Source organism: Haliaeetus leucocephalus, unplaced genomic scaffold (assembly GCF_000737465.1).
Source record: "Haliaeetus leucocephalus isolate CR32 unplaced genomic scaffold, Haliaeetus_leucocephalus-4.0 Scaffold0, whole genome shotgun sequence".
Classification (NCBI taxonomy): Eukaryota; Metazoa; Chordata; class Aves; order Accipitriformes; family Accipitridae; genus Haliaeetus; species Haliaeetus leucocephalus.
In genome coordinates this window covers 12,465,180-12,609,358 of record NW_010972436.1, presented here as the reverse complement: position 1 = coordinate 12,609,358, position 144,179 = coordinate 12,465,180, and the positions used below count along the sequence as shown (strand labels likewise).

The following is a 144,179-nucleotide window of genomic DNA, read 5'->3' as shown; positions in this document are numbered from 1 at the left end:
AAGTAAATACTTTAGTTTTGTGGAAGATACATACACACACCTCTCCCAGCATTTAGCCGTTTTCTTGAATGGCAAAACAGAATCATTCTTACATTGCACCAGTCAAAATGAAAAAGCTTTAACATGTCATGTGTGCATTGGAGGAGGGGGCAAAACAGTGTATGGTCCATATTGAAAGGTAAGTGAAATCACACTTTTTCATTTGCAAATGGAGAAGGCCCATAGTTTGGTATCTGGGAGTAAGGTCAAAGGAAACTGATAATATAGGTGAAGCCTACACTTGACAAGAGATGGTTTTACATTGAGAGGAAGACACAGGACAAGTGGGAATAAATAAAGGGAAAAGCAGGGAAGTGAAATTTCATATTGAGGATCAAGAAAAGGAGAAAGTATTGCAACAAGGCAGCAGGGCAATGGAAGAATAGATCGACAAAAGCTGCCCATAAACCCTGTTAGGCAAAATCCCACAGAGGATGGGCTTTAAAATGGTTAGATTAATGCAATTAACAGTATTATGCAAGAGCATCACTATAGTCACTATTTGCACTATAGTTCAGTTGTTTCTTGATTCCGTTTAAATGAAACACTAACGTATTTGTTTTGTTAAAGTTTTTGCAATGGTGAATGCAAAAATTACTAATAGGAACTCTGACCTATTTTGTTATTATTGGTAGAAAACTTCAACAAGTTCAACATTAGTATTTGCTAAGTTTTAAAAGCATGAGGTAAATGGCAGTTAGATGTGCTGACCCGCTGATGAGATTGATAGTGTTACTTCCCAGGCTCTGGGTTAGTGCAAATGATGGAGGGATAACACACCTCTCAAGCATTTTCAACATTTTTCTCAATACTTAACAGCAGTGACTTTTCAGCAAAAAGCAGTGTTGTGCATTAATACTATGGGAAAATTATAGTGGGGAAAAAAAAGGTAGGAAAAAGCAGCATAGAAAAGAAAATAGGAAAATGGAATGAAAGTAAAGAAAGAGACGTGCACGAGATTGTGTGAGTAAGACTAACCTTCTGTGTGCTGGGATGGTGAACGAGCAGTATGGCTGACGGGGGGCGTGAGGGAGTTCTGTGGGACACAGAGGGAGGTACAGTAGAGGTGTGTCTGGCTGCATGCAATCAGCTTTGGTATGTCTGAGCTTCTGAGCCACCACTGAATGCCCGCTCTGCAAAAACCTGCTCACCTGGTATTCCTCAATAATACTTAACAGCATTCCTGGCTTTAAGAGGTCAGCTTAGCTTGGGCACAACTTTGTATCTAGATGTGGCTCTGTGAGTTCTCCTGTCGTTGCATCCGGGCTAATTGGGAGTGACATGAGACTCAGTACAGGGATGAATTCATTTGTGTAATAGCTCCCCGTCTGTTAACTTGAATACAAAGACTACTCATGCTCTGACTATAATAGTCATTGCCAACAAACATGGCAATTCTTGCATTTGTAGCTTACTTCAATTTGTAGACAAACCAGTGATCACCTGGTTTTTTGAGGAAAAAAAAGTAAATTTCTTTGAATAACAACCAAATAACTTACTGTTCTGCAGTTTTCTAAGCTGCAGTAATCGGCCAAGACATTATATTCCTTCAGCATAATTTTGCTTTCACAGTGGTTATTGTGTTTATTCTTGTTATATATGTGTTGTCTCTGGTATGAAAATTGCTTGTAACTTTATATATACTAGTGTAGCCTGTAACTTCTGTTAACTTGTGCAGTGCATGCATATGTGTATACCCATACCCTGAGTGTATAGTTATATATAAATATGTATACGTATGTAGCATATACAACAGAGCTGTTCAGAGATGTCTTTTCCATGAAAATACATTTGTTCTGTGTATTTAATGGTAAATGTAAATACTTACTGTGGCAAAGCCATCATCATATAGTTTTTCTAGGGCTTAAAACCCATTTTACTTTCAATTTTGATTTACCATATGTGATTGGCGTTGTATCAGCAAGAGGAAATATTTAACTGCAGCCAAATGGTGTTCATTCAAACAAGATGTAACCCAGTTTACCCATAGATGAGTGTCTTGTGAATTGAAGATCATGTTCTGCCAACAAAAGAATTTAAACAGGCTAAAAGAATGAATACTTTGTACCACTTGTATTTGAAGACCAAAAATTTAGGATAAATGTATAGTAGGACTCTTTTGCTTGTTATAATTGCCACACAATCTTAACTCTGCCTTTCTTCTCAGTATTTTTCTGTGTTCGTATTTGAAACTTGATTGCCCACCTGCAGGTAGTTACGAGTAAAAACAAAAAATAAACCAGACCTATAAAGTTAAATTAGCACATTAGCATCTTTGTTCAGAAGTCTCCTGTCCTTACAAATATTAACTTCCTGCTACCACAGAGAAATTAAGGAAACCTGAAGCTGGATGACATTTGAGTCAAGGTCATGTGAGACAGAAGTGGAAATGGATCTCATAAACTCTTGCTCTGTCCTTCACCGCAAGACTATCCTTCTTCATTTTCCAAATTATCTTGGTAGAGATACTGTTATCTGATGACGTTTGAGAGGATTAAATTAGATCACCTTGAATTTCCTATAGCATGAACGTATATGTATCGTTCAATCTACGAAACTCTATAGGATAAAAACCTGCAAAACAGTATAGATGTCGATTGCTATGTGGGACTGTTCACTAAAAAAATCAGGAGTGTTTAATATATTCACTGTAATGCAGATTGTTGTACGTCACAATTTCTTGCTTACTAGAGTGAAATAGAATTTAAGGGGTAATGTAACTTGCTTGTGATAAGAAACTAGAACAGAGCTGCTGGATCTAATTTTAGACTGAGAAACATTTAAGTAAGATTCTTTGATGGAAATATTGTTGAAAGAAAGTCAGCAAAAGCTAAAAATTTTAATCTGGTGCTGGACTGTTCCAAAGAGTTGAGGAAATTCCTGGGGTGGCACTGGTTTTGAACTTGATAAGTAATATAATTTAGGTGAGGCCCCCAAAACCAAATATTAATATATTTCAGTTAAAATACATACAAAAATAAAGCGTATGTGATACTGGTTTGAGTTGTTATAGTTTAGGATATTGGCTACACTGAAGTCTTTCTAAAATGAATAAAACCAACTACTTCCTAAGCTTCCATTGTGCTTGTGTTTCCTATTTCTTTTTTTCCCATTTTTGTCTTGGTATTGCTTTGTTGTTGTTTCATAAGCCTGTTCCGTGACTATTTTCTTTGTAACTTCTTCTCCCTTCTTACCACACTACATTTAATTGATCGTATTTCTTCTCAGTGTTTTATTTGCTCCATGTTGCCTTATGGTTTTTCTTTTCATTTTGTCACTGCTTTTATTTTCCTACTTCCCATCAGATTTCCTCGTCTTTAGTCTCTGTCCTCTTTTAGTCTCTTATTTGTTCTTTCCAGATAAACACCTCTATTTCCTTTCTCAGCTCGCTTCAATTTAGTGAAACTGTATTAGCCTGAGATCTACCCCAATTTTCCATGTCTCTAAACTTTGGAACTTTAGGCATATATCTGCCATATCTGCTGCATGTGTACAACCGCTTCAAACACACAGAGCTGTATTAGCGGTGGATCACAATACAAAGTTTCCTGGCAAATAACCTCTGGCTTTACGATGGACAGGCAGTAGCCCTGGTAAAATTCCTGGTAAAGTTCAAACTGGGAGCTACATGTTGATGACTGTTTTGTAGCTGCATTAAGCTACGAAGACCCACTGGTATACCTGTGTGTACATACAGACCTCTTTTTCTCCTGGTCCAGTCTTCCATGTTCATAAATGAGGACTTGTCTGTTTCCAATGATAAAATGCCAGAGAGAATACTTTAAAATGCACAGTCGCTACTTAAGTCAAATAACTTTGCTGAATTCAGGAGACTTTTTAGATGTATTGATGTGAACTGGTTTTGAGCATGAGTGACATTGCAGCCAATTGAAAGTCATGGGAATATAGAAAAACTTGTCATACATATCAGGCAGTGTAAGAGGTCTCTCAGCACAAAGAAGGAGAAAGAAATAGTACCTGGAAGCCAGCCTGCCATCCTACGTCCAGCTTTAGGGCATTTGTCACTTCAAGAACTGGGAGCTTTTAAGGTCAGGAGAGGAAAAAAGGATCCAACGCTTTCACTCTCAACTCACAAAACTGTCGGCACTCTTTTAAGGCACCAAATGTGGTCAACCAAGCAGTGCTCACCTTAGAGAACTTTCCAGCCTACTAAAACTGTATGGTCACCTCGAGTGTAGAAATAAGCTTTAAATAGGATTCAGAGAAGTCTTCCAAATTAATATTTTAAAACATAGGTCCTCAAGAAAAAAGGTACCTAGAAACGATTCTGCAAAACAGTATTGTTCCCCTGGCAGAAAAGACTCTTGTATCCATTTCATGATGAGAAATGGGAAAAGCTCTTCTGTGTAGTCAGATAAGCAGGAGAGTTTTGACTTAGCCTTTGTTTGGTACATCAGTTACGCGTGAAAGATTGTAAAATATCTCTTAGAATAATTTCTTCACATTCCGAGGTGCTACATGCTTCATGGAAACTCTTGGAAATATTTATATTTTAGGCATATTTATCCAGATTCCAAAAGAAATTTGAATGGGATGTAGATTGTAAAATCTCTGCATAAATCTAGACCTTAGTACATAATATCTTTGTGAACAAAATTTCATCATATTTATCTTGCTTTTCTGTAAAAGCCCAAAGATGATTGCAAAAATGTATGTTTTCCACTATCAAGGAGGCAGAAATTTATTGACTTACTGTAGGTAAGCAGAAAGTCTTAAGTACATCTATTATATTAGGATAGTGTCAGAGAAAAAAAGACAAGAGTATATAAATTCTTTCAGCATTCTTTCAGCTACAACTATAGACATTAAAAAAAAAAATACAAAAAAAACCCTCCAAAACCCAGCTCCAAGGGCAGTAGCACCAGCAGCTGTTACTGTAAGTGCAGAAAAATACTGAGATCATGTTCATGGTAGTGATTCTTAGAAATTTTAGGTTAAGACTGATTAAATGGAATTAACAAACTTTGCATTTAATACCAAAGAGATCTTCCATGACAACTGGGTAAGGTCATTGCTACCAAATAAATAGTGGAAGTATCTCATATAGGAAATTTAAAGTGTACATAATATTTCAATGTCTTCGTAGGTTCTTTTCTAACTGAGTGTAGTTAAACATGTAAGTTAAACTCACTGCCAGTATGTTGGTATATGCCTCAATATAATAGGTGCTATCAAGAGGATTTTAGAGTAGCTTACATAGCTAAATTTTTTCCTATTTATGAAGTATTAAACAATAATACTTTGTTTTTCTGGCTGTTCTAAGATGAGGAAGCGGTTGAGTGTGGTAGGTGCATTTTTCTTCTTCAATTTAACTTTTCTGTCTTAAGTTATGTTTTCACTCCATTTAATGATTTCCTTTCCTATTTTTCCTTTGTGCTTCTCAGAGGAAATTGAAGGTACATGTACAAAAGTTTCCCTGCATAGCCCAATAATTTTATTTAGAGAGAACATGTGTTTAGAATTAAATTGAATATAGTCCAACGTTTCTAAGAGATGTTATACATATAATGCTTTTATATTGCCACCAAATACATTGAATCATCTTTTAAAGTAGATAAAAATACCAGAATATTCCTGGTTGCTTCATGCAAAGATCAGTAATTTGAACTATTGTTTCAAACTGCTTTCTCTCTCTTGAACTTCTGGAAGATATGTATAAAAAAGTAGTATCATAAAATAATATTAGCAAAACTTGGGTGGGCTGGGATGGAAAGAGATGGTTCCGACTTAATTACATGGCCATGAGAGGTCTTGCATTTCTAATTAATACCAATGAAGTATTTCTCTGAGATGGTAGAAAGTTCATCCATGTAGTATCATCTTTACTGTTTTCCCTCTGAGTGTAGCTGGTTATTGTTATGCTTGCAGCATATGTTAAAGTAATAGCAGCTGATCTCTTGTATTTTTTTTTTTTTAACTTGAGGCCTTTGTTTATAAAGGCATTAGAAATTGTAGCTCATATTTTTTGATCAAAGGGCCTCTGGCATGTAAAAATATACATTATAGCTATTTTATATCAAATGAGAGGATGTGTTTTTGATCAAAAACCTTTCTGTCTAATCCAGTGAGCCAAAACTTAAAGCTAAACTCTGATAATGTATAATTTACGAAAAAAGCTTGATTTACATCAAATACATTTTGCTTTCTTTTAAGTGGCATCATATTTTCTATTAACTGATAAAGTGTGAATAATAGCGTTAGAATTCTTTTTAGAATGTTTGCTGTCATTCACAGTTTTTGCTTGAAAAGGTAAAAAGATCAGTGTGCATGCTGCAAAATTCCAGAATATCTCCAGCTAAAATATAAAACAATAAATGTTGTTTTATGTTTTTAAGAAAATGGCTTATTGAAAGCTTTTTAATGCTATGCTTTATACAGTTGTCATTTTTAAAGTAATTTCTTCTGTATTTTTTGCTGGGCTTCTAACTGTTCTGCTTTATTTCTTGGCTCTTATTCTGTATGCTTTTACCCTTCGTCCAGAAGATGCTGAATGTGCTGGTCACAACAGTGGATCCTATCTAGGTGAGCAATTGGTTACAAAAGACAATTTCTTCCTTTCTTTCAGCTTCTTTCCCGGGAACTACTGTGTCCACTTTGCTTTTGGGGGTAATCTGCATATGAATGTCCTTACTCTGCATGAGAAAAGCATGAATATTAAGGTTTTAAAAATGGCTCATTGGATTTGACATAAAGGGTTTATGTAGTGTATGCCTTTATCTGGTTAAACATAAGCTACTAAAATACTGGTTTGATTTTTAAGTCAAAATAAAAAATATATATAAATTTGGGAAAAATACCTACTTTTAAGGTACATTAAGTAAGCAATGTGTTTAATGAAACAAAAAGGTTACTGTAGCATGAAAAGTTTGAGTAAGTCTTCAAAGACACACTTTCAAGGTTTTATCCAAGTTTTGCTTACACTTTCTTTCTTTGTACATGTCTATCTAACAATTTTGGGAGGATTCAGTGAGACTGCAGAGCAAATTTGCAGGCACTGGTTCTTTTTCCACATTACAAAATAAAATAAGTCATAGTAACTCAATAGCTTAAATTTAGCTTTAAAGCTAGTCTGAGCAAAATGTATCATTGCGGGGAGGGGGGAAAAAGAGGGGAAGGAGTCCTTTGGCTTCAGCTTCAAGATTCCAAATTTCAAACAAAAGTAACATTTAAAAAAGGTGAATGTTCCATGATATGTTTCAACTTTTTAATTTGTGCCATTTTAAAGGCTATGTAAAAATATTTTAGTTGAAACTGTCCAGAATTCCTGCCAGCTGAAGGCTGGCTGGAGTGGATTTTGTGGCAACCAGCCCTTTTCCCAAGGCTTTCATCTTTCTACTACAAGAGGAATGGGAAGAAACTTGTCAAAGTGCTTTAGTACATCCAAGCCACTGGGCTCACTGAAACACCCCTAGACCAGTACTGTAAATTAGAGTTGGTTTTCATATTGCACTATACTGTTTTTAAATGTGGTGTATAAACTACATCAGGAACACACAACTATATAATTGAAAGAACTTTGGCGTCTTTCCAAAAACTTAGTGTGGAATAATTTCATCACGTATTTGTGGAACTAGTGGTCATCTAATCATGCTGAAAATAAACTTCTTACCTTTGTTAATCAACTAAATTAATGTTGAATTGTAATCGTATTGAGAGAATGAAGTATGCTTGGAAAATGATACTTTGGATGCGATTCCAGATGAACTGCATTTTCCTTATCAAATCATCTCTTTGAAACAGAAAAGGCATTCCCCCTCCATCTTTTCTTTTTGTCTGCAAATGCAGATTGCATGAATTCTCAAGATGAGACTGTCATGTTTTCCAATCAGATCTTAGTGGGCTGCTGCTTTATTTGAGAACGAAGGTGGCAAATTAGAATCCATCTTTTCTTGGTGCTGTTAGCCCTTTCAGTGAAACATTTTGGTCTACAGTTACCAAAATGCTCTGTCATCTAGGAAGGAGATGTCTTGAGGAAGAAGCTACTGTTGTCGCAGATGCAAAGAACAAAAAAATCAAGATGGGGTGTAGTTTACTTAGGCAAAACTTTACGAAAAAATATTGGACAACTACTGTACAGTTCAGGCAATGGTTTATCTCTTGAGAGCTTCCACATGGTGGAGTGCTGCCATCGGTCCAGAGATGGTACCTTCAGCCTTCACACGCTGGCTCTGTGCTGTTGGAAGTGAGGTGCCGGAGAGGAGACCCAGAACAACAGGGAGAAAAAGACTTGTTTAAGGTTAGGACCAGTTTTGGGGTAAGGATACAAGTATATTCACTGGTTGTGAATAATTAGCTATTTGGTTTAGAAATGAGAGGTTCCTTGGAGCTCTTCACTAAGAATCTTTCATTAAAAATTATCCTATCTTAAGATCAAGCAGGTAGGCTTTTGAAAGTTGATGTTATCATTCTTTTGCATATGGTAACAGGACACAGTGATTTGTTATTCAGACTGTCTCCTGTACTCCAGTATCTCCTTATTTCACAAGCCATTAGGAGCCCTATCCTAGTCAGACACATTTAGGATTGCTTTTCTCCTAAATTATTTTTCAGTTGTATTTTCTCAAGAAACAAACTGCTGTGGAATAACTTCCTGGGCTGGACAAATGCCACTGCCTAAAGTGTAATAATTTGAACAAAACTTGCTGACCAGCTGCAGGGAGGGCACAAAACTCTTACATATGTACTGTGCAAGGTATAAAACTCGGATAGTCTATAAGGTAAAGGAGTCCTGGGCAAAGACACTTTATAAACCCTCTGTGTTACGTACATGGGAGCCAATACCATATCTAACTGCTGCAGTCCACCTTCTTACTTAAGAGGGCCTCTTTCTTTCCCAATGGTCTGAGTATATATTCCTTCAATCCCAAGGGTAGTGAAGGCCTTCAAAGATATTTTTTCCCCTGCCCGTTGCTTCTTGGGAGAGTGGGAAAACAAATATGTATCTTTTTTGAAAGCGGCTTATTCTGAATGTCCACCTGTGTTTTGCAGTACTCTTTTTTGAAGTGAATCCTGAACATCTCAATTTTTCTGAATATGCATGTTCTTGAAATATGATAGATATTTATGGCACTCCTTGATTACTAAGTAACTGTCATGGTTTAACCCCAGCTGGTAACTAAGCACCACGCAGCCGCTCACTCACTCACTCCCCCCCGCCCAGTGGGGTGGGGAGAGAATCGGAAAAAAAAAAGTAAAACTCGTGGGTTGAGATAAGAACAGTTTAATAGAGCAGAAAGGAAGAAACTATAATGATAATAATAACATAATAGAATTAATTAACATATAATAACATAAACAGTTTTCAAAGTATGGATACACTGATTACTTCCTAAAACCAAAATGATGTAAGTAATGTTTCATGCTGCTTTTGACAATATGTAATCAAATCAAATGAACTACAACAATTCTAATATCAATTAATGAATTTTCAGTTGATTTTATGGCTTGTTATGGGTTTAGGGCTGTGCATTTGTTGGCATTTCAATCTGTGAACCAGGATATTCTGTGAATATCTGACCCTCTCTGAAAGGATATGTACATTAGACATACATGAGGTGGTCATGAAGAGGAACAGAAGAGGCAGGTTTCAAAAAGCAGAATGTCTGTACTGTTTGGGGTCAGATCTTTTATGTCCAAGGTTATGCTGCTATTAATTTGAACCCTCCCCTCTAAAGTGACTTAGATAAATTTAATGATTTTTCACCAAATTCTAATATTTAAGTCACAGTACAGTAATGTATGTTTCTGCAGTAATTTCCTGAGGAATTGCTGGGGAGAACGTTAGGAGTTTGCCTTTGCCAAGCTTAAATTCTAGTTACATTACTTGAACCTTTATGAACATACAGTAAATATAGATGAATATCATCTGTTTACTATTCTCAATTTTGTCTTAAAAATCCAGACATAATCTGAGTTTTTATTAACCCTGTCTAAATGTGCAAGCTGGGAATCAGTCCAGAAGCAAGCAGAGTAAGAAGTCTGCTCTGTGTTTGTGCAGTTCCTGTGTAACAATAGAAATACTCGGTATACGAGCCAGTATAAAAAATCCCAATATTTGGGGGGAAAAAAAATATCCAGAAATATCTAGTAAAAATACCGTGTTCATACAAACCTAGATAATGAGCATGGTTCCAAACTTAGTTTTGTCAGTAATATGAATACAAAAAGTACTTGTACATGCATTTACAATTAAACAGCATTTGTTCACTCTAAATTGTGTAAGATTAGACTCAGTTCAGTGAATAATATACATAATTTAAACACATATTTAAGCACTTGTTTTAATGAATGAAAATGAACAAAAGTATGTGTAAGTGCTTTATAGCATTCTGGAGCCTTACTGGTGAATTTATGAAACGTAGGTGAATTTAAATTATAATATTTCCTGTTAGTGTAATTTCTCTGAATTTGAGAAATTAACTTTCTACTTGCATGAATATATTTGGATTTAAATTCACACAACATAGTCACAATCTTTTGTTCACTTCTTCTTTAGAATTATATAATTAAATGTAGATAAGCACAGCTTTTTACATCAGCGTCCTTTTAAAATATATTAAGGAAGACAGGTTCATGCATTGCCTGTTTTCAGTTTGGATTTCTGTGTGAGGTCCAAGTGGATTTCTCTATGTAAATGTAAGGATGTTGTTCTGAGATGACCAAATATATATTGCTAGTGGTTAAAAGAATAATTGCGCTTTTTCTGCTAGGGTTTTTTTGTCATTCTTTTTCTTAGAGATGTAAGTAGTTTCTCTTGGATTGTTGTTGGGCCTTAATTAAGTTTATTAGTAGCGGCTTTTGATTTTTATTTCCTGTTGAGAAGTGTTATAAGGTTTGGAGACATCTGTAGTTTGAGAACATTTGTTCTTCATATTTTCTTCCCAGCGGCTGTTCTTATTTCACCAAATCTGTTACATTCCAGCAGTAGTTTATGGGTTTGCATGTTCAGTAAGCTTCTAGTCATGTAGCTGAACCCAGTGAGCTGGTGCAAGCTTCTCAATATTCAGAATTTTATGTTGCTTTAGTGACAGAATTTTCCCCTTTTATTTTATAGTCTGCATACTTGGCAACTAAAGTTAATCTCTGCTGATATCCATATTCCACAGAAAGTGTAGCCTGCAGCTCCGTTCACATTCATCAAGGTTTATATTATCAAATGTTCTGGGCAAGCAATGCTTTTTCCCTTTGTTCTTTATAAGAATTTACTTTTAAGCTTAATCATTTTATAGAAACTTTCTTTTTCTGTCACATATCAGTATTGGTTTTGTTTTTCCGTAGTGATTGTCACTATATTTTTAATAATGCTCTATTATTAATTTAAATATATGAAGTTTGTTTTTCATCTTCCCTAAACTGTAAAATATGCAAGCATTAGCAGAATATTTTTTTGCTTGTTCATAAATGTTTTTATTCCTTGCAAGTACAATGTTGTTTCAGGTTCAGCTTGATCTTTTTCACAGTCATAGCTGCCCAACATATAATGCAATTTTAAATGTAGAGTTCAATAGAAAATATTTATTAACAGTTCTTTATAAAATAGCTTCTGAAGGTCACAGTAAAGTTAAGCCACATATGTGAGGACATATAATGGCAGATGTGAGAGAGGAAGAATCATGTTTCCAGGAAAGCAGTAGCAGTATCATAAAAATGTTGGATATATTTGAAACAGTCTCATCCTTCTTCTCCAAACTGTACATTTTCCTTGGTTTTGAAAGCTGCTTAAAGCAAGCTTTCGTGGGTTTCTGTATGGGGCTATTCAGATGGGCTTTGAGGAACAGTGAAAACAACTTTCAAACTGACAATAGTCTTAAAGTGGCAAAGCAATCAGCATATCACAGGTTTTTAATATTCAGTAATTTAACAGAGTGTCTTCACCAGCACACTGCAGAGAAATCAGCCATACTGGAAATGTGCTTTGTTATCTCTGGCCCACATGTTTGTTCTTTTTTATTAATATAATAGCTTTTCTGTAATGTCTACGTCCTAGTTGAACTTGTTGTGGAACCCACTTAATATACAGGATAATATTACTATTTTCATTTTACCAGTGAGTTTCAGCCACAGAAATATCAAACATTTTAAACAAGGAAACCCATGTTAGCAGTGGAACCTTATCACCTAAGTGTTTGTGAAGCTTTATGTGCAGCCTGTAAAAGTGACAAGGGACAAATCAGCCTGAAGACAGCACTGAAAGATTTTCTCCTTTTTGCTAGGAAAAAAAAAATTTAAAAAAATCTGGTTTTTTTCCATCTTTTAAGGGAAGAAGGAATGAAAATTCTTAAATAACGCACCACTTGGTAGTTTGGTAATGAAATCTGATTAAAGAGGATGGAGAAAAGAGGAACAAGTTACAAATGGTCTTACTAAAGCCTAACTGCACAGATTGAATTGATATGAAGATTTTGCAGAAAGAGTATTTTTCCTAAAGATTCTGCAGTTCGACACGTAAGCCGAGGTTAGGAAGCTGTTGGTAATGGTGCTCTGAGGCAGCTACTCAGAGGTATGGAGCGCTTGGTATTTGCAAGGTCAACGCCAAACTGGAATGGAGATGATTGGTTTAGCTTCATTTGATCGCTATCCTTACTTTTTACCTTTTCCAGATATGTGGATTCTGGTTTTTTGTGACAAAGCTTTTTATTCTGTAAACTGCTTAGTAGCAAATGGTGACGAGTTAGTCTCACTTTTTCTTTTCTTTTCTTTGTTTATTTTCATAAAATGATTATACAGAAAAAAATTCAGAACAATTTTCAGCTTGCTTTTAGGGCAACTGGTTATTATTTTTTTTTAATCTGGAGCCTTTTAGATGAGGCCTCAGGAAACTAGTAACTCACTTCATGTGTCTGTATTGCTAATGTTACTTTTAACCTTTCTTTATAACTGTCTATACAGTTAGGTGTAGTTATGTAGCAAGAAAACATCCTCATGTCATGACGGACTTCACACTAGGGCAGACAAGATGTCCCAGGCCCTCTCTTGGGTGTGTAAGTTCACAGCTACCAGCACTCCAACAGGGCTTTTCTGACTGCAGTCACTTCAGTGTTAGTGTTCTTTTTTAAATACTAAAATAACATAACTCAGTTTATTTCATTATGTTTTCATATCTCATATTTTGGTCCCTTTTCTATCCCAGCCCATGTCCTTCTCAGTCTTGACAATACTGTAGCTCTTAAGAATCTCATCAGCCTTTTCAGTGGATGCTAGCTCTTCTTTTTCATCGATTTTCATTTTACTTATTCATATTTTGAATACGAATGTGTTGACATCACTTAATTCTCAAAAAAATTTTTCTTCCCTTTTTGTCTATATGCATGTGTTGTAGATTCCCATAGGTACAGGGGCTCACATCAATAAAATAACTTGGTTAACATCCTCTGTGATCCAGGTTCTGCAAAGATTTATGCTAAGTGGAACTGTGTGTGTGCAAAATGCTAAGCCTGTCACTAAGCCTTGTAGGATTTCGCTTCAGATCTGGTTCTTAATATTTGCAGAACTGAGTCTTGAATTTGCCAGATACTACCTTTGAAGAAAAAACTGTAATATGATTACTTCTCAAACACCTAAACATAAGTGCTATTACAAGTTTATGAAAACATATTGCTGAAATATCTGGGGTCACCAAAAGTTTACACATGTTTACTGTCCTATGAAATGTTCTGGGCAAAAAAACAAAAAAGGTGTTGGGATTTTTCCGGTATTTAAAGTGTAGTTTGTGTATTACTTTATTACCCTAAATAATGAAATCAGCTTTGCAGTCCTTCTTTGCAGTCCTTCCCGTAGTTCCTTCTAGAACAAAAGTGGTGCCATAGAGGTACCAGTAAAATGTAATATAGTGCAGTGTAAAGGATTTATTTGAAAAACTGTAAGGTAATCATTAACAGAGGAGTAAACTAGTTTTTTAACATATAGTGTAGAAGGTTTTTTGTGCTGTTCTGCTTGAAAATGTCTATGATTATCTCCTCTGAGAGTACTTAAAAGCTATGTGAAATTTGCACTCTTGTAAATAGGCACTGTAGATGTCACACTGTTGATGCAATTGGAAATGCAAATTTAATAGGAATATTAACTTTTAATTTCATGCTAACATATCCATAATATGGGTACTGTCTTGTCTAAGATGTTTCATAGTGTTTTGAAATTTAACTTGCAGTGTTTGGTTTTACTTTTAAACATATTTGGGAAAGGTTTTGTGCACTTTTTTTATACTATCAGCATGGAGCTAAGCACAAAAAAATTGTTCAAGGAGTTAATTCTCATTAACCCTTTCAGACACCAAATGTGTTTCTGCCATATGTTGTACTTGATGTCTGTGTGCCATGATGATTTAATAGAAATGCATTAAGCGTGGTATGAGAGTCCAGATTGCATGAATTTCCTTGTGTATGTGTACTAATGTATAAGATACTCAAATTATCTAAATATGTTAACAACTTATTGTAATTATATTTTATAGCTGCTTGTTGCAACTGTTATGTTTTTATTGGTAATCTTAACTTTGCAGTTGAAATAGGCACCTGATATAGTTTAAAACTGCGGGAAAATATCATTCTAATGACCTGGCTTATTAAACATATAATACATTTTTTATTCCATGCACGAATCCTCCAATGTTTGGAAGAGACTGTTTTCAAATGTTTCGAAAAGACTTATTTTCTTACTTTGAAAAAATCCTGTTCTTATTCCAGCTGGTTTTAGAAGAAGCTTTCGTCTTAGCAGAAAAGATAAAAAAACAAACAAATCTATGTATGAGTGCAAGAAGAGTGATCAGTATGATACAGCAGATATCCCAACATATGAAGAAGTTGCAAAATATAGACGACAACCTAATGACAAATACAGGCTTGTAGTTTTGGTTGGTAAGTTGTTTTCTTTATTTTTGACCTGGTAAAATAGAGGACTGCTGATTAGCACAGTGCTTACCACAAAATCATTTAGATTGGACGGGATCTCAGGAGGTCATCTGGTCCAGCCTCCCACTCAGCAGGATTAACACTGAATTCAGAGCAGGCTGCTGATGACAACAACTTTGGGAACCTGTCTTCCCACCCCGTCTTCCCACCTCACACCTCAGTAAAGAGGTGGCCTCCATCTTCTCAACGGGTATCAGAAGGGTGCTGGTGGGTCCCCCTGAAGACACCTCTTCTTCAAGCTAGATGAACCCAGTTCCCTCAGCCTCTCCTCACAGGTCATGTGCTTCCTCTCCCGACCATCTTGGAGGCTCTCCGCTGGCTTTGCTCCAGTTTATCAACATCTTTGTTGTAGTGCGGGGCCCATCATGGACAGAGTATTCCTCACAGGGTCTAACGAGTGCTGAGTAAAGGGGAAGAATCATTTCCCTCTGTCTACGGGCTAGGCTCCTGCTGATGCATCCCTGTTAGCCTTCATTGCTGGCAGCGTGCGCTGTGGACTCATGCTTAGCTCGCTGCCCACCTGGACCCCCCGGTCCTTTTCGTCCAGGCTGCTCCCCAGCCAGTCAGTCCCCAGCCTGTACTGCTGTGGGGCTTAGTCTATGCCATAGGCAGGACTTTGTATTTGTCCTCATCAAATTTCACAAAGTTCTGCCAGCCCGTGCCTGTACCATATCAAGGTCCCTCTGAGTGGAGGCCCTGCCCTTGAGCAAGTCACTTGCATCGCCCATTTTGGCATCTGCAAACTTGATAAGGTCCCATTCTGTGTCCTCCTCCAGGTTATTGACAGAGATAGGAAATGGTATATGTCCCAGGGTAGAAACCTGAGGAACTCCACTTGTAATGAGTCACCCAGTAGAGTACAGACCAATAACCCCTTCCCTTGAACATGATCATCCATCCAGTTTTTCACCTATCTAGTAGCCCACCTATCTAGACAGGATGTCCCAACTTGCATATAAGGATGCTTTAGGAGATCATGTTTAAAGCCTTGCTAAACCAAAGGGAGATAACATTGAAATATAGCTACCATGGTTACTAGCCTGAACCTGGCAGTCAAGCTGTACTAAAATTCAAAAGAATTAAGTCGCTGTTCCGCTCTTAGAGATCAATCAATATACCTATATGGAAAAAAAATGAATAAAAAAGAGAGCAGAATAAATAACTGTGGTCAGCGAAGACAGAATATATAAGTGAAAAGAAACAAAATCATCTACTGTGTTAGAATAACTAAAAAGACAAGTAGAGAGAAAAGTGGATGAGAGGTGGATTTCTGTAGGCCAGGAACAGATGTAAGCATAGCTGCAGAAGACTCAAGATGTCACCCTTTGTCAGCTTTCTGTTCTTCTATAATCTGTCACTGCCATGGCTTCCCCCCACAGCATTTATTATCTAATCAAAATGCATTGCTTCAGTCTCCTAAAAAAAGAGAAAATACATTATCTTAAGTTTCTCAAAGGTAACCACTGGAGTACCAATGAGTAATGAGTAACCATTCCTACCAATGGGTAATGTCTCATTGCTTATTGTTTCTTTTGCAGTAGCACGTAGGCTGATGCTTCATTAGTAAAGTTTCCTCCATTCTGAAAGCAGCAGAGCAGAGAAATATGACCCTCTATCAGGGACTGTTATGAACTGTTGAGTAGCTGTGTTTTTATATCACTCATATCCAAGGGAACATTAAATTTAGTTTTTAATAAACAGTTTTGTCACTCTCCAGCACTAAAATTCAGCCACCTACTAGTGTGATCACTGTGAGATTGTGGGCTACATACAACAAGTAATAACATGGTTGAGTTGATTTTACAGTTACATCAACAGAGTGCAGTGCAAAAGTGTGATAAGTAGACTTTTTATAACAAATTGCATATGTCTGATCTAAGGAATACCTAGAGATTTCATTTGATTTTTGTTGTAATAAATCAAATGAAGAAAGTGTGCTTTTTCAGTAACAAAAGCAGTTCACAAATTTATTGCAGACTTCAGTAATTCTAATGTTTTTCTCTGGATATTAAGAGCAGCTTAAGTCTGGCCAATACCATAAAAATGTCTTGGGCAAAATGTGGAAAAACTAGCAGAGCTAAGCAATGCAGGTATAGTAGAAGCAAACATATGTAAAAAGCTTTTTGTGTGCCAGTAGCAGCATTCAATATAATTCGTCAAATATAATTTGGATAGTAGTACTAGGAAACAAAGGGACAGATAATTAATTTATAGCTGTAATTGGTGGGGGCACTAAATATCTGTTGTGTTATATTAGGCCTAAATGTATAATTTAGTGTTGGAAGGCGTTTTTAGGTTTTGTTTTGCCCTTTTTAAGGGCGAGGGAGTTTGACAACTTTGAAATGGAAATTTCTTTGGCTTCATTTTAAATTGGTCTAGTCTAATTTACAGAATGCAAATTGCACACAGGGTAATTTTTAGCACCCTGCTGTGTGATATATACTAGTCCCAGTTTCAGCTATGTGTATTGGTTTGTCCAGATTCTACCTTGTCTGCTAATGTAGGTTCATGAATAAAATCGTGCGTATCCTTGGGGCTAAAATAACAGATCATCTGAAGCAGTGATGATACAGATGCTTCTACTGTGCTTTTAGCTGTTATGAATGTGATGAGTCTGCTAAAACCAAAATTATCCAATATCATGTCACCAGTCATATTCTGGTGACTTATTGTTCCCAGGCTGCCAACAAATCCTTGAAGTCTTCCTTCACAAATATTGCCTGCACCCTAAGCATGATACCTTGCAGGCCTATCAGGCAAAGGCAGAATGTTTTAATATGAAATGTATTATTTAGACACTAGAATTTTCATTTACATTAATGAGGGGAAAGTCCTGCTCACAAAGGCTTCTGCCTCAGTAATTGTGAGGGCTGGACTAGCACAAATTTTATTTCCTAAGAGTCGGAATGGATGTGCTGCGTACTATAATTTTACACAGCGTATTTTCAGCTAAGTGAGAGCTTTCTGAAGGGGCAGTGCTAGGATAAAGCAAGGTCAGCAGTAACAAACCATGAGCATGTGTCCCCCAGAATGCACGCAGTTATGTGCATGCAGTCTTATCACCAGAGGCATGCAAAGCCTTTCACGTGCTGTGGTCACCCATGGTGATGCATCTCTCCTAAGTGAGCAGTGGTGGAAGCAAGGACCAGAGGTGTGTCACCATGAAGGAGCAGTTATTATTGGTGTGTGACACAATCAGAAAAGTCTCTCTGTCTCTGAATTAGGCTGTCAGTACTCCCCACAAAAGTCTCCTTCTGGTCACCACTGCGAAGAAAAGGGATCTGGGACTGGAAAAGTTGTCTATTGTTATATTGCTTACATTTTAAAAAAAAAATCCGTCACCTCTGGTTTTATCATGAACGAGCTATGTGGAGGCCAGGTCTGCCTCAGAGCAGGGGAGGATGAAACGGAAGTGGCTTCTAGCTCTCCACATCTCCTGACTTACCTTTAACATGTGTTCAGTGGTGGCTTGCAGAGACTTAATAGATCTACAGCTGTAATGCAGGAAAATGGCCTACTGTGGCCATACTACTTCAAGTAAACTTGAAGTAAGTTTGACAATGAAGAAAGAGACCTAGAATTGCTATCTTCATTAAACCTTCCTGGTTGAAGGCATGGGTAGGTCAGCGTGGTTGAGTAATGAATACATAGGATGTAACATATTGCCTAGCCTTGCCCATGAGAACACCAGCATGAAGTCACTGATCCTGCTTCAGTGAACAGCAAATCTCAAAGTACAGTCCCACTGCTAGTTATAATTTACTGTAACAAAAAAATGAGGTTCTACTTTCCTACCGCATATCTCACTGAGCTACAGTTGGACATGCACGTGCAGTCATTGCATTATAGTGATCAGTTGTATGAGTAATTAATAACAGAACCTCTGTCGAGGCATGTTTTCTACGGGGTCTTTATGATCCCAGCAGGGATGTTGTCACCTAACTCCCAAAAACTTCTCTCAAAACCCCCTTGTTGTTCCCCCCCCCCCCCCCCCCTTCAAATAGACTTCTAGGAGCTCAGTATGTATCTATGGGTGAAGAATGGCTGCTTGGGTTAACCCTCCTGAGACTTGAACTTATATCAAACAATTTTTTCAGTTTTCTTCAGACATGTCTGAATGGTACAAAATTTAATGCGAGTTTTAATGATCAGTGGTTTAATTCTGCAAGTGTCCCTCAATAAAGTGAGGTAGCCACTACAGTTCCATTTGTGCAGGATTCGACCATTACTTAGCTTACGTGACTCAATGTGTAACAGCAAGCAATATAAATGTTCCTTTAAAAAAAATAAACAAAATATCTCTAAATCTGTCACCATGACTCTAAATACTGCTGCCTGGGGTGATTTATAGTAAACTGAAACTATGCTACAGTCGTGGATCCCACATGCCTGGCATTTTACTATAAGAACCTGGACTGTCCTTTCCAATCCTGATGCTTTATTCTCTTCTTGAGTTCAAACTCTGTTCAGATTCATAATTATTAGAAATTGGCATCTTTCTCTGCTGCATCAAAATGAAAAGAATATTCAGAATAGAAGTGTACATTACACTTGGGAGATGTAGTGTAAAAATCAGCATAATGGATGGCATTGCTAATTAGGAATCAGCCTTCAGTGTCCATATGCTACAGTTATGACAACTCTGTGAAGACAGCACTGAAAAAGAAGAATCTACACCTTTCAGTGGTTAAATTTAAAGATTATTTTTAAATGGTAACCTGGAAGGGGAGACAGAGTAGTAGTGAGGTTGTGGTCTGGAAATGGATTTGATCTAAGTTTCCAGAGCATCTGTTGCAAGAAGCAAAGCCTGGATTCTTTACATATAAATAGAGCTAAAAGCATATTGTTGATCTGACAGCATGTAGACTAAGGAAATAATATTTGTTTAGATTTGATGGGAAAGATTTTTAGATAGGAAAGATGTTTAGATTTGCTTGAAAGGAATACAATGATTTTTTTTTTTTAATTTGAATTCCACTTGTTTCATTCTACTTTGCTAAGACATATTGAGAATTTCAATTACTTTTCCTATAAAAATCCATATTTGCCTTAAATAGCTAAACTATTAAAAAAGGAAAAATGCTTTTTTAAAAACATAAAAACAAAAGTAATGCCATTATCTACATAGCACATTGCTTTCCTCTGCAGACATGCACCAGTAGAGGCTGCTGTACACCATATTAAATAAACATTTATACATACTGATGGATTAATTTACAGGCAGGTCAGAGATGGAACTTGAAATGTAGTTGTGTGTTTAACTTATGTAAACATATACAAATTATAAATGCAGAAATGCTAAGATTTTACAGAGAGACCACAGTCTGGGGGTAGCAGCAAAGTAGCAAGCATTTGCTTTTCAACATTACGTGTTTCTGAGTTCAGACAGGGCAGATAGTCATTTTTAGAAATAGGCACCTGAAGGTGCTAAAGCATCAGTCTTTGCTTTTTGACTCTTGCTAGTAATTAACTAATATATCACTACTTCATTAAAATGTTTATTAGGTTTTGTATTTCTGATGTCTAAAATGTCTCTGTTAAGATGCACTTCGTGCATAAATGTGTCGCTTTCACTGGAAGAGCAGAATTTTCCTTAAAACCACATGTATTATCCTTGTATTATTTGGGATGTGGTTCCAATGACTCAGTCCCCTCTACGTTCTGCTCTGCAGAAAGAAAGCCACTGCGCTGCATGTCAGAAACACACGAGCATGCAGAGCTGAGCTCCCTTCACACACCCCCACACCCAAAAAGGGCCAGGCAGGCTGGAGCCCTGCGTGAAGGGCTCCTGGAGGCAGGAGGCGATTGCCCACGGAGCCTTCGAGACCTCACGGGACAGGATGCCCTCACTAAGACCTAAGGCACCACTGGCAAATGGCCGAGTTAGGGACAACCTGAAAGCCAAGAGGAACATCTGCTCAGTAGCTTCTAGGACAGCAGTACTCAAGTGGAGGTGGAGGAGATGGGTCAAAAAATTCCATGCAGTCTTTGTTTCCTCCTGCCATCCCCTTTCAGAGAGTGGTCTCCCTTGGACCCGTTCAGACATCAGGCAGGAGTCAAGCATGGTTTAAAAGAAAATCAACAACAAAGAAACGAACCCAAACATCCCAAACAGGCTGAGACCTACCTTCCTTCCTCTCCCCGTGCGATGCCACCCTCACGCAGTCAAAAGGTGGACGGTGACAGCTACAGCCAGCCAGAGCCCAGGCGGTATTCCTGCCTGCAGCCGGGCGGGAAGGAGCGGTGCTCCCAGGGCGTGGGGAGATGGTGGGAGCAATGTTCCTCCGGGGAGCCCGGCGCAGACGAGGGATGCCACAGCTGGAGGGGGCGAGGACAAGACCATGCTGACACACGGAGTGCAGAGGCTTTGGGGGGACTTTGCGCATGCCAGCTGGGGTCCTCCAGTCTGTGAGTTGGGGATATTCTGGCAAAATGAATAGCCAAACCACTTTTTGTGCTGGAAAGGTGCACGTTAGGGTGCAGGGGTCTGTACTAGGGCTGAGGATGGAGATAGGTGCGTATTGCGGACAGTTGCTGTAGAAAAGCAAGTTAACTTTGCGGTCAGCTTTTTCAGTGATTTTTCCTCAGCAATAAAGTCAGAGCAGAGTAGCTGCCAACTACATCTCCTGAAATTTGTCAGCGCTGTATATTCTAGGAGAGGCTAGAACCACGGGTGTTTCCAAATGACTCTGATTAAAAGCCAGTATATATTATAGCTATATGCTGCGTAGTCTTATCTCAGAGAGTACTTATACCTGAAGACGAGACAGAACTGGCGGCTGGGAAAGAGCACGATTTTTTTCTTTCAGGTCCTGTAGGGGTTGGACTGAATGAACTTAAACGGAAATTGCTGATCAGTGACACCCAGCATTATGGGGTAACAGTGCCACGTAAGTAAAAATACACTTCTATTCTCCTAATGCTATACTTGCATTATTATCCCTTATTATTGCATTACCCTAAGGCACTTTCAAATCTGGGTCTCTAAATGCATGCTTGGCATCCAAATTAATTTTCTAATTTTTAAAAGTGCTGCTCCAGTTGTATTTTAAAATAGCATTGATTAAACTGATAGGACGTTTTGGCTCAGAGGCATTGCAGTAGACTTTTAGTACAAGTTTAACATGATTGATGTCAGTGAGGTTTAGTAAATGAAACTCAGCTGAAGAACACCCTGGCTTTGGCTGTAAAGCAGTGAAATGTACTCTGTTACCAATGCTTGCTTTCAGCAAAATGGCCTTTATATATTAGACAGGCTGAAAAATGAAGACTGATGATAAACAGTTTAATCCTGTGAATAAATTAATTAAATCCCTTTGATTAGCTTTAGAAAAGTTGATTTGGGGATTTTTTTCCTCTTTCCTCCTATCTGAGCAAGTAATGTGATTTTTATAACATTGAGTAACATTGTGCTATATTAACTTCTGCAACACTTTATTGGGTTTTCTTTAATGTGGAGGACTTGACAGTTTTAGACTTTCATTCCTTGGTTTACTTTCTGCTTGCACTTGTGCCTCCTATAGGGATCCTTCAAAAATATGGGTCCAACGTTCTGAATTTGGGAGAAACTGTCACACGTTTTTTGCAAGTACAGGTGTTCTATAAAGTATATATATGAATGAATTTGCTAGGTAGAAAAATGAATACGTTTGGTTTTGGCAAGTCATTTCATTTGCACATATTTGCTTCAGCTGGGTATTGAAAACAACAACAAAAAACGCCAGATGTTCCCAAATATTTAACACATTGAAGCATATGCAATCATTTGCCCAAAAATATTTCTCTAAAAATTGCCAGTATTCATCAAGCTGCCTTCTCTCTTTTCTCTTCCAAATTTGTGGTTATAATTTAAAACAAACACGTAAAGAAATCCCCCTCCCTGAAATTCAGTAAGTCAGGACTTGGAGGGAGAACTGGGGTTCTTGTCTTGGAAATGTTCCTCTTTGTGTCAACCTAAGAAGAATGTGATATCAAATGGCATTTAAGACTGTGTTGCTGCAAGCAGGTTCTGTATGTTTATATGTTATGGAGAATACATGATGCTGTAACATATGACTTGTATTAAGTAGGACTTTTGAATGGGTTCATTAACTGTAAGTGGCAACCCCACAAATAAGTTTCATTTATAAGCAAAATCTTTATACCTAGTACTTGAGGGAAAGTAAGAAGTACAAATACTATAAGGCTACTGAAAGAAAAAGGAATTTGATTTTGATCACCAGAAAAAGAAAAGCACTAAAGCATAAAATTCACACCCCGTTTTTTTATTATCATGCTTCACATAGCATAGCTACAAGTGTTGTTAATGAACGTGACATTTTATAAATCAGGTTGGTGAGCTTTGTTTCCCTTTATGGTCTCATATGCTAATAAGTTTAACAAGTGGCAAGGCTTGGGTGATTGTTATGGACTGCTGATCCTTTTATTATTCAACTGTCCTCATTTTATTGGATTTTTCCACTAGTTAATAAAATGATAATCTGATACTTGTCCAGTAGGTTTTTTTGTGCTTTTCCTGCATGCTTTTAAAACTTAATCCTGTCATCTGCTTGTGTGCTGCCTACCAGATCCAGAGCAGCCTTATGTCCATCAGAAGTGAAGGAACTGGTACACTTAGTATTGCACAAGGGTTGTGTGCTTTTCAGTGTTTCTTGAACTGGTTTGCATTATGCTGTTTTGTGTATCTTTTCCTTTTTTTTTTTTTTTTTTCCATTTAATGAAACTGCAGACACTACTCGTCCAAGGAGAAGCCAAGAAAGTGACGGTGTCGAATACATGTTCATTTCCAAGCACTTGTTTGAGACAGACGTACAGAATAACAAGTATGTCGAAGAGATTTTAACTAGAACTGCAGTTAAAACAATGGCTTTATTATAAAATGGGGCTGCTTGTAATTTTAGCGATTTAGTCAAAGTGGATATAAGTTGCAGTGATTTGAAGATGTGTTAAAATTACATTTTGATATATAAGCAGCTGGCAAAAACACAGAGCAAAAAACCAGCATGTGCAAACACAACTGTTACTAAGCTTCCAAGTAGTTTCAGTATTTCAGCTCCTCAAGAAGACATTGAAATTGTAAGTGTTCAGGATGTGGGAGCACTCTTTTAGTAGAGCATCGTTTGTCGTAGCAATAAAGCATTGCAGCTCGAGGAGGGGGGGCCCTGGAAGTACTGCAAATGTGCCTGAGTCAGTGTTTGCGTAGTTCTGCTCTCTTTCAGGCCAGGCACTTCCTCTGCTTTTGAATTTAGAGATCTACAGTGAAGCCCCTGCCTGTAAACCCACCAGAAATTAAACTAAAATGAAGACAATGGTAGCATCGTGCTCTCTAGCAGCCTGTAAAGTACCGTAGCTTGAAATTCTGCCCCAGTGTTTCAGAGGGCAAAAGTGTATTAGACACAAAGCTGTGGGTTTTATTGAAACTTCAAACGGTGCTTTGCTTTTTTGGCAAATAGCACTTGTACTTTTATAGCACATAACCAGCCGCCTTGGTTCCATTAGCACCATCGTCGCTCCTCCTCCTCTTCTGAGACAGAGAATTTGGATATTCTGTAGTGTGCAATGAAATTTCAGTAGTTTCTATTGTTTAGCTTATCCACTGTTTTATTGCATTGCATTAGTTCAGAAAAAGAGGTGATGGAAAACATTAGCGGGCTGTTGGACTACAGTACTTTTTTCTCTTTAACTGTAATACAAGCAGGTGTTACTGATTTGAAAGTGGTAAAGTAGAAGATTTCTTAAAATTGACATGCTGAAGTACTTGACAGCATTTCCTTTATAAAACATGGTAAAACTCTCATGTAAAGTAAAATATTTTTGCTCCTGAATTAGATCTTATGAACCAAACTGATAAGTTTTTTTCTGCAGAAAATGGAAAAGATTCCAGTTGTTTTCACCTTCTGCCACAGGTTTATCGAGTATGGCGAGTATAAGAACAACTACTATGGTACAAGTTTAGACTCCGTTCGATCCGTTCTAGCTAAAAACAAAGTTTGTTTGTTGGATGTGCAGCCTCATGTAAGTAAGCATGTCTCTTGGACTCTTGTAGTTCCCCATATTGCATGTTGGGATTCCAGGAAAAAAGTTGTTTCTAAAAAGGTATATTTTATTCCACACTGAATGACTGTTGAGTGGGCTTGCTGGGTACCTTTATCACAGCAACACTCTCGGAAAGGAGAGGAAGGAAACCTCAATATATATTGGCAAGTATTCAGCTCAGTAATTAAGTGAATTGAAAGCCTGCAGCATAATACCAAAGATTTAATTACAAAATGCTCCTGTATTTCCATTCATCTTCCTGCTGGTTTGGGTTAGAGGTTTTCTCTGAAACTTCAGTTTCAGAATGGCTTTGAGCTATCACCCAGTCCAGCAACTCTCTCTCACACGCTTAACCAGACCAATTATGCCAAGGGTTTACATGCAGGGTGGACATGAGTCAAGGAATGCACTAAATGTGATGTTGGCTTGATGGTTGTTAAGAACATTCCTCTTTAAACCATTTGTTCTTGCATTGAACTTGTCTTTCAACCCCACTGAACAGCTCCACTGGGAATTTTTATGCTACTAATAACCACGGTGCTTCCAGGAGCTGGACTAGTTTGTTTGAATCCAGCCAAAGTATTTCTTCTCCACGGGTGGCCAGCCTGTGACTTCTGAACCCCGGCAGCTTCTGAACAGTTCCCGGGATGGTTTTGGACACGGAGCTGTGCCCTAGGAGTGGGGCAGGGGGGCTGCACTGGCAGAGGAGCGAAGGGGGAAGCCAGACCCCGTGCCAGGGGAGGAGGGGAGCTGGGCAGGGGGTCCCACTCTGCCCTGTTTTCCAGTGAAGCACTAAATTCTCTTGGGGACCCAGGCTGCTGAACCATTCTGGGATCCCACCCTCCAACACGGCGTTTTCCTGTGGGCCGTAGCAGTGTGAAGAGGACAGAAAGCTTCTGGCCATCCCGACTTCACCCGAAGCTGCTGGCCATCCCTGCTTCAGTCTGGGCTGCAATCCGAATCGCAGACCTATCTCTAACTCCATACGTAGCATCGCTCGACTCGCTCAGGAAGAGCAAACAGCAGGGGATTGTGTGGTGGACACACAGTACTGAAGAGAAAGATCACTGACTTCTAGTGACTGGGTGACACAGACACCTTTTCCCACTACTTTTCATCAGTAGAGAAAGTGTTATTCCTGCTAAAATTTGTTGAACTTTTCCTCCTCTCCCGAACGCCCTGCTGCTCCCCTCGATCCTCCCGCTGCCAGCGGCACTGGTGTGCACAGCCCAGCTGTTCCTGGACTGATGGGGTTTACCAGCAGCCCGTGTGGAAATCAAGGGAAATGGTCACCCTTGGAGAAATGGTTTTCTTACCGTTCACAGAAAATTCTCCTTACATGAATCAATACTGATCAGCAGAGTGGGATGGCAGTAAATGAAAAATAGCCTTCTAGGAGTGCTTTATGGGTTTATTTTGGTTAGCAGAGAGTTTCTTTTATTACAGTAAATTCCATTGTGCAAAATAAGCTAATTAATTAAACTCTTTCCTCTTCCCAGACAGTGAAACACTTACGTACATATGAGTTTAAACCATTTGTTATATTTATAAAGCCTCCGTCACTTGACCGTTTGAGAGAGACCAGAAAAAATGCCAAGATTATTTCAAGTAAAGATGATAAGGGAACAGCAAAACCCTTTACAGTAAGTATATTTAGACATGATAAAACATGAGAACTTGTTAAGAGTTTTGTTGTGGTGGCTTACCTTGAAAATAAAGGTTATCACTGGATCTCATCCACAGTACTTGTCAGGGCTTACACACAGTATATGTGTTGTTTCCCAACCCCTCTCACATCCTAAACTTGCTGTGATGTTTTCATTGTTTGACATGCTCATGGATATTTACATTTCCGTTGTGTTCTGTTTGATTTTATGTCATCAAGGAACCCCCACAATGCAAGTACATTTTTATGAGAAATAATGCTGTGGGTTTCCTTTAAAAAATTTGCATGTGGTCTTAGATGTTTCTATTCAAGTATAAGAATTTCCTTGTTTTATTAAGTGTACTATTGGGTCTAAATTTAGAGGAAAGCTCAAATATAACGCATCAATTAAAAAAATAAATGCTGCTTTAAAAAGCCCATATTTGTGGATAAGAGAAACATTTTTAAAATGTTATAGGGAAATGAACACTGTAAGAAAGAAAGAGAAAGATCTAAGCAAGTAACAAATGCTGCTTTTTTCAGTAATCAGAAAAAAATATTAGTCATGTTACCCAACAGTAACTTATTTACTTCCTTGAAATATAATAAAATCATATTTTAATTGAAGCTAAAGCAAAGCTGATCATGGTTAGACTTTTTTATCTGCATTTACAGCGTGCATAATTTTCCCTCATTCAGATGTTATTTAGGATTCTTTAGATTTTGTTTCAAACTGAGTCATGGATATAGTCACAAACCGTATCTGTGTAGAATATGCATTTGAAATAGTTTGGAAATAATGCTCTATAAGAATACTTTCTATGGTATATAAAAGATAAGAGGAGTTCATTCTTAAGAGCACCCTTCAGGACATTGCTTAGTTAGGACAGGTTTAATCTCTCAGAGTTATGTAATCAATTAAGTTCGTAAGATTTGTTCCCTCCCCAAACATGAAAAGAAATCCACTGAGCCAGGTTGAACCAGGCATAGGAAGACAGCTCCTACCAAGCTCTTAAAAGAATAAAGGCTGCACTGTAACGTATCGCATGCTAATAGCAAGCTGAGTCTTAAGTAATGAAACTTTAAATGTATCATCAAAGTAAACAGCAAGAAACATTTTCCACTGGTACTGCTAACAGAAGATGTCTCTGTAATTACCATGCAGTAACTAATTGTGTCACTGCAAGGGGAGAGATGAAAGAATTGCCCGTTGAGCAAAGTCTACTTGTGAGAATGTTCTCCAAGATCATTTGAAATGGCAATTTCTATAATCTTTTTTTAATAAAAAGTACAGTTTCCATCTCCCGATGAGATGAGAAATAAGCAAGCAGCTTTGCTTTTACCTCAGAATGAGTTTGTGATGTTTCTATAGACTGACTATGTCTTGCACTGACCTTACTAGGAAGAAGATTTTCAAGAAATGATTAAATCTGCCCATCTGATGGAGAGCCAGTACGGCCACCTTTTTGATAAGGTGATAGTCAACGATGACCTCGCTACAGCTTACAGTGAGCTTAAAACAACTTTTGACAGGTTGGAGACCGAGACCTTCTGGGTTCCCGTCAGCTGGCTACATTCATAGTAATGTTTTAAATGGACAAAACATCTGCTGTTGTCTCAGCGTCTAAATATGGGTCATGGTTAAGCATTACTCGATGGCCGTTTTCTTGGTAGGAGGGCTTTCTCACTCTACCTGTGCAGCAGGTACACTCTTCATGCACTTGGAACTGGTCTTGTTTTCCTGTGTCTTCAATCCTCCTGCCCACAATTTGGGGGCAGAACAGTCAGATTAAACCGAAGTCTTACTATGCTCCATAAAGTGAGCTAATGCTAGTGTAACAAAACTGCCAAACACCTCTTTAGCATCATTTGTATATTTCCAAGGTAAGCTTTTTAATGGAGAGTTTGCAGAAGATACTAATTAATACTGGAGATCAGCACTTTGATGGTTTTGAGCATAACTGCTCCCATAGAGAGCACATCAGCACTTGGAAGTTATTACCCCTGAAGTGCTTGAGAGAACTGAAACAGGCAAAAGTGACCAACATTTTTATGAGGAAGACATCATAGTTTTAATTACGTATCAAGTGGTTTTACTTTTCTAGATGTGAACCTTGTCTTATATGTACAGAGTGATTTTAGGATTCCTTTGCACTTACATAGTCATGGAAAGAAAGATGTATTCAGTGGCTTAGTTGTGAAATACTCCGCTGTGAGCATGCATGGATTGAAAATATTTTCATGCATGCTTTGTGGCACAACAAAGAAAACTCACGGGAATATTTATTTAAATAGGGAAAAATGTGAGTTACTATGTATATAACTTCGAAGTCTTTGGGATTAGTCTTCTGTAAAATCAGTGGCAAAGTGATATGAATAGCAACAAAGTAGAGAGTAACCTTTTTTTTTTTAACTTTAAATTGATTTCAAACATTTTTGGCGTCCTTTAGAACAATTTTCCCATCAGAAATTTTCAAACAATTAGTGAGGAAACCTTGGAGATCTGGAAAGCAGTTGCAAGAGATTTATTCTTTTTATTGTCTAGTATGTAGTGACACTTTTTAGTAGTATAACAGATATTTTATCTACACTCAAAAATAAATTAATGCTGTAGACTTCACTGTAAAAAATATCCTTGTCACTGGTCAGACACAGTTGGAAACCTCATTTTAAAATTTGATATGGCAGTGTAAGCAAATGTATATTAGATGATGTATTTTTAATATAGATAATTTGGTATTTTTCTTTATTTACTACTGATATGCAGGAAATGAGTGCAGCTGTAAAGACCAAGTAACACCTGTGTGTTGTGTTGTGAATATGTTTTGTAAGTACAGAATGTGTATAGGAACTTGCTGACTTCGGATCATCCCATCTGTGGCATTCAGACAGGAAACAGATATTTCATGTTAATCTGTAAAGAGAATACAGCTGTCTTGTTTAAAGAAAAAAGAATTTAGTGAAACTTTATATATTTATGAAAGGGTTGAAAATGGATGTTAAGTTTTTAAATTTCTTGTCAATGTGATCATTTACTAAAGCAATTACTAAGTCTGTAATTTGAAACACTGTCTCTGTAAATGGAGCTCAACATTCCATGTAAATATTTTATTTCAGTTCATACGCTGATAAAGCCATCAGATTTTGCAGTCTTATTCTAAATGCGTATTTAATGTGTGGGTCATTGCATTTGGCTTAGATTCGTATAAAACAAATGAAATGCAAGCAACAACAGCAAAATCCCTAGGAGTCTGGAAATGTTTATGCAAGAGTTACAGACGTACTGAATCCCAGCACGGATACACGCTCTGCTTGAACAGCTATAATGTACCTTTTGTCAAATTTCACCATTTTCCTGGTGGACTTAAACTTTTTTGTAACATAAATAGAAATTTGTTGATTAAATTAATTGCACGGAGATTATGCAAGTTAAGAAAATGTTTTCTATTTTTTTTAATTACTGAAAATCAAACCATTTTTCAGGGGATCTGGAATTCGGCAGGTCTGTTTGCCTTTGCCTGCAAGACGCTGAGTGCCCTCGACATCACTTGCAACCAACCCCAAACTGAGAGGGCACTCGGCATCTCTCAGGATCTGGCTGTTTCCAACAAGAGGGTCTTTAGTCCTTACTTGAAACGCTCTTAACACTGCTTCTAACCTGGGCTGTCTCAGAACATTAGTGTACAATAACACTCACATAAGGGACCTGCTTTTCTCTTTAAGAAATAGATGCTAGAGTAATCTGCAAACTCCCTGGCAGAAACAGTTCTGGCTGTCCTGCAGGCTGTTCTTCTTGTCCTTTTGAAATTAATTTAATTCCCATCCCTGGGTCAGTGTGGTCTAGGAGGACCTTCTACACAGGCTTGCTGTGCTGGGCAGCAGTTAGCAGCGCGGTGCTTTGCTGCCTTTTCAGAGACACTGACCCTCTGATCTTCAGCACAGGCCTGGCAGGAATTTCCTAGACGGATGGCTGCCTGCCCCGTCCCCAAGCCAGGAGATAATTCCTGAATTGTAACACCTGCAAAAGAAAGGGAATCACAAAAACATAAATCCAACCAACAGAGTAAAATGTGCACAGAGTCTTTGAGGACTGAGAAATAGTTTTAATTAAATTACTAGATTGGTCTTGAAAATCAACATTATTGCAGTGTTAGCTTAAAAAAAAAAAAAAATTAAAAAAATCAAAGCCACTGGCCTCCATGAGGCAGGCAGAGATGACAGTAGGTCAACGCAGAAAAAAAGTCTTAGCCCAACAGTTTCAACAGGACAAGAACCTGCTTATCATGATGGAGCCTGAGCCCATGTGCTGAATTGTTCTGGGATACCAGGGGGTGAGGGGGGATTGTTCCTTTGACTCCTAAGAATTTGGGAATGAAGACGACTAAACATGTTTCCAATATTCCACATATTCAAGTTGTGCTGTGTGGGTTTTTAGAGAACCGTATGTTTTGACAGTCAATTCCAGATGTTTTAATTGTGTTTTAGCTGTTTGCCATAGTCAAACAAATGGTAGTATGTTATAATATTGTACCAAGCTCTATACTTGAATTTGCCATCAGGTCCTTGGTTGATGTCTTACCTGAAATCTGATCTTACCTTCTTATGCAAAACAATAAATTATTGATATATCACCGGGGGTGTTTTTTTCTTTATTGTAAATTGCACCATAACATATAGGCTTAATGACTTTAAAAGGTAAAATGCCTAAGTAGTAAGTTATTTCATAGGTCCCTCTATTAACTATAATGCTCCAGTTATCTTTAAATGGAAAAATAAAGCAACCTAGAACAAGGACTAAAATTCTTAATTTTTCATTTTTGTTGCCAAATTCTCCTTCAAAATAGATGTTTACCCTTTCCTGCAGCTCACCCAAAATAAACCATTTTCTTTCTGAGAGAGAAAGCTTAAGTCAGAGGGTCAAACTGAGACATCAGCTCACCTGGGCTTGCAAAGTGCTTGGAGTGTTATCTGAGTTACCACATCGGAGTGTTATGCTCCTCGGCCACTTGCAAGTCCCATGGGAGGTTGTGTTCATTTGCAGGACTCAAAGAAAGTAATGCTTAAACTAAGTTACTTTTTGTATTGTGTTATGTCTTTTCCAGAAAAAAAGCCTAACACGTACTAGGATTAGAGAGAAGACTTTTAAGCCCCTTCTGTTTTGTTTCAGTGCAGTATTCTGCATTTCCCACATGTACTTCGGTTCAGGTTTCTACTGTGCGTGGAGAATTTTTTCCTTGGTAAAGCTCGTACTTAGTTTTTGTGAGATTGTTTCAAAGGATGAATAGTTTCTTCAGAGATTTACAGTTAAAATTATAATCTGAGTCTGGTTTTGCTACTGCACTATGTGCAGTAATTTCCCCACAGGATTAAGAATTTTCTGTGTATCCATGCTTAAAATAATTTGTACTTGCAATTTGCCCAAGATCCTTTTGCTCTCAAAGTCATTTAAGTATTTATCATATATTACCATGATTAATGTATGATACCAAGCATTCAACAGAAAAATGTCTGAACACAAAATTAAAGGAACGCAGTGGGTGTATTTGCTGTTTAAGAATGCTGGTGCTAGATAATGGTTAAAGGTTTCAGCAGAAACATACACAAAAACATTTGGAAACAGTTAAAGTCTGGTCTTAAATTTTGTCTTATGTTAAATGACAGTACAAATGAGAGAATTTCAAGTTCTAGACAGCTGGAGACTTTTTCCCTCTTGGTATCTGTGTCTGAAATACAAGTTGGATATTTGGAAGACTGTATGGAATGATTTTACATCTCTGTAATAATACTATAGTATTTAGTGTAGCTGACATCCAACATTTTAACAAAGAGGTTAAATCCTTGTGATTATTGAGACTTTGTTTTGCTTCTATTTTAGTTGTACACATATGTCTGTTTAAACAAATTTTTCAAGACTTAGTGGCACAAAGCTGCCAGCTACACATTTCAATATATGAATGGAGAAAAATATCTGCAGGATTTGCAGGCGGCCTCAAATGGCACAAACAGTATCTGAAAACTTCTTGATAAGAAATAAATAGAGAAAATTAGGTCACAATTTCTTTTGTAATTAGGTCTGTTTCTTTTCAGTGGTTGTATTAATATTCACGACTTGAATACGCTAAAAAAACAGAAGGCATGCTATAATTTTCCTGAACTGAAATTTAGATTTGTGGTTTAACAAAGATGTTACACGCTTTCTATAGGATTATACACAGGGTCATGGAAGCTTAGTTTTAAGGGATTCAGTACATGTTTTAAAGGCAGAGGGTCTGTGGGTATGGCAGAGAGGGACTGAGAATGTTACAAATGCGAGTACTACTCTGGAAATGTGTCTTTATTTTTGTAAGTCTCTGAACAAGGAGGTTAGCAAGTTGGCTGCAATGTTCTGTGGTTTCTGTTCCCTCCTTGGTAAATATAAATAAGCACCAGTAAATCTTTATTGGTAAGCAAAGCCAAAATTGTTGGAATTATGGAGAGTTGAAACATAGTGCCCAGAAGGAGTACGTTGGATCCTGGTGATGTTGGCAAAGCTGTTGCTTTACTTTCTTCTGATTTTGTTAACTTTTACAGCAAGAGTACAGAGATCACAGCTTTAACACAAACTTACCAAACTGGGTTTAATCATTGGCCATTTCATTCTTTTTTTCCTCTTGCCCCTTGTACAGCTTTAGTTTAGTAATTTCAGTCATACAAGGAGGGGGAAAGGGATAATTGACTCATCTCGAAAAATAGTGAGAGACCAAAAATCTGACACAAGGACATTTTTTGCTTCCTCTTCAATGGACACTAGAGGTGGTGTGTTTCTGAAACAAGGGGTGAAGAGCTAGCATTTGATCCAGGTGGAGAAGCACATGAACAGTGTTTTGTCTCATGAAAATGGAATAGGTCTGAGAGGTCCCTGTGGCCTGTTTGATACATGAGAGCAGCACATGGTAAAAAAGACCAGAAGCAATTTTAATTTTTTATGCATCCAGTGTTGGCTTCAGGGCTTCTTTTTGAAGAAAATGGCAATCAGGGACAGTTCTGCTTGTTTTCTGTGTGACCTCTGGACGTTTCATGGTGTGTCCTCTCCCTTTCCTAGATTTGCATTACTGGCTTATTTTTAAGAAACGATGGTTCCCTAAAATTGGTCTAGGCTTTAAGTGGTGGGAATAGTCAAGTTTCATGATCAAGGCACACATTTATGATGGGGCAAGTGCACAGATGGAAGCATGGGTTGAGACCACTCCATAGTGCATGTAGGCCCTCTCATATTTTACTCTCTGAGAGCTTTACGTACCATGTATGGGTTATGCTTCCCCATTAAACCTACTTCGATGCAGCTTCTGGAGCCCTGCTCCCAAATACGGACTGGCCTGTGTTAGGCACCGTATGAGCATGGGACAAAGGTGTAGTCTCGGGTTCAAAGAAGCTCACTAAAAATGTCAGAGAGATGGCAGAGCAGTGCAGACCAGCAAGAAGGTGCAAAGAGATCCAGTGAGTGCAACTCTTCTTACCAGCTGGCACCAGAGGCTGTGCTGGCATAATGGGGCAGTCAGATCTGGGATTCAGCATCCCACAGGAGGATGAGGTGGTTGGGGGGCTTCCTGGCAGGGCTTCAGCCTGTGTTGGGTAGTGCCCAGGCACTGCTGAGGGGTAGCAAAAGGTTGGTCCCAGCAGCCGTGAGCCCGGCTTGACTGCAGGAGGGAATTCAGCTGTATATATATGAGCTGTGCTCTGCCTCTCTCCTTCAGAGCCAGAACAACAGGTCTTGGCCCATTTTACTGACTGGTGCAGATGGAAGCAGTATGTTTGAAGTCCCGTTTGCAGTCCTGGCTACTATTGATCGTAAGGCACAAAAGGAGTCTTTTTGTTTGGTTGGGGTTTTTGTTGTTGAAAACTGGCCTGAAAGCTTTGTTATTATTGGTACTATCTGGATAGTAGAAAGAGCAGCCTCAGTTACTGGCCCTGCTGGGGTACTATTCCAGATGTTTTTCTTTACACAGCTGTTAAGCAGGAAGTAGAACCAAAACCAAAGATTGATTTGAACCATTGTGTTGTCAAAAACCAGAACTGAACCTGAATTATTGTCTTCTTTTGACTTCATTGAATTCAGATCATCATTGGCCACAGCTGGATCCAACCCCAGCTCAAACCAAACTGAAAAAAGCACAGACTCTGACCATGAATAGGTGAGACTGAAGGCCAAGAGTCTGCATCTTGCAATGAGTGCAGCTGATGTTACCTTTATGCCAATAGCAACTTTATTTTATTGTGCATGTGTGCATATGTGTATATATATATGTTTATGTATTTATCAAGTGCTGTAGTGTACACCAATTCATTTTAATGAAAAAAGCAGGCTTATAAAAACAGTTCATTGCTTAATTGGAAGATTAATGACAGACTAAAGAAAGAAGTCTACTGATACAATACCAAAGTTTTAGCAAGTCGATGCATAGTTTTACTCAGGCAGGACTCACACGCATCTCAGGAAGCTTAGAATTTTGCATTTCAGATATACTGTTTTGCCCCTATTTTGTGAAAGTCAAAAGAGCTTGATTGAATGCAGACGACAAACTTGTTCGCTACAAACCTAGTTAAACATGAAATCTTGCTGGGATTAGCTTAATTGTTCCCTAAATGAAAAGGCTGCTTTGTACATAGACTATAATTTTCTGCTTGCCAGATAAAGAAATGTGAACCTGTCAGGAGACACAGGAATTTTTCTGTGTAGGAGTATCACTGGGCCAACTGTCTTGCCTTTTATGCGATACTGTGGTGTAAAACACCACTCCACCGGTTTCGTTTTACAGAAAATAGTCTCTGTGGTGGTATCCTGTGGGAACTGAAGTATCAAGTTCTATTTTCCCTTCAGAAGTCCAACTACGTATGTACCCTGCTTCTGCAACTACACTCTCCATGACTGCCAGCCAGCCGCATGGGCTGGGGGAATGCTGTGGCATGGCAGGGGAGCTACAGGGAAGCTATTCCAAGCAAAGCAGGAGGTGTCATTCTTTGCCATGGTAGAGGCTGCCATAGGTAACACCACAGTGTTTGAAATGAGAGATGCTATTTGTGATAAGATTATACAGTAACTTAGTAAAAGAGGAGAATACTTCATTATTCCACTTCTAATCTTCAGAAGTTTATGTGACGCTTCCGTGACACTATTACTCTAACTGCAAACATTTCTATTTTTCTTTTGGCTTCCCTACTGCCTGCTTGAAAGCAAGAGTTGCTGTAATTAAAGCCTTTATTCTTTATATAAATGTAACTGTAAAAGATGTGGAGTTCCCATCTTCGAAAGCTACCAGACCAAGCAAATAAAGACAAAATTTCTGCAACTGTTCTCAAGTGACCTATTCTGTTTAATCTTGTTTCCTTTCTTCCTAATCAGTCTTCTCGAAAAGCCTCTCCATGTCAGGGGCCAATAGTTTAACAAGGGCAATGTGGAGCAGAAAGGAGAGGCTGGCCAGGAGCTGCTGGAAGGGAGAAGCTGGGGCACTGCTGGGCTCCGAACCACCAGAAGTCTGCAAGCCTGGAGCAAACTGAGCAACCTATGAGTGAAAACAGCATGGGAAGATGATTTAAGCAGCAAGGTGTTGTTTACTCCCTCTTAACTATGACAAGGAGCAGTTTCCACCCCTGTGCCCTTCACCTATAAGCATTTAGCAGGGAGTGGTTAAGTTACCCTCTGTGCCAGGTAAAGCACTCCCAATGTGCAGTTCTTAACTCCATCGTGGCGGACTCTGCACATGCTTTCCCTTCACAGTGTTGCAGTCTGAACATAGCTCTTGACTTTGTGGTCTCCAGAAGTCATCTTCTGAAAAGTGGTATTAAAACCTGCCTACTCTTAGAGTCTGTTCAATTCCAACAAGTCCTGAGACGTGCGTGGATGAAGTGTCTGTCTATCACTGACAAGGTGGGTGCATTCTTAATCCTGAGCCTCCTTCATGTTCACCTACTTTGTACCAGAGGGATGGTGGTGGCTGGTATTAACTCTGCTGCCATTGGCAAAATGCGATGCTTTCATACACTTGGTATTTGTTATTGTCCTTAGAACTGCATTTAAGTACCTCCAGTGAGACACTCATGCTCAGATTTTCTGCAGGAACTCCTGGGTCGCTCCCAGCTACAGTAATTTATCACAAAATCTAAGTGGAAAACACAAGAGGCCAGATTCTCGCTAACTCTGAGAGAGCATTGCAGGGAGGCAGTGCTACTACTCCGCTCCCTGCACAGCTCCACTTATAACAGTGGTTACTTGGCTTGGGCTCACTAGCATCATGTAAAATCCTTATGGATCCTCATGGTTCCAGTGTTCAGGACTGATGATTCTTCCTTCTCTTTTAGCATCTTGTGAATAACTTAGAACTTTTTCATGCTAATGCAACTCCCTCTCTTCCTGGTAAATTGCCTCATTTTATGCTATTGGAAAGCGCTTAGTCTGGATTGCTTTACTATTAGTACCTAACAGCTGCTGCTGCTTTCTGTATTATGTGTATGGGATAAGTATAAAATATCAGCAGATAGCTGACACCGCTTCAACCCCTGGATGAGTGATAGTAGGAACTCTTCCTATAGCTAGCCTCAGATGACTTTCATCTGTCCCACTGAAAAACACGGGATTGTTCATGCAGTTAAACAGTGTGGCACAGATGAGACGGCAGTGGATAAAAATGCAGCGCTACTGAAGTTAGAAGAGCTAACTTAGAAAAGTCTCATTTTTATTTTAACAATATCAGAGTTTTACCTCTTGTCTTTCTGTGCCTGGGAAATCAGGAATGCCTTTGCTCTGAAGACCTTGTAATCTAATGCCAGGTCTTGCTGACTTTTACTGTCGAGCTTTAGTGCCTCGTTTCATGTGTGGTCCCTTTGACTTCAATAACACTCCTCACAATGGGGTTGGCAGCTCTTACCCTGGAACCAAGTTGATGACTTCTCTGGGCTCAGGGTCTGGCTTTGAGATAAGATGCAATCAGCAAAGATTATAAGTATTTTGGCGAGTAATCAAACATGTAAGAGCTGTCTGGTTATTATCTTTGGATTAATATCTGAGATTAGTATCTGGGAGTAAATTTCAATGCAAATGCATCTAAGTCCTGTCAAGCATTATAGTAAATATGTGTTGCTGATAAATCTATTGACTGTCTGAATTATTTAATGCAAATTGTAGGATTCTGTTAGACTGGCATGGCCTTTGCTGCTTAGCTGGTCATCTAGGGTTTCATTTCTTTTGCACCTACAATGTGTTCCCAATAAATCTTCTCACACACTTTTAAGCAATTTCTGAAGTGCTCTCAAAACGGAGGCAGCAATTCATCTCTGTCACTTTAGGCCATTATTACTGAAATCTCTAAAACTGTGTTTCAGAATAATTAACCTTAAGCCTTAAAAGATTTTCTAGTGTTGATCAGCACGCCTGTAAGCTGCCAGTCATACATTTGTAAACTCGGAGCTGTCACACAGTTAGTAAACGCACATAAAGCCAGCTCTGTCTACTGATTTCGGCTCAAGTGAAGGCACAGCACTATATATTTCAACTTGTAAACTGCATATCTTGTTTTTTCGTTATTATATTTCTGTGTAATACTTTCCAAACTCTGTTTTATTGTATTCCACAGTTAAAAAGCCACCTGGATATTCCTTTTCTATTCTTTTTTTTTTAAACTATCTCTAAGCCTTTTTGCATGTTTTTGTAATGTTTAAGACAGACTCAGACGACAGAGGTTTCAGAAGACTTGTGCAGCTGGTAGATTTTTGATGATTTCATTTCACGATTATTTTGGAATAAATGTGGGTACTAATGAGAACAATGAGTAAAATGTCAGTTGTACTAAATATAAGTGATCTGTTTTAGAAAAATATTAACACTTTTGTCAGTTCAATTACACCTGTGCATCATTCTACTATAGCAGAGTAAAGAAATAGAGTCTAACAGATGTAGGGTAAGTACACAAATGGGGTGAACCAAGGAAGTATCATAAATCCTTTATACCAGAACATTTTGTGAATGCTTTAGAGACTAGCAGATGAGAATATGTCCAGGTGTTCTTTGAACCCTGCAAGGTGATTAAAGCAAGCTGTAAAAAGCTGAAGTGACAGTACTGAAATACATGAAGATACATGCATGTGATTGGGATTTACACAAAAGGAACAGCTAGTCCATGGGAATGGCAAAACTGCCATGGATGGGAAATAGGGGAGATGAATATTTACATCTTTCTCCAAGAGGGAAAACTGGTTGTGGGGAGTCTCTGTAAATATCTTCTTACACAGGAATTAAAATTCTATTTCTTTATCTGAAGTAAAACATTCGCTGCTCTGCTGAAAGAAAAATGAGAGACATGATCAGTTGAAAGACTATAGCCAGTTATGAGCAGCATCTAGGGTCTTCATGAAACGGTGAAATACTGAGTGCTAGAAGAGGATAATCACTTTTCTACATTTTTAAATTAATACGAAATGCTACTCTCCCACTTTTGCTGTACAGCCTGGGTTTTAGAATGTCAAGAAAGTATTTGACATTTACAAGAGACCGCAGGCACCAATACAAATCATTTTTATCCATTTAAACCACCATGCTGAGTGAATTGTTGGCTCTGTGCAATTAGTCTCTGTGCTTCTTGACAATATAACCACAGATTATCGTGAATTCTATTAATAATGCAAGGTGGAAGCTCTGTTCTCCAAGTCTGTTATTTTACTTCTAGAAAAACATCTAATTTCTTACAAACCTGATATAAATAGGCCAGCTGACAAGTATCCCAAAAGAACAGAATATGCTCGGAATAGTGAGATTTGAACTGACGTATTTTTGGCAAAAAAGAGTTATACAGGCTGTATTTGTCTGAAAGTTTAAAAATAGGAGCCTTTGTCATATATGGCAGGAGAGGCCAGGTTGAGTCATGATTGATGTCACTTGAAAGAACACTTTAAGCTTAGAAAATGACATCAGAATCATCAGAATTTAGTGAGATTTAGATCAGTCCCTGAAGCCAGGGTGCTGGGGATTCTGGAAGATACTTCATGGATGATACACAGCACGCTGCCAGACGTTATCTGAATGGAAGCCAGGAGCTACGGTGCTTTCAGATTACATTTCTGAATGATGGGTATAATTTAATAATATTCATTTTTAGTTAAATGCATGTTTCAAACTGTTTTCAGTTTTTAAGATTTGGTGCAACCCCCCGTTTCAGGCTGGAAGAACAGTCTGTCACTGCCTGACCTCTCCCCTTGCTCACTTACATGACAAGTTTCCAAGAGCAGTCAGGAGTGCTTTCCTTATTACCACGAGTCTGCAAATACAGCAGGGTCTCTTTCCATTTACTCTTCTCCAGTTTTAGTGCTCAATTCCTGCTGACTTTACTACTGAGCATTTATAAGTCAGACTGTAACAGTACATATGTATGTTAGAAGTATTTCTTTTAGCTCCCAGGCTAAAACTAAACTTTGTCTGTCTGTCTGCTACTGCTAGTGTTAAAATGGAAGTAACAAAACAGAAAAGGTGCTTGGTTTTTGCTTTATTAAAGATAACCAATAAATCCTGCGGAGTCTAGGTCACAGAGAGGCTGTGCTTTTGCTTTTGCTGTGCAGAGTAGCGAACCTCTTTGGAACAGTTTCTTACATTTCTCCTTTGATTTTCCACATAAAGCAAGTCTTTGCTCCTTAAAGTAATTTTAGTGTGAAAATGAATATATTTAATGTAAGTGCACAATTCAACTTTTGATCCAGTTAGATCTGTTTTGCATCTAAATAGCTGTTAAGTGTAAAGAGAAAGTAAACTGCAAATCACATTTCTAGAAGTAGATTTGTATTTACTGCAGTTAGCAGCAGCATCTTTTGTTCCTAAAAATGATAGATATTAGTGAAAAAATAAGTTGCATGGTTGCTCGGTTGCATGCCTTTAACAATACTTCATGCACAATCAGCTCTCATACTGAAATGAGTTCATTTCAGGAAAAGAAAAAGTTCATCACACAAGCAACTCCGCAAGTGAAGCATGCTTGTTAGCTAATAGCTGCCGTTATCTGCCATTTAGATTTGCAAATTGTGCTCGTTCCTGTTCTGTTTGAAGAGCCAAGTGGTAGATGAATTATTCTTGGTATTCCTGATTTTTACTTCAAGCCAATAAACACCTGTGTGCGACTGGCCTGCCGGAGCCATTCCACGAAACATCTGGGCATGCTCCAGCCCTGGGGCTACTGGCGTTCAAAACGGTCTTCCCTGATCCTGCTGCTCATTGCTGCTGCAATCTGGGGCCTGATTAAGCTCAGGAATTGGATCAGGAACCCTGTCACCCCTGTGCACCCAACCCTCTTGGTGGTAGAAGAGGCAGACAAAGGGACAAGGACTCTGGTGGATTATGTGAGTGGTGAGGGAGAGGGAACTGCGTGTGATTCCTTTGAGAGTAGAGAGAGTTTTCCGTGGGTCTTGTGTTATGTAGCGCATAAAAAAGATCTGCGCTGGAGGATGAATCATTGCATAGTAAAACCGAGCGTGCTCTGTGGAATCTGTACTTTCTTTGTTGCAGCCGTTGGAAGTACGCAGTGAATGAAGCAGACAACTGTAGAGAAGCGAACATGTTTTCATGATTAAGGCATGAGTGCAACCCTGGGGAACTGAATCGTATCCCTGCCTTTGCCACAGATTTCCTGTGTGTTACTAGTCACTTTGCACATGTGGTTGTTAATTGTGTTTTTCTTGGTGCTTGGTACGGTGGAGTGTAATTTGTAGAAGTGCTGAGCACTTGCAACTGCAAGATTTAGGCAGCGGGAGCTGTGCTGTGACTGTAAGCACTGCTGTGCAATGAATACTGAGAAATCAGGCACCATGCATCTCAATGAGGCAGTCAAGAAAAGCAGAGGTAGGGATTACAAAGATAAATCTTCATGAGTTCAATTTATATGGTTGGAGAACAGCTTGAAGGGGTTTGTCCTTCTTAAACTTGTCCTTCCTTGTACCTAAAATAAGAACAGCAAATTTCAAGGTAAATACAAATGCAATATTTGTGAACAGTTACTGAGTTTAAGATACTTGGGCTAACCTGAGAATTAGTAAATTGTTTAGCACTTGTGTGTCCTTTATGTGTTTTGCTTTTTTTATCCTTTTAAATGGAGATACTCTTGTATCACTGAGCAAACAGTCACTGAAGAACCCACTAATAAAACATTATTGCGAGTACATGTATGTTTTTACTGACTATATGCAAAGCAATCGTTAGAGATTCAATAGCCTCTCTGTATTTTCCCATAGTCTTAACATTGTACAGCAAAAAGATAACACTTGAAAAATACTACACTATTCTGTTGGTAGAAGTTGAAAAAGACACCTAAGACACTTTATGGGAAGATACGTCTTGAAGTGAAGAGTTACTCTTCTGCTTACTCTCAAAATAACACATGATGGTTTGTGTAATGTTTATCTTATAAATCACAAATTACATGAAAAAATGTATAGCATATAAATACGCAGCTATCCTTATATCAAGATGGGCAAAACAAAAAATAAGTAGCTTTCATATGAGAAATGGAACAATGAGAACAGGAAAGCTCGTAACTTCACAGATTTCTGTAGTATAAATAGCTTTTGTCAGCTTAAATATACTTTGTCACTCCTTGATGCTATAATCCAATGCCAAGGAGATTTTTTTTTTTTAAAGTGCCATTTATTTAGCATGTTTACCATATTTTATTAGGAAACTCATCTATTCCCCCATTAGTTAATCACAGCTTTATAAAACATTACATCTGGAAGTGTCTCTTTTATGTAACTAGGAGAGGTACGCTCCGTTCCACCAGAGGTGTTAGTTACATAGATGACTAGAAAATTACAGGATTTTTTTTTTACTTTAGTAATCGCAAACACATACTAAAATGGAAACCCAATTATTTTCCAAATTTTGTTTATTTGAGATGTAGCCTATATTTTTGTTGGAACACAGAGCCATACACTCGGGATGCACACAAGGCACTGAACGTGGAATTCAGGCAATCCAAATCCACAAAAGCGATTCAGAAAACCTCTGCTTTACTGACTGTAAAATCTGAATTCACTTGGCTCCGTTGTTTTGGTCCTGTCAGTCTCCTAAGTGCCAAAGCTTAGGTTTCTGTGAGTACACTGAACTCTGAATGGCTAGCTACAGCTTCTTTTAACCCCACTAAAAGATAAGCCTGCGTTCGGTTCCCTGAGGGGTTCACTTCAATCCAGGTGCCCTGAGCACACCTAAAACTTACACCACTGGCTGCTTCCAGGAAGAGTGTCGCTCATGTCCTGGGCTCGCAGCTACTTGGCAATTGTCCGTGAACTTGTGGAGTTGTCTAGTAAAGTGGTGAGTTACGGAGGACTCAGGTTCCTGCATGCTTCAGAGTCACTGCTTTACTGTTTCAAAGTTCAGCCTGTTTTATAGAAGGGAATCCCGTCGGACAGGGACCGTGGCTCCATCAGGTGCCTCAGAGCCCTGCACCCGCACGGGCACCCCCCAGGCTTCTGAGAGGAGTGGAGGGGTTCAGAAACACTCCTGCGTTCATCATTCCTGTTTGGCAGACTGAAGAACTGAGCACAGCACATTGTATGTGCATCGCAGTGTGATCACATAATCAAAAAGCAGTAAAATGTTTTGAGATTCATTTGAATATGGTCTGCTCATGGTCTCAAATGCCACATATATAATTATCACCAAAAGTGGAGATGAAAAAAATCACATCATCCTTTACTGTTATTAATATGGCAGACATCACTGAGTATTTTTAATTACTGTATTCTACTTCTATATAGAATAAAATTAAGCTGAATTTAATTGTAAATGAGATTGCAAACAATTTCCCCCCCTGAAGATTCTACTCAATCCTTCATCATGTGGAGTATTTAATTCCAGTTTTGCTTTCTTTAAACTGAATGGAATTTTTGTACCAAGTTAGGACAGCTAAGTCCTTCCACGCAGAAAACTACTGAGCTCACTGGATATTTTTCTGTCGTGGTGCCAAACCATACAGCAATCATGCTGAGGATATGGATGGAAGAAAGGTTGCTCTGCACAGTAATTCCATATAGGAATCACTATTGATTACAGCAAGGATACTTTATGGGTAGTGGTAAATTATGAGGTTTCTCTTGTAAGTGAGAACATTGATTTACATGAGTAATGCAAAGGCTCACACGTAAGCTGAACTCAAACTTTAACTGTCAGCTGTAACACATCTATTTATACTACAGATCTGTGCTTAGCCACTTATATTTAATTATAATCAGTTGCGGTGCCTCCATTTTCTGTGTTTACTCAGAGAATCACATTTCTGAGGTCAAATGCAATGACAGTTATACTGTAGTTATTTGAAGACATGCTTAGCTGTACACTCTGCATGTATCTGAGGACAGAATTTCTGGAGAAGAAAGGATGGGTACAATTCATCAGTCCTTCCTTACATGAATAAAATTTCACACACATCAATTTTAGTCAGGGCATGTCTGTGCTTCACAATACAGTGCTGTGGAGAGATAGCCAAAGCAGCTCAAAAGGAGCCAGCTTGGGTAACTGGAAGCAGTTTAACCACTCTGCTTAATGCTGCACACTGTCTAATTTACCCTGTTTTTCAGCAAAGTAAATTAGCTTTGGCAAAGCATTGCACAAATAGACTAGCCTCCTTCCAGCCCATGAGCCAGCTTTGGCACCAATTTCTACATTCTACTTATTGTGTAGTATAGCATATCTAGTAGGAGATGCAAAGGACTACTTGCATAAAAATTTGCAGATTCAGATCCTCAAATTTTATTCTGCACTTAGACATTTTAATGGCACAAACCTTTTATTAACTCTTAAATGTCACTGCTTCAAATTTAGTGGTGTTACTGAACCAAAATATCAAAAGAATAAAATACCATTATAAATTAATCGCTAAAGTATATCATTTGGGGCTTACCATGCTTAAATATGCTTGTATTTACTTGACAGCAGTAGCAAACTGCTAATTGGTAGTAGATTTCTTCAGAATCTTAAGCCTAATTACTTCTGCCCCCGGCATACAAAGACTAGCCTTATTTCTTGTGTGAAAGGCTTTACCAAAATCAGAACAAATCACAGACCTTTTCTATTGAAATCTCAGCACAAAAATATCATTAATATAACTACATTATGTTTTAGAATGTCATGTGTACTATATTTTTTTGAAAGAGTCTAGTAAAAATTAAGTTTAACTGTCTTCTCTCTGACAGTATTGTTGATGGACCGAATTTTTCCTCCCACGAAATTGATGACAGAAATCTATTGATAACAATAGGAGCAGATACTAAAAACTTGCCATGTATGATTTTCCAGTAGGGACAGAATCCCCTTCCACCTCTGAGAAATTTACTTCAAACTACCCAGTAAGAGAGTCTTTTGGCATCATAACCAGCAACCTTTTCAATACCAAAGCAATAGATGCTAACTTGATATTCCAGGAAAAATTACAAATTATTCAGTGTTATTCTTTGCAAATCTAAACAGAGCACACGTGCATGCATTTTGAAAAAGTGGCCCCCAAATGTTACATTCATAGTTGAAGGCTTGCTGGAAATCAACAGCTCTTGTAATAAACTGAAATATTCATTTATGCATAAATTGAATGCAAAAAGAGAGTTTTTTTAAAATAGATAGTTTCAATCTCCATCTCTGCTTGAGATAAAAAATAAATGAAGATGTAATAGCTAGATGCAATACTTTCTACAAAATAAAATAACTAACATCCAAAATGTGGGAGAGCTTCAGATCCTCTAGAACAACCTTAATGATTCTAAATTTCAAATAAAATGTTTGATTTTATACAGTTATTACCAGAAGAAGAAATGGAAAAAAGTCAGAGGAAAAATGTACCCATATTGAGGACTCTAATATCCATGGCACAGATCTTGAGAATAATACCAGAAAATTGGCTGAATTAACTGTATCAGAATGTACACTATGCAAGAAGACATGTATAAGTAACACGCATTTCTGCTTCTCTCAATAAAAATAATTTTGATAAAAAGGCAACTTTCCTCCCCAATTTGAAGTTTTACTGTAAAAGGATTTGGAACAGAGCTATAATGCCTATTCTCATCCATGCAAGACTTATTTTTCATCCAAGCTGAGCAAAGATGTCAGTATCATCAAATATATTCTATGGACTTGAAGGAGAATTGCTTTTTTATTTTTTTTTGTTTAAAGCTGGCACAGTACAATCACTATGAAACAGAAATTCAGATAATTTTTTTTTTTTTCTACCAGGCACTGGATTAATGCTCAACCTTGCAACATCCAACTGTTGCTCCATATTAATTTTACAGCCAGTTGCTGCTCAAACCCTGTAGCGATTTGGCTTTATTCTGATCTCCAGTCCTCTCACAATTTCACATTTTCCCATATAATATTACCATACCACCATAAATGATAGAAGCAGTCTCTTCAAAACCAGTGATTGCTCCAAGGTGCTTGAATTTCTGCCTTAAAATGACCTACAAAGAAGAGAAAACGCCCTGATGTCAGTCTTGGCTTTCTTTCTGATTATATAACTGGGGAAAAACGATTTGAATTTTTTTTTATGTTACTTTTCATAAAAGCTATGCAGGGAATCGCCCAGAATTACTATTGGTTATTGTCTAAGTAGTGAAATGGGGCTAGCACAGTAATAACTGGAAGCTGAATACCTGAAAAGGATTTTAAATTCTCTTTAACTATATAGCATCTTTTGCATGTTTGTATTAGCACCTAGTATGAGAATCCGGTCTTCATGAAACAGCCAAACTCTCTTTCCCTGAGTAATATCACCACACTACAGTCCAAAATACTTTCCACCAATACCTCTCATTTTTCCTCTAGGAAAAGAAACCCATAAATGGAGACTGCTTATGACATTCTATTTCTAATTTTAAAACAATCTCCCTTTCACACTCCCACCCCAAAACAAACAGCCCAATCCTTTCTCCCTTTTTCCCCTTGAAAAAGGAGGAAATTTTTAGGAACCACTAAGAAAGTAAAAGGCATTTGGGCATGTCAGTAGCATTCACTTGCAAAGGGTTTGTGTTTGAAAGCTAAAACCACTGTCTTCAATCCTAGTACAAGACACGCTGTCTGCAGTATTACTTTTGATATCAAGTTATTTCAAATGTCTAGCACCACAGGCTAAACATGTAAGTGTAGCTGGCAATTTTTCTTCCACATTTTAAAATAATTCTCCATTTTTTGTTTTACTAGACAGAAAGTAAAAATCTTTTCTAAATTGCAAAGGTGAAAAGTGGTTCTGGATCCCCCTGACTTAGAGTAAGGTGCTCTAATTTGCAGGGTTACCACTTTGTCTGTCCATTCCACTTGGCACACACTATTTTGGATAAATATTCTGTTGGTTTGGTTTGGTTTTGTTTTGTTTTAATTGAATCTCTACTACTTTGGAGAAAATATCACTGTTGAAGTTCCATTAATTTTTATAATATAAATTAGAATACCTGATTTACACTGAAGCCTTAAAAGGCTTCTGTATCTTTCTGATGGCTGTACAGAAACTATATTAACTTTGTAGTTATAATCCACTCATAAAACTAATTCAACTAACCAATGAGCAAGTTTTAAAAGACATTATGTAGCTTCTATGAATACTGAATAGCTATACTACTAAGGTCAGAATAATTAACTAGTTCTAGAAAAAGCATTTTATATAAACATCAAAATGCATAGATTTTTTTCCCCTAGAAAAATATAAGCAAAATATAAAATTTTTATGCAGTGCAGAATCAATCAGAAAAATAAATATAATCAGCCATTAGTCCTCTCTGTGTGTAAGGAGTTGTACTGGTACATGAACAAATTAAGGTGGCTAATGGAGTCAATACTTTCGTGACTCCTCCTGTAAAAGTCAGCATTTTAAAACAATTCAAAATTTATCCATATACTTAAATAACTCTACTCCAGAATATCTTTCTCAGAAGCTTTCTCTTTCAGTGTCTTTATGTACGCATATTTTAAAAGCAGAAATTTCATGACAAAATATTTCATGAAGAGGGAATTGAGGTTGAAGATGCAGAAAGATAAAGTAGGAATTAAAAAGAAAAATCCTTGCATATAATTATCCCCCACTAAAGTATTACAAACCCAGGAAAAACAGCCTCAGTTTCACTGAAAAGACATCCGACCATGTTAACGCCCCTGATAACCTGATCTGTATCTTGTTCTGATGCTACAAAGAAAACATGTGAATGAATTTACTACGTCTTTCAAAATTACAGTCTTCTAGCCTGGTACTCCAAATGTTATTATGACATTGTCACGGTCATCTGGTTATTACACCACACTGATTATTTCTTCCAAATTATACTCAGAAATATTCAAAAGACCTGGGCAGTAGTAAACAGAAATGAACAAAAGGGAACAAAAAACTGTCTACAAATAGAGGGAAGCACAGTCTAGTAACACAGTTCATATTCTGTAATATTATATTCTTTACTGATAAAAACTTATTAAATCACATTCAATCTTGGGCTGTAAACCATGATTCCCATCTGGAAGCCATTTCTAAAAAAGAACAGCAGAATTTCTGTTATTGTCATTGTTCAGAAAATAACTATCCAGATATTGTTAATCTATAACTTATTAACCAAAATATTGTCCTGCTTTATTTTCCTTGAAGATTTTTTTAAGTAACTGTGTCTTTGCCAGACACCCATGCACAACATTGCATACCTCTTTGTCCCTTGCATTGAGTCCAATTTGAAAAATGGTCTTTTCTATTTTTTAATTTCTAGGCTCAAGACAGTGTATTGTACAATGTCCAATCTTTAAAAATCCTCACTTCAGATCATTTGGCATTTTTTGAAGCACATAATTACTCAGAAAACAAGAGGTAAGTAGGAGATCACAACACAGAAATCAGAGACTCACTGAAAAATGAGTTGTCATTTGCTTTCTAAGGATTAAGTTTTGAACATTGTTTTCCATAAAATCATGCTTAAAGAAAAGACATCAATAGATTCATCATGTCTTCTCCCTCTTTTTATGTTCTCACATAGGTTGCCTCTTGAGCTGAAACGCTGCCTTTCCACAAAACACTACTCCCTAATTGAAAAAAAAACCACAACAAACTAACGATGGATTACAATAATTTAAGATGCATTAAAATGTTTGTGAACAACTCTAGGCACCTAAATAGTGCATTTTTACTGATACAAAATGAAATAAATGCAGCACAACTGGATTTTTTATTTCTCTAGCTAAGCCCTTCTCACCAAAACAGTAGGACTTTTGTTTTGTGAATGCCAAAACCATGTAAATTTTCACACAAAAGCAAGGTAATGAACAATAAAGGGAAATCGACAAATACTATCTTGTTTTCTCCTGATTTCCAACTTGTCTGACAAGCTGCCCATAAAGCTGATCATAAACTGCTATTTAACAGAAGGAATAGCTGGTATTATCTGAATGTCTTTTTTATTTTTTGTAAGCTTCTACAACTGTTTTTTAGAACTTGTATTAGTGTTCTACTTTAACAGTAATAATCTACACCCTATTCTACAATAATGTGAGGAAAAATATACAAGAAAAATTGCTTACAAATTCTGGCTGCAACTTTGAGATTGTAAAAAAAATTTCCAATTGCCCTTCTCTCCATGTTAACAAATTCTTCATATTCCCCATTTCTTTGTGCCAGTAACAATGATCTCATCTTTGACTATGCTCAGGCAAACATTTCACCTACTGTTTTATAAAATGTCTTTTACATTAAAAATGTAAAAATAACTTACAGTAAAAAGCCACTAGTACATAAATGTACTACTGCTAATTTAAAGAATTAGCCAAACATGGTGCAAATGCCATCTCTGGGTGGACCCAGTTCCTGAGTAAGCTGCTTTTGAGAATACATTACAACTTTATTGCCTCAAAGTTTTTGCATGCTGATTTTGAGTCACCAAGAGAATACTTTCATAATTCTTTAACTGATTACTTTACTTAACACTTTAGCTTTCAGACAAATTTTCTAAAATATCCATTTATACTCTTGTCCTAGGAGGTATTAATAGCATTGATCAATGTCGTGGTTTAACCCCAGCCAGCAACTAAGCACCACGCAGCCACTCACTCACTCCCCCCCCATCCAGAAAAGAAGAAACTAATAATTATAATGATAACACTAATAAAAAGACAACAGTAGTAATAAAAGGATTGGAATGTACAAATGATGCGCAGGGCAATTGCTCACCCCCCGCTGACCGACACCCAGCCAGTCCCCGAGCAGCGATTCCCTGCCCCCCCACTTCCCAGTTCCTAAACTAGATGGGACGTCCCATGGTATGGAATACACCGTTGGCCAGTTTGGGTCAGGTGCCCTGGCTGGGCATGAGAAGCTGAAAAATCCTTGACTATAGTCTAAACACTACTGAGCAACAACTGAAAACATCAGTGTTATCAACATTCTTCACATACTGAACTCAAAACATAGCACTGTACCAGCTACTAGGAAGACAGTTAACTACATCCCAGCTGAAACCAGGACAATCAATCAAATCTGGTAAAAGCAAAAGGTGGTATTAAACATCCTTCAGTTTGGCTAAGTGAGGGAGTTCCTAAGTGCTTATTTTTTAGTGATAGCTGATGTAAGAAGGCATTACTTCTTGTCATCCAGCAACACAAGCCTGAACGCAACCAAGGGAATCACCCAGAGCTTAACTACCAGTGCAATAACTGCAGTAATGACTTGCTAGAGCCAATATATGTCTGAAAATGTGCAAAAGACCATAAAGCACAGAGACTACGGGCAGACAGCAGGAACAGAAATTGTTCATGTCACATAAGGGAATGAGTGAAGAGTTTTGGCACTGAAGAATGCAGTTCACAGAACCCAGCAAGGTGTAGGGCAGGCATGGCAGAGTACTTGTGCGTGAACAGGTGCCATCTGGAAGTCCTTGCACCCTCAAACTCTGCCCTAGGCTCCCTAACTTTCTCATCTGACTTGAAGGTCATGGAAAGAGTTCATGAGCAGCAAAAGTAATGAGATCTGATTTCTTCTAGAATTATGTGCTTTGTCCCTTAATCTTCTGCTGTCCACCTTCTCCATAAAACACCCACTGGGCAAGGCTCAAGTTACTCATGTTCTGATTAGCCAGCACGGTATGAATGAAACACTTGGCTGGCTGGTTGCTACAGAACATGATCTGCAGTTCATATGCCTGCTTTTACCTCAGCAAGGGCATTAATTTTGCTTTCCCCTCAATTCAACTATCTCAGGTTTAAAAAATTTGTAGGAGCTTAATTATTTCCAAGACCACAACGGTCTCTGAAGTATGGTTCAAATTTGCTATCAGGTTCAAAAATTACTTTGGAAAGAGGAAGAAGATGGCGAACAAAAGACAGAGACTGTGTGCTCTAAATATTTTCTTTTCTTTAGAAATGGAATTTGATTTTGTAAGGGCAGACTGCAATACTATATGCTTAAATCCTGGAGAAAGCTACTAACTCATCACCTGAAAATAAAAGTAATGGATTAAAAATTGGTTGTATAATTCAGTTGCAAGGTCACAACAATCCCTAATATGACCTGAAAAACAAATGCAATCCTAGAATGTAGTAGTTGAGGAACTTCCAAAGAGATGAGGACTATTAATGCCATTGTAATGGGTCCTGGTGAAATGACTTCTGAAATAGTGTCAAATCTATTTACGAAAAACAAGTTCAGACTGGAACACAGGCAAATAAGAATACTAAGATGGTAAGAGAAATGAAGAACTTGCAGGCTGAGACTAGAGTACCTGAACTTGTTTAGCCTAGCAAAGTGAAATCTAAGAGAAAATATTCTAATTCAGAAACTGGGTGTAAAATCCAAGGAGGAAAAGTAGCCATTGAAAGTCAGGTAAAGGACCTGTGTTGGTGCAAGAACAAACAGACACAAATTAGTCATACAAACTGAGGTCAGAAGTAAATCAGATGGTATCTACTCTTCAGAAGAGTTAGAGCAGTCTTCCTATGAGTACAGCTGAGCTACCAACTCAGTATTTGCCTGCCACAAAGAAGAAAGGGGAAAAGCACCTCCAACCTCTAGACCATCCATAGGCCTTTAGCTTCTAATACCAGAGCCCAGCAGTATTCCTCGCTGCTGGCTTGCAGGATGTGTTCTGTTTTTTCATTTTTTGACTTCTCTGTCCCCACAGGAAGTTCCACTGGTAACTAAGCTTAAGCTAGTTAGCGAAGCTCCTTTTATAGCCAGTGGAGATGCATACTCTTTGAGGGCATATCATCCCATTTATCTTTGCCACTGAAATATCTTTCCTTCTTGCTGTTCAGTGGAACAGACTGATCTCATTTAGGAATTCTATTTCTTACTCCACCGACTTCTTGCTTAAAATACTCAGCTCTGTGTGAAAACTCACTGTCTTCACTCCCCACCACCCGTGGTGGGGATACTTTTACTCCCTTTCACATTTTGCTGTTTGCACCTTCTGCCCATAAAATTCAACTTTTTAATAGTCCTTATCTCAGTAAAAAGAAAAGATTTAATGCTTTCTGGAAATGCCTTCATACACAGTATTCCATAAAGAAAAGAAATTGCTTTAAGTCTTTACCCAGGCTTTTTACTAAAAATGATCTTTCATTTTCACCTAATCAAATGATTCATTTTCTATCTTCTCAAAGTTACGCAGTGAAACAAGAAAAGCCAAAGCTATTCTTAAGTCATTATTGTGCAGACTGCATGTACTTATTCGTAGTTACTGCTTGAAAGTCTCAGTAAGTAAAATGTATATGGACAATCATCTCCATGAAAAAAATGTATTAATCCCACACTGTTATTCTTTGAGATACATCCCACATACATTCCATGACCTTTCTCATTATTTGGGGTTTCTTACCCAGCTGAGCTCTCAGTTGGTGAAATAACTCTTGGCTATGTTAACTCTATGGTGTTGGGACACCTGGGTACTTCTGTTGGACCGTCCTTGAAAGGATTATTTTCCTATGCCTTCAGAAGGACACATGTGCCGGAAAGCTGAACATAGCTTCCTAACTTCAGCTAGTGTGCAACAGGTAACCATTTCTTCCTAGGTTAAATCTAAGTCCAATTTTTATCATCCAATAGGTATTTTGGTGGACCTAGATAACTGAACTGGAGGGGGGATTTACAGGTGGGAAGCCAGGCAATATAGTTATTGGCCCAGTGGTACAAAAGATGAGACAGGCAGGTGGGAGTGCAGTAGCAACTTTATAACTTAAAAATTTATCGAGAGCGATGGCTCATTGACATTATAGATGAACAACAGGACTGGGGAAATAGTATTAATTTCCGTTCTGTGTTTGGGGTGCTTTATTTGCATGTGCACAGTGTTGTGTTGTATATGAAAGGACTTTGTTCATTGGCACTGCCCATACATATTTCCTTTCCTTCTTTCAAGAAACACTTGTTTCACGTTACATTTTCTTTAACAAAAAGCGTTTTGAGCCTAATCTGTCACACTGCCTCAAGAACTAAAAGTGGTCAATGCTAACCTTTTAATTAAAGCTGTTTTCTTGTAATGACTGAAAGCTAGTGACAGGTTTAAGCTATACTGGCTAAAATTCAAGCTAAAAAGTATTCGGTGGTCTTCCTTTAAACTCTGGTGTAAAGTAACTCTAATCACTACATGATTTAATTCCACGCCAAGACCATAGAGCCTGTTTTATTATTTTAAATATAGCTCCTCTGACCTTCTAATGAGGACTGTCCTACCCCTTCAGCCTCGGCTTCACTCCACAAGCCACCGCGCACCGCCCCGCTGCCGAACCCTCCTGCCTAGCACCAGCCGCCACGGGCCTGGCCCCTCCTGGCTCCCAGCCCTCCTTCCCAAGTCAGGAATGTGCGTTCTCCACAGCGCAAGCCTTACTAAGGTGCCCCTGCCCCAGCACCGCCGGATTTTGAGGGACACTGTGGATAGCGGTTGCAGCAGCAACCACCCGTCGCATTCACCCGTCCGCTCTCCGGGGTTCAACACCTTCGGCCTTCCCCTCAGGGTCTCGCCCTCCGGGGCGCACCCCCATGCCCGGCACCGGCACCGGCACCCGCGGCCGCCGCACCGCGCTGCACGTCCAACCAGGCGGCAGCCCGGGGGCAGCGGCCCTTCCCCACCGCCGGGCGCCGCTTGTGTTTACCCGCTCCTCCCGGTAACGGCTGCCGCCGGGCCCCGTCCCCATAGCAACGCCGGCGGCCTCGGCCGCGGCCCGAGCGGCGATGGCGGGGTCCGGCGCGTCTCACCCGGGGCAAGGTATGGGGGCGAGCGGTGAGGGACCGCTGGGCTCCTTGCGTCCCTCGGGGGCTCCACACAGCCGCCGGGCGCCAGGATCCCTCCCGCCTCCTACAGCAGCCCTGACCCCAGCCTCTGCCCCAGGCACGCCGCGGAGCGCGGGCGGGACGGCACCGTGCCGGGCGCGCCGCGCTCTCCTCAGGGACGAGGCCTCCCCGAGCTCGTCTCGCTGCGGTGGCCCTCGGCCTCCCTAGGCTTGACGGGCGGGTCCGACACTCGCCTTTTTCGTCCGTTTAAAGAAGGTGTCTGGGGGAGGGGGGGGGATCGTTGCTGGGGGTTGTATGTGTGTGTCTGCCTGCCTGCCTGCACGTAGGGTTTTTAAGAGTGGGGTTAACTTCACAAGGAGAACCCGAGAGCCTTTTGTGGCAGCCACGACAGAGGCCTTCTGCGGTCAGTTCCTTGAGTTTCTAATAGCGCCAGGAATTAATTAAGATGACAAAACCTTTGTTTTCACCTGATTTCCCTATTTCCTTAAAACTTGCGAGTTGTCTTCTTCAATTCCCCCCTCCCCACTTCAGGGATTTAAATGAGTTAAAAGAATCTAATCATTCCTAGATAAGTTTATTTCAAATTATAGCAGCCGCAGCATATTGCATTTATCATTTGAGAGCTCAGTTTGGTGATTCTGTGTTTCTTTGCTAAGGTGTACCCCTTGGATACTAGTTGAGACCATGGGAGCGGCGTTGGCAAGAGCAGCTCAGTGGACTGCTGCTGGTTCTGGAATCGGCACACTTGAAATCACCCCTTTGAACGAATCTCTTTTAAATCAAATTATTAAGTTTGCAGAGGACTTCAGCACTAGGCATCCCCAGGAAGCAGCGTTTGTCTTCAGAGAGCCCCTTGAGTGGAAAACACAATTGGGCTGTTCAGTATTTGAAGAGGGTTATGAGATCCAGTAAGTCTGAATTAGTCTGGTTTGAAATACTGAAGGTGAACTTCGAAGCAAAACTGTGCTCATTTAGCATAAAGAAAACCTTAGTGTATTTGGGAGGCTGAAATGGGTGGGGTTTTTACTGATATATATTGAAAATTTTCATTTAAAATTTGTAGGGTTTTTTGAGAGTTTGAGACTATTCTATATCTTGGTTGTGATACAGACCTGTTTAGTTGGTGATTTATACAATTTGCACTGTCTGTTCCTAAGACTTTTTACAACATGTGTCTAACAGTGATTAACCCTGTGATTTCCATTAGCGTTAGGAGTGGCTCCTGTGTGGTGGGTTCACCTTGGCTGGCTGCCAGGTGCCCACCAAAGCCACTCTATCACTCCCCCTCCTCAGCTGGACAGGAGAGAAAAATACAACGACAAGCTCATGAGTCGAGATAAGAACAGGGAGATCACTCACCTGTTACTGTCATGGGCAAAGCAGACTCGACTCACAGAAATTAGTTTATTGCCAATCAAAAGTCAGAGTAGGATAATAAGAAATAAAAACAAATCTTAAAACACCTTCCCCTAACCCCTCCCTTCTTCCTGAGCTCAACTTCACACCTGATTTTCCTTACCTCTTCACCCCCAAGCAGCACAGGGGAACGGAGGGTGAGAGTTGCGGTCAGTTTATTTCACTGTTGTCTCTGATGCTCCTTCCTCCTCACAGTCATCCCCTGCTCCATTGTGGGGTTCCACTCACAGGAGACAGTCCTCCGTGACCTTCTCCAATGTGAGTCCTTTCCACAGGCTGCAGTTCTTCATGAACTGCTCTAGCATCGGTCCTTTCCATGGGGTGCAGTCCTTCAGGAACAGACTGCTGCAGCAGGGGTCCCCCACAGGGTCACAAGTCCTGCCAGAAAACCTGCTCCAGTGTGGGCTCTTCTCTACGGGTTACACATCCTGCCAGCAGCCTGCTCCAGTGCAGGCTTCCCAAGGGTTCTCAGCCTTCTTTGGGCACATCCACTTGCTGATTTTCAGTGAATAAATGGGTTTACCTTGGAAGTTTTCTGAAATACAGTTTAAATAAATTGTGTATGCTTTATCATGTGAAGCTTGAATAACATTCAAGATTCTTCTCTAAAATTTACTCTTTATTAAAGTTCTTATTTTAAAAAGATATAATTTAATTTTTCTAGTGGAGCAACTGTTCAGTCTGAAGCCAAAGGTAAAGATGGCCAGCCATTGCTTCTCCTCACAGCATCAACTCTCAGAGTTCGCAGTTTTGACCAGCTGTCCCATTTGCTACAAATTGCTATGGAAAAAAAGCTAAAGGAAGCACAGGCATGCCTTGAAGGTTTAATTTCCTCTTTTTTTTTTTTTCATCTTTCCTCTCTCTTAAAAAGTATGTCTTCTTCAATTCATGTTTATGAAATGTGAAGAAAGGCATGCCTTCATTTTAAGTATATAAGAAGGTGTTGATTCATGAAAGTGGCTAGAGGTGCTGATCCAGAACTTAACAAAGTATCTATTTCTTCTTTTATTTTCAGAGAAATCAGTAACAGACAAATCTGGAATAAAGTTAAAATAAAACTGTTGAATCCCATATACAAATTCATGTGTACTGAGCTATCGCAACAGACAGTAGGTTTAAATTTCTGAAAAAGAATGTCTTATTGGAGGCTAATAGCAGTTTTTCTTATGTTTGTAGTTTAATCCTCCTTTAAAATGTTAAATCCTCAGAAAATAGCCAAAGAAAAACTTACATGCTTAAGACATTCTTAGCTGCACAAGGTTCGGAGTGAGCACTTCCAGGTCCTTCTCACAATGGCTTTTAAAATACAGGTACAAGTACTTCTACTGTGTCATATTCAAGTCCTAGATTTTCAAACTGACAAGAAGACCCTTAATATGCTAAACTGGATATCCTCCTCTCATTGGAGGTAGAAGAGTTCACTAATATTCTTTGATAATATTAGTAGAAATTGCATCTGCAATACTAAAATATAAATGCGTATACTGGATCAAACTTCAGATCCATGTAATCCAGGGTCCTGTCACTGACAGTGATCAACCATGAATAACAGGGAAGAATAATATGGACAGGATATCATGCAGAGGCATTCACAGATGCATGGGACTTCATTTGCAGGAGCAGAGCAAAATGTTTTTGTAAAACCCATTGACATCCAGTTATGTCATTGTTTACCAAAAAGAACAGCTGGCATAGCTGAAGAAGTAATGGAGCCATTGGGAATGCTGCTAGAAAATGTGAAAGATATTTTTTGACAGTAAATCATATTTCCAAAATGATTTTTCAGTGAGTTAAACCCATTGATTTTCTGTTTTGGTGATCAGCCAAGCATATTTTCTGGAAAGGGGGCTGTTGATAAAGGGAGGTATTTAATATTCACCTCTTGGTTGAATGAATCTTAATCTTTGTTGTGAAAAGCAATTTTGTTTGCTATGAAAAATTTCTTTTTATTCTTAATGTTTTCGTATTTTTTAAAATGCATTTCAAATTACAAGAGGTATATGAAAGAATACATCGTAAAGTAATATTTGATGAATAACTATGCACATTATTAAAGTTCTTATTGTAAATTAATAGCATCAGAATTATTAGGCAATTGAGATAAAAAGTGTTTGTCTTGCCTAATCATTTTTAACATAGTATCACATTATATGATTCTGTTTCATGTTTACAGCTAACAGAGATCCTATAATGAAAATTCTTGGCCCTGAATGTGGGACTGTTGAAGGAGAAGATATGTCCATGTTGCATTTACTTGAAAAAGTGAAAAAAGATGATGACCCTGAAACAGAGATGAAAATGAAAATCTGTCTTCTTCTTCATCAGCTGGATTTGCAACTGCTTAGTAGTTCTTTGAAACACATTTCACAGTGAGTGCATTTCAAGTGGAAGCTAAGCATGTCAGCCAGTGGTTGGTTTTTTTTTTATTGTTAAATCAGATTGGTTTCAACCCACAACATGTGCTTTTGGTGTGACATGAAGAAATTTATTGAAATAACTTTCACTGTTCACTAAAAAAACCATTTTTTTTCTAAAGATTTTGTTGTAGGTGTGGGTACGCAAGTGTGTGCCTGCGAGTGTGGGGTTTTTTATTGCATATGTTTTGCATTTTGGTAGCAAATTGAAGTCATTTGTACAAACAACAAAGTTGCAGTTAAATATTTTCAAAGAAATGTTTGTTTCTTCATGGAAGCATATTAAGTATTACATTGAGTCTGTTTCGTAGTTGTAACTAAGCATAACTTCATATTAGCTATAGAGCTAAAATTTCACTAAACTACAATGACAATGGAAGATGACCCATTTCCACATTTTTGTTGCTACTATTAAGACTCAATGTAAAAGAAAAAAATTATGTAATATTCTCCTTTCATTTCTCTGAGTACATCCTTTTGATGAATACATTTTAGAACATTTTCTGTTAATTGCAGAGATGTAAGACTTAATCCAGCTGCTATAAATAACGAAGTGAATCTTCTCAAGAATTTCTCTGGGAAAGGAGAAGATACAGTACTGGAATCATTGGAATATACATCAGGTCCACATCTGATCATATCTCATGTTTATATATACCCTTATCAATTAATTAATTATCTTTATTAATTAATTTTCATAATAAACTTCAAGTGTTTATTTGTACTTTAAACTTAATGCTGTTCTTCAGCCTTTACTTACAGTAATAATCTCCAATTATATGAATATCTTCAGGGGAAGTAGAGGAAGTGAACTGAGTCCCTGATCCTGAAAAGTGCTAAGCACAGTTGCAGTTCTTGGTTGGATTGGGCCACAGGTCACAGAGCTTTGAATGATTAATTCCTAATAGTATGAAGTCGTAAGAGTAAGATATTGGTTTGGGAATTTGATTTGTATACATGTTATATTAATCATCAAGCATAACTATTAAAAAATACTTTTAAACTGGATAAAAACACTAATGCTAATTCATTACAGATTACATGTTCTGTAATGGATGCCGAGCTCCTCCCTGGAGACAAGTGCATGGAGAAATTTGTTATTTAGTCATCAAACCACATGACACTGATCCTTTGTATATCACTTGCAGCACAGCAGGAGTGTTTTTAAATGGAGTAAGTAATAATAAAGGATATCATGGAGTAATGAATGTTTTTATATGCTAAAATAAAAAATCAATCAGGTTTAGGGTAGTGGTATTGAGGCTGTAAGACCTGCAGAGCTAGTTTATTGGTACAGAAGGAGAAGACACAGTAATAAATGTGTGCTATTTTTCCTATATGTTTTGAGTGCTTTTTCTATAAGTTTTATACTAGGAGTGTGTTCTGCACTCTTTGCTAGCAGTGTTTGTTTAAACATGCCCTAACAGTCCTTCACACTATTCCTATTCCAGGGTACTGTGGGACTAGATGCCTTTCTAGTGCCTCATTGCTCTTGATCTGAGGTGTAATATTGTATGTGGCTAATATAGCTTGCTTTTGTCTTTTTATCCATGATAAGGAGTTCTTTCTTTTTTCAGTGGAAGCTTCTTGGAAATTATGTATCTCTCTTCTTCTACTTTTCATTTTGGTTACCTCTTTCCCTACAGATAGGTTTTATTTAGGCATAATAGTCCTTATGTGTGTTGAGCAGTGACCAGAGCTCTTACATTCATTTTGAAGAGACACTGATGTCCATCAGGCGTAACTCCATAAATTGATTTCCTGAGAGTTAAAAAATCCAGGGAAATTTTGACTTAGCATGTTTTCAATGGATGAAGCTCATAAAGCTTAGGCTAGTCAGGTCGTATTATTTTCTGATCCTTTTAGACATCTGCCATACTGCACTGGAAGCTCATATTTACTTGGTTGTTTGCCATAAGTCATAAATTCTTTTCAGTAGAACTATACACAGTACAATTAACTGGTAGTAATTACTTGCAGAATTCTGTGTAAGATCTTGATTATCTGTTGGGATCCATGGAGGTGATCATGCATCTTTACAAAGCATTATTGAAGTTTGGTGGACTCTGCTGAGCATGAGACTTCTGTACCTAATTCATTACAGTATGACCTCTGTGCTCTTTAGCACTATTTTATAATGCAGATTAAAATACCTGTGTAAGGCAATACTATTATAATTTTAAATTTATTCTTTTTTTAAGGGTCAGCAAAAGGGTAAAGATGACATTGACTATGAAAGAAAAAGTGATGTATATAAAGATATTGTCACATTTTTAAGCAAGAGATCACCTAGATTTGTAGAAAATATGGCTAAACAGGTATGTATTTACTGATTCTGGGTGTATATTCTACTTTGTACAAACATACATTGTATATTGGTAAGAATTACATTATAAACGTGGCTGAACATTTATGTTCTTCATCAAAGATAAATCTGTGATTAAATGAAGAATTTTAAAGACTCTGAAATGCATTTATTATTTTTCTTTGGGTTTGTTTCAGTTTCTGCTAAATATGTTCCTTTTGTAAATAGCAAATAATACACTATTTCATGTATTGTTCTGTCATACCTAATGAAGTTTGATCCAACATGTGAGGTCAGTTTCTAATTTTGCATAAAAAGTTTTGCTCATCTTCGGGTGTTATTCTTTATGGAGCACTGGAAATACTAAAGCAGGAAAAAATGATCTCCTTACGGAAAAGGTCAAGTTTTTATGACTATTTTTCTGTGATCAAAACCACTTACATTTTAATCTTCATTCTTTGTAACCCAAATACAAATAATAGCCCAACATTTTTCCAAGAACTGCCTGATCTAAGTATCAGAGCTGAGTTTAGCATCCAGCTTACACACTATGTGTTGCTTCAGCCACTGTAACATGCAAGTATTTTGGATTTTATTTAGAGCTCTATATTAGCTAGAATCACACAGTGCCACTACAATTTTAGTTGTTTCATCATTCCTGATAAAAACTCTTTTTTTCAGATTTCTGATGTGGTTGTAACAGATTAATAACTTGGTGGTAAAAATCATTACAGGCTAAAACCTGTTGAAAGTTTTATTGTGGTTATTTATATGCAATTTTAATTATTGCAAGAAGGAAGTAATTAACAGGGAAATTTTCTTATTCTTTAGTTTTGATTTTCTAGGATGTAGGGCTGATATTTATTTTTCTTGAGATACAGATACTTGACAGTTCTGAAAGAACAGAGCATTTCAAGTTGTACACATAAATACAGTAGCTTATATTAACAGTAATGGAATTAAATTTGTAAGTTGTTCCGTTTGAAAGTGCAATAAGTTCCAAAATGTGTTTTATTTATCCCATAGGCAAGTATTTTTTTAATGTTATATCTACATATTGGTATTGGTTTACATTTCATAAATGTGACAATATATGAATGTTTTCAGACATAATTGCTGGTTTAATGTATTTTCAAAGTGATTTGGCTTCATTTGATGGTCATGAAAGGTAAAATATGGTAATATTGTAATAATTTTTTTACAGTTCTAATCCTAAATATTAATACAGATGAATGTTAATATCGATAATAGAGATAATATACCTTTACTGGTTTTCTGTTCTTATAAAGATACTGTAGCTATTCAAGAAATGTGTACACTTACTAAATAAGAGTAAATAAATAGAATTCATCCTGTTTTCCTTCAATTGTCATATAAATCACTTAGTATTCCCTGACTGTGTAAATAAGTTTATGCTGAAGAGTATAAATTATACCTTTTTAATGGTTTAGGAATATCATATCATATTGCCTTGCTGAAGAGCTGGTTTAGTACATTCTGCATTCTAAAACTAGGATTTAAACAAGTTTAATACTGTAGAGCTGCAGAGCATTTGTTTTTGAGGGAAAATCTCTACTTTAAAACTCTGAAAAGCAGAGAAAATCTGTATTTCCAAGGTTGCCTATATGAAATAAATTATGACTGGAAATAGTTTTGATTTTTTTTTCTGAGGAGAGGAGAGCTTCAAAAAGCTCATTACGTAGACATATATTGCAAACCCAATTAACTTTTAGAATATCTTCTTGGCCTTGTTTAAGCTAACATTTAGAATTGCTGTGTTGGCATATAGTGCTGTAGGAAACACACTTTTTAACATGTGCTTAGCTGGTCAAGCTACAGCATCAATTCCCCTGTGATTTGTCTAGTTTATTGTTAAAGTGTCTTGTCTAGAGTACATTTTCAGAATGAGAGAATTAGCATGAGTTAGTTTATGATTAGACAGTTGAGTCAGCAGGCCTGGAACAGCCGATTCACATCAGGGACTAGTCAAAAACAGACCATACTGTGACAGTCTCCTTAAAACTGCCTTGAATCAGATACATAAAGGAATGTCTTCACCTATCTGGTAGTGACAGCTGCAATAATAACAATAATAAGTAATGATTGTATGCTGTCTTTCCTGTAAAAATTGAATATGTTCCAATAGAGAATAAGAGTTGACAAGAGTCTTTTCTGTTCTGGGTATTTTTGATCAGCCATGGTACTAGACACAGACAGCTGAAGGATTGGTAGGTGCCACTCAGCTCCATTCTTGTATGTGACTTGTTCAACAATGTTTTGTCCTGAGAGACAGAAGATGAAAAAACTGAAATGGAATGTGTTTATATTAATTCTAAACTATATCAAATTAAATTAGTTGGAACTGAAGTCTAGCAGTTTATCATAGCCTATTTTCAGTTTTATGTTCATTATTTTTTTGTGGGAATTTTTTGTAAATCCTTTATGCAGGGAAATAGTTTTTATATAAATGATCCATTGAAAGCAGAATGACTGACTTTGCAATTCTAGATCTTAAAACTCATTTGGAATTAGGTTCTATAAAAGTGCTTGTGTCACAAATTATTTAACATATTAGAAATTGAACAACACCCAATTTTCAGCTATGTTCAAGAAGTTCCAAGTTTAGCTAGTTCATTTATTTCAAAAACTTTAATTTGCACACAGTAACAGCTACTTTCCAGATTAACGTTTCATTCTTTTAAAGGCAATCTGATTTTATGCTTATAATCTAAATCTACCTTTAATACATACATTTTAAGCACAGCATCCTGGAATTGTGCTTATAACTTGTTGTTTTAATATGCATTATTCATATACCAATATGACTGACAAACTGTCTCCTTCTTTTATTAGGAATATAATTTTTTTAAAGAACCAACATATGAGAAGAATTATCAGCGTATGGAAGTAGTTGATGCTAAGGTCTCTGGCCAATCCCAGAACCTTTATGATCTTACTGAAAAGAATGTATGTGAGAAAGTGAAAAGTTTTGCAGCAAGAAGGAGATCCATTGACAAGAAAAAATTAGAACCATCTATGAAGTGGAAGAATACTGGGCTTTCTGCTTCCCACAGATAAGTAGTTATCTTTATAACTGATTTTTCTTGTAGATCTCTCTAAACTGTGCTAATGATTGGACTGCATGTTATAGGTTTGCATTATTATCTTAAGTTAGGAGCAATAAAACAAAATTTACTACATGTTAATTTCTAAGAGAGTACAGACTACCAAAGAGTTTTCTTCCGTCATGCAACAACTTTGATGATGGTATGTCATTTCCACAGCAAGGCAGGGAAATATCTTGCAACCATCTGCAGTACTGGTCCTCCAGGACTGTGATATTATCGTATTTTTGGTGTAAAATGCCCTTTAAAGCAAGACAGAGTAGACAATCTAATCTAAAGTACACTTTCTGAGGGAGGCAAAAGAGATCCAGGATGGAAAATTAAGATGACTCTTACTTATACTATCAATTTTTAATGATTTCATATTATATGAGCCACTTTTCTAGCTCTGCTTAGCAACAGTCTTCACTAATGAGATTATCTCAAAGTTTGGACACCCAAAAATAGAGTATACATGTATTGGATATTGTTGGATTTGTCTTTTGAAATCAGAACTCCATTCTAATTTCATGTTTCCTGATTTTGTGTAAATGAAGGAAGAATAATATCTGAAGGAAAGGCTTTGATTACCACCCTACAAAAAAAGGCATTATCTTCTCAAGTCTGCCAGTTTGACATCTTGCAAGAAACATTTTAAGAGATTTTGGATGTGACCTACAGTCATCAGTTAAAAAAATGTGGTTTTCCAGGGACAAGATCTTATCTTTTTCCACATAGAGTCTAGATGTAGTAAAATTGGCTGTAATCATGAGTAGTATTCTCTTTTATTGTTGTGACTGTGATAGTATGACCAACCCAGGCTCGACATTTTGTTTTCACAACATTGTAAATTAGGGACAAAAAAGCACCAGAGATTATGCCCAGCTAGGCCTCGGAGTCTTCTTCAGAATATGAGGAAAGCAAGGTATATTATATTCAGCATGATCAAATCTCTGGAACAGCTCAAGTGTGTGTAAGAACTAGGTAGACTAGAACTCTTCTGCCTGGAAAGAAGTTGACTGGGGGACAATAAGACAGATAACAAAAAATCATTAATGGAGATGGTAAATAGGGAACAGATAGTTACTGTCTGTTCTAATACAAGAATAAAGGGCATCAAATGGAAATGAGGCAGTGAGACCAGTTCAGAACAAAGGGAGAGATTTCTTCATACAACACATGGCTAAGCTCTCAAATTCTATGCCACAGCATGGGAGAGGCCATTTGTTTATGTGAGTTCACATTCATGGAAGAAAAATCCGTCCAAAACTATTAATGCAAGGACAATCAAGAGTTCCCTGAATCACAATTTGCTGAAGAATATTCTGGAAAAAATAATTTCCATGTTCTTCCATTATTCTTCTACTGTTACCTAGATAGCTGCTATTGGTCATGATTGGAGATGGTATCCTAGGATAAATGGACCTGTGGTCTGTCTGCATATACTCATTTTTTGTTCTTGTATCACATACAGATCAGCATAATATAATTTTTCTAATATTTCACTATTTTATTAAAGCAAAATTAGTCAGTTAAGACAGAGCATACTTTCTTTTTAATGAAGTTTATTGTGTAGGATCATAAGCTCATATGTACTGACATATGTGTCCAACCATACCTTTTTGCTTCTATGTATATATATAATAATTTTTTTTCAATAAAAACAAATATTTTAGTGACAAGGCTGCAAAAAAAGATACTGAAGAAGAAGGGAGAAGTAGTACTGTGTCTCTGAAAATCAAAAAGAAAGCCAGTGGCATTTCTTCTGAATCTGTTAAAATACGAGCTTCGAAATGGTATGGGTTACTTATTTTTCTTCCTTCAATTTTTTTATTTTCATTTTCTGTATCTACAGTAACTATCACCATACTTAGTATTTGGTATCATCAATTATATATTTCTAATTCTGTTATCAGGCAGTGTTGTCATACCTGTTTAAAATGTGCTTGTTCATACTAGATTATAACTGTTTAAAATGGGTGATGCTGTTTATTTGTTTTTAGTAAAACATCGGGCAGGTTTGAAGACATTAGTGAAAGTTCGTCAGAGACTGAGGAAGATGAAGAACAGCCTGTACGTCATCAGGAAGGAAACACCGATTTGCCATCGGAATACTGGGGAATTCAGAAACTTGCAAAATATTTAAAGGTAAATAAGAAGCGTTGATAAATTGTATTTAAAAAAAAACATTCTACTCTTTACCTTCTACATCTGAGGACACCAGACCAGCTCCTCATCCTTTCCACCTTCCATATATTTTAGAATAGCCCTGCTATGTAGTATGTTCAAATCCTGGAACTGTGGACTTTCCTATCACACACCCGTTTCTCCTGCATTTTTTTTATCTGCTATTTTTGGCTTACATAGACCCTTAGATTAAACCATCTGTTCAGTGTTATTTAAAACTTAAGATGGTATAATTTCTTTATTAATTATTGGGTTTCTGTTTTGCTTTTTGGGTGAAACTTTCCAAGATATTTCTTTATGTGGATAATAACTTTCAAGAGTTTTTATTAAAACTGAATACTTGCCTAAAGTCTTTCATCAACTATGATTAATGCATGACTGAAGTAATTCTAACGTGGTCTTGTGTCTGGATAGATGCTGTTAGTGGACAAGAAAATGTATGATAAACAGGCATCCTCTAAAACGAAAAAAGGTTTTTTTACACAGACTTGTTGAAAATCTTTTGGAACCTATAAATATAGATGTTTAGAATTCTGTGTATGTCTGAAACACGTAAAAAAACCAACAACCCTGTACTATTCTGGAAAATTCTAAAACTAATTATGTTTTTCCCTCAGGAGAAATTCCTTTACAAGTTTGTACTGGAATTTATGTACTGTAAGTTACTAATAAAAGCGCTGGTTTATTTGGTTTTTTGAGTACAGCTACAGAGTATACACATCCGACTGATAAAATGATGGTGCTGGCGTTTGGTACAGCAGAAATACTTGTGAGGAATAAGAAAAGCTTTGGCTCCTTCCAGTCCTTTAACCGTTGTAGAAGAGTAACTCAGTCTTTTAAACTGTGTTCAGTGCACTCTTACTGCTTGTTCTCAGTTCATGTAACATTCAGCATGTAACTTGCTCAGGCTATCCACTAATGCTGAATACACAATATATACTTTTTGCATGATACAATTGTTTCTATTTGCATGTAATTACATTCAAGGTGGTGTTTTCAAATCTTTCAGTCTACTAATAGCTTCCTTCTCTCTGTCTTATGGACCATCTCTTTGTACTTTTCTGAGAGCTCAGAGAAATAAACATGCTATTAGTAAAGAGCCAAGGTCCTCCTGGAGAGGATACTTGAAATTCATTACTAGTGATGAACTCCCTGAAATCTTTTCATTGGCCCATTTATGGACCACCCTCTTTACTGTCAAGGCTCTTCTCTCCTGGTTACATAATTCTGAAACTCCCTTTCCTCTCTAGATCCTTCATATAATCATGTTTAGATTTTAGTATTGGACTTGATTCAATACTGAAATGTATCTACACTTGCATGAAACCATTCTGAATGAAAAGTGAGAATGGCAAATAGGAAAATATATTTTTCACGCTCCTCTTTTAGAAATGAGTATATTTTGTTCCAGTTGTCAACAAGCAAAATTACTTCATGGCTTAGAACTAGAAAAAGAAAGGGGAGCATTGTTGATCAAATTGTGAGTACCTGTTAAGAAGTGTTTATAATACAAAATTCCATAATATGAAAAAGGTTTGTTATGAAAATTCAAATGTATACTTGTTTATGTATTCATGCACACCCAAGTCTTCCAATAGTTCTTTAAATATTAAAAAAGTACTTTAAGATGTACTTAAAATAGTTCTTTGTTGATTCTTAGCTACGTAAAGCAAGAAATCCCTAGTGTCAGATAAAGCTGAAAAGAGATGCCTCAGTGGCATTTCAACCACAGACAGTGGTTGAAATGTTTTATTGATGGAGTGCTACTTTAGCTTGCACATGGAATTCATTTTAATTCAAGTATAAATACTGCACTTCTGGCCAGACTTAGGAGATTTTTTGGCATTCTTGTTGTTCATGTAGGCAAGTGTTCATGACACATGCAACAGAAGAGAAAATAAATTTATGACTATGATATTTAAGTATCTACAAGCATATTTATATAGAAGCACAAATTTCAGAGAGCTTGTGTGTCTTCAAAGGTACTATACATGGTTTGCATGTCTTAAAAATATAATAAAATGCCTTAAGTAATAGATGTTTGAGATACCAAGTTAGAAAATACAATAATTTGTAGATGCAACCATTTTTTTTACGTCTGCTAAAGTAAATGTGAATCACAATTCAGCAAGACCCTGTAAAAGATCAATTTGCAAACACAAAACTTCCATAAAACCTGAAAGATACCTAGGTTTTATACTAATGTTAGATTACCATTAAAACTTAAAAAGGCGGTTGCTTCCTATATAAAGCAAACTTGCTAGATCCTGTGAATTTTGCCTGTAGGCTATGTATTTTTATACCTCTTCATGGAAAGAAAGTTCCAGCGCAGGGGAAATGCCCCTCTGACTTTTTGCCCTTCTCCATTCCCTGTCCTTTCTGGGAAAGAGCAGCCATGTTGGAATTGCTCCACTGGGAAGCAGCTGCTTCTGTGGTCTGGCTCCTTGTCCTACCTTCAAGCTTCCGAGGGCTGTGAAGCAGAAGATTGAACATGTGTGCTCTTGCCGTGTCTCCCCATTGACTTAAGAATGGGCAGCGAAGATAGATCAGTGAGCTTGGTGATGGTGTTGTCTTAGGCATCTTTTGGGGCTAGAGTAGATAACATTGGAATGAAGTGTTCTGTTGATGTTTGTAACAGATTTCACACTATTTATTAAAGTAGTGCTTCTGAAGTATTAGATTTCTAGAGGAAGGACTACATTTTACATGTGAAAAAATTTAGGAATTGGGTGAAGGGGTCACATTTTACAACGATCTTTTTACTAGAAATGGGGAATATCAGGTAGAAGTGCAGAGCTGTGGCAGAGCTTTGGCTGTTCACTGAAAAAAGAAAGGAGAAAAAAAAAGGTGAGAGCTGGGCACAATGCTTTGTGCTGCCTGCTGTTGAGCACTGGTTATTGCCAGTTTTAAGATAAAATTGAGATGTTGAGAGGTGAATTGGGGCTGGTGACTGTGCCAGGAATAACTCCAATCTCCAGAATAAGTCTTTAATCCCTTAAGCCTTTGTGCTGCTTGGTTTTGGTTCCCTGTAAGGGTGTGATTTATATGTACACCTATGCCAGGGTGAGCTTTGGATAGAGTTCTGCAGGACCATGTCAGTTACAGAATTCTTCCTTCAGCTTCTTATCTGGAAAGTCATTCTAATTTTGGCTATATTTCAGGGATACACTAGTGAAACCAGTCAAATCTCACACTTCATGTGAAATATCCACTAATTTCATATCTGTTTTGAATTACTCCAGTTCAAACGACTTCATTCTCAGAACAGCATTGTGTTTCTTTTCTACTTTGGAATCATAGCTGGACAAACCTGCTGTATCTCCCCAGGTGTTTGCATCTTGTGCCCCATCCAGGAGCTGGGGAAAGGCTGTGGCACTGCACAGGAGCTAGGGAGGATGTGCCCTGATTATGGCCTTGAGCACCAGCTCCCAGGTGTCCATGTGCCCTGGTGCTGCATAGCAGTTGATGGCTGGGAAGGGAGGACGTCTGTCCTATGACTCAGTGAAATCTCATTCACTGGACAAGGAAAAGGTTGAAAGAACTGTGGGATACACCGGGTATTCAGGTCTGCTCCACAGCTGCATTTTGGCAGGAACTTTGGAAGACGGCTACGTTTAAGCAACATTCCTGTAGCTGGCAGGAGGCCTCTCTGTATTGGGCTTATATTACAAAAAGATGGCAAACAGACCAGGGAGGCAGGAATGTACAGGAATATTCCTTCTGGTCTTTGCCTCTTTCCTTTTCTTTCTCTCCAACCCCTCTAAAAGTCCTCACTTATTTCTAGGCAATTGGGTCAAGGAAATGAAAGTCTGAAGAGACCAAAGCTATGGGTCTAGTTCTTACAGTGCATGTATTGCAGTGAGTATTGGCTGGGCAAGACCTACTGCCCATCACTTCTGCTTCCCCTTTGCAGTGTGAGCAGAGCTGAGCCAGGAGGATGTAGTGTGATTGCTGCACCGGAGACAGTTTACTTCCTCTTCTCAGGAAGCTCAAATTTGTCAGTTAGGGAAATACAACTATGTATTGGCTTGCAGGAAGGAATAGTGGATCCCCAGCTAAGCTCTTTGTACATGGAAGGCACTAGCATTCTTGGGGAAGAAAGGTACAGGTTAGAAATGCAGAAAGTCAGACAGTGAAATGATGCAGAGAGGCTCTGCCAGGAGCTAAGATGCAGGATCTGAAATGAGAGGTTCATGTAAATATTGTTGATAAACAGTATGGGATAGTTTTATTACCCAGAAAGAGACAGGAAGACGTCTGGAGGTTGGAATTTAGGGGCTTGGGGCAAGCCAGGGTGCAGGAAATCCGTGTATGCATGAAGGGTAGGAATGTGGACAAGGAAGATTCAACCTATTACAGAAACAGGGAGCCTATTTCAGAACATTTGAGGACTAAATCTTAAATGGCAGTTGCATGTGTGGGGGGAGTTCTTCTGCACTCTGTGTGCAAGGTTTACAGTGTGACATTTCTCTACTTGGAGGGGAAGAAGGAGGCAGTCAACAACTGCTTGGACACTTCCCTGCTATGCATTAATATAAAGTCAGTCACAGTTTATCTCTAAGGTGAGACTTGTCATATCTGAGGTCTAAGGTTTTAGATATCTGAAAAATAGATGTCTTCCTCATAAAGAGGAAGGTAGAAAACATCCAGCCTTTCAAAATAAATTATTACTTTTCTGTGCAAATGAAAATTGTGTAGCAGTCTCCGCCCTCCTGTGGTTTAACAGGTGGTGTATACAGCAACTCTTTTATATGAACCAATTATAAATTTATGACACTTGCAAAGATATTGATGTGGCTTGTAGATTTTTCTCAAAATTTGTATGAAATAGAGGATAGACGCAGTATTTTTTAACTGCATAATGGAAAAGTATAGCTTTCTTAAGTTATAATGGTATTGGAAACATTCCAAATTATTAAAATGACACTAGTACTCACTATAAAATTTAAATTGGCTTCATAAACTATGCATGGATTAAGAAATTGATTGTATTTTGGGATTAGCAGAAAAGTAATTGTTTTATTCTAAAATGCAGAACCTCAAAAGAGACATGAACATATTAGCCTAAAGAATAAAATGGGTCTTCAAAGACTAATTCATTAAAAGTGAAACTACACAAAAAGTAATTTTAAATTTTGTAAGACATGAAAAAATAGTATTAGTATTACAGTGTACCCCCTAAAGTACCAATTGTTTATTTACTTATTTTACACATTGTAATACTGCTCAAAAGATTAGTGGTAGTCATAGAAAAAGTCTAAAATATCTGGTATGTACAGATATTCCTGACCAACAAACTGCACAGAGAACTGCAAATACAAATTCTGAGGAACTAACTCTCTATTTCTTGACTCTGCTTCCATTTTTCCAGGAAGAGTTACCAGTGGGTAGAACTTTACAAATATGATTGGATACTTAGATGATTAACATAGAAGTTATGAATTTGGTCAGATACATAATGAAGTTAGAAATCATTTTTTGTGCAAAATTAGCAAAGAAATTTTATCTGTAATCTTGAAATCTGGCCCTACTTGTGGAATAGATGCAGATATTAGAATCTAATAGAAGTATCTTATCTGTTTAGGAAATATATTGCACATTATATTATTTTTTCCACAATTTGTGGATAAGAGTTAACTGGTTTTTCTTTAAAATATCACATTAGCAAGACTTGCATGAGATTATATTTTGGCTATTAAATACAAAATAAGCATAGATAAGTGCATATAAAATATTTTTGTATATAAAATAATTTTGCCACGGTGTAATACATCTTTTCAGGACTGACCAACTTTGCAGATAATTTACCTGACCTTATTAGCAGAATGTCTAACAATAAATCTTTTTATCTTCCCTTACGAAAGTATATGGTGGAGTAATATGAAGGTGGTTATTCAACTGAACTGAAAGACCAAAATGAAAAATAAATTTTGCTGTAGCTTGACTAAGTGGTAGACTGTTATTTTTCAGAAAATACCAAATGTATGAGACATAATCATGTGCCACCTGCTAGTGTTTCTAGGCACATGTTTGGCTAACCTGTCAGCCTTGGCAAACCTGTCAGCCTTCATATCACTCTCTTCTCCACTGTTCACGAATATCTTTTGTTCCTATCTTCCAGTATTAGCCAAGATTTTTTTTTAAATTTCAGTAAAGAATGTGATTACTGAAAAAAAATGGAATAAAAATATGGTAAAACTGCATTTTATAGTTAAGATATGTATTTTTTAACAACCTAGCCAGTGCTGATCATGAAAAAGAAATCTTTTTATGATAAATTTACTGGGTAGGAAATATTGGCAAATGGTGAACTCTCAAATTATTATTATAATTGGCAACTCTGAAGCACTTGCATAGCTCTCTCCTCAAAATACTGTACAAACAATCATTCCTCATCACAAGAGACATATAAAATTCATAACAGCCAGTTGATTTTTGACCATTAACACCAACTCTGATGAATTTCTGGGTAGTGGAAGTTTAATTAACGTTCTGAGGGTCACCTGTTTCTAAGAGTTTCATACCTGATGATAAAAGACAAGATAGAACTAAAGAAAATAAAAGCAAAAAAAGTAGAATTCCACAAAAAATGAGAAAGAAGAGATGGTATGTCAAAAATTAAGGGCTGAGGAAAAGAATGTAATATAACTGAAGTTTGATTCTCCTCTTTCTGCAGGATTTTATTCTATTGAAAAGCAGGTAATTAAACTAATGAGCTACTGTTTTGACACCTTAACTACTGTACCTCTAAAATAATTATAAATTGCCACAGCTGTCTCAGTCTGACTTAAGCCTTTATAATCATGAAGTAGATAATAAAATTGTTGGCTTTCCTAAAGGATTAGAACATGATTGTGTCTGAAAGCTACCAAGAGTTTTAAGAAGTGAGAACAGTGTTCTTCATTGGTTTTAAGTGTTCCACATTGGATCTAGGCTCAATTTAATCACAGCTTACTATACACAGTTATTTCAGAAGCATGCCTGTGCTTCAGCCATGTCTTAATCTATAATTGTTTTTCCTATGATCTCACTAACTTCAGTTTTTAAGTTTGCTTATTTCTCCAGAGAACGTTTGTCCTTAGTTTTTCATAAACTACTGGTATCGTTTTGTTTTTCTTGCAAAATCTTATTTGGCTGGTTTCAAATGACACTGTCTTTTCTGTCTGCTCAGTGCTTACGAAGCTTCAACAGTGTGTCAGCTCTCCAGTAGCCTGTTACAGGCACAGGTCCTTCCTAGTTCAACCTCATTAAATTTTCTCCACAGATTCACTTCCACTGGTTTCCCAAAGGAGTTGGATCCATAAAAATAAAATAGCTGTAATAACATTAAGGCTTTTATTCTCTTTGTGAGCCAAGTGCTAGGAAAATCAAAATTGCTGAGGCAGGTCTGACACTGTCACACAAGGTCAGTAGTACATCTGTATTATGGGCAGCCTATGTCACATCTCCAAGTCTGTAGCCAGGATTTACAAGTATCAGTGTTAAATTAAAAAACAGTAGTGCTGTTTGTTTAGTTGGGTTTTTTTGTTTGTTTAATCCTAGACCCTCTTATCTTTCTCATTCAATCCTTATTTCCTGCTGATTTCGGCATGTTCTTTTTAAGAATGTGTATGCTTTATTTTCTTCAGATGAAGTGGCCAAAGAGTGGCCAAAGGCAGGGAGGGGGCTGTATCCTTGTTCTAGCACCAAGACATAAAAGTCAAGACCTAGACTGGGATTCTTCTCACTCAGCTCTAAATGTAAACAGTAGGTGTTTGTAGCTGAGCTGGGCATTCAAGGCTACCTTTATGATCAGTGGAAAAAATATGCACTTTAAGGATATGATTCATCTGACATTTTAAGCATCTAATTCAGAGTGAGATGGATCACGTTTTCAACTTCATTGTTGACTTGCTCTCAATTAACAGCAATGTAGGATGGCTATAGATGACTCGATCTTAATTATCAGTAATGTAGGATGGCTGTAGATGAGTGAATTTAGACAGATGACTCCCATCCCCACAGTCTTGCGCATTTGAAATTGTCAGTGAGTGTAATGTGAAGTAGTCTTTTGAAGGCCTACTCTTAATCTAGATTCTTTATGTATTTGGAAATAGGGGCTTGCATACTTTCTGGCCGATTTTCTTTAGAGTACTTAGTAAGGATTAGCCTTTTTGGTAACAGCCTTAGAAACTAATTGTCAGTCCTCAGTTAATGGGAGAATTAATTGATGGGCATCTGCTAGATACCTGTGCTGTAACTTTGGCCTAGCCAGCTTGGTGACTGTGCTTGAGCTTTGTTTACATAGACAATATGCATGTGATCAGGATCCTATAGATTTATTTTGCCTCTAGTTCTTCAGAAGGGTTTCGGTAGACCAGACCTACTGGCTTTGCACAGCTTTTTACTTTCTTGTCACCATATGCTGCACTGTCTTTGGAGCTCTTCAGGGAGTGGGCTGCAAAGTATCCTCACATTTTTATGATGGTTCTTCTGACACTGAGTTGGTGAACAAAGAGAGAGGCTGTCTGGATTCTGGAGAAAAGCAGGAGTAAATAAACATCTGGAAGGAATTTGCAAGAATTAGCTGACCAAAAAACCAGCAACATCCAATTTTGTGACATCTGACTAAGATTGATGTTGTCTGAGCAATCAGAAAAGCAAAGGAAAAAAAATCCAGTAATTTCTACACAGATGCAAAGGACCTTATCTGCCTTCTGGTCACTAAAACATATATATTTCTTTGAGGAATCATATGAATCTAAGTTACTCACTGTTCTGAGAAACAGCATTTTTGTTGTCTTTAGCCAAGAATCACTTTTAAGTTTATATCTTGGCCTTATGAGTTACTTTGGTCTATATTAGCCCAACTAGCTGTTCTCACCTATCTGTATTGGCACATAATGCATCTGAGAGCTTGTTTGTTTGTTCTTCTTGCAAAACAAATTTAGCCATATGTAGCAGTTTTCCCGAAAGAACATTTTCTGTTCAGTTGGTACCTTTTAGCTAGTTGGTATCTTTTAGGAGGGTATCTTTATGGGATGGGAGGGAATTGGGAGGGAAGCATAGCTCAAGGACACCATGAGCCCTCAATGTTCACTGCTCATGTCAAAGAGACACTTTGAAGGCCGTTGAAGGATGACTGTAGAGTAAGTTAGTCTCAAGAGCTTGTGATTCATGTAGCATCACATATGACTTCAGCCAGAGACTGAAGGCAGAACGGGAGGAAAGAAGGCAGATAAAGGCTGACATCAGGTAGAAGCCTATATAAAAAAATTTTTGCAGGTAACTGGGCTCAAATATTTAAATTTAAGGAGATAGCCCACTTGCAACATGACAATATAGGACTGCAGCAGTCTTAGATTGAATAAAGTTAGTCCTGAATGCCAAGGCCTGATTCTGTTAAACTTGATAAAAGCGCTCTTTGCTGGCCTTGCAGAGGTTTTCAAGTCTGCAGCCAGCTTTGTTCAGGACACAGAGTATGCAGGTACTTGTATAAAATCAATCATCTCATGATGAAATGTCTGTATATAACTCTCTGGTCAGCCCGCAAGAGCTGAAGGCATTGTATTGTTTGTATAGGCACTATAGTCTCATGGGAGTATAGGGTATTCAGGCTTACCAACAATACAGGTATCCTGCTAGCACTGATGTCCTCTATGCGTGAAGAAGACACAAATGCCGAAGACTTGGGTGCGGTGCACACACCTGCTGTATCCTATCTTAGCGTCCATGATGATCCTCCAGGCTCTGAGTTACTACAGAGAGGCTTGTCTTTTTATATACATAGTTACTATCCCTTTAGAGCAGGCAGCAAGATGGAATACAAATATCTTCTTTAACCTCACAACTGAACATGTTTTGTCAAGCTGTGAGTGGTATTGGCCATGTTTCTGATGCTCATCAGGCAGGCTGAGTATATGTATGATGACATTGCACACTGCTATTACAGTTACTGTGGCAATGGAGTTCCCACCCCAGAATGATTCGTTACTTGCTGGTAGACGTTAGCATGACCGTTTCTAGAGGGAGTTGTCTGACCTTTTGGCCACAGATGGAGGCATGCAGAAAGCTTTGCATTTCAATACCAGAAAGCATTGAACGGAACAACTCTCCCATTGTGTGTGTCTTACCAAGTGTGTAAGTCTCTGTTTTCCAGAGCAACCTCTTCTGAAAGCAAGGAGAGGGCAGGACAGTGACTGAGATTCAGTATGTCATGATCCAAACAAACGAGTGAGCAATCTTCCTTCAGTTAGGGCTGAAGAAATGTGTGGCCTGTCACTTTCAAAAACATGACCCTGTCATCAAGGATGCTGAGGTAAATCACCTGTTCAGGGACTCCATCTGTGTTAGTGATAGTGGCAGCTGAAGGCAGTGTACTGCTGAAGAGATAAGAGGGTACCAAGGAGGGTGGCTTCTCTTACAGAGAATGGTGAAAGATCATTGTTTGTGCATTAAGTACAGCAATTTTCATATGCTAAAAGGGCCTGTCATGGTGGGCAGAGGAAGTCTAGGATCGTTGCTGAAGCTGAGTTCATTCATGCTGGAGTGTCATTGGGAGGCTGTGGTGTGAGTTGGAGACAGTCTAAGACTTACTCTGTAAATACAGTTACTTCAAGACACTTTACCAGATGAGCTGAGGTCTGAACTCCGGTACAGCTATCAAAGGTACTACAGGTGGCCTATGGTAACTAAAACCTAAGCCAGAGCTAAAACTCATTCTTGAATGGTGACATTTTGCAGTAACAGTAGTTTCTGATGGATCAATTAGATTAAATCCCAAATTAACATCTGTTGCAGTAATCTGATCTAGAAATCACGGTGGGATCGTGGGTTTGTTGTGCACATTACAATCTTTTTATTTTTCTCTCCAAATTTGTCTAGCATTGAAAAGTGTGGTCCATTGTCTTTACAAAATTCTCCAGATGCAACTGGGGAACAAATACACTCCTAAACTGAAAATTTCACAAACGAGAGGAAGATAAACTTGCACTGTTAAGATATTATATATTACCTTGGCCAGGTTTTCTGTGTTTTTTGGGTCAGCATTTCACTTCTCTCCAAGTTTGAGGTTTGAGAAGTTACTGGGAAAATCATTCCACTATTCCTAGTCCAATGAAGTAAAAGTTCATGTGTTTGCACATGGACTCCATTGAGTCTTACCTCCTCTACAGTAGAATCCAATTACTATGAATCAGAAAAGGAAAGCTAACAGAATGGATACATGTCTTGGGAGAGTTTTCAAGAGGGAATGAACAGGTGCCTAACAAAACCTTCTGGTTCACTCAGAAAATAATAGACTTACTCTCTTGTTTGGAAACTAATTTCTTTTCAATTTCATAAAATATGGTGACAATTTAAACTCCCTGTGTCTGGGTCATAACATATATGTCACTTCTGCCACTGTCAAGGGTCAGGGTCAACGTATTAATGTGAACAGTTTGGATTTTGTGATTTTGTGATGCCTGTGATTTTCCACTGGCTTTACTTATATTAATCTGTATGGTTTACATACTGCCAGACTGTAGCCAAAGAATGCCAGAAGATTCAGGAAGTGGGGCAGGGAATTATTCCATAACTCAGTTATACTTGTCCATAACTCATCTCTTAACAAGTTGCAGCTTGTATGTTTTATAAACTAAAATGAAAAATTGGAACTAGTATTTAAACTAAAACAAAACTCAGAGTGTTTAGAGGTTCACTAGCATAGGAAAATTGCCTTGCTGAAGTATATTATACATATTATACTGCAATACTCAGTCTTTCATTAAGCTTTATCAAATTTTATTTAAATTTTGAAGTATTTTCCAGCAGAAAATTACAAAATGGTCTGTGATTTGAGAGAGTCAAGTTCAACAGAAAATCAAAAATCACAAAGGTATAAATGAAGAATTCTGTTTCATGCTTTACTACTTTTTTGGCTTTCTTGTTTTATAAAAATGGCAATATTTTAATAATATTTTTGGCTGGGATTCCACTTAATGTTTTTGTTCTAGGAGTTTTTTCATTCCGTTAATGAATTTTAATTAAATAATTTCTGGTATAACAGTAAAGGTTTCTATAATTTGACCTTTCTTTTGGATATCACATAAAGCTATTTGTTCGTTCAGTATTTTCTAAAAATATATTGACTTGGTAGGTTTGGTCTGAATTTTGTCAAGTATATTGTAATTGCCATTCAGATTGTATATACTCATAATCAAAAGTAGGGTATTATTATACATAAGAATGACAAAACCGCCCACAAACAGCAATTTTCTTTCCTGTTATTCAGGCACAGGCTTACTATCACAGACATGCACATTAAGGTATCTATGCAGGACTTACTTAATACAGTAAATAAAATGAACTTTTACTATGGCAAAATAAATTTCAGCCATAGGTCTAAACAGGAAAAAAAAAATCCTTGACATTGCCATGGAAGGTAAAACGATATTTCATTTTCTGGTTGCATTCAGTTATATTCACTCTAAATCCAAATTGAAATTAAATAAATTAATAAAAACCCCTCCAAATAGGTACCATATTTATAGAGAAGTTTGTGAGCCAAAAGCTGTATAATTTTCATTTTATTTCATCTTGCTTTCTCTCAGGAAACTGAATTGCACTATAAATTGATTGTAATGTTTATATTTTTCCATGCATGTATGTGCATTTTACTACAAATTGGGCAACACATTTGGAATCATCTTCTTTATAGCCTTGTTAGTACTTTTATTACTTGTACTCCAATAATGCCTTTAGGTTTCAGTTGAAAGTGGGGATGAAAGATACTGGGAAAAGGCATCTGGCCAGTAGCAGGCAGGAATTTTGTCAAAGGACTCAAAGACCACTGGTATCCTGAGTCCAGGTATGGTGCCTTTCTCATAAAACTGTCCTTTCTCTAGTGTCATTTATGACAATTCTAAACTTTGATACAGGTCTTTGCTGTAGGAAGACCAAAGTGGCATAATAATGCCACATACTATGTGAGAGGGTTCAAGCAAAAGGAATGGGGTAATTCATGCCATAAAGTGGACTGTACCAGGTTAGATACTCCATGGGTCACCTGTACAGCTCCTGTACAATCATCTCAGCTATCTGAAAAGCTAATGTTTCTGCCTGCTGGCGGATCATCTGCAAAAACGTTAATGGTGTTTACCCTTTCCAGAGATTACTCTAGAGGAAATTTTATATCTTTCTTTCCTAGCCTACTGAACTGAGATCATAGTTTCAAAATGTAAAGCTTTGTATTGACTAGGAAGGGTTTTAATTAGGATGGAACAGGTGATATTGAAATCTTAAACCTGTATATTTTATTATCTATTGTATGTATCTATGATCTTATTATCTATTATGGATCAAGCCTCCTTTTTTAGTGAAGAGAAGGGTAATGCATGATAAGGGTAATCTGATAAAAAACATTTAATATTTACAAAATTTCACTAAAAGTAAGTAATAGAAAATAGGGCTAGAGCAGAATGCAGGAGGTCATTTACTCCATCTGCTTGTCTCCAAAACAACGTCAATTCTTTCTGTGTCTTCTGGACAAATATTTCTGTAACTTTTCTTTCCTGTGGTGGAGATTTCATAACTGCTGTAAGCAACATTTACCAAAATTCAAATATTCTTACCGTTAAAGTTTTTCTAATACCTAGCATAAAGCAGCCTTGATGCCATTTAACCCCGTTATTTCTTGTCTTACGCACAATGGACCTGGACAACCAATGACTGTCTTTGTAGCTGTTCTTTAAACCACTTTCTTATTCTCTTGATCTCTAAACCACTCCAGTTCCTTCTGTTTTTCTGTGTAGATCATACTTTTGAGATATTTTGCTGTCCTCCACTGGTCTTCATCAAGTTGGTCAGGATCTTTTTTGAAGTATGATACCTAGAGTGAACGTAGTAAATAGACTATGGTTTTATCAGTGCCAGACTGAAGAAGGATGATTTCTTGTATCTCTCAGGTTACAATTCTGTTTATAAGTCTCTATGTAAAGTTTGCTTTTTGTCTGACAACACTGTGATATTGACAGGTAATATTGACGTTGTTTTCCATTGTTAACACCAGTTTTTTTTCTGCAGTTCTGCAAACTAATCATGATCTTTGGTATCAGCCAATTCTCTCAGTACCATAGAGTGGATTCCATTAAGATCAGCTAGTATGAAAACATCTAAGTTCTCTAAGTACTTACTGACTAGTTATGTCCTTAGCATAAGCAGAGTGTTTACTGCATCATCATTGGCATTAAGTACATATTACTAGAACATAGTAAAGACTAATGCATAAAAAAGACCCATTAATGCTTTTAGCTTTCTTGGTTTAATTTGTTGAAAACTTGCTGTCGACTAACATTTTTTTCCTCTTGATTATTATGGAAATATCAAACAAAGTGATGGTTTCAACTTGTGTGTCCCTTGGTAGTTGTATTTTAGTTTGTGGCCTTATATGCTTGTGTTATTCTTTTATTTTCACTCTTAGTTATTTGATGTTGTCCTCACTCTCTATCCTTCCTAAGCTTCAGCCAACTGAAGAGCTCATGATATTGCCTGATTAATGTCTCTCTACACTTCCCATTCTTCATCCTCAATGAGATTTTTGCTTTTGTACTCATTATGTAATTTTTTTAAAGGCACTAATGACTCTTCTGAGCTTCCTCTTTCCTTCTTTCCCATTACATCATGCCTTCTGGTTTCCTGAATTTACAAAACAACAATGGATTAATTTCTGGCCTCCTATGAGCTTTTATTTAATTGCTATTTGATACACTGCCATTTAAAAACATTGTTGTACCTGTGCAATATCCTGGGCAACGAGCCTTTGTACTGCCCTGACTTATGTTGGGAATCAAGATGATTTCAGCTGCTTTAGGAGGTAAAGGCTGCAAAATAAGCACAAAGCCATCTTTCACAGTTCTTTTCACTGTAAAATTCATTTAACAAACTTACAGAGAAAAAATTGAAATGCTTAAGAATATTATAATATGTCCCTATAGCTAATTTTGATTTTTTCCTCCTACTGGAACTCTCTTGTGGCTTAAGAAGCCCTAGGATGGCCTTAAATACTAATTTTACCAAATACTAGCACCAGTAACTAAGTGGGTAGCTACTTTCTACCACTGCTGTTGTTGAGGAGCCACTATAACCTGAAATTATGGAATCATAAAATGGTTTGGGTTGGAGGGGACCTTTAAAGATCATCTAGTTCAACTGCCCTGTCATGGGCCAGGACATCTTTCACTAGATCTTTGAGCAGTGTTTGTTGGGCATGCTGTATTTGAATGTGTTTCTGCCAGAAGGTGTCAGAAGGTACTTGAATGCTTCAGAAGCAGTATCCAGCATTCCCTGAGATCATAAGGAAGAATTTCTGAAGGCCCAAGGATTTCTAAATGGAGAAAGATAGGACGCTAAAGAAGCCAGTGAAAAGGGGGCCTGGATGCAGCCAAAAGTTTATGCATCTTCCATCTTTCTGTGCATTCAGAATGAACTAACTGATGCATGTAGTCATATTTGGAGAAACATTGCCAAATAAGGATGTTTCTAATATAGTGGTGACTAAACCTGTGAGATTGGACTCACACATACCAAATTTATATACAATCCTATCATCATCTAAAACAGCTGCCTTTGTATACATACCATACATTAAAAGTTTTAACTAGATTAATCTGTTCATTATTGTATTATAAAGGTGGCCTGTTAAACACCTCAAAAATAAAAGCGAAAGAAAGAGAGGCTTTGCTACACATTATAGTTCTGTAATTCTCAGTTGTGAGCTCAGAGTATCATAATAGAGACATTACACATACATTGCACAGAAGATGTTTTACTGATAGTGTAGCAGTGATAGTGTTTTATTTTAATTTAATTTGTGGATATATGTGTTATACCACTATATAGGAAGAGACGCACATTTTAAACTAAATCTGTGTTTAATTTCAAGCCTTAAAATTGATTGTTGATCTGCCAGTAGAGTTTATTTTGCATCCAACATATCAGATGTCAAATGGTATAACAACATGATGCAGATTTTATGTCAACTTAATGAAGAGGTAACTATTTCCATGCATGTTAAAATCTATGCTATAAGTACTGCAAGGCTTACTGTAATGATAACTTCAAGAAACAAAAAATAATTGTTGAAACCATGAGTAATATTTCTTATTTTGTAGAACTGATGCTTCAGCACATATGAAAAGTATTTTATTGTGGTTTTACTTTAAAAAACACTTAAAAGTGGTGCATTTTGAAACTGAAAAAATAAAATGCATATATATACTTTATATACAGTTCTATTTTTTATTTAATGTAAAAGAATTAAAAGTTGTTTATTTTTTAAAAACCTGGTCCATACTAGATGTCATGTGCCAACCATTATACATGTAAGGTAAGTGAATTATGAATGACTATGTTATGTATAAATGTAGTTTCACTGTAGGAGAAGCACTCCTCAAAAGAAGTGACATCGCTTGTCAGGTTAGTGATATACTTCTTATATGTAAAATAATAAAAAGAAGTTTTCTCTTTAAACACCTGTTGCAAAATTTTTATAATACAAAGCAAAGTAAATCTCAAAGTCTAAGCTATAGGAAAAGACCACAAACTTCATAAAAAGACAGCTGTTAGTCCTTTTGAGCTACAGAATATTCTGTATAGTTTTGTAATCATATCTTTTTTAAAAAAAAAATCATTTAGAGTTTGATATGTGTGGATAAACTGATTTCTCTAGGAAAACATTTGAGAAATTGTTATAGTATATTATTCCCTAGGACATATTTTCAAAATAGATCAAAACATGTTCTTAAAGCAAGACATGTTTCATTTTCTTCTGAAGTCAAGATGATAACGAAGATTAAAGAAAGATAACATAAAAAAAAAGTAGGAATCTTCCTTTAGGACACTATATGTTACAGATGTTAAAAAATTACCTTTATATTTAAGCAGTTTTCTGTAGGGAAATTCTATGGATATCTATTGTTACAAGAAATTTAAGTAAAAATTATCTATGAAGTACCATTGACATACATACCTTTTATTGATTAGCAGAAGTCTTTATTGATTAGCTGAAGTCTTTTGTCTGATGTAAGTTAGTGATCTGAAACTTTATGAAGTATTTTTCTCACATTCCTTTTGGATATATTTTCTGACTTGCAGTTCTCTACTACATTTATGATATCTGTTGAAGAGCATGTTAAATTTAAAGACTTTTTTACTGTATTTGTCTTACTCTTTCTGTTTACATTTAAGAACTATGCTTCAGAAGTTCTGCTTTTGTTAGACCTACTTGTTTCATATTAGCAAACATTACTTAGTTTTTCAATATTCTGTATTTCAGTATGATGTGCACAATTTAGCAAAATATCTTACTCTGGAAAGGGTTGGTTCAAAGTCCTTTACAGTGTCAAAACTGTCATTTGAAAGAGATGGGCTTGGGCGGCACAGTTAAGATCTGGATGGGAGCCAAAGCTTCACTGGAATTGAGAGGCATGTGGGAGGTGGATACTGTAGTTTGATTTACTAGGTGCTCTAACTTGTAACTTCCATGTTAGCGCCAGTTGGCACTGCTCATGCACTCCAGCTTCTGTTGCAGCTACATGGTAGCTCAACCCTCCTAATTTCTGTGCAGCTGGGTTCATCCCTGATTTGATTAATAGTAAATCTGTATTCACTGGTTCAAAAGAATCCATTGTTATCATATGATTTAAATTCCTGCATACCATAGGGTGTATTCTTTGATCTTTTTCTTGCTTTTAGTCTAGCAGCTGTGACTGAAATAGAGCTTATCTTTTAGAAAAACATCCAGTCTTGACTGAAAAATTTCCACTGCTGGAAAACTTATCATCACTCTAAGTAATTTCTTCCAAAGGATAATTAACCACACAATGGAAAACTTACACTTTACTCCTCATCTAAATTTTAGTACATTAACTTCAAATCATTAAATCTCTGTGCTAGACTGTAGAGTTCTCTGTGATCACGTTCCTATTTCTCACAGATTTATTTATTCAGTATGAATAAATCATACCTTAATTTACTTTTTAATAAACTAAATAGTGCTTCTCATGTCTGTCTTAATGCAACCACTTTCCAGTCTTACAATCATTTTTATTTCTCTTCTCTGAATCATCTCCATATTTTCACTTTCCTTCTAGAACTGTAAAAAAGGAAATTAGACACAGAATTTCAGTAGTAGTTGCATGCGTGCCTAAAAAGAGATAATACCTATGTTCCTATCCAGTACTTTTAATTATACATCCCCAAATTCATTCTTTTAATCAAATGTTACAGTGTAATCTCAAATTCATATTCAACATCTCAAGTCTTTTTATATACTCTGGTTTCCAGGATAGAACTGCTATATTGAGCTATGTCCTGTTTTCATTATTTGTAAGTGTATGACCTTAAATTTAGACATAAAAGAAACTGTATCGGGTAGATCAAAAGACTATGTGTCCCAATTATCTGACTGCAACAGGAGGGGAGACATGATCGGGATGGAAGTTTTCTGTGGTTGAAGTTCATCTTTTGCACTCCAGATGTCCTGACCTCTGATTTCCACAAATGTGGGAAACCTGACTACATAACTTGTAGTAGTGTGAAACTCTCTTCCTGTTCTACCAAGCAGAAGAAACCCAGGACCATAAGTGAATGCCAGGACTAAGTAAGAACAGGGCAAACACACAGCTTTCTAATACTCTCCAAGCTGCCACTTGTTTTTAGCTCAGGGAGTTGAAAAGTGAATGAGATATTTATGGTTTTACTGACCTTCAATGAAAACTTCTAACTTTCACAGAATCCTTTCACAGCTAGTTCCACTAGTCTGTTACCTTATTTGAAGAACCAACTCCCTTTATTTTTAACCTGAATCCTATTATATCTCATTATTAAAAGATATTATATCTGTATTAAAAGAGACATTGGATAGTCAATCCCTATCTATTGTGCTCAGTGCCATCCCTAACATTGTAGATGTCTACTATATCCCTTCAGGCATCCCTCTTCTAGACTGAAAAAACCTTGAATTATCTTTGCTCCTCTTCTCTGAAAGCTTTCCAGTGCTATAGTAACCTTCCTGAAACAGAGGCTGCAGATCTGCATGAAGTTTTTAAGGTGTATGTGAATCATGGATTTATACTGCGGTATAGTGACATTCTCTGTTCACTATTTTTTCCAAATAAGTCCTAATATTCCATTTGTTTTTTGATTGCCATCTAGCCTAACCTCAGGATATAATTTCTGATTTTTAATGGTCAGCTGAAAAACTATAATTTCATCTATGGAGTTAGGATTGTTTTCTCTGATGTGCATCACTTCTCATTTTCTCATTTGCTGTTTTATTGCCCTCTTAGTCTTAGTAAGTTCTTAGCAATTTGTCACAACTGGTCTTCAATCATAATATCATCAACAAACTTTGTCACATAACTAGTCCTTCCATTTTTCAGGGTGTTTACGAGTATGTTGAATTGCATCATTTCAACACAGATCCGTGGAACTCCACTAAATCACATCCCTTTATTGAACTATTTGCTCCTATCGTCAGTTTCCTGTCCTTTAGTCATTCTTTTCAATTCATGCAATGACCTTTCCTCTCATAATATAGTGGCTTAGTTTCTTTAAAAGCAATCAGGGAGGGACTTTGTCAAAATCCTTATGGAGTACAGTTAGACATATCAACTAGATCACCATTGCTGCAAGCTTGGTAAGTGTTGTAAGGTAGGACTTCTCTTAACAGATCCATGGTGACTCTAAGTATATGACATTGGTGCAAGAATATCATATTTAGACAGATGCCTGCTAATTCTGTTCCTTATTACAGTCTACCAATTTGTCCAGCACAGATATTTGGCTAAAAGGCCTTGGATAACCCTTGCAGTCTTCTCAAGTTGATGTCACATTTGTTGTTTCCCAGGACATTGGTAACAGGGCAGTTTAAAGCAAGAGGATACATGCCACTTCTTCTGAATCAAGTATTTTACCCTGTTTCCTTTATAACTCAGTTGAATACTATCTAATAATGGCAATTAGTTATTGTTCACCATGTGAGGGGTCTTTTTATAAAAACTTTCTGCAGTAGCTTCAGTTTCAGAAAAATCCTCTGAAATGTCCACAATGGAAGATTCCCATTGGAATCTCATCAGTTTCTTCCAGAGTGAATACCAATGCAAAGAATGCAGATAGCTTTTCTGAAATGTCTGTATCTTAACTGTATGTTCTTTTGCTATCTGCAAACACTCATACAAAACTCACAATACTTGACTACCTAATTTACTAGTCCATTCACATCAAGCCATATTAGTCATTTGTCACCTGTGCTGTTCACTCTCACTTCAATCTTTATGCCATTTGCAGACTATCAATAATTCAATTTCTTACTATGTCTGTGTTATTTAACACCATAACATCAAAATAATCTACCATGTTTTTTCTTTAGTAGTAGTTTTACTAGTACTAGTAGAAGAGATTAAGTTTTATATTAAATGCACTTTAGACATTTGTTAATTATTTGCTTTATTTTAGGGAGGTAATCCAACAGCTACTGTAATCGCATTGTGTTCAATGAGAGATTTCAATCTGGCTCAAGAAACTTGTCAGCTGGCCATCAGAGACATTGGATGTCTTGAAGTGTTAATTAATTTACTTGATACAGAAGAAATTAAATGTCAGGTAAGTAGCTTTGTTGAATAGAGCAATGAATGCACCTTTTCTATTAGACTTTTTTTTTCAATTTGCAAAGTTATATAGTATAAAGAAAATTTGATTTCTTTCTCATTTCTGTATTTTCTCAGTTTCAAGGTTTTTTTAGAAAATCAATTTCTTTGACTTTCAGTTTCCTTCTTTTCTTCTGATTCAATATAAAAGATAAAATGCATTATGTAACCCAGCATTTTAAATAATTTGTCTGTTTATGTATACTCTAAATAATGTTTAACTTATGTTATCTTCCATTATTTAGATTGGTTCATTAAAAATCTTGAAGGAAATTAGTCAAAATACACTGATCAGACATGCAATTGCAGATCTTGGGGGCTTACAGATCATGGTGAAAATACTGGACTCTCCAGATAAAGATCTAAAATGTTTGGCAGCTGAAACAATTGCTAATGTTGCTAGATTTAAACAAGCACGAAGGACAGTAAGGCAGCATGGAGGTATCAAGAGATTGGTAAGCAGACATTAAAACTTGTACCCTTGTTATATGCATATTTTTGTACAAAAAATACATTATGTGTTTTATACATGATTCTTGTAGAGATTACCGTCATTAAAAAGAAGTATAATATCAAACTTCCCTATAGATAATTGAAAAAATTGGTCTTTTAGGTGGGGCTGTTGGAATGTATTTCAGTGGGATCAACCAGTTTAACACCATACCAATCAAAAGATACTGAAATAGCACGCTGTGGGGCTTTGGCACTCTGGAGCTGCAGCAAAAGCACCAAAAATAAAGAAGCAATCCGTAAAGCTGGTGGCATTCCATTATTAGCTAGATGGCTCAATTCTTCACATGCAAACATCTTAACCCCAGTAGTGGGGACACTACAAGAATGTGCCTCAGAGGTAAGTAAACACATACAGGTAAGTTATTTCTAATCATTAAAACAATTTGCTACTAGAAGGAAGCATTATGTTTGACTGTCACTTAAACCAATGCAGTTACCCCATCAGGAAGTAGATGCTTTCTGTGGTCAAAGTGTTTTTGAGAAAGTCACAGCTTGTAATGAAGTAAAGACCACATATTTTTTATTTAAAATGCTGGGAGTAGTCTTTTGAAAGAAGATATATAGAAATGAAATCCTTAACCAGTTTCAAATTTTTCTAATTTTTTTCATCCTGCTTGACAAATTTGGCAACTTAAGATGCTATATTCTGGTTAATCAGGACATTTAAATTCTACAAAGCTAACCTGCAGGTGTGGCCAAGAAGATCCAATGCAGTGCCGGGCAGTGTGGTTTACAATGTCCTTGTGAATTGGGTAAGACAGTGTCTGACTGATTGCAAACAGAAGAAAGGAATATATGTGATTTTTCTACAGATTTCCTTGGCAGGTTTCACAATTTTGAGTATATTTACTCAATTTTGAGTATATTTACTTGTTTACAGTTTTTAAATTTGAATGCAAGTATTTTTTACCATTGCCATATAAGATGAGTGGTTATTTCTCCATTTGTGGAATCATATTTGAAATTAAGGTGCATTACACTAAAGGTCAAAAATATACATAAGTTCTCTTGCTTGGTGAATTTGAGACATGGAAGACATGATTTTTCAAAAGATTATACATTATAAAACACTTTGTATTTTCAAACTTAGCTTCTTGAACTACACAAGTTTATGCATGCTCTACGAGACAGCAACCTGGCAGATTTTAGCTTCAGTAAGTCTATATTGAGAAGGTGAGGTTTTTGAGGGTTTTTTATCTGGCCAAATTTGGAAATAACACTAAATGCATCTCTTACACAGATGTTTCCCCTCTCTCAAATAATGGTCCCCTGTTACAATGCCTGTGGGTTAAAATTTGGAAGAAAAAGTCACTAAAAAAATTTAATTCTAAGAAGGTTTTTCTAACCTTGTTCTAGGAATAGATCTGTTGTTTTGGCTGCTGGCTCTCGATGAAGTGAATGGGTACTTCTTGATCCCATTCTGAAGCATCTTTTTTTTTCCTTGGCTCTGAGCAGGGAGTCTGGACACCTTTCAGAATATTCTGAATTCTGTTTAAGCCAGGTGGCTACAAAAGAGGCATTGCAGCACCTGGTTTTACAGGTGATTTCAAGAGCACTGCAGAGAATTTATGTGTTTGATTAACTTTGAGAACATCAATAGTATTTTCAAGGCAATGTAGATGACTTGTGCTTAAAATAAAGTACAAGGCTTCTCAATATCAAAGCCTAGAATTGTAGCACTGTATTATTATTGTGACTAGTATTATTAACTGTTAATATACAGGATTTAAAAGATACAGTTTATCTTTTTTAGCCAAGTTACAGACTTGCAATAAGGACAGAAGGAATGATTGAGAACCTTGTGAAAAATCTGAGTAGTGAACATGAGGAGCTTCAGATGCATTGTGCAAGTGCCATATTTAAGGTAATTGTATTATTATGATCAGTAGAACGGAGCCAGGATTAGCCCTTTGTTTTCATGTGGTTGTCAGATTTAATATTTCTTAGTTTTACTATTTCTCTAATGTGTAAGAAATTACTTTATAAAAATAGTCTTTGGATGGTCTTTGGATAATTCTTAGGAGAATATTTTGGCTGCATATTTAATATTGTAATTAAGTTCCTACTTGCTCTTCTTGTGTGCAAGCCCTAAATTGCACAGGCAACCAATGGAGAGAGGCAGGACATACCGTGCAAAGAGCTGCTTTTGTTTTTTATGTTTGTTTGCCCACAAGGTGGTCAATGTGACAGTATAAGCACTGCTGCATACACAGTAGCAGTTTACTGTCAAACTATCTTGGTGAGTTGATAGCATATTCAGATACTTTAATAAAATATTTATGTTTTCTTCTGTATTAGCTTTTACTAGTTACAAAATAATACACCTGGCTTTTGAAAGCATCATTTTACACATTTAACATAATACATATATTTAATTTTTTTGTATAGTGTGCGGAAGATAAAGAAACACGTGACCTGGTTAGACAGCATGGAGGTCTACAACCACTGTCTGTTCTGCTTGGTAACTCTGAAAACAAACAACTTCTAGCAGCTGTGACAGGAGCAATCTGGAAATGTGCAATCAGTGGAGAAAATGTGTCAAAGTAACAATTTAATTTTGCAAACATTTATTACATTATCATGTTTTGATTTTATGGGCCTCTGTTGTTTTCAAAATTGTTATGTCATCATTCTTCAAAACCATACTTTATAATCAGTTGGGCTTTCAACTTAAGTTTTATAGTACTTAAAAAATTGCCACCTGACCTTATCAGGGTACAGTGGAGACAGTGTTAAGTTCCTAGAATCTTAAGAGTCAATAGGGACAATTGGTGCCTCTAAAGAATAGTTAAGATATAGGACACTGAGTCAGGAGGTGTACTAGCACATACTAAATGTTTGACACATGGGTGTATCTGATGTCCCCGCTCCTCTCTGTAGCTTACAAATCAGAATCACTGCTGCATGGCAGAGAGAGTAGTTAGCACTCTTAGCTTTAACATTTTACATCAGGAGAGACAGAGAGCAAATTATCTCATTCTAGGGTATATATCCAATACATGTTAGGTCACCTACTTTGGAAGTATACTGGAATCTAGGATACTTAGCCTAGATGCCTCTCTCCTTGACTACAGAAGGGTCTCAGAAAAGTAGCTTAGTCTGGACACCCAGCTTCTATATGAGTGGAATTAACTGATGAGAGTCCTACCATAGGTACCTACAACCTCTCAGTATCGGGGTCCTGACTGATTATCTGAGAATGTGACAACAGGAGTTATCACCCTCCACCTTTCATGGAACAGCTTAATGATTGAGAATACTCAATTACCTCATCTAAAATTCATTTATCAGATTCATGCACCTTACCTCAAAAAAAAGCCTGCTCCACTGGAGTATCTGGTAGGTTTCCTGCTAAAGTTGTGCTGCTCTGTACAGAGGAATGTAAGATTCATAGGCTCGAAAGAGTATCAGTAAGAGCTAACCTCTTCTTGCAGTCCTAATTTTAGTGTACCTTGCTGGACAAGCAGATGCAATAGATAACTGCTGGATAAAAATCAGAAAGAATTCCAGTAATAAGGGTTTGCAGTCTGGCTTTTTACTGTCCTAAATGAGTTCCCAAACTGTTAGTATACAAAGCCGTGGTCTTTACATACTCTACTGCTGCCCTACTGCTTTTTGCATTCTTGATTGCACAGTAAACTGGCTTTTCAGAAGGGTATGTCCTTCTTTTCTGTGGGCTTTGGGTATCTGCACAGAGGCATCCTGGTTCTGGATCAATCAGTGATGAGATGGACTGAATGGCTCTCTCTATACTAGTAAAATAAACAGGGCCAAACCTTTCAGAGTTCAGGCACTATGTTATGATTAGCCATACTGTTTAACTGCTAGCACAGTCCCTTACACAGTTTGGCCTGTGCCAGCAAGCACTCTCCCAGACAATGCCCAGACACTCCTTGGGAACAGCACAGGCAACAGATTGTTTCCATTAGGCAGAATGGGTGAGGCCACCCTGAATTGTGAGGATAAGAGATTTTAGGCCATATGGATGCTATGTTGTGCTTCTTGTCCTTAGGGCTAGAGAATGAGCCCTCGCCTGTTTTATTTATTAGTATAGCTGTAGCCAATAATTCTGTCCAAATGCAAACAGATTTTTGCTGGGCTACTCACATATCTTTGGCAAGTGCTTGATGCTCCACGAAGGTTACTAGCCAGGCGCAGCTCCAGGCTTGAGCTGAATTAATGTATTATGTAGTGCTGAGTCTGAAGCAGTAAGCCCTATCCAAACTCAAGATGGGGGGGCACTACAGAGCAGGGAGGGAGGATAATATGAAAACACATAAGTAGATCTGGAGGGATGAGCTTGAGTCTGGCATGAAGCTAGAACTAACAAACCCTGCTGGTTCCTGCAGGGCCACTTAATTATCTTTGAACTACTCCACAGTATTTCCTATACCTGAAGTACATTGCTGAGATGTTGTGCTGACTCAGCAATGAGCTGATACAGGTGCCTGGGCCTGACTAGCTCAGATTCCAGTTTGTGTGCAAGCAGCCGTACTGCTTCTGGACACAAGATGGCCCGAGCCAACAGCTCTGTCAGAGTGTAGCCTGCCCATTGCAGAGCCAGCTCGTATAGTTCCATGTGTGAAGCAGTTGATATGCAACACAGATAAAGTAGCCAGAGAAAATCAGGGTTGTTTTTTAAATTGTTTGCTTACTTTATAGCTCATTTTTCATGCTGTTGATGTTTTCTCTTGAAAAGAAATTATAGGGATACTTCCAAATTACAGTGAACAAAGAGAGGAAGATGCCTCTTTAAGCAAAGGCTTGAATGATGAAATAGGAGAGTTTCTCATTTCTCAGTCACTTTAATCGTTATACTGATAAACCAGATTGGAAAGATTAACTTTTGCTGAAACAGTTCTAGTTCTGTCATCGAAATCTCAAAAAGTCTTATTTCTTTGTATGAAAGGAAAGCCACATGTACAACTGATTCCTGGAAAATACAGAGTATTTGTAACTCAAGTAGACATTTCCAGAAGCTAGGGGCCTTGGGGGAAGCACAAATGAGAACTCTACCCTCAGAGAAATTATCTCTTTAGGGGAGGAACTATGTGTATTTACAAAAAGGTATAAATCATTCGATAATATACAGGTTAGATCTAGCTTGATATACCATGTGGAATTGTCAAGGTGTATTATCGAAAATGTATGAAAGGAAGATACAGTATTTGTTAAGTGTTAAGACTCCTCTTAAGTTCTGAACAAAACAAACTTAGAAGATGACCCCAGTACTGAGGAATAAAGTCCTATTCTGAAAGATGAACTTCGGAGGTTTAGCATGCATCTGTTTGTAGGATAGGACCTCCAGGATTTTTAAAAACATATTTTTGATTTTCAGTACCAGAAGTGCTATGAAGAATGAGGGAAGTATTAATATGGCAGTCAACTCAAATTTCTGTCAACTTACTTCTTAATTTCAAAATGGAATCTAACATAGTACAATAGAAGTGTACTAGAACTATAGGTGTGACCTTAGGAAAATGCACGTATTAGGCCTGAACTAAGTATAGAAGTAATCAGGGCAAACTCTCTAAAGGCTAAGATTTAGTGAAAAGTAAGGGTGACCCTTTGGTCCAGAGAGCTGGAGGAGAGCCTGATACACTACTACTTTAGCTATTGTTAACATGGCAGGAAAAAGTACTGGAAGTTAGGATGCCACAGTACTTGCCAGTCTTCCAGTATGTTTTCAGCTATTTATATATGTTGCATCCACATGTCAAGTTTTAAAAAACCCTCAAACTACCCTGGAGATTCCTAGATAGCTAAATTAGAGAAATGTATTTAAAAAGGTAGAATAAGAAATTATGCTGTATGTCACACTTTCAAGAACTGATCAGAATGGTTTACCTATATTGTGATTTCTTCAACAAGGTAATTTACACACAGAAATTAAACATTGTAATTCAATTAGAATGATACTTTAATTATAAAATTAAACTTATAACAGTAACATACTGAAAATAATGACTTTGGTTTTATTGCTGTCTTTTAGATTTCGGGAATATAAAGCCATAGAAGCTTTGGTAGGACTGCTTAGTGATCAGCCTGAAGAAGTCCTTGTAAATATTGTCGGGGCACTGGGAGAATGTTGCCAAGAGCAAATAAATCGAACTATTATCCGTAAATGTGGTGGCATACCACCTCTAGTGAAGTTACTTACTGGCACTGATCAAGCACTACTTGTGAATGTCACCAAAGCAGTGGGAGCTTGTGCAACAGAACCTGAAAATATGATGTAAGCTTTTCATGTTCATAGTATTTTAAATATTGAAAAAAAATGTTTAGTAATTCTGGCACAAATACAGTCAATTCTAATCTGACTTAAAATGATATTTTACTTTTTGTTTTCCACAGGGCTGTGTGGGTTAGTTACATCCAACTGTAAAATATACTATATATATATATTAAAAAAAAAATCATTAAGGAAATATATAGAATGTAAAGCCTTTGCGTTTTGGGGAAAATCAGATAAACTGTTAGAAAATAGATTTTTTATTAAAATTCAAAGTTACAGAGCACCATTTTTAAGTGCTGTATGCTAGGTACCTGTTTTGCCTTCTCCTTTTACATCTGTTCTCAGATCCTAAATAATAGCCTAAATTAGAGAAAGTAATTCTAAAAGGAAATGTGCACATTTACTGTCATGGAAAATAATTTGAAAATTTTTAAAGTAGGGTATTATTTGTATTTTATCTGTTTTGTCCCTCTCCATCATTCCTTTTATTAACTCAGCTTTTTTGGGACCCTTTTCTCCCTTTTTACTCCTTTGCAAAACCAAAGGAGACAACTGTCTTTTTACTGAGAGAGTTGCTGCTCTCTTTGGTTTTGTGATGTAGATTTGTACAGCTTACAAAGATCCTTGAGTTTTATGATTAAGTGTTCCAGTTAAATGTTGAGGTCGGCATTTACTGTGCTTACTGTTCTCTTACAGGGATATTTACCTCAACATTCTCAGCATATTTCCCTCCTTATACATAAGGAAGGTCAGAAAGAGAGTTTTATTAAGCTCCTCCTGTTCTGATTTGCATAATTCACTTGATATTCATATAGCAGTGCAGGGAATTCTTTTCCTGAATAGGGCTTTTGTTTTCATGCTTTGGCTGTCACCCAGTGGCAAAAGGCTAGATGGTACACAACTGTAAACATGGGTTGTATGAACAGTTAGCCATGTAGCATAAAAGTATAAATAAATGAAATCACTTTCATGACATATCACACTAAAAATCAGCCTTTAGAGTAATGTATTAACCTAACAGAATTAACACTGTAAATCAACTGAGAAATTGAAATGCCAACAAATATAAATTGATATTTGTAAAACCTCAGGCATACTCCAGTACTCAGGACTGTCACTTGTAGTATCCGGTATGGATAGCTTCATACTGGAACATGGTCAGTACAAGCATGAAAAATAACACAAGTTGCTGCTAAAATTGTGATAGAACAAAGTCCTCTTGTTTTTAAGGAGAAGAGAGTACAGGTTGTTTGGGACAAAATGCGAAGAGCGGACAAAGGAATCAAATGTCAAATTTGGTTCATATGAAAATACTCTCTCTTGAAGGTTCTCAACTTTTAAAATATTTTCAAAAATATTTTAAAACATTAACAAGTAAGCAAGATCTTAGATCAAGAGTAGAATATACTTTTTACTACTACTACAAAAAAAGTTACACAGAAATGATTATTATTGTTATCATCATCAAGACTGTGACGTGTACCTGATGTACTATGCTAGTTAGTGTCGTGGTTTAACCCCAGCCAGCAACTAAGCACCACGCAGCTGCTCACTCACTCCCCCACCCCGCCCAGTGCGATGGGGGAGAAAATCGGGAAAAGAAATAAAACCTGTGGGTTGAGATAAGAACGGTTTAATAGAACAGAAAAGAAGAAACTAATAATGATAACACTAATAAAATGACAACAGCAATAATGAAAGGATTGGAATGTACAAATGATGCGCAGTGCAATTGCTCACCACCCGCCGATCGACACCCAGCTAGTCCCCGCGCGGCGATCCCCCCCCCCCACTCCCCCCAGTTTATACACTAGATGGGACGTCCCATGGTATGGAATACCCCTTTGGCCAGTTTGGGTCAGCTGCCCTGGCTCTGTCCTGTGCCAGCTTCTTGTGCCCCTCCAGCTTTCTCGCTGGCTGGGCATGAGAAGCTGAAAAATCCTTGACTTTAATCTAAACACTACTTAGCAACAACTGAAAACATCAGTGTTATCAACATTCTTCGCATACTGAACTCAAAACATAGCACCTACCAGCTACTAGGAAGACAATTAACTCTATCCCAGCTGAAACCAGGACAGTTAGACTTGTAGTACTACAAGAGATAATGCTGCTGTCTTTTCCCAAGGCATGATTCATCCTGGTGTGGATAAGTTTGATACCAATCCAGCAAAATATTTAAAAACAATGCTTAGTTGAAACATTGACACCAGTGCAACTATTCACATGTTTAAATGATTTGCTTGGTTGAGCGCCCAGCTTCTCACAGTGTTAAGAGCACTTAAGAGCACCCTCCCCACACCAAAAAAGGGACATCCATTCCTCTCCCTTTTCCTCCTCTCAGACCAGTACAGCGAGAATTGAAATTGTAGCTCCTCATCCAAACTGCTGCCCTTCTTTTGGGGAAGAGTAAGTCACCAAAGACATGAAGGATACATTGTCTGTAGTATCACTTTGTTCCATTTACAGAATTTGGGACCAGAACAAAAAGTAGCCTTTTAGAAACTACTGTGGAGTTCATTCTCTTTCTGTATCATAACAAGGATGTGGAGATATGCTAAGGTTGTCTTGTAGAAAGAAGCAAAGCAAAGCCACTTGTAGCCTTTGAGTATATATAGGTGATGAGGACTTCCTATTGCAGGTTGATACGTAGCTGGTTTTGGTCTTCCTGGTTCATCTGGCTGGATCCCTATTACATGCCCTATTTCATAATCACTTATTCCTTAGAAAGGCTTCACAGGTTCTAGGAGATCAGTTGTTCTCTACCATTAGCTTTTCTCCTGACAAATTTGGCTGGCAGGCAAATTTGAGTCTTGTTTTCTTTGTCATCTGGTAAGAGTTACATTTAAAGAGTTACAGTTTTTAGTTTGGCACTATAGAAACTCTGAAAACTATGATGATTTTTCTGGATTCTGCTATCATTGACTTTCATATGTACTAGAAACCCAGAACAAAGCAGGAAAATTTAAAGGGAGTATCAAGCCCTCATAAAGATTGAGAATTTTCAGATATATTCTTACATTTCATTAGCTGCATGTGTGTTTGACAAAGGGTGGCTTAGAGACTAAATATTCAGTTGAGCAGTCTTCTATTTTGAACGTGGTTATACTTGCAGCAGTATGTATGTGGAAACCATACAGACCAAAAGAGGAGCTCATGTAGTTTTTGTGAATGATTCAAAGGTATGTAATGATGAGGATGCTCATATAAGGAATAAAATATTATTATGGATTATAAAAAACTGAGAGTGTTCTATGAAGCAGTGCGGTTAACTTCTGAGGGAAATATTGTACATTTATCACATGTTGCATGGAGGAAGCCTGCACTGACAAAGAGAGACTAGTAGATTGGCATAGGTAAATCTACAGCTTCTATATGTCTTTTATATATTTTATCTCCACCATGTTTCTTAGTTGACACTTTAACTTCTACAACTACTGAGTGGAAGATACAATAGTGTTACTTTTCTGCACCAAGCCTTTACTTTAAGGCAACTTCAAGCAATCAGGTGATTCTTATTGACTCTATTGAGCTATGTAAAACAAAGAACAGCAGCCAGCTTCTCTCACAGCAAAAAATAAATAAGTTGGCTTATCTTAAAAAAAAAGCATAACTATTTGACTGAACTTCCTTACTATTATGTGGACAGCATGAAGTTGTTCTCCATACTCAGTCTGCTGCACAGCCAGTGACAGAGATGCTGCTGTACATCTTTTATGTATATTTGTGTTTCTGAGGAACTTTTTACAAGTTATTCTTTTTTCTCTTATTAAAAACAGGGGACTAGTGCTTATTCTTTAACTGCCACTAGATTTTCATTTGCCCTTTTCATTTGAAAACCCATAGACTTCATCTCTAGCATTCAAAACTGAGGGTTTAGAATCTTATAAACTAAAATGTACAATTATTTTAGCCAAACAGATGCAGTTTGAGTCATTGGTATATAATACTATTTATCAAAGCAGTCCACAGCAACTAGTGAAAGTTTTAAGAAACATGCTACATTGTGGTTTCAAGAAAGACGAGATTACATTCTGCCAGAATTAAACCCTGTAATCTTACCAGTGAGCACAATACAGAGTCAGTATAACTTTGTTTATTTACATTTGTATTTGTGGTCTAAATTGGCAGGCAATTAAACTAGAGTCCTCAAAAGTTCTGGCAAATAACACTGTAACAGAGAAAGATGATAGATATAACAAACAGATGTCTAGGCTATGTGTGTATGTGTGTTTAAGCAATTCATGTTGAAGTTTCTACTGGAAACGTTCAATATTAAGTTTGAATTTGAAAGAGAAGTACTATTTCAGATTAACAGCTCTGCTAGTTTCAGATATGTATTAAAAAAAGCAAAGTAAATTTCTAGAATTGTGACCCACACATTGCACAGACATATCATGATATTCAGTGATGTCCTGATATCAAGGTTCTTAAATGAAATAATGTGAAAAGTCTTTATTAAACAACTGTTGACTGTACACAGACAACAGAAGTCATTAAAAAAAATTATCTTGTTAAATTATCTGCACTGGTCAAATAGCAAATAACAATTCACTGTAACCTAGACATTCCAGCAATCTCTGGGTGGGTTTAACTGCATTAAAATTATTTGCCCATAAGACATATTCTATATACACCATACATCAGCTGTTCTGAGTGGAAACCAGGAAGATGATTTGCTCATACACCTTGCAGTTGTCTTTTTCTAGGAGTGATGTCAGCTGCATACCCCTTCACCTCTGCTTTAATCATATCTGGCCAGCACAGGAGTGCATGATAGGAGCGCCTCTTCACTCCAGCTATTTCTAACTGCCAATACAACTACTCTTGGTTATTTTGAGGAGCAGAATAATCTACACCTTGTTCTAAATTGTATCAGTGATTAAATAAGAACAGTCTACAACAAGGCACAGAGCTTTGAATCAGAAGAGGTGGCCACTGGCCATGTTGGTACAGGTCTATTGTGAGATGCCTCTGCTGTGTTAAGGTATAGAGCCACAATAGTTGAGAATCTGGGATCTTGCTTCTGAACTCTGCATATATATATATTGTTATGTACTTATAGAGAAGCAGCAGACAGCAATTACCTATAATAAAGTTTAGATTTCTACTTTGGGTGACTTTCATGCCTGTTAAGATTTTGACTGTTAATAGTGTTCTGTACATTAGATACATTACATACATGCAGATCAGCTATTCTATAAAGCAGTTAAATATTAGAACTTCAAAATAGTAAATATTAAGATTTTTTATATCAACTAAATATCATATTATTTCAGCTTTTATGAAATTCCTTTCAGCTTTCAAAGAAAATGTTCTTAGTAAAAGACCTGTCCTTTAACAGTCCTGTGAGTTGTTGCTTAATTCAGATTTAACTGTAGTTTAATTTTATCATCATAATGTCAACAAATTATTATAAAATATATCATTTAAGTGACCATAACCACAGAGTGACTAATGTACTAGCTATGGATGAATACAGAATTGAATGCCAACCAAAGTAAATTTTAAGGTATGTTTGCTTGTATTTATTGTGGTAAGTAGCTTTATTACAGCATCCTGCTAATAATGTTATAATAAATTTGGGGAAGAAAATTAGATACAAAAGCAAATAAGAATATTGTTTAGCATTAAGCCATCAGAGCTGAAATTTTCAAGATTACAGGTTATTTTCTCATCTCTCTCTGTTTATTTGTAAAGAAACCTAAATGTGTATTTTTGTCCACTTTAAAAAGGAATTTTCACACAGAAAGGAAACTAATGTCTAAGCACTTTTATAGAGGAAATATTTTTCAGGGCCATTTATTTTAGTGTTCCCTTTGCTTTTATAGCAGATATGCTCGTTTAACACCCAGTTTCTTCATCTGCTACATTGTGCAGAGAAACCATAGAAAGATAAAAACATTGAACTATTTAGCAATGCTTTCTTAATTGGCAAATATATGTTCTCAGCAAGATAAAAATAAAAGGGCTTGTGCTTGTATGGTGATTACACAACAATAATTCTTCCAGTATGAGAATTTAAGAGCATCGCTCTTGTATGTAGAGTTCTTTTCATTTGAGTTAATCTAGTGTAACTGAGAGAAAGCAGTAATCAGTGACGAACAATGTCATTTTGAGATTTGTTTGTTTAGTCCATACTGGTTTTTAGTTTGATTTTATAGATGTTGAATGGATGGAGGACTACGCTTTCAGATATTCTGAGCTGTTCTGTTGGTCTTTCTGGTCTTCAAGCAAAAGGCAAAACTCTTCTTTAGCAAATGAACCATAGAGTGAGGCTAGTTTACCTTGAAAAGCTGAAGAGAAGACAAGAAAACTGAAAAGAAAATGAAAGTAAACTTTAAATTGAAAAGGAAGCTTTCAAAAAAATAGAAAGGAAAGATAAATCAGCCTAGAGGTTGTTTTTTTTAAGTGTGGTGGAAAAAAATCTGAGCTCAATGTTTGGCTTCTATCTCTCGATTTTTATATACTGGTTGGAGCTGGGTCATTTATATTTAGCCCCTCTTGGGAGGAAGTACCTCATGTTGGTAAATGGTCAGTACTATGGCTTGACTAGAAGAAAGATTCATGGGTTCTTTTTTAATTAATTCCAATATAGGAAAAAATTCCTTGTGCTTTCTGAAGTGACAGGAAAGTAATATTAAAATTGCTTAAAAGTGTTTGGGCTTTGGAGGGATTTAAAAGCTTGTTTTGAAGCTTTTATTTAAGTCATTCTTACTATGTGAACATATATATGTAATTGTGTAGTCCATGATCATGCTGTTTTATTTTGTTGTGTTAAGACTTTTGAATTTGTCCTTTGAATAGTGATTTTCTTGCAGTTGATTTGGAGCTGAGTATGTAAACTTATAGTGTCTCAGCTTAACCATAGCTTTGTGCAAAAACTATTATTTTGAAAAACATAGTTGTTTAACCAGTTTGCATAAAAGCATTATGAATAAAATCCTTGGTTATTTTATACAGAGTTCCTGTCCTTAATTTTTTTTCTGCTTGAAATGATGATAGGATTACATACAAAGCTGATTTTATAATTAGTTGAAAAATTTCCTGTCAAACCTGTATATAGTGAACACAAATGAGATGTTTTATCTGATGTTTTTAAGCACAATCTGTATTTAAATTTCTCTTGTATTTACAATTAAGGATGTAGACTGATTTATACAATTGAATTACTTTTGAGGTTAGATAATGAAGGTGTACTTGCTTTTCTTTATCTTCAGCTCATCTGCTTTGGGTTTAACATATCTTTTTGAAAAAAGGCATATTTGTAAAGGCTATTAAGTTTTGTTTGACCTTCCTTTCTGTTTAAGGTATTCACTGGGCCCTAATGTGAAGTTATGATCCCCAAGCCTGATTGATATGTAAACATAACACAGATGGTGTAGAGATGATTCTGATGATAATTCATTTTTCAGCTAGTCATGAAGATACTTTGATTACAGTGTGTTTAAGTAATTATAGCATAGTGTTCAGTGTTAGTCTTGTCAGTAAGGAACACATGGGAAACAAGTTACACGTTATTCGTACCCAACAAAGGATGCTCTGTGGTGTGACCATTTTAATTTCTAATGCTAGATTAGAAACATAGTATTTTAAAATATGTCACAGAGTAAGGTAAATACATTAAGCATAGACTGAATAAAAAGTTAAGTACATAGTTTGGGGCATAAATATTTGTTTTGGAAAGTATTTGTTGCTGTATGAAAGAAGCCACTATGCTTGAATTCAGATTTCACTTTGCATGCAGATCGTTAAAAAGTCACATGCTTGTTTTCACGTTTATATGAGTTCTGGTTATAGTGTAGTTTACTTTATCTTCTATAAGCATTTTGAATGACAGTGCTGAGAAGAAAATAAACAATATTAATGAGATTTAGTTAGAAAACATATTCTGTCTTTACATGATTTGTTCATACCCATCTGCTATAGTAAGCAATGTTTACTGAATATGTTGATGGCAATTAGCTGACAATAAAACACAAGCAGTTACATAAAGCAAAACAGTATGTTAAAGAAAATTATACCAATATTTCTTAAAGCAGTGTTCCAAAAAACCTGATATAATTTAAAATTTAACATTGCCTACTCCATAATTAATTATCTCTTTTTTTGGTCTGTTTCTGCAATAGGATAATTGACCGTCTAGATGGAGTTCGTTTGTTATGGTCATTGTTGAAAAATCCTAATCCAGATGTTCAAGCAAGTGCAGCTTGGGCTATTTGTCCTTGCATTGAAAATGCTAAGGTAAGAGAGGATTTAAAGTAATAGTTTTGTTATATGTATACTCACATATAATTTTTATATTTGGATGATTTCCAGCAATACTATGCTGTTTGCTACTTACCCTCTCTTTATTTCACTCTGTTAACTGCTTAAAAAAATTGCTGTATTCACTTTTCAAAAGTGAATAGTCCTCCATCTAGCACTCATTATAGCATTCTGTTTTGCCTTTACAGTGCTTACTCTATTTGGAAAATATGTTTTAATAACTTATCAGGACCTAAACTTACTGTTCCGAAATAAAGCATGCTGAAAATCTGACAATGCTGAAAACAGAAAGCTTCTACTCACAAGCTATGAATAGCACAGGTAGTTGTAGTTGTTCTCCACTATGAGGTACTTCAGCCATGTTCTCAAGAGACCATCATTTGGTTTCAGAGCATATTTCAGACTCAGTGCCAAGGTAATCCTTAGATTTTCTGCTCAGACTGCCAACAAAAAGTGCCAGTTGTGAATAGTGGTTGTTGTGCAGGTCAGTTGTGCACAGAAGACCGAGCTATTCATTTATTTCATGTAAGTTTCCAAATAGAGATAAAATGGTGAGTATAAGCTGTAAGTCATCTTCAGTGAATTTTTACCACTGACCTGTGGTAAAGTAAATGGGGAAGGTTTTGTTTCCCATTAGAAGTTTCCTAGAATACTAAGTAGACTTTTATCCTTAATCCTTGTAATCTTGTACAGCAATATCTTGCATTTCTATCTACCTCCATATGTAATGCAGCTTTTGCATCTTCTCTCTACTATACCACAAAAATATATCCTTCTACATATCATTTGAGATCCTGACTATGTAAAGAATGGAAATTCCTTCAAAGTGCTAGATATCTTGAGCAGGCAGTGTTTCCTATTTGAAATTGAGTACTGTATGGTTGCTATTAATTTATATAGATGGATGAATGTAGATACAGATACATGGATGAAAGTGTTGTGAGAACATTTGTTCTTGATTTTTATAATTTAAGCATTTTCTATTTCTTCATAATGATTTCTACAATCGCAGCTTGCTTGCTGTTTTTCAGACATGCTGGTTATTCTGAATTGTCTTTCTTTTTTTTTAAAATGTATACTCTAGTATAATGAAATTTTTTGTTACCTAATGGTGGGGTGTATATATGTCTCCTCTGTCAAGATATGACTATACCTGTGTCTCTCTTGAACAATATTGCTATAACTGAATGTTAAAATATTACTTTATCTCAGTACTGAGGTAGTACTTATTATGTATAAGACTCTGCGACCTGTAGTGCCAGAGCAGAACTGTACATTGCTAGACCTTCCACTAAAAGCACTTTTTCAGAAACTAAGGGGATAGAGGACAGCTACTGAAATTACAGACTACATGGATTTTTTTCTTGTTTTTTTTCCCCAGGATATTTGATGAGTGTAAGCTATGTACATCCTTAGTGTAGCTATCCTCCTTTCATCTCTCTTGGCTGCCTGCCCAAATGCTAATCTGTGACCCCACAAAGAGTTCTTTGTGTGAGACTGAGGCAGAGCGGCACACTGAAACAAACCTACCAATAATACCCTTTCCTCTGACACTGAATGGAAAGAAATATGTATAAAGCAGCAATTATAGCCACGCTGTGGAAGTGCAGTAACTATTTCTACCTAAACAAAATACTGATTTTTTTATTCAAAGTTAATAATATTCAACAATTTACATGATCTTCCAAGAGGCACAGTTTCGTTTATGCGTGCTTGATTCAAAAGCAGTAGTAAGTATATGACTTTAAAAGGATTATGTGCATTCAGGCTTTTCCAAAGCTGTGCTTGGGACTGCAAACCATGTTTCAAATAGCTGTGATCTTAGAATCTGGATTTGTTTTCTTTTTGTGTTCTTTTGTGGAAGCTGTAGTGGTTCTCTTTCATAGTGTGGAGGTTCATAGATGAAATAGAACTTGTTAATAGTATCAGAAACAAATCTTTATAACAATGTAGCGCAGCATCCATTTTTTCTGCACAGACATTTTCTGTGCATCCAACTTAAAGGCTATTTTCTATGATATGTATAAAATCTTAGAAGCCAATCTATCATACTGGTAGGGCTGTTATTGTCATAGTATGTGAGTACATGATTATCTCTCATGCACTTACTCTCACCATAATCTGTTTAAGATTCAAAAGTCTACCATTCCTGTTTTACCATTAGGGGAATAAGAGTCACAAAAGGCCAAGCCTTGTTTTCTTGAGATGTTTAGGTGCTACCCAGTTTTGAGCTTTTGGGTCTAACTAGTTTGCCTGCTATTAGACGGGAAGTTAATTGCAAAGGGAGCAGAATCCAAGTTCTTGTAACCCTAGATGATATATCTTGACAGTTGCATTATGGTAGCTGGTTCAGAGTACTTCCCATAGAATCGAATTGTATCAGTATGATATAGCGAAGTGATATTGTCTGTTACAGCAATACGATATAGGTTGGTGATACTTGATCCAGGACAGATCTAAGACTTTTTAAATAGAGGATATAAATTGTACGCTGTAGTACATAAACTATTACAGCTCTGACAGACATAATACTGGTTTGGTATCAGTCATCACTTTGGTATTCTGGCATTAGTTCTAAATATTTTTAGCCTTAAGAATTTCTTGTAGAGTGAAGATCTTACAGGTAGGCTGGCAGTGATATAATTTGGGTGGTAGAACTCTCCTGAGAAAATTTGCACAGAAGCTGTGAGTGCTACTTGTGAGTCTTAGACAAATATCTCATGATTTTGCATAAATTAGTTCATACATTTCTTTAAAATATAAGACTTAGAGACAAGAATGTCATTTATTCAAAGGAATTATCTTAATAGAAGCAGATTCTTATTAATTAGTTCCTTACTTCCAGAAGGAAAGTTACTACTGCAGTCACATTGGTAATGGCAAAGTGTAATTGCACTGTCCAAGAAACACAAATGATTATGAAAAATGGCTAAGAAAAGTCTACTCAACTCTGTTGATGTTGGAACAGCAATATTTAGTTATGATGCTTCTTTGAAAAATGGTATTTATAATGTTCTCCCAACATACATTGGCCCAAACAGAAAAATTTAGAGAAACTCTACAAAGATGTTATTTGGGCTATTATAAAATTCATCCAAAGGCCTTGTGCCATAAGAGGAACACTTCCAGCTTGAGTTTGTATGAAAATACCTATTTCCTCACAGAGTAACCTTTAAACAGAATGTCTTGAAATAAATAAAAGAAAAGAAAAGAAAAGAAAAAGTTGTAGAGGTTATTTTTCATCCTCATATTTAGTAGAGTTTTAGGTGCAAACAAGAGAAGGAATGGTAATGTCAGTCATCATCTTTTGCACTGTCCTTTGTCTGTGCTTGCGTATCAGCTTTCAACTTTCAAAGTTTCAGTTTTAGCCTTTACAACTGTAAAGGCTTTCTTAAAGAACTTCAGGAAGCCAGCTACATATAAAGTCTGTCAAAGTAATTTAAGTGGACAGTCTGAGACTGTGGGGTTGAGAGAAGAGAGGGAGAAAGTTATTCTATTTTCTTATAATGTACTTGTAAAATGACATCTCACACTTTGATAAAGCATGATTTCCACCCCCACCAAGTTATTGCCTCCCTTTCAGCTCTGCAGTGGAATTTCATGGGTGTGATGAAGGATGATCAGCCATCTGAAGTTGTCTGTGTATTTCCTACATACAGGAAAAGAGAATCTCCATGCTGACACAAAAAAACCCAAATCAAAACTAAACCAGGTTTAAGAGGGAAAGGAAGGGTCATGAGATCAGTATGTGTGAAGGTCAAGTAGCCTTCACTCTTGCAAAAGTATTATATACTGAGGAAGTGACTTCTACTGGAGCCAGCAGTCTGGAGTTAACCTGTGGGTGGAAAATATGCTGCTGATGACCCATGCTATTTAGGATTCTTACATAGATTTTGCTTGTTATGGAAATTTTAATGTAACCATATGTATAAAACCACAGAGAACATTTCTTTACTAAAAGTAACAAAGAAATGTAGTTGAACTTGGAAATTCTTCTGATATTTAGCAAATAGTAAAATTATTTGCTGTTTTAAATGAATTAAGATGGTTTGTTTACGCGTTTTCCTAATTTTAAGCTGTAGTGTGTAAAGATCAGTCATGCCCCATAATGCACACTGTTGTTCATTTGTTTTATATTTTAAAATTTTACTTAAGTAGTACCAATACATTTTTGTTTATGTACCATTCTTTTGTTAAGCCTATAATGTCAAAATTCCCTACTTGAGTATGTACAGCATTTTCCAGTTTCTTTGTTTTCCTTGCTATGCTTCTTGCAATTCTATACAGAAACCTTGGCAGTTCAGACTTAGTGCTTTTACTGCTTTCCATTTTCCTACTTGTTTTCTCTAGACACTATCATTTTTAACATCAGTCAGTCATATCTACTTCTCTAGATTTGATCTCATTTTTATGCAGCTTTTAATCCCTGATATCTGGATGTAGACTTTCCAAATTTTTAAGAGTTTGTTACAAAGTAAACTTCAAAAGAATACTATAAGAGAGACAAAAGGGAATTTTTGGCTTGCCCCTCAGGCCTTCCAGAACAGCAGGGTCCTTGGAGATTTAGGAAGCCCAGGAAGCCAGAACTGACTTGGTGAATCCATAGCTGGCTGCCATGCTTGACAGGGTATATGCAGAACTAGCCTGTCCAATGATTTTTGACACAGGTTGCCTAGAAGTTTAGTGAACCTACTATCAGGAGTTGTTTGGGCCTCCTATAGACATGTTACACTACCCTGGAGATCCTGAATGGACTGACATAATTTGCCCTGAGGTCCTTAATGTCTGCAAATATAGGAGACCAGTTCCTGTAACAGACATAACCTGAAAGCTGGGAAGCAAAGGGAAACTAAGAGCCTAACCCATATCTCCCTCTTTGGGGAGCCTCAGGTCCTAAGTTCCATGCAAAATAGCTGCCTGAGAGCTTGGAGACCATAAGAAGCCAAAAAGCTTAGGAGCTCCTGGAGACCTGGCTTTCCAGCTGTTTGGCAGTCCATCAGGCAAGAAGTCAGGGATTCTGTGAAAACCAGAAGCCAAGCAGCCTGGCAGGCTACTCACCAGCCATCTGGCTGACAAGAGAAAAGATGAAGAGGCACGTTGGTAATTTAGCCTGCCTTTCTGCCTGGTTTCTGTCAAAACTTTTCAAGAAGTCATTGTGTTCTTATGGAAGGTTTTGGTTCCATTCCATTAGCATTTTCTGATGGAATACCGTTCCACTGGAAAATATTTGACCAGGTTTCCTTGTAGCTTGGTTTATAATAGCTACACATGCTAGTCAACAGCTTGTCATGTAGCTTCTGTACTTTTAAATTAGACTTGCTAATTGGATTTTAAAAATCTATGAGGAGTTTAAACACCTCAAGTTTTTTCTTCTTCATCTCTTTGTTTTTCCTTCTTGTCCATCTCACTTTTTTCCTGTCTTTACCCTCTCACTTGCCCTGTGGGACTTCCATAGATTTTAAGGCAAGAAAAAAGCATGGAGATCATTGTGTCTCATTTACTGCATAATATAAACCAGAAAATTTCAAGCAATCATTTTATCTAGTGCAGAAGCTTTTGATTGAACTATGACATATTTTATACTTCATGCCTGTTGTTCTGATTCTCAGTGGTCTGTAATGGTAAGTGGTACAATATGATATGATTGCCTTCTCATATACCACTCTAATTTATGGAACTATGCCAGAGTTGCACAGACAAACAATAATTGTTATAACAGTTTATTAGTTTGTGTTGTCACTGCATTGGTTGTTTACCTAGACTGTCCTCAGAACATTCCAATATTGCTGTCTTGCATCTCTACAATATTAAACTACATATTAGTGATGACTATCTCATAAACATATTAATAATTATAAGAAGTTTGCTTAGGCACTTATTTGGATTCAATTCAATCCAAACCCAATGGAAACAATGTTTAGTTTTTCCAGTTATTCAATGTTATATTTTTTTCATACTTCCATTATTAAAATGCTTTTCAAAATAATCTAAAGCAAATCATGACATTTTCTCTATTGTGGCCTCAAAGGACTTTGATATTAGTAGTTTCACTGCTTCTGTGAAAAAAATTAGGATTTTGGCATTTACCCAGGACTGAACTTCAGTGATAGTTGTGAGGAGGAAGGGCAAGAGTACGTGTAGTCTGCCAGACTGAAAAGTAAGGAAAACAATATACAAAAGGACTACTAGAAGTTGCATGAGTGCCTGTAGACCTTTTTTTTCCCCCACCATCTTTTAGAGAACATGCATGGCATGCTTTCTTGGGCTGTACGCTTAGCTAATGGACTTTGCTTTTGTTTCTTGAAACTATCAACAGCAATATACTTGCCAAGTCTTTAACTGTTGTGATGATCAAATCCCTGAAGAGCCAGGAGTAAGGAATTCTGCTCTTCCAGGAGCCATGTTAAAGCTACTCTGCTTTGCTGCTCTGGCTTTAGCTGCTTCAGTGAGGTGAAGAGGACAGGAGAATCCACATTGATTGTCTGCTGTTGTTTTCCCAACACATTGCATTTTCCCAACACTGAAGAAAAGTTGTGAGATGTAGTGAAGTAGTATCATCTTACAAAATGTTTCTTCATCTGTTCTGCTACAGTGGAAGCCTCCACAGCTGTACAGACAGGAATAAAATTAGCCTTTAAATATAAATTGATTAATATTACCATTGAACTGTTTAATAAGAAAAATTAATAGAAACTTCATTACATAAATTGTGTCTCCCTTTTTCACTGAACAGCTATAATATAGAAATTTATCTGTTCCATTTCTTTATTTAGAATTTTAAATTAGGTTGTGCATTAGGATGATAAGTTATTCAGTTGGCAATAGGGGATGGAAGTGGACAGCTTCCTTCATTAAAGAAAAGGTAGTTTAAAGATGACTCTTGATAACTAAGGTTTCTTTGCACAGGTATACCATCAGTTTTTTGGAGCAAAAGCAATTCAATTTGACAAATTAGCTTTGGCACGTTAAGCTTTTTAAGATGTTCTAAGAGTGAAATACTACTTGTTTTTAGTGGAGAAACTTTTATCTTTCAAGTGGAGTATTTTTAAAGATAAACACAATGTGTTTTTGTAATACGGTGTTTAGCTTTAAATCTTTCAAATAAAGAAACCAGTATTCACTTTGGAAGAAATAAGAAAGGAATTCAGTTACAAAAGAATTCAGTAGTTCTTTTACAAGAACTGTATGTCTCAACTTAAGGCTGATGAACTTTACTTATTGACAATAACCACAAAAACCCATATAATACAATGACAAGAGAACTCAAAAATCCCAAATGTTCTCCTTGTATAAATACTGCAGAGATCAAGTGATTTTTCCAAATCTGTCTTTCTGCAAATATCGTAATGCTTTCTGCTCCTAATTAAAAAAAATGTGTAAAGCTGGTCTATCTCTCAGTATTTCTGCTCTTGGCAGAAGCCAATGTAGAAATAAGTGAAAAGGGAAAGTTAACTGAATTTTGTTAAAAAAGTCATGCAGTTCAACAAGATGAAAATATATGATTAAAGAGTAGCAGGATGAGGCTTTTATTAGCACAGCAGGTAACTTTGCTGGCCTCAGCATCTGTGCCAGGTGGGCTTATTTTACTACTTGAGATTGCAAACTCCTCCCTTTGAATCCAATTTTTAAATAGTATTTATCATACTTTCTGAGGCCAAAAACTTTGCTGCCAGCTAGTTAGAAGATGTGGTCATGTGAAGTCATGAGAAATCCTCTTATCTCTTCCCATCTTCTTCAGCCACTTAAAATGTAGTTTAACAATCCATATTTTTTCATATCTGTCACCTCAGGTTAAATATTACCATAAAAGTTATAATAATGATGAAGATTTAAAATGAAGATATTTCCTGTTAATACAGTGAAACATTCTTGCTCCCCTCCCCCCCAGTTTTTTTTAACATTTTTATTGCTTCTTTAAATGTCTTTGTTCAGCTCAGGAAATATTATTGGTAAAACAAAAGCATTCAACCTATCATTAACACATATGCTCAGATGTATACAATAAAATTATCTATTTTATTGCTTATCAGTAATTTTATCAGTATTTTTATCTATAAAGACTGTTTCTTAGGCTTTATTCTTACCATACCCTTTTTTTTTCCTGCCTAACTTGAGCTGAGTAGCCTTGTTAGGACAACTAAGAAGTAAGGTTTTGTCACAATTGATAAGGGGGGAAGTAAATTACCTAAATTCTCTTAATGCATTTTTCTTTTCTTTCAAGTTGTTTTTTGTATAGCTGTAGCCTAAGATGTTCTCTAAGCTTTTCAAAATACTTGAAGTTTGTTGAATAACCTCATATGTAACATTAAAGAAAGTAAATGTAGTTTAATGGCTCTATTAATAGATTAGAGTTTGCTAAAGTATAAATGTAGTCTCGGGCTGGAAAAGGAACACTCTCCATTTCAAGTTCAATATCAAAATCATGTTATTACCCAATAGTAAACTACCCAGACTTTGAAACAATGCCATTTATATATCTGCAGTGAGCTTTAAGGACTACAGTTATATACAAAAGCTTAACACACACACTAATAGCTGGAAATGACAAACCCTTTGCGTTAAGTCACACAAAAAAAGTTGTGTGTTGATTAATTTAGAAGGTAGAATTTAAAGATTGCATTTTTTTCAATGTGAAAAAAGACTTCTAACAACATGTTATATATGATTTTTCTTCTCTTATGTTACAAAAATAAGTGTAGATGAGAATGCCTGAGAGTATTTGGAAACTAAAATCACAGAAATTACTTTAGACTTTATAGTACGAACAGCTATCTCATCATTAATACAAGTATACTCAAAGAACATAGATTCAAAAGAATTAAATCCAGACTTCCGCAATTACAGGCACAACTTCATACAATTTCTTCTTTAAACATCTTTAAAGTAGGGCAATTGTATATAATAAATACACATCTTTCAGTAAAAAAAAGAAGAGTAGAAATTTACTGTACAAAGCAAGTATGTGGTTTTGCTAAATGATACCAAAACGATTGCATTTATTGTTTAAATTTCTTGGGGGAAAAAAAAAAGATCTTGTACGTAACATAATGGGTTTTAAAGCTCTCGTTTCAGTCCTTTCTGCTCATTGTTCTTCAAATTTCTTGCTGCTTTGCTTTTCTCTTTGTCTTGCACAGACCACCAGACTACACCCACAATCACATTTGGGAAACTTTCCTGACATGTGGTTTCTGCAGTTTCCCTCTGCTTTTCATCACTGGTAGAAGGTTCTGTCCTTGTGTTTAGCTGGTTTCACAGACGATTATTGAAACTCTTTTCTTTTACTTACTGCTGGATTGTTTATATATTATTCCATCAGTTTAATTGGACCGTACTCCTTTACAAAATGTGGAAAGTATAAGCTTGTCAGAAGAGAAATTTAACAAGTAGGGTTGTAATCACCTGGAAAGAAAAAATTTACAGGTAGGAAAATATAAAATTTATGTAGTGGTTCATTAGGATGGGATACAGATTATGTTATCTCTTCATGAAACATCTTTCAAGAACATGAATAATAATACACAGATATCTGAATCATGCAGAAAAGCAGAATCATTTTCCTGTATAGCAGGGCCCCTTTCAAATCTTAGACACTTTACTGTAGAGTTTACCTGTTGAACAGAAGCCTTTCTCACTTGTTGAGCCGATATTTAGACACAAGGTAATGCACACTTCTGTAGTAACTTTAAAGGAATTGAAGTAAATGTAAAATATATCATTTTCTTTCCTTCTTCTGTGTCTGGTCACTTAGCTTTCTAGCCCTCTAATACATATAGGTAAGAAATTTGTGTAGAAACCTTTCTCTGTAACCCATTATCTACCACCTTTGGTCAAATTTTAAGATTTCAAGACAGACATGAAAACTGATACTGAGAAGTATTGTTTTTATCCATGTGATTGTCTGTAGATACATTTACAGTGTGGTATGCATACACTAACAATGACAGAGAAATGTTTATGCTAGCAAGTCCATGGGAAACGCGCTGTAAGCCCACCTCCCTTTACATGCAGCTCACATGGTAATAGAAGTGGTAGACCACTGCCCACCCTTCTCTGTTTCTCTCAGCTGCTTTTCTGAGTCACAAACCTGTCTTGTCCTTCTGCATAAACATTTAGATCCTCTTTTAATTTCTGTTAAGACCTCTGTTATTTGTTCATTCTGGGTTTTTTAGGACTTCAGCACAAAGTTTGCCCTTGGATACTACCCTTTTTCCACATGTTGTGGCTTCTGGTTTTGACCCTCACACTATATAGCTTTAACCTCTCCTTTCCAGTCTCAAGAATTGCACTGCCTGTTCTGGACAATGTTTTGTTCCTGATGGGCCTACCCACTGCTTTTGCTTTCTGTGAGAGGGAAACATCAGTTAAGAGTTCTGTTTGGCATTTAGACCCAGAACTAAAAAGGATGAACTGCACAGCATTTTCTGGAATTTTTATTTACTAAGTCCATGAGCAATTTGATGGATTTTTTTCAGCAAAGCTAACACAATACAATTGGACCCTACTTTGTTCATAAATCAGCCCCCAAAAAGAAATAAATATAATCAAAACCATTCTTGGTCTCAGGGTCACTCCCTAGCCCCAGGAAAGTTCATACTATCCATGTTTGCACTTTCATGAAGTTGTAAGACCTTTCAGCCCAAAAGGGTTTCAGGAGAGTGTCTGGTAATTTTTATTCAAAATTCTCACCTGTTGAAGGAAGCAAATGAAAGTAATTCTACCTGCAGACCTTTCTTTCCATCTCTGCACATTTACTATCACTGAGGTGCACAAGCTAAAATTTCTTGTGCAAAGTTACTGCTAACCATTTGCCCAGTCGCTTTTACTCTCTTTCCATTGTAATAACAGTTTGACACCAGGCCATCCAATGCCACCTGCAGATGTGCCACCATGATGTCACCAAGAATCTGCTCTGACCTATTTTCAATTCCTATTTTCAGTACCCTTTGTGAAGTGTACGATTTGGGCACTAATGGCATACTTTTAGTAAATAGTTCTGTAAAAATAAGGTGACCATCAAAAAATACCTGAAGTTCTTGCCCACAGTGGTTTCTGATCTATATCTATTTCATAGTCAATAGTTCATGTGCTTTTCTTAAGTCTTATGTTTCTACAGAAATCCTTAAGTTAGCCATAATTAAGTCATTCACTAGTTTCTGTATTCATTGGACAAAGAATTTTAAGAGAACCAGTCATCTTTCCAGATCCACATCTGAAAGGTTGAAAATCTAACAGAAAATGTTGGACTGGATTATAGATTGCATAAAGAAGTCCTGATAAAACACAAATATCTATGCTTAGTATAGAGGTCTACTCAACTGAAGTAACTGACGGGCCCATTCAAGTAGAAATGGTGATTTCTTCAGATTACATTGCAACACGTGATATCCTCAGGTCAGGCACTTGGAGTTCCATCCTCCCCTTTGTTAATTATTATGTTTACAGTGAAGTTTCTGAAAATGCTGTTGCATTTTGCACTGTTGTCTTTCAGGCTCTGAATAACTAGGCATCCATTCAAAGAAGTAGACATTTTTCTATTCTGGCATTGTTTCTGTCCACAAGGAAACTGAAAAGAGATTGTCTAAAATAATGTAATCTTACATGGTGGAACATCTTACCAAAGAAAGAGATACGTTTATTTTCAAGCATCTCAGTTTAACTGAGTGCAGCGAATCTTGGTGTACAGCATTGGTCGGTGACTATGTAACTTAAACAGTTAAGAATTTGTGCTTCAACAAAACTTAGATTTATACCCTGTGTGCTTTTTAGGGTACATGAAGTACTGTATGCTGCATGTCACTTTATCAGATACTGTCAGTTCCTCTTTGCTTGAGGCAACCAAATGAATTCCATACCTGTTAGTTCAGTCTGATGGTGCCAAAACTGCTGGTTTCCTCTGTTTTACACATTGACATGTAAACATGTGTTTGATAATTTGAGTTGACTGATAAACACAAGAGTGTGAGAACAGGCAATGCTGTGTCAGACCACAGGTTCACTGACACTATTCTGTTTCTTATACTAGCCCACAAGGGATGCCTAAGGAAAGGTAGAACAGGGCAAATTTGTAGCTGTGGTTCCCCTCCCCAGAATGCTCTCCCACCTTCAAGAAATCTGTGGCTCAGGAACTTTCTCAATCAGAAGGAATACTTTTGTATTGAATAACCCTTAATGTTTTTTGTTGGGTTTTTTTTTCTTCTGTGAATTTGTCTAGTTAATTTCTAACATGTAAACTTCTAACAGCCACTGCAATCCTGCTCCAAGGGCTTCAACATCTTAACTATGCTTTGTTTGAAAATAACTTTGTTTTATTCTGAACATGCTACCTGCTAATTTCATCTGATGCTCCCAGGTTTTCTCCTAGAAGAGAGATCCCTGTGTGCCCTTTCCTTTCTACTCAAGATTCTATACACCTCTACCATACCGCTTCTCGTTTTTCTCTTTTATAGCCTTAAGTGTCCTAGTTGGTTAGTCATTCCTTCTACAGAGCAGTTCCCTACCTTTGATTATTGTTGTTATCTTTCTCTAAACCTTTCCTAATTTTACTATAACTTTTTCAAGATGGAAAAGATGGACCAGATCTGCTTACTGTATTCAAGATCAAGGCACACTGTTTAGTTTTCTACTTCTTTTCTAAGAGCATACTTAATTTTTCCAGAATTGTGTTTGAGTCCTTTAGTCACATTTTGCATTGATTGTTCATACTCTGAGGTGCATCATGGTTCTCCCACAGTTGCTGTCATGACTTGTATAACCTCCTCTCTCAAGTATTCCTGAATACTCATTTGCATTGGTACAAGAAAATAGTATTACCACTCCTTTGTCTTAGCTGTCAGACTTAATGTAGGAAATAGAAGATGCTATGAGAGCCTAAACAGGGGTGTCTTCTGTTGGTTTAGATGCCCTAAGGTATGTGAGGCAACAACCCACTTGGCAAATATGATACAGCAGATAAGGAGGACTTACACCCTTCTGGAGTGACAGCTTGAGGACATAAAGAATACTCTGTGGCATCTAAAGTGACACTAGATACCTTTATTTAGGCATTGAATTTATGCCTAGGTGGTGATGTGTAAAACAGTCTAACTCTTATATGTCAATCAAGAGAGCTCTGAGTTCCAAATTAGCCATATTTCTTGGTGAAGGCAACACAGCAATAGCTGCAGTTTTGAAGAATTATGTCATGGCAATCTTTTTTTTTAACATTTGCATATAAATACTGATTGAATATTTTAAAATAATATTTCTTTTGATTCTCATTTAGGATGCTGGGGAAATGGTTCGATCCTTTGTTGGTGGCTTGGAACTGATAGTCAATTTGCTAAAATCAAAGAATAAAGAAGTTTTAGCAAGTGTATGTGCAGCAATTACAAATATAGCTAAAGATGAAGAAAATTTAGCTGTTATAACAGATCATGGAGTCGTCCCTCTGTTGTCCAAACTAGCAAACACAGTAAGTAACTTCTAAACATACTATACTAAGTATCCGAGTTTCTTATGTCAGACTGCATTATACCCAATGTAGAATCCTTCCTCTATGAGATATATGTTGGACATGAAAACACTCTGTGCCTGGTACTAAAATTGCTTTGGAAGATGAGCTTCATTTTGATAGTCACTGTTGCTGAATATGGCTTTTGAGAGATGCAGCTGCTGTATGAAAAAAGCACAAAGGATTGAGAGAGCAATAAATCTGAACGATGCAGAGAATCTCAATGATGGGGCTATATGTTACATTTTAATGCTAATCTTATCTAATTTCCGGCCAGTCTAAAATCACCTTTGAAATAATACAAAAATTCACAGCACTTTGTACAAAGAGAATAATAAAGGACTACTAGCTCCATGCCTTACAGCTCTCTCCAGCTTTTAATTGTACTGCAGTTAAATTGGGATGCCTTAAAGATGTTTGAGAATACAGTTCTGCTTTCCTATGAAATTTTTATTGTATTATGTTGTCTTTAATTTATTATGTTTTTACCTTCTTCAGAACAATGACAAATTAAGACGTCACTTAGCAGAAGCCATTTCCTACTGTTGCATGTGGGGGAGCAATAGAGTTACCTTTGGAGAGACCAAGGCTGTAGCTCCTTTAGTGCGTTACTTGAAGTCAAGTGATCCATTAGTTCATAGAGCTACAGCTCAGGCTTTATATCAACTTTCAGAGGATCCCAACAACTGTATCACCATGCATGAAAATGGAGTGGTGAAGGTGAGGTGGAAGGTTTTTCTTATCTGGAGTTCAAATTATTGAAGGGGTTTGGCATGGTCAAAAGAAGAGATGTTTCATTTGAAATAGTTCTTGAATACTGCTGTGTACCTCAAATTTTCTGAATTTTATCCGAAAAATGTTTGCTTAAGTAGTGCATTAGGAACAGTATTTCAGTACTAGAGATTTTACAGCTAGGTGGTTGTTAGGAATGGAAATATAATGTGGACATTCACCACTCGACTACTTGACTTGACTCTCACCTAGGCTGGTAGTGATGTCACATCAGCATTTTGTCATTTTCAAGTGACTTTTGCGAAAGAAGTTGGGTTATCTTAATGGATAGTTGCCTAGTATAGCAGAAAGTCACCTAGGAACTGCATGTAACTGGATTTGGGGACAAATTAAGATAGAATAATACAAACACTTAGTTTACCTGGAGCTGTTTCAGTGAATTCTGCATTTACTTATAAAAATTCTTATTTTAGGAGTTAAGTATGAGCACATTCTGAAAAGACCTTACTCTAGAAAGAATTTTTCTCTCAAAAAGATTTTTTTAGCAAAGTTTTATCTCACTAGTTGAAGCCAGTATAGTTATTCCTTTGGCACAGGAGAGATAAGGCTTATGGCGTTAGAGATGGCGATTGGAGGAGCTCTCAATTTTCATAAATTTCCTGAAAGATTCACTGTTTGCAGACTTTTCATTTTACTTCATGTTCAGGTAAATGTATTGAAAGTAAGAGTTGACTTATGATGTAATGTTACTGTTAATATTGAATTTATGCCTGCACTAATGATTGTGCACTTTATTGTAAGCAGTTTCAATTCTGGCACAGTCTAATGGTCCTGCATTATCATACATATATCTGTAGTTGGCTATATCTGTAGCTGGGTTAAAAAGATCCATTGGTCAAAAATGTTTAACGACTCAGTTTAAATACCAGTACTTGAACTGACTGAGATCTAAGCTGCCCTTTCGGTGCTGGAAAATAATGTTTTCCCATCACAGTTGCATTATACTGGCTGCCCAGCACAGGCGAATATATACTGCACTACAGCTCAATTTGAAACTAGTGTCTGATGACTTTCTAATGTTGCTTATCTTTCCATTCAACTGACACAACCCATTTTCTGCCCTCCTATTATCTGTTGTTTTCATTCATTTTATTATGCAGGTTTTAGGTTTTATAAGTTGTAGCACACTGATCGTACTGTATAAAGCCGATTCTGATGATATACTTTTGTAATAATTCCATCTCGGTCTAGGTTAATCTTTATTTTTCAGTCCCAGTTAAAATATTTAGACTAATTAAAAACATTTATTTGCACTTGCAGATAGATAGGGATGTACAGGTGCTAATTTTTTTTATTATTCACATTATTCTGGAATGACTATAATATGTTAAGGGAGAGAAAAGACAACTGATAAAAGGAAGAGCGAAACTACAGAATAAAGCAACTTGTGTCATGTTTGTTGCATCTAAACTTTTTTCGAGGGTGCACTTCTTTTCTTGTGTACCAGAAACTTGTATTTTTGTAATGCAATGGACAAGTGTTTGGAAGTGGGTTTGTATGTGGGTCCATCACGTATGAGAGGATATGTGACCAATTCTCATTGCGTGTGCCAGCACACACATGTATTTTTATCATATAAGCAGATATGCATTAGTAATATGACAGGAAGCAGCTGCATTTGGTCTGTGTTGAGACTAACAGCCAGGGTAGCAGTTCTGCTGAAAGGGACCTGGAGAGTAGGTTCAGCAAGCTGAACATGAGGCAATAGGGTGCCCTGGGAGTGATGAAGGCTAACAGGATCCTGGGCTGTGTTAGCGGGAGCACAGCCAGTAGGTCGGGGGGACGACTTAGCACTTACTAAATCACATCAGGAGTACTATGTTCAGTTTGGGCTCCAAGTCCAGTGGATGGCCACAAAGATGGTTGGGGACTGAAGCCCATGACTTGTGAGGGAACTGAGCTTGTCTAGCTTTGAGAAAGAAGGCCTTTGGGCAGCGGTGTCTAATAGCAGCCTGCCAGTGTCTAAGAGAAATTTATCAAGGCGACAAAGGCAGGCTCTTTACTGCAGCGCATGGTAGGAGGACAAGAGACAACGGTCATAAATTGAATCTGATGTGTTCCATCTAGACATAAGGAAAAAAATTCTACTGTGAGAGTAATGAACTCTGGGGAACAGTTCCCCAGAGAGGCTGTGGAATCTCCATCAAAAGGAATTTAGACCTGACTTGACAAAGCCATCAGCAACTGGTCTGAATTCTGTGTTGACCCTGCTTTGACTAGGAGGTTGGACTAGATGACCTCCTGAGATACCTTCCAACCCAAATGATTCTGTGATTCGGATCATCTGATTTATGTCAGATGGAAAATAATGAAAATAATAGAAAATATGGAAAATAATAATTGATCTTTGCAAACCACTTTTGCACTATCTTTTGATAATTAAGCAGTATTCTCCAGCTTCTCAATGGACTTTATTGAGCCATACTCATGGCATATTCAATTAGGGAAAACAGCCATAGATGTGATAATCAGCTTTCCCATTCAGTATGCAGAAACAGTCACCCTGTCTAATGTGGCAGAAACCTTCTTCACTGTACTTAGTCAGATGGATATCTCAAAAGAAATACTGTCAGAGGAACAGATTTAGTCACTCTGTTGTTTAGATACTTAGGGAGATGTGTAAGATAAAGTGTCTGAATTACACTCTGTATCATTCAGAAATGAAATATTCATTCCATGAACAGAAAATTCACTTGAATTTTAGGTCAGGGCTACAAATGTATGTGACTGAGAGATGCAGTGGTATCCCACATATCTTGAAGTATTTCAAAATTCCATGAGGTTTGACTAATCCTCCTCTGTAGTTCACAAGATCTCAGTTTTTTGGGGGAAAGCAATCTGACTGCAAACTAAACTTGTTCTGTAATGAATCTTTAAAATACAGCCAAACGTGATCAAGAATTAAGACGTTAAAGAGCATTAAGATAAAAACATCTGTAACTGCACATTGCCATGAAGGACCTGGAATAATTCTTCATACCTGCTAAGTATCACAATATGCAAAAGTCTTGGGAAGGATTTTTGGAAGTGATGCAGAATATCAGTGATATCACCTCTAACCTTAAAAGGCTGCACTGTTGATTCATGCCATAAGCTGTTCAGTTTGGTAGACTGGAATCTCTTCATAGCCAGGAGGTGACTGTGAACCAAATACATAGCCAGGAAAAAAACCCATTATGATTCCTTACTGCTTATTTTTCTTACTGGCAGTAAAAAATGAAACATCCTTGGAAGACAGTAATTTACCTGAAGGAGTAGTTCTTGCTAGTCCCCCCAAAAGCAAATATAATGGAAGTTTGGCACAGTGTGTTTTCGGATAAACTAAATCAAACTAGTCAAATGGTTGATATCATCCATACCAAAGACTATCAGCCAATGCACAGTCAAATGTACTGAACAAGTGTAAATCTTTAAGAAGACATCCGTCTAGCTCTTCAAGTAAGCTGTCTTCTGTTCAGTGTCCTACTGAAGTCAGTGTATATAGTGTAGAATCTGAAGTCCTAGAGTCACCCAGCAAATGTGTAACAATGAGGTGTAACAATTTACAATTGTAAATTGAGCCTTGAAAACAAGTTTAATACTTCTATAAGATATTAATTATTTTAAGAAATCAATCCAGCTGAAGAAATTCTTTAAACGCATCCTGTAATTAGTGCTAAGAGCTACAAATAGGTAGGTAAGCATGGAATTATCTTATTCAACACCTGCAAATATTTCATTTTTCTGTGTGCTTGTTTTCAATTACATTCAAGTAAACATTCATGGAAGTGCTTAATTACCAATGCTGCAGACATTTAATCTGGAGAATATGAAAGTAATTCTATCTGAACAAATAAAAACATTCTTCACAAATAATATTTCTGTATTTTTAATTATCCAGATATTTTAAAATAGCATTTTTTCTAACATAGTAAGTATAAATGGAGCTGTTGTTAAAGCTTCATTCCTTTAAGTCTTTAAGAAATGCTTAACACAAGGCAAACTGATAAAATGGGTAAGTCTAAAAAGTAGGACCCTGGAGCAGTTCCCAGCTCTTATGTCCAAGTGCATAGGCTGGCCACATACTGATTACACATTAGGACTAAACCTGGATGCATACATTCTGGTCTGTGTCAAAAAAAAAATGCAGATTTAGAACTCTAACCACAATATGTATGAATAATTGGGCATCAGGACTGTAGGGCATATTGCAAAATGCATTTGCCTTTCAACTAGGATATAGCCAGGGAGAATGCAATACTAGTGTATGTGTTGAAGTTAACATGGCTCAGAGATCCATGTTAATAAACCATGAAAAACTTGCTCTCCCTAGGCCATAAAGTGACAAAACTGCAGTGAGAGGTCATCAGAGCTAGCTCGCTCGAGCTACCTTGAGCCTTCTTAACTGTCTAGGTTTGGTAGCACGGAGCTCAGTGTCAGATGATTCGCCTTATTCTAGTACTATGACTGCAGTATAGGCGTACCCATTTTTTAAAAAGTGTGTAGTTTGGTTTTCCCCCTACTTTTCAGGGAATGGTATTCTCCCACCCACAAGAGGACAATACGTATGGTCATCTAGAGTTTCTTACCCTAAATAAAGCCTGGTTTAATTAGCAGTTATCCTGCTGTGATGTTTCCAATCACTTTCTAATGCTTATATATTGTGTTATACCTAGAATGGCAAAGCAGCAAAGCAAAGTAAAACAACAGATAGGCCTTTTTGGAGGATATATCAGACCAGTGAGACATAGTGCTTCCTATCCAGTGAGGATGCCCATATAATAAGTGAAGCATGGTGGACAGTCTGAGAAAATATGTTCTGTTGGACCTATGACAGTTTCTCCAGATGTGCTAGTCCAAGTGCTTTTGTTCTGTATTGCCCAGAGCTGAGCAGATCATGAAGCAAATCAACATGCACACCATGACAGCTCAGGGCACAGCTGGCCAATCCACCAACGCTTATGAGCTTGACTTCTATGCTGGCACTGTTGGAATTACCATCAAGAATCAATTACTGGAGTTTCAGAAAGTCTAAAGAGGCATTCCCAGGCAGCAAGGAGAGTGGGTGGAGGAGATTTAGTTGCTCAAATGCAAGAGTCAGTAGAGTGCTGAACCTTGCCTGGTCTATTCAGTAGGTCTGCCCAGCACAGGTGAGACAGAAGTTGCAGCACTGTGTCTGTGCTATTGGGTATCTTTGCACTGTACTTCCCAGTGATGACAGAATGTCCGGGTGTTTTCATTCTTCTAGCCTCACCAGTGAATAGCTGACTGAAAGCATACTTTGTATTTATGTAGAGGTCGTTATGTACAGATTTTTCCAGGACCAATCATATTTTTGCTTCTGGAAAATTTGTCTGGGTTCCTTTGATATGTTTTCATCCTTTTACCAGATATCTGGTGTTTCAGTAATCATGCCGAGTTGGATTAATGTCACAGCTGCTGTAGTTCTGACTAGGTTGCAATACGTGCATAATCCCAGGTGTTCTTCAGCACATGTTCATGTGCTGTGTTCACATGCACAGAAAGTCTGATGCTTCAGGGAAACATTTGCTCTGCGTGAATGACATAGTTGCTGAGTGCTTGAACAGTTGGTCAGAGACTCTCTCAAAGCATCAGACTTTCTGACCATTCACTACGCAATGTGTATATACATGTTTCTGCCCAGGAAACCAGGAATAAAAATATATAGGGAAAGTAATTTCAGCCAGATTCTCATATTTCACATTTTGCAACTGCTGCAAACAGTATTTGCTAATCACAAAACAACAGGTATATGCACACAGTTGTGAGAGAAAACCAGTGTTCCAAGTTTTCACCTATTTGTTACTGCACTGAAAATGTGTTCAGTTTTCTCAAGCAAGACTATGTGACAAAAAGGTTGAGAAATACTGGTGTATGTCAGCTGCCATGTGAAATTCTGAGTAAACCAACAGGGTGATTTTGGAGGAAGTTTAGAAAGGCAGTTTATGAAGTTTTTCTTTTATGTTCAGTTCCACACTCAATATTCTTGTGACTGGGAATGGAACAATGGTTATGACCTGTGACAGATGAATCAATGCTTTCTTTCTACCAAACACCAGAAAATATTTCCTCTTTCTGAAGTAAAAATTCATGGCTGGGCTGGAAAAGAGATTTGTATTTTCAAAGACCCGGTAATGACATGTGGGACACTAGAAAGCAGGAGAAATTTTTAGATGTCAGACTAAGGAACAGGCATCAACCTGAATTCAGGATTGGAGATAGCTGTCCACAAACCAAGGGAGAAGAGAAATCCAGTGGGGGATTGGCAGTTTATAGCCAAGATAAGCAGCATTACCAGGCAACGTTCTTCACACTTGGAGTCTGTCACAATTAGAGGGAAGAGAAATAGGAAAAGTCACAGACAACTGGAAGTATCCAGCCATTACCACATTCTTCATGGAAACAGCAGAAAATCTCCCTTAAAATGTAGCTGTTGCAAAGGAACAAAGATGTCTATATACTTGACTGCTGCTAAAACCTTAGAACAGTCAAGCTTGTTCATGAAAAGATCTCCAACTGTCTACTAAAGAGTACACGTTTTTTAATAGGGATGCTCTTTTAAGATGGATTGTGGAAAGACTGTTCTACGAGGCACAGGCAGATGAGGAAAGTGCAACTACTTTAGTAGTAAAAAGATGAGTCTAAACATGTTTTAAAGGAAGAATTCAAGTCATCTGAAGATCCTGAAAGAATATTTAAATCATTGTCCTAGAGACCATGTCACCATGTCAAATTAATACAATGCTTCTCTGTGTTACAGTCACACTTTTTCTTGGTTATGTTGGCAAGCTGTAGATTGGGATATGCTTCTGAAGTGAGTGAGTGAGGATGGTGGTGTGTATAGGCACTTATGAAACTGCTCATAATATACCTTCTAAAAGACTTCAGATATTTGGAAAGATTCAAAGTATATACAAGTGAAAAACATGTAACTGATTATTCCTGGTCATTCTCACTTTGCAAATGAAGAAAGATAAAAAGGAATCTATTGTGGAAGTTAACTTCTGCTATTGTGGAATTTCTGAGTTTGTAAGTGACGTAAAGGATTTGGTTTTGTGGAATATCATTATTATTTCTGTGTAAGGAAGGCCTAGGAAGTTTAAATGGCCTCATCACCTACAGGGTTGAGGCCAGTCTTTTAGGCTAATGAGACGTCTGAGGAGATTGTTAAAGTAATGAAAAAAAAAGTAAGAACAAGGGAAAATAAGCACCCAAAATAGGTTGTGGAAGAACAAAATTCATCAAAGTCATAATTCACCTTAACTTTAAATGTTTACATTGTGGACATGCCCATCTGAAATAGTCACCCAAATTCTTATAATAGTCAAGGAAGAGGAACAGATTCTTTACTGTGTTTCATCTCTCCTCATTTTGACATGTATGCAAAGATAAGGCACCTCAGTCTCTACTGGCAGTATTTTCTGGTCTCCTTTGGCTATAATGGCAGTGCAGGTTTAAAGTTCAGATCTGCACATCTACACAGTAGGTATCTGTGTTTAATGAGGTGAATCCCATCCCAAGGCAGTGGAGAGCTTGTTTAAATGAATATGCAGTCCAGATCATTATTAGACAGGAATGACATAATTCTGAACAATAATGCAATAAGAAAGAGCTATTAAAAAAAATTAATTTATTCTTTTCCTAGAAAATACAGATGAGATGCATTTATATGCTATGATGGTGATGAAACACTTATCTGCTCAGCAGTAACTGAAGCACACTTTCAACGTGATCTAATAAAGCCACATGTTTTAAATTAGTGGATCTAACTAACTTGAATCCAGGGATTTTGAAAGATCTTTGGAGTATTAAGGATGGATTCCTTTCATCTAACTTTGACCACTTTTAGGTATGAAGTTTAAAGTAGTCTAAACTAAGACACTTTCTGTAGTCAATGGAAAGAAAGAGAGGCACCTGCAGAGTTGTCCTAGCTGAAGACAGATGCCCAAGATATCTGGAAGGAATAGACTCATGAAAGTGCCTAGTTTTCTCCACGGAGTATGGAAAGGACCTAGGTGACTAGCTCAGACTAAACAGCTAGCTTTCAGACAGCTGAATTTAAATTAATATCCTCCTGAATGTTGATTTTCAACAAGCTTGCGGTACAGGGGAAGTTGCAGGACTGGAAGAAAGGTAATGTGCCAATATTTAAGAAGCCTAAATAAGATTATAGTCCAGTAACCTGGACACTATTCTCATTTTAAATAATCATAGGTACATACGTTATAATACTAGAAGGAATCGTTTTAATGATCTAGTCTGACTAGCCTCACTCATAGAAACCAGAGACATTGCTTCAATTTATTTCTGTTTGAAATAAAGTATATCTTTTAGAAAAACACTGACTCTTTACTTAAAAAATTCCAGCAATGGAAAATCCACTAGAGCCATCATAACTTGTTCCAGTAGTTAAATACCTTCCCCATAAAAACATTTGCACCTTATTTGTAGCTTAAGGTTTGTCTAGCTTTATCTTATGCTATGTTTCTTAACGTTTTATCTTACTACATGTATGATACTGTTGCTTGGTAAACTGAAAAGCTTTACATAACTTCTGTTCTCACATACATTCTTATTGAGTAAGATCAAATTACCTGTCACACTGTTATCTTTTTAATTAGCTAAGCAAGTGTAATCTCTGATGGAATTTCTATCTTTTTAATTCTTTCATTATATTTGTGTGTCAGTTCTGAATTTTTTATTTTTGAACTTCCTTTTTGGACTGAATTTCAACATAATTCAGAACAGAATTCAGTATTTCAGTAATATCTATATGAATACTTAAAACAGGTAAAATAACTTCCCTGTTTCTATGTAAGCTCTGTTTGAACATCAGAGATTTTCATTACTCTGTTTGGCCACAGTATTGCCCTCAAAGTTCATATTTGGCCAATTGTCTACTTTGATTTCCATGTCTTTTGGAAACTGTTCCCCAGGTTAGGCCTTCGCATGCTGTAATGTTGGCCTTCATGCATAGGAGTAAAAATTAGGTAATATTGTTAATGTAGATCACCAGTGAATTTAGACCTTATGATATAAGTTGATTTGTTTTTTTCAGGAGATTAAATCAGATTTTAGTTGTCAGTACACTTTATAAATGTCAGATGAGTTAGCTCTCATTTTTGTAAGAATAATTCACAATTTAAAAGCAGCCACAAAATGTATTCAAGCATTTTATTGTTTTAGAGAGGAAAATTTTAAGAGACCAACACACTGACTCTTCTTGTAATGCCTTTAAAACAAAATATTGCCTTTCCACAATGGAAGACTCCAGGTTTGGCAAAGATAACACCCATTAGAAAACTGAAGGAGTTCACTGGCTGAGAAAGTGGTAAATACTTTTGAATTATGTAGACACAAACAGATTAAGGCCTGTGAAAAGAATACCAGTGGCTTTGATTGTGAAGTATGAAGCTAAAAAACGCCTGTTCTGCTTGCCAATGAAATTCAACATTTGCAAGTACCTAATCAGATAGTACATAAATATTCTAAAACATTTAGGGAAATCTTCCCAGTGAGGTAATTTCCAGTATCTCATATGAGGATCTCTTGATGTTTTGACTTAAAGTTTGTGCTTGAATTCTGAACTAATTAAATAATAAATGGTAAAGGTATTAATTTTTCTATTTATTCATTTATTTCTGTGTACTGTGATGATGCTTAAAGCCATTGATCACAGATAAGTAGTTCACTTTGCTAGGGAGTGATGTATACCTACATAAGAAGAAGATGACCCCAGAAAACTTTCAAATTTAAATGTAACACGAAACAAGGTGGAGGTGAACAAACAGATAGGAATGGAGTGGTAGAAAAAATGTATAAAAGTATTTGTATTGGTCATATGTGATAGTTCAAGCAAACCAAGATACAATTACTGCTAATTCATAGCTGCAACTCAATTATCATAAGTAAAACAAAAATACCAAACGCTGACTGTTAAGCTTTTTGTGAAAACCGAGGACCACTGTATAGTAGCCAGTCACCCAGACTTTAAGGCACTTATACTGTCTGGGAACTGTAACTGGTGCTGTTGGCAGTTTTTGCATGTGTGTGTCTGTGCTGAAGACTACACGAAGTCAGAGTAAATTAGCCTCTGTTGAGCTCTACATTATTCTGAGCTACTTTTATTATCCAAACAAGTTTATTTAAAGGTACTGTGACTGTGCTGCACTATGAACAAGTCCATTTTCTCCTCTTATTCCATTGTACATACAGAACAATTATTTTGGGGCTAGACAATCCATTAACTTAATGATTACAGTACCTGTCTGAAATGCAGAAGATCAGACTTTCCATTCATGTTCTGACATTTTTTAATATTGAAAGTGTTTATCTAACCTACAAGTGCAGAGAACTGATCTTTAGCCTTACTCTGTGGTCTGTTTTATTGAATTATTTGCACAACATGGAAGTGCTCTGTTTACTTACTATTACAAAATATTAATAGATGCCTTCTAGAATATCAGTTGTTGTAGCTTATAGGAACTTCATCAGGGATGCTGAAAACCTAATTTCAAGTGCTTGGTACAATAAGGCAGAGCAAAGCAGAGACTCGTGCTCCTAAGAATGGGACTTGATTTGTATGTTCATACATCTGTATTTTTTTAATTAATCCATCAGATTTGTTCCTGTCTTCTCATCAGACTATAACCTCAAGAGATGCATGAGGTTTTTTTCAGTTTGGGTTTTTTGGGTTGGGTTGGGGTTTTTTTTTGGCAAAGAAGGTGTAACAGCTATAATGTATTTTCTGAATTCTGTGATGAATTAATAAGAGGTATTTGTGCTTTTTAAGTTCTGTTCTTAGTAGTAGAAAGGTTAATCACATGTAGGCTCTTCCATTCCCTTGTAATAATTTATGATACAAAAACAGTTGGTTTAACCATGATTTATGGAAGTTATTGTGAAATGTAGATTTAATATTTGGAGAGTTCTTTTATACTTTGTTATAATGACTGTATTAAAAAATACATTTTGTGTATTTTATTGTGCAGAGCTTCCACAATATTGGTCGTTGTTTGCTAAAGTCATAAATCTATACAAGAAGTTTTGGCTAACCATTTTAAGTGAGAAGACTTTCATAAGACCATCTCTGTGAAATAAACAGATATGAATTACAAAATATGGAAGGCAATTACTAGTAATTTCTACCGAAAACATTCTAAAAACAACTTTTTGCCACAAACCATATATATAAAGTTTAGAAAGTAAAACACAAAAGTCCTAGCACCTACTTCTTTAGGAGTACTTGGATATGGGGTTGATTGGTTTTTGTGGGAGGCCTTTGGTGAGAACACTGAATACAGAATATAGAGTTTTATGCTATGAAGCAAGGTTTAAGATCTTTATAAATCAATATAAAATATTTCATATAATGTCTATGCAATAATATTATTGGGGTACAATAGTATGTATTTGCATATTTACATATTTGTATTTTTATTTTAAGTTTAGAAGAACCCACTTTCTAACTGTCATGGTTGGCTCTATTCAGGCTCCAAAGTTCAGGCTGGAGATACAGCGAGTTTGGCACATACTCCAAGCTGATGCCTGTTGCTTCTTATAAATCAGTTGTTACAGTTCTTGGATGTCAAGAAAGAGGGCACTAGATGGCAAAATTTCTGCATGTCTGTTGTCTACAGAAAGTATGCGCAATCCCTTCACCCACAAATCTATTGATCACACTTTAAAATTTCAGATATAAGAGGTTCCATAAACTAAGTCCAATACTGCCATATTTTGTTTCATTTCAGAAGGATTAATGAAATTTTTCAATGTTGCACCACTGCAATTTCTATTGTGTTAGCAACTGCCAGGTGTGAACATTTTCCTTACAGTTTTCAGCTCCAGGAAACAGAAACCAGTAAGCCTTTACCTTCCTAAGCAAAATTTCACCATTCATAAAGTAGGGGTACTTTCATGAAAAACATTTTGCTTTTGCACCATTGCCAAAGGTAGTGAAGTTTGTCTTCAGTGTAGATTAAGCCTCAGACATTAGATTATTTCTCAAAATTTCATGTTACTAAAGTTTATGATACGTAGCAAGTGTTCTGTTAAAATCTGGCTGATGCCGGATGGGAAAAAACAGCAGCCTAAGGGAGATCAGCTTATCTTTGCCCAAACTCTGTGCTTCAGGAGACCTCTAATTTAGTAACGTTTGGATAACAAACCTAGAGGCTGGCATAAAGCTCCTCTTGGCACATTTTAAACATCTTTTAGTCTTATAAAAAGAAGCTTGTCCCACTAAGCTGTAGGTTTGTTGGAGCTGTTTAACAGTAGCTGTGCCCTGCAGCTCTTTTAGTGATAAATGAGCCGCTTCAAATAAGTGCAACTGCAGCCAACTGTGCAGAAGGAATCATTAAAAAAAAAAATTAAATAGACATTTTTGAAGCTTAAAAATGCACAAACAAAGTATGTTAAACCAAAAATATATGCTGCTCCTTTTAATGGAAAAGATTGCTACTGGCTCAGTCTGCCAGCTTCAGTAGGTGTGCCAAAAAGCCAAGGAATCTGGCAGAGGCCATAGATAGCAGTTCCATCTTTCATCTATATTTCTTTTCTGTATTTATCTTGCTTTAGAAAATGCAGAGAATGTCTTTTCCTTCCGACTTGGCACTATTTCCAAACCACAGAAATACACAGAGCAGCTTCTTGCAATTGTTTAGCTCCCTGCACCAGTCTTGTCCTTGTGACTATGGAAATGTTTCTTTCTAATTTGGCAATAGTAAGAAAGAATAATATTAAAATATTTTTATGTTTATGGAATAATATTTTAGCTAAATTGTCAGATATTAAAATTAGTTTTCTTAATGGAGAGATACTGGGCTTAATGCACGAGGGCAGAATGCCAGGTAACTATTTTTGGCATTCAGGTGATTGAAAATAGTTTCCTTGTATGTAAGGAGCTATTCAAAGGAGCTTAACATAAGGAATAACAAGAACAATATACATATATATGCACACATATACGCATACATATACATATGTATACGTATGTGTAAATAGAGGCTGAATTGTCACTCAGGAGTCCTTAATGTACTGAATTATGCATTCATTGTTGTCATCTATGAAAACTTTTTCTCTTCCTTCTTCTTCAATCACTTGGTTCAAATTGGCTTCAAGCCCTAGTCATTGTAATCTCTTTCATGTCGCCATTTCAAAGAGCACTCTGCGATATCTTTAAAGTAATACGGCACATCTTATTGCTGTCACTTTCAAGGTGACGATGCTAAGGAGGGGTCCGTTTGCAATGGGTAGATTATGGGATGGGCTTTAGTGTTAATGTTCCTGGTCAGTGTTCTGTACTTTGGCATAAAGTCTACAGTCCTGACAAGGCTGCCAGGCAGCGTGAGGCTGATGAGAATTCTGGCCTGACTTGAGTGAGAGCAGGGTCAGGTTATGAATCGCTGATGCAGTTATGGTTATATAATAATCAGTTGTATGTAAAAGCTAAAATGTATCTTCTCCTAGACTATGAGTGAAAGTCCATACAATTTCATTTTATTGGAAATTTTGTTTTACTTAATTTTGCATTTACCTCCAAGGATGATAATTGGCTGTATTTACCAGCTGCTAATCAGTGCAGGATTTCTTGCCACAGTTTATGATAATTTTTAATCTCTGGAAGTTTTGAAGAAAAAAATTAGTGTTAAGATAAGAGAATATTAGCCAATAATGCTATTTAATTACCAAAGGAGTCTGATACGCAGCAAATTATATGTTACCTTTGGATCTGGGGAAACTGGAAAGCTAGATAGAAAGTGACTTTAGGTTGTATCTAGTCTAGTCATTGCATTTGTGTTGAAGATAAAGATAAAAATAAAAAAACTCTCCATGACATAGGATTGAGAAAGCAGGCACTCGTAAAGGTGCTTCCATGCTGCCATACGGATATGACAGTTGCGAATACTGGACTCAGACTAAGATACATAATTTAGAGCTCTGTGGCAATATAGAAAGGTTAAAAAATCTCTAGAAGGTATTTGGAACACCTAAAATCAGAATTGCCCTCTGGAGGTCTTGTCTTTCACCAGTTCTTGCCTACTGTCCACCTTGGCCACAGATATGTGGGATGAATCCAGATTTATTTGCTCTTTTTAATCTCTGTACATTGCATCTGTGCAATCTGCACAAATCCAACAGTCATTAGACTGGATGAACTTCTTTGCAGAATTCCAAAGAGAGAGAATTGCTGGACTGCAGAGGCATTATAGGCTAATTCAGTGTGTATATATATAAAGAAGGTCTGTCATACTTCTGATCTGGACATTCACTGTATAGAGAATATTTTATTAGTCTTTTGCTTCTCAGAGCATTTTGTCTTCTCATCAGTTGTATAGTCTATTCATGTGCAATAATCCTGTTGCTATTTGGAAGTGTTGAATTGACCATGCTTGGATTTTAAGAGAGCATTCAACAGCACCCTTCACCAAAAAGTCTTAAAGAAGTTAAACTGCTATGCGATGTGAAGGCAAAGTCCTAGAAAGGATAAATAATTGGTTAAAAATGAGGAATCAAAGTGTAGGAATTAGGATCAAGTTTTGCAGCCAAGGGATCTTGCCATTCAGTATTTCATAAATGATAGTGGGAAGGGTGGTGAATGGTGGGGTTGCAAACTTTGCTGACAATGAAGTTCTTCATGGCACTAGAGATGAGAGCCAACTGCAAACTGCAATTCACAACGCTGAGCCATGGAGGCCAAATCTCCTGTGCCAGTACCTCAAAGCTCAGTGCAAAGTTTTTACCTTTCATGAAATCTTTGGATTTACTACACTGGACAGTGTTGCACACTACATGTGCAGCAGATGCAAAGAGACTGCCAGTAACTATCTGTTAGAACTGAAAAGACGTCCATATATTTTGGCGAGGCAATAAAGTCCTCACAAACAATTTGGACAGAAAAATTTTCAGTGTGACATACAGCTTGGGACACCCTGAAGCCCTGACTTTGATCTTGGGCTTGCTTCTGATTGATCAGGCTCTTTCTGTTAATCTTTCTGTTCTTCTTATAATCCAAGAATTCTCATAAAATTTTCAGTTAAATGTAGGAGTTAAATATCTTTAAATGTGTGTTGACTTCCTGGGGAGTGGGGGGAGAAACCGATACTCTGTTTAATTCTTCAGCGTCAGAAATGCATACAAGGGAACTGTATTTTGAGAAACCACTCTTTGATAAATGCCAATATTCTGCGTAAAGATGCTCCTGTACAGGAAAGGATGTTAAGTTCCTTAATTTTATCATGATTCAAGCACGTGATGGACTGTTTTCATTAAAAAGTAGCCTCTCTGAGTTGGGAACTGATGAAAAAGAGAGTACATTCCCCATATAGGAGTAGTGCTTTGTCTTACACCAGCTTCCACATATTTTTACAATTAGATGGCAGTGTGCCCCAAGTATACTCTCCCAAGAATGTCCAACACGCTGTTAATAATGTTCTTGAGCTTGCATTAATGTTGTAAAATAATATTTTGGGTAGCTAGTTAACCAACCTTTCCAACCATTTCATCCTACCTGAGATACAAAGTAACCACCATACCAACTTTAGAGTATTAATCATGATTCTTTTTACCTTTTGCAGTGGTAGCATTCAGCTAGAAGGCCTACATGATTTTTTTCTTTCTATATTAAAGCATAGAGTTGCATGGTTTTAGGAAATTATTTTTCACATCTTCCCCCGCATGCTTTAACCAGCTTTAGCAGAGCTTTTATACATGTGCTACAACCTCCACTTGCCCAAGCACAACTACAACTTTCTTTTTATAAAACTAAAATAGCCCAAGCAAATGAATAAGCCAAAAACATCCCCAAAACTTGAAGCTTGGAATTAAAGTTGAGCAATTTTACTTAGTAAAGAAGTTGAGGAACAGACTTTTGCTCTAATCAGAGGAAAGTTTTAAATTTAACTTCTATTAGTTAATTTTTCATTCCCTACTTCATAGTTACATCTTTAGAGAGGGAAGGAAGCAGATCAAGGCCTCTAGTATTTCCTGGCTGACATACACAAGTCAGGCAGGCAGGTATTATTGCTTGCTTGCACGCTACACAGTGTCTTTAAAACTCTCTGATCTCACAAAGCTTCCAAAATGAAGCAGCCACTCAAGCAGTTTGTGGCCAGAGTGAGTCCTTGAGCGGTCCTGGGGAGATGTTTTCCTTCTTTTTTAAAAAATATCTAACTCCACCCTAGAGAACTATATGCAAATCACAAATACTTCAGTTGAACATGACCTGAATGGAATGCTAATTCAAGCCACCCCTTATGTTTTAATCACCAAAAAACCAAAGCACTTATCTGTCACAATAAGCGTGTATGGTAATGTCTTTCCACAACACAGACTTCAGGAAAGCACACAAATTTCCAGCACTAGTAAATATATTTTATGACCACTGTGTCAGACTCTGTTCTTAAAGAAATGCTCAAGTGACTCAGAAATTTGGGTTGATTATAGGAAGTTGACTCCTCAGTATAAAAGAATTTATTCCTTATGTTTTTCTCTAATAACAACAAAAAAAGCAGTTTGACAATCTGGAAAAGTAACTGCCACTGTGTGTTTATCATTGCTTTCATTTTTTTGTGATATCATACATCTAATCCTCTGATGTCATACATTTAAATCTACAGATATGAATGAATACGTGGACTATACAGACCTTTGCCCATGAACAGCCCCAGCTCATTTCTTGCTTCATCACATTCAGAGTTTCATATTTGTATAAATAAAGCTGAGCTGTGTTCATACTATCTATACATTTTTAATGCTGTGTTCTGATTGAACATTTTCTAGTTCATTTACTAGTCTAAAAGCAGACTATAAGTTGAACAATACCACTCATCTTCCAGTTTATGTAAATGTATGCACTGTTGCCACCCACACATCTAAAACCATGAGATTATAGATCAGTCTTCTTGCATGCCACAAAAAAAACAGCTTTAAAATACCCTGGCTCATTATTTGAAATAAATGCTGTTGTGTGGATCTACAGGGAGAACATCCTGCTTTTATCCCCAGACTTTGATATGTAAGGTTTACTAGCAAAAGCACCCCACTGGTTTTGATTATAATGATCATATATAGACAGAGAGACAGACACAGACCATTGGACCTAAAGCTATATTAACTTTGGAGATCAAAATCAGTACTTGGAATTGAATACAGAAGAGAGTTTGAAGTCAGTTCATGCGTACCAGTAGACCTAACATACTTTTAAAATACTAGTACAGTCAAATTTTGTACCCTGTTCTCAGGATAAACATTGCAAAATTTGTCACTAGTCTGGAAACTGGTGTCTCTTTGCTGCAGTTCAATGTTGTCTTCAAAGACACACTAGTTATAGTGCATTTCAGGAATATCAGACAAACCAGAGAAAAAAACACGCACCATGTTTTCAGGGTATCACTGAGAAGTCAGGCTGAACCCTTCAGTATCTGAGGGTTAATGGACAGCTTAAACCTCCTTTTTTTCCTCTGACTTGCTACTGATAGTTTATTTGCAACTGTGCCTTCTTAACTTTTGTATAATCTTCATGTGACTGCTAGAGATAGACAATATGATAGTATTCGTATTGATAGTAATGTTAACAAATTTGCAAAACTAAAACTGAATTAGCGATTCTTTCTCAATTTTCTATACTACTTCCTCAGTAATATTTGGGAAGGAAAGGCAATGTAAAAGTCATACTCCTGTAAAATGAAAAAGAGAGCAAAGTGTGAAAAAGCAAGAAAGTATTGAAAAGGAGCAGGAAATACAAAGAAGAAAGATTGGTCAGACTGGCAGCAATATGATGGAAGGATTGTCACCAACATGTTTCTGAGCCAAACTAAATTATGAAAGGAAAGGAACATCCATGACATAAGTTTACTGTTTTGAATGTCCATTACATCTAGTAAGTAAGCAGGCTCCTGTTTTAATCTTAATAAAATTAATTTCCAGTGAATTGAAAAAAGCTTTTTTAAAATATCGCTCTATTGAGATTACAAAAAAGTTCTTTATTCTCTCTATCCCACCAAAAGCCTTTTATATGTTAATCTTCTTTTGAAAACTACAATGAAATAAAAATAAAATAGAGAAAGTGGTTCAAATAAAAATATGCTGTAAGACCCTGGGCTTCATCACTTCTGGATTATCAGATCTGCCTATTGCTTTTTGTGGGATGAATTTCATATCCCATAAGACTCTTTGTACATTGGAATGTTCATGATGATTGAATTCTTTCTTAATATTGCACCAAACATCTTACAGCTGAATGTAGATTCCAACTGTCTGCCTTTAAGGACTCCAATTGATTACATATAATCGTACCTTTTAAACAAAGATTTTTTATCTTTTTTATTACTAGTTTTATTTAGCGACATTACCTTTGCATGGTATGTTTATATTTAGTTAGATTTACATCTGAAATTGTTGGAAATATCCCTCTGAAGTCCTATAAGTAACAACTTGTGATGGGAAGACCTTTAAACTTAGTGTATTTTAAAGTGGCCTGCAAGTTTAGTTTTTAAACTATTTTACATTTCACCATTTAGCATTTTGTTCACTTTCTCCTTATCACTGATATTCAGAGTTCTCTGCCCATTTATTAAGTTTTTGCACAGAAGGAGGGCATCCATCTCTAAATAATTCTATGATGATAAGAAATAGATAATTAATACAGATGAGATGGAGAGAGAGCTATAGAGTTTATTAATGTTTTGTAGATATATAAAAACTTGCAAGTATGTATGTGTGCTTAAAGTTTGTACCATATTATAATTCCCTTTAGGCATTTGAGTTGTATGTATTTCTCCAAAGTAATGCAATGCAACATTTAACCTTACTGGAGAGTATGAGAACTATAGTCTTATTTTGTGTTTTACTAGTGTGTGCTCAAGAGGATTTCTTTTCAAGAGTACTGTCCCCATTGTAGTAGGCGCAATTCAGACGTGTTGGAGAAATATGGTCCTTGTCCCAAATACCTTTCACTTTAGTTGTAATACAGGAGGTGGCTAAACAAAATTGACAAAAAGGGACAGATAGCAGGTAGGAAAAAGAAAAAAAATTAAGCTGTATTCAGAAGGATTTTAAACTTCAGATCTATCATGGTGTAAAATCAGTTGAAGTTCACTAAAGCTGTGTATTCTAAAGAAATAGTAAACATCTCATGGTAAGGTACCAGTAATCATACATTCAGAATACTTCACTGAATCTGTCAAGCCCTGCTCTTCTTTCTCCCTTATTTCCCAGCATTTTGTGAGATTCAGCTTACCAACAGCTGTTTCATCACAGGCAGTCACATAGGAAAAAATTACAACTTGCCAAGGACAAGTCACCTGTCCTAAATCCTGAGATTAGGTGAGATATTTAATATCTGGAAGTGCACCACAAACTGCAGACAAGTTTGTTCTCATCCTAACATGTGCTGCACCTGTTTGCAGACAGTGCACAGTTTTGCCTGTACTCTTTCACTGGTTTTCTGAGGGAGGAAGGGAAAGATGAGGAAGAAGAGACAGCTCCTGGCCAGCCTGCTGACCACCACCATATTGAGGCATACCTTAGACCAAGCTGCATCCTCTGGACCTCCTCATACCGCCAGCCATGCTTGAGTGATTCCAAAAGGTTGTTATCCTTTTTCCATGGCTGCCAGAATGTACATGTGTTTCATGGGAGAGAGAAGGGGCAAGACAGAAAGAAGAGAGGAAAGGAAAAGAAGCCAGGTGCAATCTTCCTAGGATTTCTCCCACCTGAGCCAGAAAGCTTCAATTCCCACCTCTTTACATTCAAAGTGAGTGAACTAGGCTACACCAGGGGTTGCTCTGACTTTAGTCCCAGAGAGGAGACACCTTACACAAGAAGGAATCAACACAGTGGGTGTCTGCCCTGCCCATCTTTTGCCTTTACTGGAATTTCTTCATACTGGGTTTTGTACGTCTGCTAGCTCAGAGTGTTCCCTGACATGCGGGACTTTACATCTGAAATCTATTCTCTTTGTGCCACCTGAGAAAAACAAAATTAACAGAAAACACCCCAGAACTTACACGAGCATCTTCTTCTTAGGAAGCTGTGCATGGTACATGTTGTCTTACCCTTTTACTCAGCTGAAAGAGGAAATCAGGAAATTGGCCTGAATTTTAGTTTAGAAACAGTGACTTAGCTTAACCTTCATTACGCTTTGATTGTGGAGTATGTTTTATTATTTATAATTTAATCTTATGAGAAGTATTTTCATAGGAATATGTGTAACATAACACTCAAACTAGGTGCTTTAATATTTTCCAGTGCACAATATGGTGTTGAAAGTTAGAAAATGCTGGCTGGATCTAGACTGATACTTTCTTGGATAAGCTTCTACCATATGCTTTTATTTAAAGTATTTTTTCTTTTAGGTTAGATTTATAAAAAGCATGTGAAAAATGTCTTTTTTGGAAAAGAAGTGTTACGCAATTAGAAAATCACAGTGCTAGAAATTTAGCATCCTTTAGGAAATGTTGCATGTAAGAGAAGTCAGATACTAAATCTAAATTTAAAAAAAAAAAGGCAAGTCCTACCACCAACTGGAGATGCTATGTCAATCTACAAGATGTTGTGTTGAAGTAAATGTCTTTAGTTCCAGGAATTTTAAGCTCTATGTGAACTCTGACTAGCTTCCCAGTGTAGATATGAATCTTGTTGAAGGAGTTTGTCCGTATTTCCTTCTCATTAGAAAAAATTAAATAAAATTTGTTTTACAGGGCAGAAAACCTAAAGAAGCCAGGAAAAAAGGGGCATTAAATATTTTTAATAGTTATTCTTTGTTCATTACTTGCTTTCATGTTCACAGGACTCCAGAGTATTGAATAGGCTGATCTTTTATCTGTTTTGTTTGAGCAAGGGAACCTCTTTCCAGAAGCATTTTTCTAACCTTTCCACTGTTTTGGAAAACTTGTTGTAGACACATCATGTGACTAACACCTTATTTAGAGACTAATACATGCAAACCTGTATTCTTTCTGAAAACATCACTTCCTATGTTCCCTGCTTCCTGCCTCTGAGTCTGCAAGCTGCAATGACTGTGACTAAAGGAAAGTGAGTGCTTACGAAGTATTGTAACCAGTACATGGAGCATCACTACCATCTGAGATTTTGTCAGATTCAGGGTTTGTTGGTACAAAACTTGTCTACACTTTTCCTGCTTTCAAATCCCCTTGTGCTACTTCTTTTGCAGAAGTGAAAAATTCTAGAAAGACATCTTCATAGAAAAGAGAATTACTACCCCATTTTTATTACTCTCTTACTCATCCAGGGATCCATACCCAGTTTGAAATGACACTTTTACAAGTTTTTATGTTGACGCTTGTGTTATCTTGTTTGAAATAATACATTTTCCATTGGTTATTGTGTGATGGTAAATATACTATGTGGAAGGAAGCTGTGCTTTTCAGGCAGTTGAAGGTGGCATCGTTCATGATGCATGACTAGGCAAGCAAATATTATGGCTTACCCCCTTAACTCTTAGTACGACCCTGAGGAACAAAAGACTTTCTGGTTTTGTTACACCTTTGGTATGCCAGAGAGCGTAAGACCCAACAATAAGAGTTTGCAAAGCGTGTCTTCAGAGCAACTATTCCTCCTCCCAGTCTGAGGCACCACAGACTGGTCAGCCTCACATTGGTCTCTGGGGAAATTACAGAGGGAGTCCTCTTGGAACACATTTCTGGGCACAAGAAGGAGAAGGTGATTTGGAACAGTCAACTTAGATTTACCAAGGTAAACCTGATTGCCCTCTATGTGCCTACGTTTGTAGGTGAGAGGAGAGCAGTGGATGTCATGGACCTTGGCTTCAGCAAGGTTTTCAACTCTGTTTCCCACAGCATGCTTCTGTCCAAGTTAACAATGTATTATAGTCTTATTATGTGTGAGCAACCAAACGGATTAAAACTGGTTGGATGGTCCAGCTCAGAGGGTAGTAGTTAATGGGTTGTGCTCTACCTGGAGGCCTGTGACAAGGGGAGTGCCAAAGGCCGCTCTCTGTTGGGACCTGTCCCATTTGACATGTTTGTCAGTGACCTGGGGAAGGCAATGGACTGCTTACTCATACAGTTTGCAATGACACCAAATCGCCATTTGGGGCAAGGGGGACGGTTTCGATACAGTCAGGGGAAGGGCTGCCATTCAGAGATAGCTAGGCAGGCCTGGGCTGGGCCAACAGGAACTTGATGAAATTCAGCAAGGACAAATGCAAAGTCCTGCACCTGAGAAGGACTTGCACTTGCACTTGCCTTGCAGTGATCCAGGCTAGGGATTGACTGGCTGAGGAGCAGTTTTACTGAAAAGAGTATGGAGATTTTGGTAGACAGCAAGCAGAACATTAGCCAGCAACGTGCCCTGACAGCAAAGACGACACAATACTGGGCTGCATGAGCAGGAGCACAGCCAGTAGATTGAGGGAAGTGATTGTTCCCCTTAGTACTCATTAGAACACACCTTGAATACTGCACCCAGCTTTGGCCTCCGGTATGGAAAAGACATGGATAAACCATCATAGGTTCAGCAGAGGACCACCAGGATGGTCAAGAGCTGGAGCACTTGCCCTGTGAGAAGAAACTAAGGAAACTGGGGTTTTTCAGCCTAGAGAAGAGAGAGCTTCAAGCAGACTCAATAGCAGCCTTCCAGTACCTACAAGGTCAGTCATCAAAGAGATAGAGCTAGGCTTTTCACAGTGATGCATGGCAAAAGGATGAGAGACAACAGGTGTAAACTGAAGCAAGAGTAACTGAATGCAGCGAAAACCTTTTTCACTACGAGAACAGTCAAACACTGCAATAGGTTGCCCAAGGAGGTTGTGCCATCTCCATCCTTGGAGGTTTTCAGGATCAGCCTGGATAAAAACCTGAGCAATCTTGTCTAACCTCGTAGCTGACTCTCCTTCGAGTATGACATTGGACTAGAGACCTCTTGAGATCCCTTCCATTCTGAATTATTCTATGAGTGTGCAATCCTAATATAGTATCACAATTCTGTGCTATTTTAAAGCTGGGATAGTAATAGCAAAATCTTAATTGTTCTGAATATTTAAATGATTTGGCTGTGCAATGCTTTTGCTTTTGGAACCCAGAAATGCTACATATGCTCTGTACGTTCTCCAAACAGCTTGTATTTGTGCTTATTTGCTGGTATGACGTGCTAACTGTGCAAAAAATTTTGGACTCTCGCCTTAGAATATAGATACCTGCCAACAGAAAATGAAGGCTACATAGTGCGGCAAATGCTTTCTCTATGGAAAGTGCTTCTTACGTGCCAGAAAGAAGCATTTATACCACATGCTTTTTTACTGCTTCTCACATCTGTTAACATTTACATGTGTCAGAAAACAATACCTGAACAGTAAAGGGAAGGGATACATGAAGTTCAAGGGCATTGCATCAAGAAAAAGGACATGTTATATTGCACTGGTGCATTGGAATAAAAAAAGATTTCTTGAACTTGTTAAATTTATCTAATATGTGGGTATAGTCTGTATATACTATCTATGAATACATTTCTATACCTGAATTGGATCATCCAAATTGCCAGTAAATTGAACTGAACCCATGAAAGGGTCAAGGATGGGCAGTCACGAAGTAAAAGAATGATAACTTTCTTGGTATATACAAAAAGAATAAAATTTTATTTCATTTAAGGCAGGATTTATATCAAAATCTTCAAAGGGAGATTCCTAAACATGGAATTACCTCCTTATATTGAGATATTTTGCATTTTCGATAATCTCTTCAGCTGTCTTTATGTTAGCACAAAAGGAGTAAGTTAACTGATAAACGTTGCTGTATAACCTTAGTCCTCAGAGGCAGCTACTGTATTGGAGGGTGTTTCTACGAATATTTCTTTGAAGTCGTATTGTGAAAATCCTGTGTACTACAGTGTAGTACAGGATTTTGTATGACGTGGCAGTCCTTACAGATGTTACCACTGGCAAGTGATTTAGAAGAACAACAAATTAGAGAGCAACTGATCCTTGATCCCCTGAACTCGGAAAAAAAAATCAGTATTTGATACCTTTATGAAAATTGCTGTTTGCATTGGTTGCATTAGTACCACTAATTCTTTAGGCATCTATTTGGGTACTTTGAACCAGTGTCGTGTAGTATGCTGTTCTTTGATACCTAATCCTGGTTTTCCAAAATGCACCTGCAACAAAGAGCACAGACCCTCCCCTACAGCCATTGTCATTGCTTAATAGTGAGCTCTCCATGGAAAGTGGCAGAAAAATACCTATTTTCCTAAGCCTTCTGAGCCTAGGAAGAAGCGGTGGCTAAAAGAAGAAATAGATAACCTTGAATTGAGTCCTACCTAACATGTAGTCATACTAAAGGCAAAGGTCTATTTTTGCTTTTTGCTATATTTCTACTAGATAATGTATCTCCAAAACATTATTTTTGTGATGAACTTCTGCTCTTATGCATTGATAACAAGTCTTATGCTGAAATTATTATGAAAATTTGAGTTCCACGCTCACCACACTGAAAAAGCCTTGCATTAGATCTGTGAAGATGCAGTGAATAATCACATAAGGCATATAGTTTCCTTGCCCCCAAATTTGAAACTTATGGCTTTCCCAAAACCGCCATATGAACGGTATGTGCGTGCATATTTGGGGGTTTGAGTCAGGGATATGAAGGATCCATACCAGTTTTCCTCTGTAAGTTATGCAAGAAAGTTGTGAGGCAGCCGAAGAAACACTTTATAGTTTAAGCTGATGAGAAATCAGCTGGTGGAAAATAGCAAGGAAAGATCTTCATCCAGAAATGTTTCCTAAGAAAAGAAGTTAAGCGTCTGATAAGACTTGCATTCTGGCCTTTGTGCTTTGTAGAGCAGCTTTATCATTACACAGAGACGTGCTCCTTGGTCTTGCTTCCAGCTAAGTCAGTGGTGAAACTTCCACTGACTTCTCTGGTTGCTGACTCCAGCCCAGCTTTTGCATGCAAATAAAGTATAAGAACATAAAGCTTTCTTATATCATTTCTTCTCATGTCATTTTAACTCTGGCATATCCTTTCAGGAGAGTTCATACTTTAAGAACTCTTATCTAGCTACTTGTACATAGACATCTGATTACAGCAGTGGAAATCATAGGAAGAAGAATTGCTAGAAAAATTTATCATTGATGCTTAATTTACATAACACTCTTTCTGACATAATTTAGGTCTATCACAGGCACTCTTGCAAGTTACATGTAGGGGTCAAAGGGTGAAAGGTGACTGGCAAGATGCTTGTTTTGTACATTTGGCTAACACAAATACTTCCTCAAGTATAAAATGCTTTGATCTCTCTAAGCAAATGCCATATGTGTGCAGCTGTGGCCCATGCCTCACGATTGCTGGAAGGTTAGAAAAAGGTAGCATATGAATTTGATGTCTGCATTCAATTTATGCTTTTATATTTAGCAGTTCATAATTTTGTGTAATATTTTAGCTGTATGAAAAATATGCACCGGAGTTGAGTGATAACAGATTTCTCTGTGGTTTGACTCGACATTGTTTGGGTGAACACAGAATCCTAAGTATTGCAGACTGAAAATACAGGTTTTAATTAGAGCTGTCTGAGCTTCAAAATACCTGAACGCACATTAAGCTTGGCAGATTTTCAGAAATCTGAGCATTGCGTGGAGCTGATTTAAGCTAAGCAAGGGTCTTCTGTTTTCCAGCATATATTGCATTTGCAGTTGCATCACTGACTTGCAACACACTGAAGAAGTGAGATCCAAAACCATCATTAATGGTTTTCTGATATGTAAAAATGTTTTTCATCAAGGCCTGTCTTATGTCATACTTGTGTTGAACAGTACCTTACTCCAAGGGAATTTCCACTGAAAAAACTGAATGACTTCCAGAGTAAAGGATCTACTCCACATTACTGAAAAGCTGAATCAGCCCCAAAAGTTTGGTGCCTTTCTTGAGCTTTTGTTTTTTACTTTTACATGCAAATGTTTAAGACTGATATGCCCAGATCTGTATCCCTCAAGCAGTTTAACAGGAGTGGTTTGCTCTGACAATAAAGAAACCTACTGCAGTCAATGGGACACAAGGGTCCATTCACATGGATCCAGTTTCATGATCAAGGCAAAAAAAAAAAAAAAGCATGGCTTTGTTTATTAAAAATCTTGAGCATGTAGAAATATACTAGTATACCTTGGGGGGAAAACCATGATTTCAAAGAAAGCATATGCAATTACTACATACAAGAAAAAAATCCGTCACAACCAATAGACAGGCATGTTACAATAAACAGAAAATCAGACATGAAAATACCAGTTCACAGGTACAAATATGATAAAATATAAAGCATTGTGCTCTATGCATATGTTAATACATGTATGTATACAAAAGTATACATATATACATATACATACATATATAATACAGTGTTGTTAATATGATTTTTAGTATTTTATTTATTATGTGTGTGTATAAATTCATGCAATTGTTCTGGATATGATTTGAATATTATTTAAATAATAGCACACTTACTTGTTTTTCTTATGCAGTTTCTCTTTTGTATTTTTGCTAGCTCCTACTGGCTATGGTAGGCTCTACAGATGAAACTCTGCAGGAGGCAGCAGCTGGTTGCATAGCAAACATTCGCAGATTGGCTCTAGCAACAGAAAAAGCAAAGTATGGCTGATGCTTTAGCAGCTTTTACCAACAAACTTGTTCTGCAATACAGCTACATTTAAATACATGATTACTCCTTCTAACACCTGTATTTCACAGCAGAGCTCATTTATATGAGGATAATTCAATAATGAAAATAAATCTGTGGAAAATTATGTTTGTTTTTACATTATTGGTTTGTCATGCCTAGGTTTTATAAAACACACCTAGTTTTGTGTGTCTTTTAGTATTACATCTTTCAAAAGACTATCAGTTAAGATATGTCAAAGGCATTTCTACAATTAATACGCTTGCATTTGAAATTCATTGTAGATTTAAATGGTTTTGCTTATCTGTGACATTACAGTAAATTTTCCTTCACTCTGTGTGTGGTTGTGCAGTGATTTATGAATGTCTTGAACAATTCCCTTCGTGCTAAACTTGTCCAATCATCCTGTCATTATGTTTTTGCCTGTTTGATCACTTGCAATTCACAGGAGAGGACAAAATGCAGATACATCAATCTCACATCTGGTATTACATAAGGACTGCAAACAGCTGTAGCAGTAGACATCACTCCAAATTTCCTGTTTCTACCAACATCAAACAAAATAGTGCTTAATTTTATAAGTAGCTGGTGAAATGTGTTTTAATTAACATGTGTTTAACTCAAATTAAAATTTACCAGCTGTAAATAAAAAGCAGGGTATCACATTTACGTTTACACATAATCTTATTGTGGGTTTTTTCATTTTTAAACTGAGGACAACATTGTATTGATGTAGTTATTTTTCTGCATAAAATTATGTTCAGAATTAGAGCTGCCTTCAAAAAAGCACATAAATTATTATTGATATTATAGATTACAGACCCGCTGTACGTCCCATGCTCGACAAATAGTACTAAGGCATTTCCTTCAGAGCAGTAATGTCTTAATTACAAGCACAAACTGCTGACAAAACTGAAAAAAACCCAAATGTTTAAATAACTTGTGTTTGTCAAGTGCTCACTTCTGAAAGTTTTTTTTTACTTCCCGTAATAATTAACAATTTTCTTGTTTTGGAAGCAGTTTGTAATGCTGTAAAATATGCCATTTTACAAAATAATGTAAAATAATTTTGTCATTATTTTTCCTCTAACTAGCATGGCTACTCAAGGCAACTAGTTTTACTGCTGACAGAAGCTTCTAAGGAAAACATAATGCAAATCCAACTTTTTCTTTGTGTTTTCTCTGAAGCAGACATGAAGGCTCATTTAAAATTTCATTTTAGAAGTCTGATGCAATTCTGAAAAAGGAGGATTGCATTGGGCCCTTAGGGAAGGTGTAGAGAGTATTTTAAAGGAAACCAACTACAGACAGGTGCTGACAGTGTGGAGATCAAAATATTAATCCAAGTAGTATTTTTTGATCAATGCAAACACCAACATAGTCATGGGGTTCTCACAAGTTCCATCAGCAACTAGTGACCAAGCAAATGCTATTTTAGGTATTTTCCAGCTTTGCCCCATAGTATGTTTACCCTGGTATGTTATTTTGAATAATTATATCCATATTATTATACTGATGTCACAGCTGTAGTAGCATCATATGCTTCATCACTGTACCCAAAAATACTTCTAAAATAAATGATAATTGCCAAATTCATTTGGAAGAGGAAAGGCTTGATTTTATTTTTATCTTTTCTGTGAGAGAAGCTGTAGATGCAAATAGTTTATCACAAATAGTTTGCTTATGAATAATACATAAAATGGTGGCTTATTTTTCTAACTGTTGAGGGGAAAAAAAACTCCCTGACAATAACTGTTGTCCTTAACATGACCTCTCAAGGCACTCTTGACCGTTCAGCATGGATTTCAAATGGAATAAGTTCTAAAGTAAACTTAATTTTATGATACAGGTGTCAGGGCAATAAATGTCATGTTCCTGACAATTAAATGGCCTCAGCTTGCCGCTCTCACTCACACTGGTAGCCCTTATGGTTGGAGTAGTTCATCTGAAGTCTTTGTTTTAAGACCTCAGACAGTTAATCACAGACTTAAGCTGACTTATTTGTGCTGTTTTCTTTTCCTTTACCATGCCTGCAGTTTTTAAGTTCTGTACAAGGAGAAGAAATGTTGAAATCGATACAGGTCACCACACAGGCAAAGGATCAGTATTAAAAAAAACCCCACATCTTTTTTGGCCAAAACTGGTGGATTCCATGTAATTAATATAAAGAGATTTAGTTGTTGGAAAATGAATAAATGAATGTGATCCCTGGCCTCTCCGAGTGGTGCAGTACAGCGTGTACATTTGAAAAGCTTCCACTTT

At 37.0% G+C, this 144,179-nt stretch overlaps 2 protein-coding genes across 3 annotated transcripts in view; both read left to right on the top strand.

Moving 5' to 3' along the window:
- Nucleotides 1-29,276, top strand: part of MPP7 (membrane protein, palmitoylated 7 (MAGUK p55 subfamily member 7)) — a 149,364-nt gene extending 120,088 nt beyond the window's left edge. Inside the window, exons 12-17 of one of the 2 annotated variants that reach the window (XM_010583734.1) lie at nucleotides 14,742-14,912; nucleotides 21,776-21,856; nucleotides 23,695-23,788; nucleotides 24,872-24,980; nucleotides 26,501-26,644; nucleotides 28,049-29,276. In XM_010583734.1, coding sequence (XP_010582036.1) covers nucleotides 14,742-14,912; nucleotides 21,776-21,856; nucleotides 23,695-23,788; nucleotides 24,872-24,980; nucleotides 26,501-26,644; nucleotides 28,049-28,228 — 779 coding nt within the window. In that variant the 3' untranslated portion in view covers nucleotides 28,229-29,276. Of the gene's footprint in view, nucleotides 1-14,741; nucleotides 14,913-21,775; nucleotides 21,857-23,694; nucleotides 23,789-24,871; nucleotides 24,981-26,500; nucleotides 26,645-28,048 lie in introns of those variants that run through there. The other variant, XM_010583824.1, reaches the window with a different exon arrangement.
- A 24,553-nt stretch (nucleotides 29,277-53,829) lies between these two features.
- Nucleotides 53,830-141,899, top strand: ARMC4 (armadillo repeat containing 4). Its single transcript, XM_010562929.1, has 20 exons — nucleotides 53,830-53,859; nucleotides 54,542-54,793; nucleotides 55,966-56,123; nucleotides 57,475-57,670; nucleotides 58,232-58,338; nucleotides 58,752-58,888; nucleotides 59,917-60,033; nucleotides 62,874-62,987; nucleotides 64,501-64,529; nucleotides 65,128-65,272; nucleotides 85,787-85,933; nucleotides 86,223-86,432; nucleotides 86,591-86,827; nucleotides 88,244-88,354; nucleotides 88,879-89,033; nucleotides 92,483-92,725; nucleotides 100,855-100,969; nucleotides 114,255-114,443; nucleotides 114,981-115,202; nucleotides 141,786-141,899. Exons 2-20 carry the CDS (start codon nucleotides 54,570-54,572, stop codon nucleotides 141,897-141,899), a joined length of 2,970 nt encoding a protein of 989 aa, XP_010561231.1. The 5' UTR covers nucleotides 53,830-53,859; nucleotides 54,542-54,569.
- Nucleotides 141,900-144,179: the final 2,280 nt, after the last annotated feature.

Bases quoted from the DNA above. Each gene is read 5' to 3' on its own strand.
- ARMC4 (XM_010562929.1), top strand. From the start codon at position 54,570: ATGGGAGCGGCGTTGGCAAGAGCAGCTCAGTGGACTGCTGCTGGTTCT. The intron at 58,889-59,916 runs GTAAGTAATAAT...TCTTTTTTTAAG, and splicing joins CAGGAGTGTTTTTAAATGGA to GGTCAGCAAAAGGGTAAAGA. The intron at 114,444-114,980 runs GTAAGTAACTTC...TACCTTCTTCAG, and splicing joins TGTCCAAACTAGCAAACACA to AACAATGACAAATTAAGACG.